Source organism: Silene latifolia, chromosome 4 (genome assembly GCF_048544455.1).
Source record: "Silene latifolia isolate original U9 population chromosome 4, ASM4854445v1, whole genome shotgun sequence".
In the NCBI taxonomy this organism is placed as follows: Eukaryota; Viridiplantae; Streptophyta; class Magnoliopsida; order Caryophyllales; family Caryophyllaceae; genus Silene; species Silene latifolia.
Genome location: NC_133529.1, coordinates 16,805,034 through 16,948,114, shown reverse-complemented (window position 1 = coordinate 16,948,114; position 143,081 = coordinate 16,805,034). Strand labels below are relative to the sequence as shown.

Sequence of the window (143,081 nt, the reverse complement as noted above, 5' to 3'; positions counted from 1 at the left end):
CAACCTCATCAAAGATAGAGCTGTACACAGAGAGTGTACACTCTTCCTACTCAAAGCATCTGCAACAACATTGACTTTTCCTTCATGGTAGATAATATCCATGTCATAATCGCCAATCAGCTCCATCTACCTCCTCTGTCTCATGTTCAACTCCTTTTGAGTGAAGATGTACTTGAGACTCTTGTGATCCGAAAATACCTTAAAGGTCGCCCCATAAAGGTAATGTCTCCAAATCTTGAGAGCAAACACCACTGCACCCAACTTTAGATCATGTGTGTGGACAACGGGGGACCCACGGGGGCGCTTGGGAGAGAAGAGAAACAAGCGTTTGCATTTTTGTATGGAGTCGCCACCAATTTTTATGGGAAATTGGAACCGTTCGAATACCTCATGTCATGTCAAGACACAAAGTAGTGACATGAACACTAAGCAATCGTTACCCTTAGTATTCTATGTCTAGAATGACTCTCGTGGATGCCAATGAACACGAGTGTTCACAGATATCTGGAGTAAGGGGTGAGGGTACGTATTAGGAAGCTCTTTTGATCGAACACCTAATCCCGCCCGCCTCGATAGCGGCCTCTACTAATGATTAGGGAAGTTATTCGTACTTGATATATCGTCGATTATATGCATGCAATGCAACATCCATTAAATTAATCCTAACATGTGAAAATTAACTAAGTCGGTGAACAATTAATTTAATCATACAATTGGGTCGAAGTTGGGATTTCATGCTCAATTACATGTGGAAACATACAAATGATACAAGAAATATGATAAACATAATAAAGAAAATTGCAATAATGAAAATTACAATAATTACAATGGAATAGGCGATTTATGTCGAAAATACCTTTAAAACGGATAATTTGAGAAAAAGAATAAAAGAATGAATTACGACAAAACAGAAGGTGATAATACGAATAATAGTTAATTATACGTAAGCTAAATAACTAAGTCAAAGCAACAACGGAGTTCAGAGGCAGAAATCAACCAGAACAAAAAGCAGAGCTCGTCCCTTGAAGAGGCGCAGCAGCTTTCTTGCGTCCTGTTCCTTGGCTCGCCCCGCCGTGAAGCCGGAATTGCAAGTTGTTAATATTTGTTGGTTAATTTAACGATGGATTTAAATTATTTACTCGGATGAAAGTGATTAATAGGTTATTTAACATATGAATGGGTCATGAAAACAGTAAAACATGGGTGAGACGGAATTAAGATGGATTAATTACAGGAGTGAACGATATTAACAAACTAAACAAATTAATTGGACTAAACTAAACATGATGAATTAATGAATAACATATGATGACAAACAGATACAAATATACCAACGATGAATTCCAGAAACTCGATATGAACAAATCGAATTTCTACAACCCGGATTGAATTTAATGACGAAAACCCGCAAATATGAGATTATAAGGGATTTAAGTTGGATTTATGACGAATTATATGCTAATGAATGATGAACAATATACATATGAGATTATCAGGCTATTATGACGAAGAATTGACAAACAAACGAAACAAAGACGAATAAAACAAGATGAATTACAGAGGACGAAGGAAGAAAAAAGGAAGCAGGAACTGCGGCAGCCTCACGAAGAGGCGCAGCAGGAACTGCGCTCCTTCGAAGAGGCGCAGGCGATTCTTTGCGTCCTTTCTCGACGTTTGTCTACCAAAATCCGTAAAAAGGTTTTGAACGTGGTTTTAGAAATCGGTTTTAATGAGGTATTTTCGACATAAACCTTACAATTGTGATACAATAATTAAAATACAATAAATAAAAGAGAGATTATACACCCTCAGACTTACATGTTGACGAAACGAGAAGGACTAAGATATCGATTAGTGATGCTCGACGCGAATGTAAAGAAAGTGCCCTCGTAAGAGGAAAACGATTAGATTAATTAAGTTGATTGATGTGGAGTTGGTCAAATTGGTCGGTCATGCAAACGAGGCTGGTACTCAGAAGGATCCGAGCTTACTTGGTCGAATGTTCAAGCACGTAGACGCCAAAAAGTAAGAACAAAGGTCAAGAATGCAAAGGGAGAAGAGAAGGGCGGACACTCGCGTGAGAAATATGAGGAGCGAAGGATCCTATTTATACTAATCACGTGAAGGAATTAGGGTTTCAGAGACTCTTTGGAAGTGAATCTCGGAAAGATATGAAAAAGATATGAAAATTACGCAGAAAAGGACTTGGGAAGAGGCGCAACAGCCACTGCGTCTCTTGGAAGAGGCGCAGCACCTGCTGCGTCTGTTCCCAAGTGGTTTCCTCTTGCGGAAGAGAGATTTCCGTGTTTAAGTTATGGTAGGACGGAATAATTCGGTTTTCCTTAATATCTTATGTGAATATTACGGGGAATTGTTTACCAAAAGATAAAGATTGTGAAATATGGAATAGAAATATCCGGAACATTCCAGAACATTCTGACTCGGGATTTAACGGTTATTAGAAAATGAAGACGGTTTTAGGCCCGGGCTCCAAATATACTCTAATTACTGTCAAAACGACCGTATCGGGACGTAGATGACAACTAAGAGGTAGACATTAATATTTTAGCAATCACTTGACGATAATCTTACGAATTGTCACAAATCGTTCCGCGTACCAAACATGCGGCCCAATCATCACCGGGTGGTTTGCGAGAGGTGCAGAAATGAGGTATCTACAGAGCCCCCACTTTGACTGAGGCTTGGACAAGGCGAAAGTCAAAGTATAGCCATCAGGTCAATCGAAGATTACAACCTGACGACTATGGCGACGCGTGGCGGCTCAAGGGGTCTGAGCCAAGGACCTGTCGTCAGGAATATTTTAGAGTCTGTCGACTATCGGGGAAGGTCGTTTAAAGTCCATTAGGCTACGTAAGGAGGCTCGCCAGCCATAAGAAGAGACCATACCTGAGACTTCTTCTCGAGATGCTTCCGGAGGCGCGTAGGAACTAGGGTTAAGCATAGGAGCAAAGGTTAAGACCTAAAGGATATATAAGGATTGTGCTAGGGTGTGGGGCCCTAAAGGAAAGCATCGACGGGAAGGAGGCCAAAAATAAGTTCAACTTAAGGGTAACTAAAGCTTGAGTATAGGAACTCTATTGGTTTGGGAATTTCTGGAGAACGACACCTTTGTCGAACTCCGCGGGGAAACACGAAATATTGTGAGTAGCAGGACACAGGCGGGAACTGCTGAGGGGAAGTCTGCTTAGGTAGATGTTAATCCTCATGTCTTGAGAGGGACAGTACGTCCGCTTACTCTCGCTGGAGACATGATTGGGAATTATTCTTCATGTCATGAGAGGGAAAGTGTATCTGCTTACTCTCGTCGGGAAACATAATGAAGGCGTGTCGAATTCTGTGAAGGAATAAATGCATGTTGTGACAAGCAAAAGGTCTTGGAAGAAATAAATACTATGCAACAGTCTGCTGCTGGATGGAAATGCGGGCCGGAATGAAAGAAAATTGTCAAACGGACCAAAAGGATAAAATAGCATCGGGGAAGAGGCGCACCAAAGATGGGCCCACAAATAACGAATTCATAACGAATTTTTGAAAATCCGTATGGAGGGAACACAAGGAAGAGGCGCAGCAAGAGCTGCGTCTCTTGGAAGAGGCGCAACGCCTGCTGCGTCTATTCCCCAAAGTGTTATTTCTGCATAAAAACGCGATAATCAGAGGCTTATGTTCATTATTTCGAAACACAAATTACACAATTTCTCTCTCAAATCTTCACTATTTCCGCCAAGGTTTGATCCAAAATCTTGCATTAATTATGACTAATCGAGGTATGTGTCTCATTCTTGCATTAATCGTCTATATTTGTCCAATTTTGAGCCGAAAAAATTAGGGTTTATGACCCATTTGATCGAAAATTTGGGGCTTTTCCCCCAAATGCATTTGCCTTGTCAAATTGACATTAGAAATGGATAATAGGTAATATTAGGAACATAACCATGTATTTGTCTCGAATTTTCGTTGAGTTTTGAGCCTTTGAATGAAATTTGAGACGGTTTTACAGCTAAACCGTAAATTGCTTTGAAAATTGCCTTAGGATTGCCCATTTGCGATGAAACTTGATATTTGGGATCCTTGAACGATGGGTAAACTTTATACCATCTCGGAATTTTGTTTTGTGATGGCTTTTTCAGGACACTTTTCTAAGGCACAATCGTTGTTATAACGAAATGCTGCCGAAATTTTGGCTTGAACCCGGAACTAGGCTTCACATTAGGCTTGACTTGACCCAAGTTACCACATGAGTGATCGGGTTGGTGGGAATATGGCCAAAGATGGCAAGAAAAGAGCGATTTCAGGGCTTCCGAAGGCTCGAAAATCCCTTAACCAAGGCTTGTCGTCACGTGACGCGGCCTAAATTTGCTTTAATGTTGCAGGTGATGAGGCTTCTACTTCTGGGAGAGCTCCCATGGAGATAGATGTTGCTACTGTCGAGGAGGCTTTGGAGCAGGCCTTCACCACTGCGGTGATGGCTGCTGGGGACGAGGTCCACGAGGAGGAGGCTGTCGAGGAGGAGGAGGCCCCGAGACGGGCCAACGTTGGGCGAGGAGGTCGTCAGCTGAGAGGAGCTCCTGCATGGGCTGAGACTTGGGAGAGCAGGCACCGCCGTGGGTCGCAGAGGGTCACCCGTCCTCACAGACGGTGAAGAGCTTAGTAAATAGGAATTCACTACTCATTACTCCCCCTCTTTCATTCATTTGTTCAAATTTCTTTCAAATTTTATTCAAAACTAAAGATAGCTTTTGTTTCAAATCACAATAGGAGGCCGGGAACATCAGGTCATTCTCGGGCTACACGACGGCGATGGAGCACTACGAGCGGGCTCGGCGGAGGAGCGTGCCATGATCGAGCGCGGAGCGTTCGGTTCTTTGGTGCAAGCCTGGAGGGATATCGCGAAGAGGAAGCTGCGGGCTAACCTTAGCCTGGTCCGCGCTTTCTTGGACCAATTCTGGGATACGACTTCCACGTTTCACATGCCTTTCGGTGAGGTGGGAGTCACTCTGGAGGACTACGGCATGATTTCTGGTCTGCCGTGCGGGACCGAGGAGGTGGAGTGGCCAGAGACTGCCATGAGGGTGGACTCGGCCGAGGCGAGGAGATTGATCGGCTGGAACTTGTCGCCGAAGGTCTGTCACGATCTTTGGGTTTGATACCCGCCTCCTACGTTCGAGAGTACTTTGCGGGAAAGATCCTGTCTTGGTGACGATTGACGGGAGGGAGACGACTCCTCCTCCTCGCATGTACAACGAGCAGCAGGGCTCGTTGTGGCTCGTGGTTTTTACGTCTTCGATTTATCTCGAGACAAGGGCGAGAGGTCACGACGAAGCTTCTTCCCTTCCTTTCCGACCGAGTTCCCTAGGGCGTTGGGACTGGTCACCTGGCCTTTGCGGTCCTCATCCGCTTCATGAGGGTCATGGTTCGTCCGGAGTTGATGGAGAAGGGGACTTCTCCTGGCGCTGTCGGACCTGGACTACTGCTGGAGGTATGAACCTTCCTTTATACCAAAGTAAATTCCTTTCTTTATCAAATCATGAAAGATCTTTATTGATTATCTTGCTTTACAGGCGTGGGTGTACTGCTACTTTCCGGGCCTCGCGCTCAAGAGGACGGAGCCGCTGGAGAAGGCCTATCCCGTGGTGAGGGATTGGGTGATGTGCAGGACGAAGAGCAAGCGTTCTTCTCACAGTGTCTACCGGCGGGACGTGAACGCTCTTCAGCTGGACAGCGTAAGTATCTCACATTAATTTGTTTCTTCATTGCTTTTAAATTGATCATAGGAATGATCCTTGTTTATCTTGTCACGGTGGGTGCCCAGACCTTGGGCGGAGTACGCTGGAGCGCCTCCTTTCGTGGCTGAGGTCCTTCGACCTAGGAGCTCGGGCCGACTGCTGTTGAGGACGTCGATGGGTCCTGTGTGGTACTTGGGCGAGCGTTTGGCTCATCAGTGCTCTCGGGACGTGTTGACGGTTCCCATTGATCCTCCCAGGACGATGTTCAGGGAGCCTTCTGAGGCTGAGAGGGAGGCGGACTTGGCTGGTGCCAGTGGTGACGCCCTCCTTCTTCCTGGCGAGTACTACTCGGTGTTCCTCTACGGGAGGTTGGCGTACTGGCCGGTAGTGGTGAGCATCTTTTACTTTTCCTCTTGACTTGATTTTGAGGATTATGATAAAAGATCATCGATTAATGAGAACCATTTGTTTTTGCAGGAGGTCGAGGCGGCGGGCATCGAGCCCCCAGAGTACCCCGAGACCCTCGAGTACACTGACGCAACCGGGAGGACGACGATCTCCGAGCTGCGTGACTTTGACGTAGCTGTGACGGATGCTGGCCTGGACGACTGGCAGCATCTGATTCGGAGGGTAAACCCTCTAATCTTTGCGTAACTTTTGTGTAGGAACACATTTGATTGAGCTTGTTCAATTGTTGAGAATTTCTTTTTGAAAATGCAGGTCGCGCCGTCTCGGTTTGTGGTGTTGTGGAGGGTGGCCAACCGGCTGCGAGCTACTGCCGTCGAGGCACTTGTCGGCGGTCGAGGTCGTCAGGTATGAACCTTATGCCTATTCCATTTTTGATTTCTGATTTTCCGATTTTGCTTGAAACGATTGACATGAGCCAATTTTGTTGTTTACAGGGTGACCGCGAGCTGGAGCGAGAGTTGACCCAGTCTCGAGAGGAGACAGCTCATTTGTTGAGGGAGCTCGAGGTTCGGGATGCCGAGATCGCCGTTCTTGCGGTAAGAGTTGCAGAGTTGGAGGGCGACCAGCAGTAGTTTTGTGTAGCTTTTGTAGACTTGCACATTTGGACATTGATTTGGACATTTTTGGACTTTGTTTGGGGCGAGAGCCCCCAGTTTGTTGTACATTTCCTTTGTTGGTTGTATATAAGATGGCTTGAGAGCCTTTCTTTCTTTGGGTTGCGTTGCTTGTATCTGCAGGTTAGCTCTGAACAGGTTTGGTAGATGACGGTTTACGCCGTCATGCTGCCGAAATTTACATAGAAATCACGCAAAACATACATTTATATATACATATGGCCTTAATTAGCGCAAAACGAAGTGACTCAAAAGAATGCAAAAAATGCAAAAAATTTGCCGGAAATGACCGGACGGTAGGGAGGGTTACCCCCTAAAAAAAGAAAAAATAGAAATCTATAAGTTAGAAATGTAGAAATGAAATTAAGAAACTGAAATTAATATATACATGCTGAAATTCGGTAAATTGCGAATTATTTTCTAAAATAAATGAATTAAATGAGAAATGTAAAACTAAAAAATGAATGAAAGCGAAAATATTCCCTAAAGTGATGAATTAAAATGAAAATTACTTCCTAAAATGAAAATATACAAGTGTGATAAAATGGCGAAAATGTCGATGTCGCCTCGAAATGCGTGCCCGCGAAATTAGGAAACCTGAAACATGGTAATCTTCTCGTATTTACCAAAATAATAACCCGTAGGAATAGGAAATCATTCGTCATGGAATTAGGAAAGATCCAACGCGGAAAATCGCAGAAGTGAAGGCGAGGAAGAGGCGCAAAGATGAGTGCGTCCCTTTGAAAAGGCGCAGCAGTCTTTGCTGTTCCCAAGGTGTTCTGCTCTGACGGATTTTTGGAAACAGGAATTAGTATAAATAGAAACGTCGATGGAGTTTTTATTCACACAAATCTTCCGTCTCTTCTTCGTCTAATTTAATAAAATTATCAAAATAATTTTCTCATCATGAATACTTTGGAGATCCGCTTGAAGGAATGGACCAACGAATTTTCGAATATGGAGAAACATGATATGGGTGCTTATAATTTTGGGTCTTTGTTGAGTTTAAAACTCATAAAGGTTGTTAAACCGTTCCTGGATGCTTGTCTTGACTATTGGGACCCGAATTACCATGTTTTTGCGTTCCCTGGAGGTGATATTTGCCCATTTCCTGAAGTAATTGCTGCTATTGGTGGGTGGGATCCCGAACACTTGCCTGCCATCCCTTCTACTTCGCAAGGGTACAAGAGCAAATTTAGAGACTTGCTTGGATTGACTAGACTTGAGGTGGACCGTCTAGTGACCTCGAAGGGCGTGAGGATGTTGGACTTCATAGATCGATTCATCAACAGGGCCGACCCCACCGTTTCTCATGTTGCTAGGCGGAGGGCATTTGGCTTTTGCTTGTTGCATGTGCATGTCTTTCAAGGGCATGTTGATGAAGACTTGAGAGGTGATCCCCGCCTTCTGGGCCTTGTTGAGCAAATGGAGCTGCGCAGGAGCCCAGCTTGCTTATGCTTAGGAGAGATGCTTTTGGGCTTGGATAATAGGAAATCCAACCGTGATCTACCGTATTTGGGAAGTCCCGTCATTCTGCAGGTAAAAGACATGTTTTTTTTTTGTTTTTTTTTATTTTTGTTTTTTTTTATTTTCGTTTTTTTTTTGGTTGGTGTCTAATACCTGCTTTTGGTAGGTTTGGCTTATGGAACGGCTCCGATTGATCGAGCCCCCAGTTCATGTGCTTTCCTATCATGCCCGCTCGATTGCGATGAGGACGAGGTTGTACATGGTGGACTTCACTCAGATCCGTGATTACTTTGGAAGAACAAGTCAAGAGCGACGATGGTCCCTTGATTAGGTGGGTTGTACCGTGGTGGCACCTCAAATCTGCACACCTTTGGAGTGTCTTCTTTGGATCCTACTAGGTCCGTGCGCATTCCTGGATTGGAGTTTATGGTGTGCATCTTCCCGGAAAGGCTGATGAGACAAGTTGGGCTGAAACAAACGATCCCGAAGCTTGATACCGTCCCGCAGACTGCTATGGCACTTACTACGGAGAGCCGAAGAGAGTGGGCCATTAAATGGGCCCAAAGAAACATGTGGTTCTTGAATTTCTTCGCTAATGCCTTCTGGGTGTCGGATTCTTATCTGCGATGGAGAAAGGCTACTACTCCGGAAGAGCGCGAGAGATTGAGGAAGCGCGAGCCCGTTGACTACAAGGTACGCGAGGTAGAGAAAGAGAAAGAGAAGCATCTGACAGAGGGAGAAGAAGAAGTCGGGTTTCAAGTTGTTCATCCTTCGAAGAAACCAAAGACTACTTCTGTCGCGGAAATGGTGATTGGCAAGAATGGAAAGTCTAGGCCTCGAGAAAGACCGTTGGTGATTAGATCTGAAGTGGCGCAAGAGCGTCCGGCTCGAGGTCGTGACAAGAAATATGACAAGAATGACAAGGGCAAGGGGAAGATGGAGGAATAGCCCGAGTCCTTATTTATTATTTGATTATTATTATTATTTATTATTGTAATAAAAAGGTGGGGTTTTTAGAATCCTAGCCTATTCTATTTTTATTATGTAGCGTACTATTATTATTAGAAAATGGATAAAATAAAAAAGGTTAAATGGTTATGAAACCGTTGTGATTTTGTATTTATTATTCTTGTCGAATTCCAAATACAATGCAAATGTCCTTCTATTTACATTTTAGATATAATGGGTTGAATCCTGTGAAGGATTGCCTACGTATTCACTTAAAAAAATGAAATCAAACCCTTGCGCGTAGTTTGAGTAAATGTAAAAGAATAATTGTTCTAAGCAAGAGCTTGTAATGAACTTAGAAAATAAGCATGAGCTTTTTGCTTACTCCGAAGGTGCAAATTTAGTTTATTTGATGATACGAGGATGACAAATTTGTCAAAATGCAAGAGCACAGTGACATTGGCTTATTTCAGCTTGGCCATGGGCCATTTATTTAGTGCCACAAGAGCGACACGTGGGGTTACGCGAGGCGCGTTTTCGTTCCTATTCTAGGCATAGTACCGTTTTAGTTGGTCAAGGTTTGTTGGGTTCGAAAACTCATTCCCATCTAGGTCTGTGATTCTAACCGCCCCCCTTGGGAGTATGGATTTGACTAGAAATGGTCCGGCCCAATTAGGTTTGAATTTTCCCCGTGGGTCAACAGGTAGAAGAGCTCTAACCGATTTGAGCACTAAGTCTCCCTCTTTGATGTTTCTTGGCCTAGCCCTTTTGTTGAAAGCTCGTTTGATACGTGCTTGATATATTTGGACATTATGTAAGGCGCGTAGCCTACGTTCATCCAGGAGGATGAGTTCTTCATATCTATCCCTCTTCCAATCGGCTTCCGGGATTTGACTTTCGAGTAAAATACACAAGGATGGTATTTCTAGCTCGACTGGTTGTACAGCTTCCATGCCATAGGTCAAATAGAAAGGAGTAGCCCCAGTGGGCATCCTAACAGATGTACGATACCCCCACAAAGCAAAGGGTATCTTGCTTGGCCAATCTCTATAGTTGTCAATCATTTTCTTGAGAATCGTGACAACATTCTTGTTTGCCGCCTCTACCGCGCCGTTAGTCTGTGGTCTATAGGGCGAAGAGTGGTGATGCTTAATCTTGTATTTGGCTAGCAATTGCTCGGTCTCAGCTTGGAAATGTGATCCGTTATCGCTAATGATCTCATGTGGGCAACCATATCGACAGATGATGTTGTTTTGTATGAACTTTGCCACATTTTTATCTGTAAGACTAGTGTAGGAAGTCGCTTCTACCCATTTGGTGAAATAGTCAATTGCTACTAGGATGAAACAGTGACCTCCTGTTCCGGCCGGGTTATCTTCCCGATTATGTCAATTCCCCAGGCAGAAAATGGCCAGGGAGACGTCATCGTGTAGAGCAATGAAGGAGGGACATGTTGTACATTCCCGAAGATTTGGCAATTGTGGCAATGTCTTACATATTTGATGCAATCGGATTCCATTGTGGTCCAATAATACCCCAAACGTGTGATTTTCTTCGCCATCATGGGCCCACTCATGTGAGGACCGCATTCTCCATCGTGGACTTCTTCCATCACCTTTCGTGTCTGTGAATGATCAAGGCAACGTAGGACTACACCAAGAGGTGTTCTTTTGTATAACTCTCCTTGCATGAGACTGTATTGGGAAGCTAGTAGGCGTATAGCACGTTGTCCCCTCTTGTCCATATCCGGTGGATAGGTACCATTAAGCTTAAAATTCAGGATTGCTTGGAACCAGGGTTCCTGCGCGATTTCCTCTTCATCGGTGATTTGGTGGACATAAGCCGGCTCTGACCGTCGTTCGATGCACAAAGGCATTTCTACCACGTGATCCGGCATATTAATCAAATATGCAAGTTTCGCAAGAGCGTCTGCAAATTTATTTTCTTCCCGAGGTAGGTGTAGGTAGGTTACGTGATCAAAGAATTGAGCGACTTGGTCTATTCTAGCCTGATAAGGTGCGAGGCTTTCGCTTCGAATTTTCCAAGATCCTGTAACTTGGTTGATGATCAGTGATGAATCCCCATGTACTCGGAGGTTTTTAATGCCTAAGCTCACTGCCGCTTGTAGTCCCATGAGACAAGCTTCGTATTCTGCAGCGTTGTTTGTCACCTCGAAGTCGAGTTTGACAGCAATTGGTGTATGCTCGCCTTCAGGAGAAATGAGCAACACTCCTATTCCAAATCCTCTTAAGTTTGATGCTCCATCAAAGTAAAGGTCCCAGGAGTCTACATCAGTTTGGAGTATATCCTCGTCTGGAAATGACCAAGTATCTATTGTTTGTGCGTCATTGATGGGATTTTCTGCGAAAAACTCGGCGACGGCGCGACCTTTTATAACTTTCAGTGGCACGTATTTGAGGTCGAATTCTGAGAGCATTAGGGTCCATCTTGCTAGGCGTCCGTTGAGGACGGGTTTCTCGAAGAGATATTTGACTGGATCCATTTTGGAGTATATTTTGACGGAATAGCTAAGTATGTAATGGCGTAGCTTTTTCGTTGCCCACACAAGAGCGAGGCATATCTTTTCGAGTTGTGAATATTTGCACTCGTACTCCAAGAACTTCTTAATAAGGTAGTAGATAACCCTTTCTTCACTTCCTACAGTTTGAGCCAGCTTGGCACCCATGGCCGTTTCGGTTACTGTGAGATATAAATCAAGAGGTTGATCTCGTTGTGGTGGCATGAGCACTGGTGGTTTAGCCAATATCTCTTTGATTCGGTCAAACGCCTTCTGACAATCATCATCCCATATGGTGTGGTCTGTTTTCTTGAGTTTCTTGAAGATAGGCTCGCAAATCATCGTGAGTTTCGATATGAATCGACTTATATACTGCACTTTTCCCAGGAATCCTCTGACTTCTTTTTCTGTTTGAGGTTGTGGCATTTCGATCAGAGCTTTGATTTTGGAAGGATCTATTTCTATACCTAACGACGTATCCCAGGAGTTTGCCAGATGTTACCCCGAATGTGCACTTCTGAGGATTGAGCCTCATGTTGTACTTTCGTAGCCTTGCGAAGAACTTGCGAAGGTTCGCAATATGCCCCTCTCTTTCCTTGGACTTGACAATCATGTCATCTACGTATACCTCAACTTCTTTGTGCATCATGTCATGCAAGAGTGTAGTTGCGGTGCGTTGATATGTAGCTCCGGCGTTGATCAATCCAAACGACATGACCGTATAACAATAGGTTCCCCATTGGGTGACAAAGGCGGTCTTATGCATATCTTCCATGACCATTTTGATTTGATTATAACCCGCATACCCATCCATGAAGGATAGTAATGCGTGGTCAGCAGTATTGTCCACCAATATGTCGATGTGAGGTAGAGGGAAGTCATCTTTTGGACTTGCTTTGTTTAAGTCCCTAAAGTTGACACAAACACGGATTCTCCCATCCTTTTTGGGTACAGGTACTATGTTGGCTACCCAGTTAGAATACTCGGAAATTTTGATGAACCCGGCTTTGAATTGTTTGTCAACTTCTTCTTTTATCTTGAGAGCCCATTCTGTTCTCATTCGTCGAAGCTTCATTTTTCTACTGAGTTTGAAATCCGCTTAATCGGAATTCTATGTTCAGCGATATCCCTGTCGATCCCTGGCCTGTCTTTGTAGGACCAAGCGAAAACGTCTTTGAATTCATTTAGGAGGTCTATGAAGTCGGCCCTTTCGGTAGAGCTCAAGGTAGTCTCTATCCTAAGTTCTTAGGGTTGTAGTTCGGTTCCTACATTGATGGGTTCGGTATCTTCTATTACTGGTCCCCCTTCCCTTCCCGCGATTTCTTTGGCTACATAGGGAGGTATTTCGATCGAGTCCGGTCTTGGTCATCCTCGGTATCATCGTAAATGCAGAATTGCACTCAAGATAACACAAAGAGTAAGCGAGAACTGGATTTATTCATATTAAAATTTGAGTAGAGTTGAAACAAAGAAGCCAACTGATCCATGGTCAGTGGCGGCAAAGGGACAGTGGTTGGGGCATTTCCCGAACTACTGTGACTACTCGAGGCTAAGCTAGGAGAAACAAAGGGAGTGGGGATGACGACAGGAGGAGACTCTCTAATGACTTCTCTAGACTCCGACTCTGACTCCGACTCCGACTCGAACTCATCGTCTTCTGGTTCTCCATTGAACATCTCTCCTTCTCCAGTGGTGAGCTTGAAGAGTCTTCCTTGATTGTTGGTCCACTTGATTGATTTTCTCCATCCTTTCTGCTGTCTTGCGTTGGTTTATGTGATTAACGCGGTGGGGTTGAAGCGATCGTCTTGAAGTATCATGGTAATGATCTCATCCTGCGCGGCCCTGAGAAATCGATCTTCTCCAAACAATAGGCTAACGGCTTGTTCGTCTAAGCAAGGTGCTTGACGGGTTTTGACGGTAGGAACCGTTTCTGGAGGGATAAAGTAGCAATCGTGAAAGATCTCGATTCCGGCTAGCTTCCTCTCGAGATAATGCCAAGGCTCGGGAAATCCGTGAAAGAGTTCTAGACTTCCTTCTTGAACAAAATACCCGTTTAAAGTAGGGAGATAGGGTCTCATTTGGACTCCTACATGCTTGTGGTTTTGGACTTGAGCGAGCATTTCGAGAACTTCTTCTTTAGTGGGTTTGTACCCTAGTCCAAGTGGTATCCTCTTCGAGTTGCCTTCCTTGTATGGTGCGAAGGTGTTTCTTCGAGTAGGGTTTAAAGGCATTCCAGGGAAGTATCCCTGGGTTTTGAGCATGTGGTTGACCACCAAGTTAGAGTAGGGATCATAGTATAAGGGTGCCAACTCACTTTCTATGACACTTACACTTTGGAAGCCCCCAAGTTCGTATACGGGATCTGCAAGGACTTGATTGTTCGACTGTTTTTCGATTATTGCCTTGATGGGTGACGAAGTGATCGTCACTACTTTGCCATTTAGTGGGATTTTGATCTTCTGATGAAGGGTGGATGTTACCGCTTTGGAAGCGTGAATCCACGGCCTTCCCAGAAGTATGTTGAATGAAGCTTCAATGTCCACTATTTGGAAGTTAACCTTTCGTTCAATTGGCCCTGTGGCTATGGTTAGGTTAACAAGTCCTACCACCTTTCGTCGTGTACCGTCATATGCACGCACACCTTGATTGGTAGGGGTCCAATCCGACTCTTTCATACCTAGCTTGTATGCCGTTTTGAGGGGTATGACGTTGACCGCGGAGCCATCATCTACCAAGGTAATTGGCACATTCTTCTTTAGACAAATGACAGTGATGTAAAGAGCTAAATTATGACTGGCGCCAAAAGGTGGCAAATCTTCGTCTGAGAAAGTAATAGGATTACTTAGCTTCGGTGATTCTTGGAAGACCAAGTTGACTACATCTTCGAGTGTCGAGTTATGTGCTACATTTAGTTTGGCCAAAGCTTGCAGTAAAGCTTGGCGATGTGGGAATGAGCTTGCTACTAATTGCCGCTGACCGAAAGATCGACCTTTGTCTTCTGTAATTGCTTGAGCAAATGGTCAGTGGAGTCCTCTTCGTTATCATTTGGTGTGACAACGTTGGTTGGACCGTTTTGAGTAGTGCTTTGATATGGGCGACCCGAACGAGTTAGGTGGTCCACATCTTGGTCTTCACCATTTTGGACTATTTCTTTGACTAGGGAGTTTTCAATGAGATACTCGTCCTCATCATCGTCGGCCCAAACTCCGTTGATTGCAGTTAGCTCTCTCATTCTCATGATTTCATCTTCCAGTCGTATGATTTGGTCAACTAGTTTATCAACCACGGTGACTACTTCTTGCATAGTAGCATTTTGAGAGAAGATTAGTGGCACATGTTCTTTGGGTGTTGCGTTGGGATCGCGTAAAGTTGTCACCATATTTTCTAATTCCCAAACTTGCCCATCTACACTCCTTACCCGTATGATGAAGTCGGAAATGGTAGGGGAGATAGTAGAGTAGAACCTTTCATTCTCGATTGCGTAGACTTCATTTTCGATTGGAGAAATGAGGTGTGAGCAATCTAAGGTAGATTCATCACTTGTGATCACTAGCACTCCAAGAGGATTCTGAGTGTTGTTGGGTTTACCTCATGGTGGTATTGGCAATCGACCATCTTCAATCATGTCTTGAAGCACGTTTTTCAACTTGTAGCACTTTTCTGTGTCATGTCCCTTGCCCCTATGGTATTCACAGTACGAGTTCTCGTCCCAGAATTTGGATTTCCTTTCGGGTTCGGGAGTAGGCCCAATGGGTTGAAGTTTACCTTGCTTCATTAACCTTTTTAGAGCGTTGGAGTAAGTGTCCCCAAGATTTGTGAATTTCCTTGGTGGGGTACTTTTCTTGGATGGCTCGAGAAGGTTAACTTCATCGGTCTTGCTAGTAGAGCCGTATGAACGACTTGTTGAACCTTGATATCCTCGACCTACCGTTTTGGACAAGAGTCCTTTACGGATGTCATCTTCGATCCTTGTCCCTAGTACGGTCAAGTCCTTAAAAGTTTTGATGTTTTGGTACCTCAAATGATTGACATAGATGGGTTTGAGATTATCCACAAACTTCTCCACAAGGGTAGCCTCATCCGGGCGTTCAACCAGTTGGGTACTAGTCTTCCTCCACCTACTTAGGAAGTCGGTGAATCCTTCTTTGTCATTTTGGGTAAGAACCTCTAGAGTACTCATGTTTACTTGGATCTCGGCGTTATCCGCATATTGTTTAGAAAACTCGATTGCGGCATCTTCCCAAGCAGCGACCTTCTTATGATCTAAGGAGTAGAACCATTGTTTTGGGATAGTGTCAAGAGATGAAGGAAAGATCCTTACACTAGTAGAAAAATGACATTAGGCAAGCATATAAGGCTACGGTCGTTGAAAATAACCGTAGCCGTTTATAAATGGCTACGGTTATGTTCCAACAACCGTAGCCATAAACGCAGATTAGAAAAAAAAGACTACGGTTCCAGCATTAAACCGTAGCCAGATGACAAGAAAAGGCAACGGTTAATTAACTTAATTCTAAACCGATGCCATTAATACCCACTCCTCAAAATATACCTTACCCAGTTACCACCTAAACCCTCTTACTGCCTTTTTAATTCTGATGATTCCATCTGCCTCATCCCTCAACACCAAACTACCTCATTTTTACTCACCTCGACGCAGAACGCCGGTAGCCATATCGTCACCCACAACATATCGTCATTTCCGACACTGACCTGGTGACCCACCTTGTTACTTCCGGCAGCACTTCGTCAGCTAGTTCACATGCAATTCTCTATCATGTTGGTATTTTATCAATCTGTTTCTTAAATTCTTTGCTTTTCCTCATTTGTTTTCAATTAATAACCGAATTTAGTTTTTTTTTTGTCATCTAGTGTTTATGGATTGAATTATTTTTTTTATTAGGGTACAATTAAGTATTAGGGTTAGGCCTTTCAATTAAACTTCAGTTCAATTGGGATATGGATCGTTTTAATCGATTTATTTGTGGGATGTATTCTAGCAATCCTTGGAGAAGGGAATTCTATAGATTTCCTTGTTATAGTGAAATTGAATTGATAAAATTTGAGAGGCGGACAAATGTTAAGGCTGGCCTGCGAGGTTAAGCACAGTGTTTATTTTTGATAAATAAATTAGGCATCTGACTTGGGTATATGTAGTGTTACATGTTCATCACAGAGTTTGAATACCATTGTTTTATGTTTGTGTTAATGAGAAAGTTATATAAATTGTTTAATAAGTAAAGAGTAACACCTCTGTACATTTTTTATTTAGGCTTTATTAATTCGTTTTTTTTTGTTCAGTTCAGCATTCTAATGAAATTTATAATGGAGATAAGCACGCAGATAACAATGTCATCAGTGTTAAGTAACTGCTTGAAAAGTATTGTAGTCATATAGCCTTAGTTATTTTGCCTTAACTTTGTTTATGACATCAAGTGTCATGTGCTTCTCCACTGAAGGAGACTAACTACTAATGTGTATATCCTTTGTAATGGAATCATCAATTTCTAATCATAAGTTAATTGACCATGGATGGATTTTTAATCACTTTAGGATATAGTAGCAAACTAGCAAACTGCCAAATGATTTCAAATAACTTTTTTTAATAATATTAGTTGCATCATGAATTAAAATCAGGAATTGCTTTGGTAGAACGTAATATCTCTGGCTGTGTGAATTTATTTAGTGATGTGATGAAGACAATTTCATAACTGGAGTTATATCTGTTATATATGATGGATTTCAAATAACTATGGACTGATCTTATATCTATTAGCATTGTCATATATGCTCAACCAAATGTGGTTGTCTTACTTGTTCGATTGCTTGTCTTATGCAATGAAAAATTAATCTAAAACATATATGATTATATTGTTTCTATAAAGGTTTAATATAGTATTGTTGGTTTTATTGCAGGTGGATCTACTACTCTACTTTTGCGCAGAAATGCAGTTGTTTTTGGTTATGCTAGTCGGTCAGGATGATGGCAGCTTACTTGCTTTAAGAGCAGAGAAAATGAGATCTTTTTTATGTGCTGCAAATGTGAGTATATTGATTTGCTTGTTTCAATATTTTATTTGAATGACTTTCTATTAATAAACTTCAATACTCCATATGTTTGATATCATAGCAAGTTTGTATACATGGAGCATTTTAGATTTAGAGTTAATCAATATGATGCGTGCTCTTGTGGCCAGGAATACGGGACCAACCTAATGGACAGGCGGGTGCCTAGACTCAGATTATTCCTACCTATGCACAACCAAGTATGCATGCCCAGTCCCAACTCGTTCCTCATATGAAAAGACGGTGACACTGCCAAGTGGGTATGGACACCAGGCTCATGTGGTGATATCAATCCAGACTCAGTTGGACCCATCAAGTCAAGCCGGAAGTGGCCCCTACAGTAGTGCACCTGTTCCAGAAGCTGAGGCAGATGTCGGACAATGTGGTAATGATCACTTGACTCCTCAACACGGGTGTTTTGCAGATGTCGTACCCAAGCCCCTATAGCACCAGGTGCTTTGATTTTCATGCAAACATGTGTTGGTAGTAACTGATTTCTCAACTTTTATTTGATATCGTTTTTGTATTAGATGTGTTACTTATTTTGTTTAGCTTTGAGACTTAATGTTGATTTGTAATGACAATTCTATGTTTAAGATTGGTCTTGCAATTAATTATTATCTTAATAAAAACTTTACATTTAACAAAAATATTAATGGAAATATTTTTTTTTTTAAAATTTAATTGAGAAATGGCTACGGTTGTTATCTAAATAACCGTAGCCATAAGTCACTTTAGGCTACGGTTCCTATTAATAACCGTAGCCATAAGTCACTTTAGGCTACGGTTCCTATTAATAACCGTTGCCATAAGTCACTTATGGCTACGGTTCACAACCGTAGCCTTTTCTTCTCCACTTAAGGCTACCCCCTGATTTGCTACGGTTGTACAACCGTAGCCTTATGTCCATTTTAACCGTGGCCGTATGTCATTTTTGTACTAGTGTTAAGAACATCTCGGGTTTGATGCCTTTGATAGACATATAATCTTTGAAGGCACGGATGTGGTTCAAAGGGTTCTCGTGTCCCTTAAATTTAGGGATATCCGTCATATTGAAGTTAGTTGGCAATTTGGAATTGACGGCCTCATACTTGCGATTGTTCTCCCTATAAATGTCATCCCTCTTAAGGTACATCAATTGCTCCTCTAAGTATTGGAGTCTTTTCTCAGCTACAGTCATCCCCATGAGAGGATTTTCATCCTTGGATTCATTATCAGAGTCACCTAGTACTTCATTTTCATGAGGAGGCAACCTTCCCTCTACGGCATAGATACGGTCTTCGATGAGCTCAAGGCGGTCATAGACTTGGTCTTGGGTAACTTGCATTTGGGCTAGCGCGGCTAGGATTCGATCATTACCATGTTGAAGTTGGTGGAGGTTTGTTTCGCTGGATCCGGGCATCTTGAAAACTGGATAAGAGATCGGCGACGAATCAAAACACGATCGACCATTCTAACACACTTGCTAAAAGAAGAAATGTTTTGACTCGTGAAGTGGGTGTGTGCCACTTGTGTTGAGTGAGCTTTGAAGAAAGACAAGGTTTTTGAAAATGTGTGTCCTAGTCAACTATAGTGTAGTTGTAGGAGTGGACTCAAAGTGAGGTTTTGAAATGGGCTTGTGGCCCGAATTTTGACACGACAAACGGACAGAGTTTTGACCGGATTTTGCGCTAATTGAAGGCCTATTTCGAAATTTTAGTTAAGAAAAGGATTTTGATTTTTGAAAAAATCGTCATGGTTTTGTTTAGAAATGGTGATCACGTAAGGTACAAACATTTATACAAGCATTATAATGGGATGCTGAGTGCATTTAAAAAGGTTTTGGTTTAAAGGGTGGGTTGCCATACCGAACCATCAAACCCGAAGTCTGTGGAGAGGCTCGTACCAAACAAGAGTAAGGCCGATTCCTAGTCCATTTCCTCAAGTAGTGAAGGCCCTTGATACAAACAAGAGTAAGCATCATGGTATGGATGACGTCAATCGCTATCCATCCTTAGGCCCAAATAAGAATTAGGACGGTTTAGACGGGACGATTGGTCGAATGGGTTGGGTTGGGCCTAGGAAGGCCGAATAAAACGGTCTAGGAAGACCGAGTTATGAAAACCGACAATTGTCTATTGTCTTGTACAAACTATTCCCTAACCTTGTTCAAGTTTCACCCTTGCTACACGTAAGTGTATTATCCCCAGCGGAGTCGCCAAACTGTGCACAGCGGGGGCCCACGGGGGCGCTTGGGAGAGAAGAGAAACAAGCGTTTGCATTTTTGTATGGAGTCGCCACCAATTTTTATGGGAAATTGGAACCGTTCGAATACCTCATGTCATGTCAAGACACAAAGTAGTGACATGAACACTAAGCAATCGTTACCCTTAGCATTCTATGTCTAGAATGACTCTCGTGGATGCCAATGAACACGGGTGTTCACAGATATCTGGAGTAAGGGGTGAGGGTACGTATTAGGAAGCTCTTTTGATCGAACACCTAATCCCGCCCGCCTCGATAGCGGCCTCTACTAATGATTAGGGAAGTTATTCGTACTTGATATATCGTCGATTATATGCATGCAATGCAACATCCATTAAATTAATCCTAACATGTGAAAATTAACTAAGTCGATGAACAATTAATTTAATCATACAATTGGGTCGAAGTTGGGATTTCATGCTCAATTACATGTGGAAACATACAAATGATACAAGAAATATGATAAACATAATAAAGAAAATTGCAATAATGAAAATTACAATAATTACAATGGAATAGGCGATTTATGTCGAAAATACCTTTAAAACGGATAATTTGAGAAAAAGAATAAAAGAATGAATTACGACAAAACAGAAGGTGATAATACGAATAATAGTTAATTATACGTAAGCTAAATAACTAAGTCAAAGCAACAACGGAGTTCAGAGGCAAAAATCAACCAGGAACAGGCGCAGCAGAGCTGCGTCCCTTGGAAGAGGCGCAGCAGTTGCCGCGTCTGTTCCTTGGCTCAGTTCTGGCTGTGAAGCCGGAATTGCAAGTTGTTAATATTCGTTGGTTAATTTAACGATGGATTTAAATTATTTACTCGGATGAAAGTGATTAATAGGTTATTTAACATATGAATGGGTCATGAAAACAGTAAAACATGGGTGAGACGAAATTAAGATGGATTAATTACAGGAGTGAACGATATTAACAAACTAAACAAATTAATTGGACTAAACTAAACATGATGAATTAATGAATAACATATGATAACAAACAGATACAAATATACCAACGATGAATTCCAGAAACTCGATATGAACAAATCGAATTTCTACAACCCGGATTGAATTTAATGACGAAAACCCGCAAATATGAGATTATAAGGGATTTATGTCGGATTTATGACGAATTATATGCTAATGAATGATGAACAATATACATATGAGATTATCAGGCTATTATGACGAAGAATTGACAAACAAACGAAACAAAGACGAATAAAACAAGACGAATTACAGAGGACGAAGGAAGAAGAAAGGAAGCATGAACTGCGGCAGCCTCACGAAGAAGCGTAGGCAGAACAGCTCTTTTCAAGAGGCGCAGCGAGCTTGCGTCCTTTCTCGACGTTTGTCTACTGAAAATCCGTAAAAAAGGTTTTGAACGTGGTTTTAGAAATCGGTTTTAATGAGGTATTTTCGACATAAACCTTACAATTGTGATACAATAATTAAAATACAATAAATAAAAGAGAGATTATACACCCTCAGACTTACATGTTGATGAAACGAGAAGGACTAAGATATCGATTAGTGATGCTCGACGCGAATGTAAAGAAAGTGCCCTCGTAAGAGGAAAACGATTAGATTAATTAAGTTGATTGATGTGGAGTTGGTCAAATTGGTCGGTCATGCAAACGAGGCTGGTACTCAGAAGGATCCGAGCTTACGTGGTCGAATGTTCAAGCACGTAGACGCCAAAAAGTAAGAACAAAGGTCAAGAATGCAAAGGGAGAAGAGAAGGGCGGACACTCGCGTGAGAAATATGAGGAGCGAAGGATCCTATTTATACTAATCACGTGAAGGAATTAGGGTTTCAGAGACTCTTTGGAAGTGAATCTCGGAAAGATATGAAAAAGATATGAAAATTACGCAGAAAAGGACTTGGTAAGAGGCGCAGCAGCCACTGCGTCTCTTGGAAGAGGCGCAGCACCTGCTGCGTCTGTTCCCAAGTGGTTTCCTCCTGCGGAAGAGAGATTTCCGTGTTTAAGTTATGGTAGGACGGAATAATTCGGTTTTCCTTAATATCTTATGTGAATATTACGGGGAATTGTTTACCAAAAGATAAAGATTGTGAAATATGGAATAGAAATATCCGGAACATTCCAGAACATTCTGACTCGGGATTTAACGGTTATTAGAAAATAAAGACGGTTTTAGGCCCGGACTCCAAATATCCTCTAATTATTGTCAAAACGACCGTATCGGGACGTAAATGACAACTAAGAGGTATACATTAATATTTAAGCAATCACTTGACGATAATCTTACGAATTGTCACAAATCGTTCCGCGTACCAAACATGCGGCCCAATCATCACCGAGTGGTTTGCGAGAGGTGCAGAAATAAGGTATCTACAATGTGTAGGGTAGTTCTCCTCATACGGTTTCAATTGCCTGGAAGCATAGACAATCACCTTACCGTTCTGCATCAACACACATCCCAACCCATTCTTTGAGGCATCTGTATAAACCTCAAAGTTCTCGATCCCTTCAGGCAATGCTAAGATAGGAGCTGTGGTCAAACGCTCCTTTAATGTTTGGAACGCCTTCTCACAACTCTCATCCCAACGAAACCTGTTCTCTTTCCTCATCAAAGCTGTCATAGGTCTAGCTATCTTGGAGAAATCTTTCACGAACCGTCTATAGTATCCGGCTAAACCCAAGAAACTCCTGATCTCAGCAACATTCTTTGGTACTTCCCACTTTGTCACTGCCTCAATCTTTGCCGGATCCATAGCTACTCCCTCCTTAGAGATCACATGCCCCATAAAAGCAACTTTCTCCAACCAGAACTCACACTTGGATAGCTTAGCATACAACTCATGCTCCCTCAGAGTCTGCAATACAATCCTCAGATGCTCCTCATGCTCCTCCTTAGTCTTAGAGTAGACTAAGATGTCATCGATAAACACCACCACAAACTTGTCTAAAAACTGTCTGAAGATTCTGTTCGTCAAATCCATAAACACACCCGGTGCATTAGATAACCCAAACGGCATCACCACATACTCATAATGGCCATACCTCGACGTGAAAGCTGTCTTTGGTATGTCCACCTCTCTAATCTTCACCTGATGGTATCCCGACCTCAAATAAATCTTAGAAAAGACTGATGCACCACTCAAATGATCAAACAGGTCATCTACCCTTGGCAAAGGATACTTGTTCTTCACCGTCACTCGGTTAAGCTCTCTGTAATCTATGCACAACCTCAAACTCCCATCTTTCTTCTTCACGAATAGAACTGGTGCTCCCCACGACAATACACTAGGTCTAATGTATCCCTTCTCTATCAGATCATCTAACTGTTTCCTGAGCTCCTCCATCTCTTTAGGACCCATCCAGTACGGTGCCTTAGAGATTGGCCCCGTCCCCGGTTTCAACTCAACGGTGAAATCTATATCCCTCTTCGGTGGCAACCACGGAATCTCCTCTGGAAAAACATCTGCAAACTCTCCCACCACTGGTATCTGATCAACTGTCGGACTCTCTATCCGGTCATCTCTCACATGGCACAAGATTAAAGGACATCCGTTCCTCAGATAAGACTTCAAGGTGACAGCTGCAATCAACTTAACTTTGGGTTTGACTAGAAACCCACGATAAGACACACTAACACCCTTAGGCCCTCTCAAAGACACTTTCTTTTAATGACAGTCTATCTTAGCCTTATACTTTCCTAACCAGTCCATCCCGACTATCATCTCAAAACCGTCAAAAGGAAACTCTAGCAAGTCTACAGGTAGATCAACTTGCCTAACTATCATAGATACATCTCTAAACAACCTCCCACATGATACAAACTCACCCGAAGGTATAAAAACTTTCTCACTTACAAACTCATATACCCTCAAACCCAACCGTTTAACATGACTCGAAGATACAAACGACTGAGACGCCCCCGAATAAAACAAAACAAAGGTATGAATACCGTTAACAAGAAAAGTACCAGTGATAACATGTGCATCCTCATCAGCTGCTTTCTTGTCCATCATAAACAGCTTTCCACTGGTCTTTTGTCCACCTCCCTGGACATTACTGGCTGATGTGGTCGGCTTAGCACCCGACCCCTGGTTGGTGTTGTTGTTCGTAGCTGGTTTCTGATAGGAATTACCGCCATTGGGGTTACCTCCACCCTGATAGCTCTGACTTCCCCGGTTAGACCATGACCCACCTGGTCTGTTACTCGCATAACTCTGTGCAGGTCCTTGAGAATAGCTCCCCTGAGCTGATCTCTGAAAAGCTCTCGGTGCACTCATGCACTCATGTCTCTTGTGGCCCACACCACCACAGCCATAGCAGGTCATCCCCCAACTACCACTACCACTACCACGCACACGGCCATGCCCAAAGGAAGCCCCAGCACTGAATCCTGACCCAGAAGAAAACCCTCTATCTTGGGTGTGGTTGCCTTTCTTATGACTAGATTGGCCACCACCCTCACTATCAGCCTTTCTTTTCTCACTCACTCTCTCCTGAGCCATCTCCACCAACCTCTCAGCTCTCCCAGCCCTCTCATAAGCTTCCTTAACATCGGTAAGGACTCCTACAGGTAGCTTATCCATAATCTTAGGGGTCAACCCCCTCTCAAACCTCAATGCCAGGTTCTCCTCACTCAAACCTATATCCTCAGCATACCTAGACTTCTCATTAAACTGTTTGTAGTACTCGGCAACTAACATATCAGATGTCATCTTAAACCCATCAAACTCCTCCCTCAACTTACTCCTCACATGCTCCGGTACAAACTTTTTCCTCATATCCCTCTGAAACTCTTCCCAAGGTATAGCAGGTAAGCCCTGGTTCGCATACATCTCCCTAGCACTCACCTTTACCGTATCCCACCACTTGCCAGCTGCTTCCCTCAGGTAGAACGCAGCTTGTTCTACTCTCATCTCATCAGGACAGTGAACCAGGTCTAATATATTCTCCATCTCACGATGCCAGTTGTGAAGAAGGTTTAGTTCCCCACTTCCCGTGTACTCTTTTGGGTTAAACCTCGCTATATAGAGACTGATCTTAGAGTGATCAACCTCCTTATCCTTATCCTTATTCACTTTCTTTAAAGCCTCAGTGAGAGCATCTTGGTGCTCCAACATCTTAACAACATCATCTATGTTCATGGTCTCAGCTCTCGCATAGTAAGCGTTTTTCTTGGACGGCATCTTGAAACTATATAAGAAAGGGTAGATATAAACATACGCACTAAAACCTCAAAACACGAAAGCGGACTGCCCAGCACACACTCGATCGAGTGCCTAAACCTACTCGATCGAGTAAGAGGCTACTCGATCGAGTGCCCACCATACTCGATCGAGTGCCTCGACATCAGACCCCAAACAGACCTTCTGATCTCTAACATACTCGACCGAGTAGCCAGGCTACTCGATCGAGTGACCCCCTACTCGATCGAGTGCCCGAGGTACTCGATCGAGTGCCCAAAAACTCGATTCTAGTTGCAAAAACGTCATATACCCACTCGATCGAGTCAGACCCATTCGATCGAGTCATGCTAACTCGAAAATGCTACCCGCATGCTATATCATATCCCAACATATAAAAAAACTTTATAAACACAACATTATATCATAGTTAAGCATACTATGCTATTAAACTCTTCATATGATTAACGAAACAACTATATCATGTTATCAAACGCCACATAATAAACATCCAACATGCTTCTTATTCCAACACAGTTCTATATATCTCATCAATCTTTCATTCACAAACTCAACCTTCTACTCCAAACATCCAACAATTACAACATGCTTCATCACATTCACATACAAACTTACAAACATCACATACGACCTTGACATATACCCCCCCCCCCATGTGACCGGTTCAAAATTGTAGGGCGATTTCGCGACTTTAGGACGTCTCCCAAGCATTTGCATTAGCTCCTACAACCTTTACCCCGGGTTCATTTTAATTGACTCCCTACATTCATTGGATTCAATGGTTACAGGTTTCAGGATCGTCGCTCTGATACCATTTTGTAACACCCCCATACTCCAAGTGCCTTACCAGGACCACCCAGGTATAAGGATGTTACCATCTCGGTTACCCGAGGCAATGATAATCAAATAAACAATAATGAAACAACGTTTAAATAGAAATACTTTAGTGAAAGGTTACAATCCAAAAACCAAACCAAAATACGTATACATGTTCTCAAACCAACTGTCTACTGATCGAACTGAAATGTTTATGAAAACTACTAAGCTACAAATGAAGACTTCTATCATCGGATCGTGGCACATCCCAGCTATCCCGAAGACTCAACTCATACCGCTCAATATCTGCTCACCATCCCCGAATGGATCACCGCAGTTTTAAAACAATAAACCGGTCGATTTATTCACACAATTGATATAAACAACGATAAATGAATCGAGACACTCAAGCGGTCACACACAATCACCCACTCCAATCAATCATCGTCACCGATCGTCCACCGGACCACCGCCAGATGGGGGACCGCACCGTACCCACCAAATCCCCGCTCATCATACTGAGCGATAACCCTGTCCCATTAATGTGCACATCCCCTTCCGTGGCGGGTTCCACGAAGGGCGAAACTAGGGCGTGAAGCCACTCCCACAAGTGACTCCACTCAGCCGAGAACGCATCTCGAGAATCAGAGACAAACAATCAGCAATCACAATACAACATCAACAACCGTCTGAATCAATCAACAATCTCTAACTACAACACAATCACCACACATTATGTAACTAATACTGAGTAGGGAAATCCTACCTGGAAAGCACAACAATCAGACGATCTCACAGCTGATATCAAAACGCTTCCTCTACGAATCCTCCTCCTAACATACAAACATATAATCACTACCAATCATACAAAACAACAAAACCCCCAAATCCCAAATTAGAGTTTAACCAACTTTAAAGAAATGCTATAAAAACGGTATATAGGTCTTACCCTCGACGCAAAGATCACAACGGTATAAAGAAAGGCAAAATCCGACCTTCCAAGCTCCGGGATTTGCCAATAATGCGATTAAAGCGAATGACGTACTTTGTTTTCTCTCTTGACAGTAATTTAGGTTTTAAAAAGTGTTTAAGAACAATGACGGAAATTATTATATACTTAATCTCATTATTAACAAAACCCGAGAAATCATCCCCGTCGAATAGCGCTTACTCGATCGAGTAGCTAAGGTACTCGATCGAGTGCCCCCTTACTCGATCGAGTATCCACGTTACTCGATCGAGTACCCAACAGGTCAGAAACTATTTTAATCTGCAACTCGCCCTTACTCGACAGAGTAAGGCCTACTCGATAGAGTACCCAGAGACTCATAAATACGTAGTATTACAACGTCTTTGACGAATACGATTGATTATTCGAGATACTTGAGATATAACAGGAACAATAGCTTCTTCTATTATTTCATTTTCATTATTGTCATCGCTAGAGGATGAAGATGATGAGAATTCAAATAAAAAATCCATTTGAGGTGAAAAAGAAGGAAGATGAGTGTGATGAATAATATAACTAAGAGAATAAGTATATATCTATATATAGACAAGAGATATTATCCAATCTTATCTGTAATCTAGATAGAACCAATCATGATCAAACAACTGGGATTTCATTTATCCAATCGATATTATCCAATCTTATTCGTAATCTAGATAGAACCAACCATGATCAAACAACTGGGATTTCATTTATCCAATCGATATTATCCATTCTTATCCGTAATCTAGATAGGACCAACCATGATCAAACAACTGAGATTTCATTTATCAAATCGATATTATCCAATCTTATCCGTAATCTAGATAGAACCAACCATGAGCAAACAACTGGGAGTTCATATTTTAAGAAAACACACCAATATATTCACTAGCACTAATGATGGGACCGCGTTACAGGCACAATAATCCACATGTTCCTCATGAAAACATAACCAGAGGTACACATATGTGTTATAATTAACTCGTTATAATATACATTTCCGCTTTTGCTTTTGTTAATTTTATACCTTTATGTTCTTATTTAGAAATTGTCATATTGAAGAGGGATGAATTAAGCAATCTGGAGGCTGAGGTTATTGAGTTATTCAAGAGGTGTGAAACGATCATCCCTCACATGACTATATATCACCTATGCATGGCCACCGGTGAGATATTCGCAGGCCGCTTCAAAAAATCGAATTATACGAGATTTATTGCGGTTACATTGAGGAGGAGTTATGGAAATCAAAGGATTCTTCATCAGAATGTTATTTCACTGACTAAGGAATTAATTAGTGGCGTGGTTATGTTAACGGTAGTATTTCAAGTCAAATATATGTCGTTGTCGCCTTTATTTATGTGTTAGCTTTATTTCCGCCAGCTTTATTTACGTGTTAGCTTTATTTTTAGTCAGTTTTATTTATGTGTTATCAGTTGTCAGTTATCAATGTAATCGTTTTTATGAATGTTATTCAATTATCCAAAAATTACGAATCTTAAACGTCCATTAGAAAAACGATATCTAATAGAGTAAAGAAAATCATAGAAAGAAGAGAAGGAAAAGTATGTCAATATATATCAAATATTATTACCTATTTGTAGAGGAAAAAAATAGGAATTATGGTATAGTTATTTTTTTGAAAAAAAAAAAACAATTACATATTAATTTTTGGTAAAATTAAAAATTGAGGGGTAAATAATTATTTGGTACAACCAAGTACTACATCCCAAACAATGTGCCAAATTCAATTACATACTCCGTATTAATCTTTGTCGTTTTGTGTCAAATTCAATTAAATAGTGTACTTTTTCTACTGCAACCCACTTTGTTCTCCTCGTCTTCTTCCGTGGTTTCTCACGCAACGTTTTCTTCCTTATATAATCGCTGATGTATACTCATGGTTGGAGTTCTAATTTGTTCTAATTTTGCTCTTCCTCAATTTTTCAAGGAGTGTTATCCGCATGATTGTGAAAGCTTTAAGGGTTCAATTTTCTTAAACAACTTTACACGAAGTGGTGAACGTTCAAAAAAGTGTTGTATGGAGGTCAACTACTTCTTTTTTGGTCGAGATTTGATTCTGAACCATTTCGTACGGTCGTAATTTCATAAGAAAAGAAAAGGATTAATGAGTTGAATGGAGATATATGATACTCCCTCTTAAACCCTGTTCTTTTGGGCTGAAATTGTCTGAACTGAACTTAATGGAGCTGAACTGAACTAAACTGAACTTAATGGAGCTGAACTGAACTGAACTGAACTGAAATAATAATAAAAAGATTATACTAATATTATTATTATTATTATTATTATTATTATTATTATTATTATTATTATTATTATTATTATTATTAAATATTATAATAAAAATTATAATAAAAATAATACCAATAACAATAATAAATATTAATATAATATTATCCATTAATAATAATAATATATTAATATAATCTAATAATAATAATCTAATAAGATATATAAAAAATAAAATATTAATGTAATAATAAATATAGTAATAAAAATAATAATATATTAGTAATATAAATGATAACATTATTAATAATAATATAATATATTAATAATAATAACTAAAAAATAAATAATAATAATATAATAATAATAATAATAGGTCTAATATAATAACTTATTAACATAATAATATTAAATATAATAATAATAATAATAATAATAATAATAATAATAATAATAATAATAATAATAATAATAATAATAATAATAATAATAATAATAATAATAATAATAATAACAATAATAATAATGATGGGGCATATTCTGCACCCGCTGACCGAGTCAACACATTGAGCAAGGTCAAAGATAAATGACAGCAAGTCAACATATTAACAGCCTAGCCGACAAAGCCTGTCGGCCTGTCACTTGGGTCTCGGTCTCGGCAACTAGCCGGCCGAGAGGCATATCCGCGTACTCACATCCAAATTCTCGGATGGAGTCAACCAGGCCTGCCGGCTTGCCATGGGTCCCTCGGCCGAGGGTAAGACAGTCTTTCCACCTGCTAGCCACTTGGCCACTACGTGACAAAAGGTGAAAGTCTATAAATACTCCACTTCTCTCATTGATAAAAAGGATCCAAAAACTATCCGAAAAACATCCTATAATCTGGTATAAACTCCCTTATCTCTCTACAATATACTTTGCCAAGTTAACACACAACTTATCTCTTTAAGTTTACTGACTTGAGCGTCGGAGTGAGTACGCTCGGTACCAAGCCGAGCCCTCAGTTTGTTCATCTTTACAGGAGAGAGCGAAAGGAAGAGACAAGCAACGACGTCATTCTACAAGCTTAAGTGGTCATAATCCTGCTCCGGAATTACACCCGGAACAATTGGCGCCGTCTGTGGGAAAGATACTAAAAGCTAGTCACCTCCCTTACAAAAAAAAAAACCAAAACAAAACCATTCAAAGAGCTAAGAAGATGTCAAAACAACAAGAAACTATGGGTGAAGGAATGGCATTCTACCAGGATGACATGTTCCATAATTCTGAGATCGGGCAGTCCCCCACCGGCCAAGTCACTGAGCCGGCGTACGGGATGCCAAAAGAGCCGAACGCCGCGCCTCTTACCGCCAAGTCACCACATGGGACATATGGTCGATGCGAAACAAATCGAAACTATTCCCCGGACTGATGGGTAGTACGCCGGTCACCCCCGTCACGACGACGGTGACGGCAGCGCACCCACAGGTGACCAGGGCCCATAAAGTGACTCCGAACAACTTGACCGGAGCGATACAAGGAGCTGGCCATGCTAGGACGCCGGCAGAGCCCGTGGTGCCGATGGCGACCTAAGTCCTTCCCCCACCCGCGGGAGGACAGCGTCGCCGCGGCAACAACGAGGTTACCCCTGAAGGAATGAAAGAAGTCCGACTCTCCAAAGTCGGACAACAAGAAGCCCTTCCCGCCAGAGGGAGAGAAGCCGGACTAAGGTTGCGAGGAGCCGATCGCCGCGTGTCATTCGACACGTGGTCAGACAAACCCTCAGTGCCTATGTCCTCGAAGTCCCTGTGCCGACTAAACTGAAGTTGCCGCCCCTATCATACAAAGGGGATAGCGACCCAACCGACCATGCCGAGGCTTTCGAGTCGTACATGTCGGTATGGGAGCAACTTGATGAGGTGTGGTGCCGAGTCTTCCCAACGACCCTGCATGGGATGGCCCAGAGTTGGTAAAAGGGGCTACCTAATGGCTCGGTATACTGTTATGCCGACCTGAGGGACAATTTCATAGCCCAGTATGCTTGCAACAAGAGAAGGGCCATGGAAACATCAGATCTCCTCACTATCCGACAGGGGGAGGACGAGTCTCTCCGAAGCTACGTGAAGAGATTCGACGCAAAAGTTCAGCAGATCCGTGAGCTGAACACCGAACTGCCGGCCTTCGCACTGATGAAAGGCCTCCCGAAAGGCGAGTTCAAAAACGAGCTGATCAAGTGTGAAGACCTCAACCTGGACACCGCCAGAAAGATGGCCGACCGAGCCGTAAAGGTGGAGGACTATCACAAAACCTGGGTAGGCCACAGTGAAGCTGGGCACCCAGAGAGGAAGAGCCGCCGTGACAACATAGATGAAGGTCGCCGTGACGGGAATAGGTCACGGCCTGAGAGATTTAATAGGAAACAGCACTCGGCGGGTGCCGGGGGGAGTTCGGGACCATACACCCGAAAGCGGTGCACGTGAGTGTCACCCCCTGGTCAAATCTCCCGCCGAGGTCTTTACCCTAAGCAAGAATGAAGGGCAGAAGTGGGCAAGGCCCCCCAAGGCGAGGGGGGACGGCGACACAAGCCAGTTTTGCGAGTTTCACGGCTAGACCGGCCATAAGACCGACAACTGTCGGCATCTGAGGAACGCCATCGAAGAGCTGATCCGAAAGGGGGCCCTCAGCAAGTATGTAGTTGGAGGCCCAGAAACAAGCTCCGACGGGGCGAATAGAAAATCAGTATTCCAAAGGATGGGAGTGATCCAGGTTGTCATCGGGGAAAACGAGAACGGTGGGTCAGCTAATGGGCACAAACGGCACCTAAATGAGTTGTACCAAGCCATCAACTTTGTGCCCAAAACAGCGATCCCCGCTTCCACCATCCCCGATATAACCATTGGGAAGAAGGACTACGAGGGAGTCGTCGCCCCGCACAGCGACCCGCTTGTGGTCCACCTAGATATAGCCAACCACTTGGTCAAAAGGTGCCTGATTGACACAGGCGCCTACACGAACATCATGTTCAGGGAGTGCTTTCTTAATCTCGGTCCTCAAGATTGGAGACCCGAGCCCTCGCGCTAACCCGCTATACTGACTTCTCTGGGGGCCTACTGTTACCCCCGGGTCAATCGGACTGCCGATGATGTTCGGCCAAGCGGACGCGGCTAAGAATATTTTATCTGAGTTCGTGGTTATTGATGGTTCGTCTGCCTACAATGTTCTCATAGGCCGGGTCACTTTGAGCGAGGCCGATGCTGTGATGTCCATCCGGGCCCTGACATTGATGTACGTCTCGGACCGGAGGGAAGCACAAAAGCTCGTCTCAAAGGACGAAAGAGACGAAATAGTCAATGTCCAAGTGTCTGCCAGGGGGTGCAATATGCAATCCCTCAAAGTGGCGAAGAAGTCGGAGAAGGGGAAGAGCCCATCCTTGCAGCAGGAGGGTGATCCGATGAACACTAACGTCGGCATGGTTGAAGGAGCCGAGACCAAGGAAGTGGAAATTGACCCAGGGCGCACCGTAACTGTCGGTGTCGGCCTGGAGCCAAAATTCAGAGCCGATCTCCTAGACCTACTGAGGAAGAACAAAGATATCTTCGCATACTCAGCCGCCGAGATGCCAGGCGTGAGCCGGGAGGTGATCGTTCACAAGCTGAACGTACTCTCCACCGCTCGCCCTGTCAAGCAGAAGATGAGGAACTCCTCGGCCGAGAAGGATGAGGCCATCAAAGCCGAAGTAGACAAATTATTAGCGGCGGGCTTTATCATGCCTTGTACTTACCCTGAGTGGCTAGCAAATGTTGTAATGGTGAGGAAGTCGTCAGGGGCGTGGAGGATGTGTGTTGATTTTACCAATCTTAATAAAGCGTGCCCTAAAGATTGATATCCCTTGCCTCGAATAGATAGTTTAATTGACGCCACGGCAGGCTACACTATGCTAAGCCTGCTAGACGCTTTCTCAGGGTATCATCAGGTATTCATGGCTGAAGAAGACATGCCTAAGTGCGAATTCATCACCGGTAACGGCACATACATGTATAAAATGATGCCGTTCGGTTTGAACAACGCTGGCGCAACTTACACTAGGCTAGTGGACAAAGTTTTCCAAGATCAAAAAGGGCGAAACATCGAGTCTTACGTCGACGATGCTATTGTAAAAAGCAAGTCTGACAGCGAGCACTTGGCCGATTTGAGCGAGACATTTTGTTCACTAAGGAAATATAAGATGAAGCTTAACCCAATGAAATGCAACTTCGGTGTCCGGGCCGGCAAGTTCCTCGGCGTGCTTGTCAGCGCCAGGGGAATTGATGCCAATCCAGAGAAAGTCCAAGCAATACTAGACCTACCGGAGCCGAGAAATCGAAAAGAGGTTATGATGCTGACCGGAAGGATGGCGGCTCTCGCCCGTTTCATCTCTCGGTCGGCCGACAAGAGCACTCCGTTCTTTAAAGTGCTAAAAGGGAATAAAGACTTTAGCTGGGGGGAGGAACAGAGCACGGCTTTCAGGTAACTGAAAGCTCACCTTCTGACACTACCGCCCGTCCGGCCGACGGGGGGAGACGCTATATCTATACTTAGCGATTACCTCGGCCACGGTCGGTCCTAATAATCGTCAAGGAAGAAAATAAGCAGCAACACCCAATTTACTTTATCAGCCATACACTGCTGGCCGCCGAAAGAAATTACCCACTAATCGAAAAGGCAGCCCTCGCCGTCGTCGTTGCCGCAAGGAAACTGAAACCCTACTTCGACGCGCATCCCGTGACGGTCTTAACCGACCAGCCATTGGAGAAAGCGTTAGAAAAATTCAAAAAATCCGGCAGACTTATCAAATGGGCAGTGGAGCTCTCCGGCTTTGGCATTCAAGATGCAAGCCGGGCCTTCGATAAAGGGGCAAGCGCTTGCAGACTTCCTGGCTGAGTGCACATATCAAGAAGAATCACATCCCGGTGTGTGGGAAGTGTATACCGACGGTTCATCCACGGCGAACAGCTCAGGAGCCGGCATCCTTATCACCAGCCCTAACGGAGACGAGTTTGAGTACGCCTTGAAGTTTACCTTCTCGGCCTCAAATAACGAATCCGAATATGAGGCGGTGATAACTGGAGTCGAGTTAGCTAGAGCTTCCGGGGCGGAACATATTGTGCTGAAAACAGACTCACTCTTAGTGACTAATCAAATTCGAGGAGAGTATGAGACTCGAGACGATGGGATGGTAAGGTACCGGAAAGGGTAAAAGCCGACACCTCAAAATTGAAATCCTTCCAAATACAAAGTGCATCCCAGTGTCCGAGAACAACCGAGCCGACGCTCTCTCAAAACTTGCCGTTCAAGCATCAAGAATGTCGGTCGAACCGTCTTTGGTGGATATCGGAATGCTAAAAGCATCACCGAGACCGTCGGCATGGTGGGCGACATCGGCCGAGACGACGTGGATGACTCGATAATGACATACAAGCTTACAAAAGAGTTACTGGAGGACCGCAGCTCTCTCGAAGAAGATAAGAAGGATCGCCGCAAGGTACTTGGTGTTCGAAGGAGAATTATACAGAAGGTCCGTGATAAGACCACTCTTGAAATGTGTCGGCCCGGTACCGACGCGAGCTTATACTCGACGAAATTCACGAAGGCATCTGCGGGCATCACATGGGGGCAAGAATGCTAGCCCACAAAGCTCTCCGAGCCGGCTACTTCTGGCCTACCATGTTGAAAGATTCCAGAGCAAAGGCCAAGAAGTGCAAGAATTGTCAGATGCATGCTCCGGTAATACATGCACCTTCCCGAGACCTGAAACCGGTACTTAGTCCCCTACCATTTGCACAATGGGGGATGGATTTACTAGGACCATTTCCGACGGCCTCCGGAGGAAGCAAGTACCTGATCGTCGCCGTTGACTACTTCACCAAATGGGTCGAGGCTGTCGCGGTACCTGCCAAGACCACGGCGGCCGTAAGAAAGGTGATTTGGGAGAACATCATAACTCGTTTTGGGTTACCCCAAGTCATGGTATTTGACCACGGCCGAGAGTTTTGGAGTGACATGGTGATGAATTGGCTGGAAGAGCTCGGTATCAAATTCGCATACTCCTCCGTCTGCCACCCTCAGAGCAACGGGCAAAGGAGGCGGCTAATAAAACAATACTTTGAACGGGTTGAAAAAGAAGGTTGAAGATCTAAAGGGAAGATGAGCCGATGAATTACCCGGCGTCTGTGGTCACTTCGAACAACGAAAAAGAAGCAACAGTGGTGATCCATTCCACCTAGTCTATGGGTCCGAGGCCGTCCCCGCGATTGAAGCGGCGGTGCGTGCCGACATTCGAACGCAAACCTTTGACCCAGTCGAAAATGAGGAAGGCCTGAGAGCCTCCCTAGACCTGGTCGAAGAAAGTCGAGATACGGCACGGCTCAACTTGGCAGTATATCAAAACCGAATGAGAAGAGCCTACAACCGTAGGGTCCACAAAAGGGACTTAAAAGTAGGAGTCCTAAGAAAGTCGGCCGCAACAAACAAAGGAAACATCCATGGTAAAATGACGGCCAACTGGGAAGGACCCTACAGGGTGGTTGAAGAAATGAGGTCGGGGACATACCGACTGACAGACATGGAGGGAGTGCCTCTAATGAGCCACTGGAACACAGACAACCTTAGAAAATATTTCATATAGCGGCGGAGGTGTCCGAGACCGTTGTGGGCACCCCAACGCGTGATTATATCTAATGAAGAGTGACCCAAGTTTTCCATCAAAATGAAGAGTCCCCTCCGTAGTCGTACCAAGGTAGACGCCACGGCCAAAGCCGGGCAGTCACTAGTAGACGCCACGGCCAAAGCCGGGCAGTCACTACAAATGCAGTTGATACTCGCGAAAGCGACCAACATGCTTAGTAGACGCCACCGGCAATCACTACAAATGCAATTGATACTCGCAAAGCGACCAACATGCTTAAGAACGTATAAGTACGATTGAGAACGCAAATCGATCGCCTCGGCCAATCCGGGAGTGGCAGAGGAAGCGATCAATATGTCTATAGATACGAACGCCGTCGAGCCGTAACCTCGATTGCCTCGGCCAAAGCCGGGAGTGACGGGAAATGACCGATACGCTAACATGTTCACAACAAAGCTTGGTTGGGAAGCGCAAATCCGACCGCCTCGGCTAAGACCGGGAGTGGAGGAGGAAGCGACCGACATGCCAACATGTTTAAAAACGTTTAAGTACAGTTGAGATACGCAATCTAACTGCCTCGGCCAGGCCGAAGGTAAAAACGAAAAAGCGCTCAATATGTTTAAAAACGTAAGAAGACAACTGAATGAAGGATGAGATCAAAGCCTCGGCCAAGCCGAAGGCAAATAAACAAACTTTATTGAAAAATGTTTACAAGGCAAAACAAAGTCGACGGCCGTCCCCATAGGGATAGCCTAAACACAACCTACCAAAGTTTAACAAAAAAGAAGGAACAACAAAAGGTTACAAACATAAGACTTGAAGCGCCAAAAGGATGGCAGGGAGGAAAGGCTCAATAGTTGGCCCCGAACAGTGAAGGCGTTCGAAGGGCCGGTGAATCTGGTGACGACCGCCCATATCCCTATGCTGTTCTTTGCTCGCCACCGGCAGCAGTAGCAGCATCGCCAACGGTGGGCGGAGAGGATGACTTGGCAGCTTCACTTGCCTTTGCCCTCTCAGCCTCCTCTCTAGCCTCCTTCACCTTATCATCATGGGCCGCCTTGGCCGCAGCTTCCTGAGCAGCCTTCGCCGCCTTCGCCTCATCCGCGGCCTTAGCCTCCGCAGCAGCCGCCTTCTCATCCAGAAGCCGGTCAAAGTCTTGCCACGGAAAGGTGCCTTCAGGAAGGAGCTCTTTAATCGCATCCCCGGTAGCATCTTGACTTGGTCCCGCACGGGCACACATGTCAGGGATGATGACGGTTTTAAGCATCTCAATATCCTTCTCCCTCTGAGAAAGGATAGCCTTTGTGTTCTTATACTCCTTCGCCTCGGCCAAGTGCAGAGACTTCCATCTATCCCTCTGCTCAACCATGGTCTTATAGCCGCCTTCAAATTTGGTTTTCTCCCCCCGCAGCTTAGCGGCATCAGCCAGCGCAGACTCAACCTTAGCCCTCTCGGCTAGGACCAGCTTCTCAGCTTCCTCCTTAAGCTTTCGCTCAGCGAGGAAGTCCTTCATGGCGGCCTGGAAGTCCTTCTTCGTCCTCTCGGCCTCCTTCTTAGCAGCGGCAAGCTCAAGCCTAAGCCGTTCGAGCGTAGGGGCAGCTTGAGCCATGAGCTTTTCTTGCTCGACAAGATGAGTGCCGGCTTGTTCAGCCCACTTCACCGGCCTCTTGGCCAACCTTATGCCATCCGCCCTGAGCTGAACGGGGGAAACCTTCTGGGATGAGGAGTCGGCGGTGACATTTTGATCGCCCGTCTGCACTGGCTGCTTCTCCAATTGTCGTTCAGTGAGAACGACGTACCCGCGACGGGATCTATAAAAACCCGGACAAAGCATCCATGTCAACATTCATTGACATATCGAAAGCTTGTCATCGGAACGCCTAAAGAACCTACTAAATCCGAGCCATGGGTTAGATCCGTACCGTCTTAGCCTTCTTGGGCGGGGGCCTACGGTGACCCCTTTTGTTTCCCTGCCTCGGTAACAGCAGCAGCAGGCGTTGCTTCCTTCCTCTTATTTGAAGTAGGAGGACCCTCCAGAACGGTGACGTCCTCGTCAACATTGACGACCACCTGATCATTTTGGACTGCGGGGATTGGAGATTAAGTGGGAGTTGACGTCGTAACCGCCGTAGACGTTGTTTTTGGTCTCCGGCGCGGCACGTTACCGCCAATCTCCGCTTGAGTCGCCGCCACATCCATTGCCTTCATTGCTTGCTCCATAAGCTCGTGCGGGGCCGGTCTGCGATCACGTGGCGCGGCCTTAGGGTGCAGCTCAACAACTCTCCCGTCCTGGTCAAGTCCCAACTTGTTTAGAATAGAGACGGAGAGATCCCGGCCAAATCGATCTGCAAGAAACAAAGTCAACAGTTAAGCAAATGAAATAAACCAAGGCTCAAATACAGAAGCATAAAAAGCAAAGGTGGGCCTCATACCGACCTCACTCACCCTGGCTGAGGGCCGGTATGAGGCCGACGTGGCAAAGCGGCTCGTCTTGAAGGACAATCTGCGTCGAGGGCATCCATCCCTTCGGCGTGCCATCCTTCTCAGCCTCAAATATGCTCATTGCCCGCATTTCGTCCTCCTTAAGATAGACCTTCTTGGCGTCCATCTTAATCTTATTACGGGAGACATATCTATCATGCTCCCCCTGACTCTCACACCGCAAATTGACGCGCTCGAAGGATCCCCAGGGCGGTGGATAGTCCTTCGGAACCTCGACATATACCCACCGCCCCTTCCAGTCTTTGCAAGATGTCGGCTTGGAAACGGTGACATAACCCGGCTCGGTTTGCATGTCTTTGTACCACCCCGAGCCGCCTAGGGTAGTCTCGCAAGATGGTGAAGCCGGCGAAAAGGTTCACCGTTGGGGCCTCCCCTTTAAAAAGACAAAGCCATACAAAGCCAATAATCGTCCTAATGGCCAACGGATGCAGTTGTGCCACGACGACATTCATGGCTTTAATTATGGCCACGACGTGTTCATTAAGAGGAAATCGGAGCCCATACTCCGGATGTCGATGTACACGCCGATCTGACTTCGGAGGGCAACAGACCGCCTGATCACCCTCAGGGATAACAATTCTATACCCCCTGCCAAAGGAGTAATGGTCTTCAAAAAGTTCAGGCCCGGAACAACTAGCGAACTTGTTCGTCCAGACGCGATCGGCCTTAATCGAGCAGGCTTCGCCGTGCCACAAGAACTGCGGCCTCTCTACATCAGAATGGGTCTTTTCCTCATCATCATCATCAAAACCCTCCAAAAATTTCTCATCAACTTCAGGAGAAGGCGACAAGCGCCCCCCGAACCCTATCGGGGTGACAACCAGTGGCTCCTGTTCATCAGGATGCGGCGGTTCGCCCCCCGGAGTAGAGGTACTAGGAAGAGCATCAGCAGCAGACATGGTGACAACAATTAATTAACAAGTAAAAAGTTGGGGAAATTTTTGTTTGTTTACCTTGGAAGAAAGTGTTACGCCGAGTAACGCTTCGAAAACTAGAGAGAAGTTTCTTCGGAAAAAAACTAGGAAGAGGAAATTTTTTGAGAAAATGAAGTTTGTAGGTCAAAATGAGGGGCATACTGCTCTATTTATAGAGCAAAGCTCATTCAGTGGACCAATCAGAGCAAAGCCCATGAAGCGTCCACCAATCAGCACCAAGCCACGTGTCAAGCATGCAGCCACGAAATGTCAATCGACATACACTGACAAATCTTCTTCAACACGCTCCTTGGTATCTACTTGTTAACGACCAGCTGATCAACCAAGCTTGGCAGCACCGGCCGGGGGGCAATCAAAAGCACACGGCACTCCCAACCTTGGTCTCGGCCAACGCCATTTTCTTTTCCACATTTGATGTCCATTACACAACCATGTGGAGGGGGGATATGGTACGGCCTGAACAGAACCAAGCCGAGGAAGAAGATCGACGTGCGCAGAATACGCTCAACACTCATCGAAGGTCCATACCACGGCATAGACTACGCTGGGGGCAAATTGATGGGGCATATTCTGCACCCGCTGACCGAGTCAACACATTGAGCAAGGTCAAAGATAAATGACAGCAAGTCAACATATTAATGACCTTAGCCGGCAAAGCCTCGGCTGTCACTGGTCTCGGTCTCGGAACTAGCCGCCGAGAGGCATATCCGCGTACTCACATCCATTCCCCTCGATGGAGTCAACCAGCTGCCCACCGCCATGGGTCCCTCGGCCGAGGGTAAGACAGTCTTTCCACCTGCTAGCCACTTGGCCACTACGTGACAAAAGGTGAAAGTCTATAAATACTCCATTTCTCTCATTGAGAAAAGGATCCAAAAACTATCCGAAAAACATCTAATAATCTGGTATAAACTCCCTTATCTCTCTACAATATACTTTGCCAAGTTAACACACAACTTATCTCTTTAAGTTTACTGACTTGAGCGTCGGAGTGAGTACGCTCGGTACCAAGCCGAGCCCTCAGTTTGTTCATCTTTACAGGAGAGAGCGAAAGGAAGAGACAAGCAACGACGTCATTCTACAAGCTTAAGTGGTCATAATCCTGCTCCGGAATTACACCCGGAACAAATAAATATGTGATTAATAATATTAATAATAATGAGTATATTAATAAAATAATAAATATTAAATAATAACTTATTAATATAATAATAATAAATATGTTATGAATAATAATAATAATAATAAATATATTAATAAAATAATAAATGTAATATAATAATAATATAAATGTATTAAATATAAATATAATAATATAAAAAATACGAATTAATTATTAAAATATATAATAGTAATATAATAAATATAAAAATAAAAATAATATAATAATAACAACAATAGTAAATACATTAATATAAAAATAATAATGATATCAATAAGAATAATAATAGTAATGTTGAAATAAACTAATATAAATCAATCAATCAATCAATCGATTTGAACTGAATCAATCGATCTCAATCAATCGAATCGAATCGAATTGAAATTAATCAATCGAATCAATGGAGTGAATCAATCGAATCAACTTATTAGAACTGAAATTAAGTCCAAAAGAACAAGGCCTTATTCACAATAAACGCCCCCTTTCATTTTGACACAAAAATCAAGAAAATACAATACCCTACCATATAAATAAATTTGGGTCACACAAATACACTACCCCACCATACAGTTAAATTTGGACCACACAGACACTAACCAAAAAAAGAAATAGGGAAGTTATTGTGAATAGACGAAAAAAGAAAATAAGAAAGTTTATATTGAATAAGAGGGATTATAATATTCCTTTTGAGAAGAAATAGACCCAAAAGAAATGGAGAGAATCCTCTTCCTATACATAGAGTCAGAGCCAGAAGCCCACGACACACCTATTATAATTTAAAACGAGTTCAAAAGTTGTGCATTTCATACTAGATTTCTTTCCGGTTTTTATCTCTATAACAAATCAACTTTTTTGGATATAAACTATAAATCACCAAGTTTAGTTAACATTTGAGTTGGGTAGGATCATAAAGCTGGTAAAGCATTCTATCGTGAGGTTTAACTTTTGCATTCTCAAGGCTCGAATTCAAGATCTCGGTATAAGTTAGGATTACCGTTTATTAGCTTATCTAAGTTACTAATGGATGATTGGATGATAATGGAAGTCTCATAAGTCATAAGTCATAACCAACCAAAGTTACCATGCATATTGTATCCATTTTAACATTTTAACTACCCAATACAGTACCGTAAAAAAGAGAAAAGTAAAACAGTATAAAATGTCAATTTACCTTAAGACTCACAAAAATTACAAAAAGCTGGACAAAAAGTGAGAGGGGATAAGAAAGAGAGGTGGCAGGTGGGGTTGTATAGATTATGCCTTTTCCCTTTTTACCCAATTGTCCTTTTCAGAGAGAATCTTTTAGGTGTCTTTTACGGTTTTACCCATTTCACGTGATGACAAATCACCCCAATTATGTGCCTAATGATAATACCATTACCTACTCATTTAGAATTATTCTCATGTGATAATCATTCAAATTATTATTCTCTTTATTAAGGATAATATATTGTTAATCTCCTGGAAATGATGCTAAATTGTAAGGAATTACACAATTAGTGCAACTAAATTCATGGAAGATATATTTAATTATTCATGTATGACATTAAGATTGGTTAATAATTACTTTCTGTAACATTTTTTCATGATTTTAAGAAAAAGTTAGTGGGATCGATGACGTGTTTTGGTTGTTCTTAATAACAGTAGGTCTCATGAGAGACCGTCTCCCACTAATTTAGTGAAAGATATAATAGGGGAAAAAAAAATTAGTGGACCTTTTACCCCATCATGTAAGAGGTCTCTCAATAACGCTATATCTTTATGAAACATGACGGATACCGTTTCCTCTCACAAATGATCCATAAGAGGTGAGTGGGGAAGACACGTGAAGTCTCACCTTATCCCCTCTCTTTTTGTGAGAGTCTTGACTATGACGAGATTAGCCACAAAAAGACGCTTTGATGTTTAATTTAGATCCTCTTACAGCATATTGTTTATTTTCGCAGTACACATCTTACTCATCGTAGTATATTATTAACAATTATACCCGTTTTATTTTTCCTCCCATTTTCACTCTCTAACTTCTCTCTAATATATTCTCCCTAATTTCATATCTCCATTGCCTTCTAATTTCACAAACCCACTATTAAGGCGGTTGTCGTTGACTTTGTGGCCACCACTGGGATGCAGCGGCAGTGGTGTTGCACTGGTGGGTCATGGTGGTTGTGTGGGATGGTGCCGTTGCAGTGGCCACAGTGTTGGGTGTTCTACGTACTACATTGAAAAAAATATTGACATATTTACTCGTTCTTCGCTCATCTGCAACTTTTCGATATTAAAATCATATTGATGCACTACATTGAGAAAGCTTTGATGCATTACGTACTGAATTCAGTCTTTGGTTGAGAAAGCTTTGATGCATTACGTACTGAATTCAGTCTTGGTTGAGAAAGCTTTAGCATACCAATTACTAAATAAAAAAATCAAACCATGTACTCTACTACATACAGACCTATTGTTAATTGAAAAAAAAATTAAGAAAAATCCAACCATGTACTACGCTAACAGCCAACAAACCCATCATATCTCACTAATTAGCCCTAAATTAATTTAAACATGAACCCTAATTAAAAAGCAATAAAACTGTAAGAAAAGGCAAATTAAATTAATTAATATGAGATTAATGAATTCAATACATGGTATTCATTTGAATAATCGTTTGTAATTGAAATTTTTTAAGGAGATTGAAGAAGGCTAAAGTTTTAACAATAGAGAAAACTAGAGAAAATTAGGTTTGATGTTTTTTTATTCAAGGGTAGACAAATGGAAAGATTGGGGCAAAAAGTACTATAATGAGTGAATATCGTACTGCAAAAATAAATTGCGTATTTATTTTCTAAAAAAAAGTTATGAGATCAGCTTGACCGACCCCCATGGGCTGAATTTTGCCCAGCCCGTCAGCCTCATCACTAGTGCCGGGCTCGGGCTTTCGTTTTGAGAGCCTGACCTGCTTGGCCTGTGAAACACAAAAAAAATTAACCCAACCCACTCTGGCCCGTCCCATTATGACCCGGTCCTGGACCAAACTGGATGTAGCACAGGCTGACTCGGCCCGTTCCCCTCATGTGGACCGCTCATGGGCTAGGGCTGACTAAGCCCGACCCCTTTTCAGCCTGACTCGGCCCACTATTCAACTCTTATTAAGAGTACATAAAATATGGTTTGTTTCTATTTCATTGTTTCTCATCATAAATAAAACACACAACAACGCACATGCACTAAAAAAATCATTTACACCAAATTAGAGTTCTTATATCATTGTTTAATAATGATCATATTTTTAGCATCGAATAGTAAATTAAACATTGGCCTAATTATAATTATAATGTCGGTAACATCATGTATGTATACCATCTCAATAATAAGATAATCTATGCATCATGAAATTGACATTGACAAATAACCAAAAATAATTCCTACATTTATCATGGAGTGTCTACTAATTAAACTATGGACCCCATCATTTCTTCTACAATCTACACTCTATCCATCAGAATAACGTATTCATTCATCAATTTGTATTTTTTTTTCAATTGAAAAAGGTTCAATTATTCCACACAATCGGATAATGACATAAAATTCTATATTACACCAATAAAACAAGAGTTTGGATTCTTTTTACACAAAATTTCATTTGTGACGGCACATATCTGTCACTTTAAAGTGACGGATACCATTTTCCCTCACAAATGATCCAAATAGAGGAAAGAGGGAAGCACATGGGGGTGTCCCCATCTTGTCCCCCCTATCCGTTTTGTGAGTGACATTATCCGTCACTTGCTCCGACCCGTCTTCAGCAAGACTAATTGTTCTTTTTAATGTACTTAGTTTTCTTCAATAGAATTTAGGAAAAGGTATAATATTCTCATATTCCATAAGGTAGGCTAACAAATTTAAAATCCGATATTAGACCGAATAACAATAGTTTTGATTCTTTTGATTTCCTAGAGATTAGTGACGACTTAGCATAATCTTAGTCCCTTCTCGTAATATTCTTCTTCGTTTTATTATGCCAATAAGAGTTACGACTTACGAGTATAAAAGTATACTAAATGTATCATGTAATCACTTGCTTTAACAACCGAGATACTTGATAAATTCATAAATAACAAAGTAGAAAATGAAGGAGATAAAAAATCTCTCTTATTTTTATATATGTAGGATGTAATAAATACCATATGTAAATTGTAACAGACATATTTAAGAATTTTTCATTTGATTTATTGAGAACATCAAAACGTAACTAATTAAAATTCTCTCAATTTCTAAAAAGGAAATGTGCTGTCTCTATTCCTAGTAGCTTCATTTGCTTGGAGATATACTTGTATTTAATTGTCCTTATAACATCTTTAGAGAGAGAGTAACAAACTAACAAATGGACAATATGTATGAGCAAATATAAGCAACTATAAAATAAAACTTGCAATTTCTTAAAAAGTAATATGGACATTTACTTTTCTAGGTACAAGTCCTTTTATCTCAATTGACAATTTACATTTTTTTTTTATTTAATAGAGGAACAATAAAGAGAATGTAAATAATTGATTGAGACGAAGGAAAAACATGATGTGGGTCAAGTTGGTAATTGAGCCGTAACGAATTCTTATCTATGACGGTCATAAGCTTGTGATAGCTCACAACCGATTTAAATAATGTTTAAAATAAAGGGAGATATGAGAGGTCAAAAACTTGTGACCGTCACACGCAAAACTTGTTGATGAGTTATACGAGTAGGCACCAACCAGGATGTAACAACAAGAATTGGAAAAATATCTTGTTAAATACAATACTGTGTTAGGTAAGTTGATTGAGTATAATGTACTAAATTGATTGAGTACTAGAGTATAATAATACTGTAATTTTCTAAGTTGATTGAGAGAATTAGAGTATAATATTACTCCACAAATTCTCATTATAGACGGACACTATCCGTCTATACGTATAGACGGATATCATTTTCCCTCACAAAATACCCATTTGCCATAAAGTGGGAAGACACGTGAAGTCTTTTTTTCCCCCCCTACCCATTTTATTAGAGGTCTTTACCCGTTTATTCGCCCCACCCGTCTATACCAAGATCTATTGATATTACTCATACTGTCATACATTCATCATTAATTAATTGGCTAGTTTTTCTTAATTTGTAATTATTATTTTTTATTCCAGGGGTACCTACAAAATATTCTCTGAGAAAAACAGAGTCAAGATTTTCTCCCCACATTAATTACAGTAGGTCTTGGTATAGACGGGTGGGGCGAACAGACGGGTAAAGACCTCTAATAAAATGGGTAGAGGACAAGGTGGGACTTCGTACCCATGTCTTTCCCACTTTATGGCAAATGGGTATTTTGTGAGGGGAAATGGTATCCGTCTATACGTATAGACGGATAGTGTCCGTCTATAATGAGAATTTGTGCATTAATTATATGTTGTACAATTATTGAATTTATCAAGTACCCTTCTGTCAAAAAACTCAAAGGACAAGACTGTCATTTCACAACTACTCTTAAGTCTTAACCCCATCAAACCACATATGTCGTCGTTTTCGTAAGAGCATCACTTTATTGGCCTTTGATAAAAAAAATTGTTTGGATGTCGGAGAAAACGGTAAAGGGGTCGAGCTTCAAACTATAAATTTCGTGAGTGAAAAGGTTTAACTATTAAATTAAGGGGGTGACGGATTATAATTTTCGTCGAGAAGTGAGAAAATAAGTGGTTTTAGCTCTTTTTTGTAAGTCCTGTTATTTTAGGTTGAATGGAGTAGAACTGAATTGAGGTGAATTGAACTGAAGTGAAATGAAATTTGCCAAGATGAAAATAACTGAAATGAATTGAGTTGAATAAGAGCTGAAATTAAACCGAAATAAAAGAGTCTACTTAAAAGTGTTATAATTACATCACAATAATTAACATTAAATAAATCACGAAATAAGGAAAAAATGTTGTCAATTAAAATGGTTAGCATTAAATGGAACATACACCATGACAATTGTTGTCTTAGATTTAAGACCGTTTTTAATAAAAAGGAAATGATAAATATAACCTTGACTGTATTTAAGGAATTGAGATAACCTGTCCCATTTTTATGTCCTATACCTTACGTTCTTGACACATTACACATAAGATAATAAAAATAGTAATAATATATATTAAATGGTTTATGTGTTAATAGGAAAAGTGATGGGACACAAGATATGACAAAAAATGAGACAAAAGATTTGCATTGGTATTTAAGGAGTTATAAGAAAATAAATAATATTTGTACTCGTATTAATTGCATTGAGTAATGTGTAATTTGATTTTTAATGCCTAAGTTAACACCATATATAGAAGGTATTAAATGTTTAAATACAGCCAAACTCTAAGGACTATATTTAATATTAGCTTAATAAAAACTCATGAAAACAAATACTCCCTCCTATTCATTCATTTTGTCCCTCTTTCCTTATCGAAGCTAGTCGGATTTTTATCCTTCTTTCCTTTTTTGGTAACTTTTGTGTAGTCCAAATTTAATTACACGTGGGGTAGAGTGGAATATAGTGTTTTGTGTGGTCAAAATCATTTTTTTTAATTCTTGTGCAAAATAAAAGGAGGACAAAATGAATGAATATGATAGAATACTATATACCGTCTTGAGTTTAAAAGGGATCTTACACAAGGATTTGAACAAAATAAGCAAACAAATTTTTTTATAAAAAAACAATCAATTTTTTTTTCTAACCAAAAGGGTATGATAAAATTTGTAAAAATAACTTGGAATAAAAATAAAATAAAGTTAAAAGTAAATCCCAGATAAAGTTAGGCAGAGAGTAGAAAAAGGGACAAATGGTCATAAGTTGAGCTCATTACTGAGCTAAAGAGTAAAGAGGAAGGACCCTTCACTCAGACATTGTTTGTTATTCTTCTTCAACCAAAATTTAGTACTGTACTACAACAACAACAAAAATAAGGTAAACTTTCATAAATTTATTGACTTTTTTTCCCTTTTTTTTTAGCTTTTTTGTTGGTCCAGCTTTTCATTTCCACTTGATATTGCTTTGTTAATAATGTAAAGTTTTGATTTTTACTATAAAGTTTCAACCTTTAACTCTCATTCTACTACAACATTCATTTTCCATGATTACTTTTCACTATTACTAGGTCACATCTTGTTTTGTTTGATCTCTAGGTAGGTTTGGATGCTTTTCGATTAATCTTGTTTAAGACCGTCTTAACTTAAGTTTACGATAAAGTTAGTTGTTATTCTAGCTAGCATTAAATGAAACACGTAGCATAAAAAGTAAGACGGTCTCAAATGAGATTTTGTGTTTTAGTAGTGGATGTCCATGTGCAGTTGGGTTTGTTCCTTAAAGTAGTTCACACACTTACACTATAGTAGTACTCTAGTTTTTGTTCTTGTTGGGTTATTTTTGTGGAGTTTTCAGGGAAATTAATGAAATTTCTGAAGTGGGTTTAATTAATGAGGTTGTAGTTCATCTGTTTATAAGAAAAAGGTAGAATCTTGGATCTGGGTTTTGATTTAATTTGCTGATTAATTGATTTTTGATGATTTTTTTTGGTGTTTAAGGAAGTTAAGTAGAGGTTAAGATGTCAGGAGCAGCACCAGCTAAGGCAAGTGAACCAGCACCACATCCACCTAAAGATCAATTACCAAATGTTTCTTACTGCATTACTAGTCCTCCTCCATGGCGTGAGTCGCTCTCTTTCTCGAATTACGGTGTACAACGGTTCTTTTGTATGTTAAATAGCTCATTTAGTCGTTTATTGATAGTAATAAACGAGTGTTTGACCAATTGAAGTGCCTTATTCTATAATTTGTGTTACTTTGTTGTTTGACACTTACTAATTCTGGTTACATGCTATTTTGATTAGTTAGTTAGTTAAGAGTGTATGAGAAGTAAGCGGGATCACTTGGTGGATTGGTTGGCGATTTATAAGATTGATTATGGACTTTTTTGCTAACTTTGTCATGGATATATTTACAATTGTTTTCTTCTTTTGCTTAAAAGTATGTGTGCTGTTCATTTATTTTTTCTTGCTTTAAATGTTTGATACTTTGTTCTCTTTTGGTGAGTTCTTCTTTTTGTTTAGATTTTGTAGTTGGAAACGGAATATAAATTGTGATCTGCTTTTCAAATTTATGGTTTCTGGTTTGAGGCATGTAACTGTAGGTGCTATACTGGGTAAAGATGAATTTGCAGCAATTGTTTCTCTGCTTGTACTTTAGTTGGAATTCATTTCCTCTCTATGCTGATAATCGCAGTTTAAACCATGTCATTTTAAGCATGTATGGATAAGGGCTAGAGTAATTTGCCTCTGGTGTCCCATAGAAAATTTACGATATGATTTTTAGATAAAGCTTAATAATTTTTAGAACACCAAAATTGAGCCAAATGCAAGAAGAATTTTCATGTACTTACACATATATTTGCCAGTAGATGTGGATGGCTATGTGCTCAGGCGCTCCTTTCAAGTTTCTACGAAGTAAACAATGGTGACTTTCAGACTGGGTTAACGTACTTAGTGTTCATGCAGTATTCTCACCTCTTCTGTAGTTTAATTTATCTACCTGTGGCATATGAGGCTACGATCACATCGGCTCAGTTAGGCCTTAAGGTTCAGGGCTATCTTAGAATTAAGTTTCGTAATTGCTCATTAATATCAAGTTGAAAGTTGTATATTTCTGTCCACTGATGAAGCTATCAATCATTGCAGCCGAGGCTATTCTACTGGGCTTTCAACACTATATTGTGATGCTTGGCACTACTGTTCTCATCCCTAGTGCTCTCGTTCCTCAGATGGGGGGTGGAAAGGTCAGTCAAACATTAAATATGGTTAAGAAGCTGAATGTTTTTCTATCACTTGGCATTTTGACGTGGTTTATGATTTGTACACATTTTTCTGATTAGTCTTTTTGCTCCTTTTTCCCTTTTGATAGACCGAGAAAGCTGAAGTTATACAGTCACTACTTTTCGTTGCTGGTTTGAACACACTTCTGCAGTCTACTTTTGGAACTCGTTTGCCGGCTGTAATAGGCGGATCTTATACTTTCGTTGCACCCACAATTTCCATCATCTTGGCTGGTCGATACAGTAATATCCCAGACCCAATAGTGGTTAGTGCTATGAATTTTAATCTTCTGTCTATGTTAATGTTTTAGCTGTCTCTTGCAAATTAAATATATTGAATGACGATGTAAGGTTTGAATTTAGTTTTCTAGCATGTAACTCTTTCGATAGTGCTTAAATTTGACCCCTTCTTCCCCAAAGAAAGGCATCAAGAGAGCATTTTTTTTAGCACTGAAGCATTCTCTATGTTATGTCTCTGTCCTCCGCCCTCACCATGTCATTTATACACACTAAATTTCCACATTGCAATCCTATATTAAGAATAAAAAAAGGGTCTGATTTTTTTTTTGCAATGGTTGAACTTGCTCTCTGCATTAAGAAGAATGTCATAATAGAGGCTATAGAGCTGAATCAGCTGATACCAAGAAAGCAATATGGTAAATCAGTTACTTGATTTTCTGCACAATCTCTTCTTGTTTAATTCTGAAATAATAATTTTGTCTACTCAGAAATTCAGGTCAATTATGCGAGGAATACAGGGTGCTATGATTGTAGCTTCAACCCTTCAAATCGTCCTTGGCTTCAGTGGACTATGGCGCAATGTCACAAGGTGAGTCCGTAGTTAGCATTAGTGATCGTCTTTTTTTACATCGTGATATGTGTAGGTGCCTATTCACTGCATTGCTCATTACAGCCCTTGTTATGTGAAATAATGTTCTTTTCCGATAAACAAATCCTGCACATATATTTCTCTGTATATTGAAGTCCACACCTTTATCCCTTACCGTCTAGGAACTCAAAACTGTATCACTTCTTTACCATGGCTACCTAAACAATCTAAATAACATTTGGTAATCTTTTGAGTCAGTGTTGGTTACAATTGATCAAATTTATCTCTGAATACAACTTCTTATTTCATTTCCGTTTGCAGCATCACCTTAGCTATGTACTTGTGCTTATAAGTCAAGCTTAATATACACTTGGTGAAGCCGTTAAATTAGCATAAATGCAATTTTTGTTCTGTCTCAAACTCTCAATCTTATATTGCTTCGAAAAAATTAGTGGGCCATAGATCATTTCCTTCTCTACTCTTTCACAAATAGGTTCAAAGCGTGTTAATGCTCTGTATGTTTGAGTGTGAGTAATTATTCTGCAGTTAATCTCTTGCATTCGTGTGCAATTCTTCAATGACAATGCGTCGTCGCTTACTTGACATTACTGTTTGCATCAACCTAACAAAGACACATTCACTAATTTCTTATTTGGTGCTCAATACTCTAATCTCAGTTCTTTTTCTGAACAAAAATAGCTTGTCTTGGTTAGGGTAGCCGAAAGCATGAAATTGTATGTTATGTGCAGAAAAACAGCGTCTTTGCAAAGTGCAGTAGTGCACACACAAAATACCTGATTTTGTTTATCTAACTACCTAAAAGGTTGATGGAACTCTTACCATTGTTATTTGCATGTCTTATAGGTTCCTTAGCCCATTGTCAGTGGTTCCTCTGATATCTCTAGTTGGTTTCGGACTGTATGAGCTTGGTTTTCCTGGGGTAAGGAAATATTTTGTTAATTAGTGTGCGGTCTGTCTTGATTATTTTTTCTATTGGCCATTTCTAGCTGAGCATCTTTCAGCTTTACATATCACTTATAGCAAGTGTTGACCTGTTATAGGTGGCAAAGTGTGTAGAGATTGGGTTGCCTGAGCTTGTGATTCTGATCTTCGTTGCAGTGGTAAAATTATTAAAATACTTTATTTACTGCTGAATTAATCTCTATGCTGTCTTGACCTGCCTATTGATATACCAATGATATTTTGCAGTATCTATCTCAAGCAACAAAATTCGGAAAGCATGTGTTTGAGCGGTTTGCTGTTCTATTCTCCGTGGCTATAGTTTGGCTATATGCACATATTCTAACGGTTGGCGGAGCATATAATCACGCTGCACCAAAGACACAGGTCTCATGTCGAACTGACCGCTCTGGACTCATAACTGGAGCTCCATGGTAGCTTGTGCTCTATCCCTTATTGTATTCTTACCTATGTTCAGTTTCTTAACTATGTTCAGTGGACAAACTAGAAAGTTTGTTAGTGTACATAGGACGTATTAGCACTAGTTTGTGCAAGCGGAGACGTTCAATCTCACAAGCAAATTGTCGGGCTATAAACTAAATAAAACATGCTTTTCGTAAAGCAGCATTTAACCCCATATATTTCTGTATCTGAAAACCACAGCCAAATGTTTGACCCTATCTTTGTAGGAGTAAGCAGTAAGATTTCTAAATTGCCAGAGAGGTGTTGGCATCTAGTCTCCGATATCGGAACTTAAACATCCATTTTGCTCCATTTGTTAACCTTTGTGGAAATGCTCCCTCTAAAAACAGGGAATTACTGTCTTGGACATCAGAAATGAAAAAAAATTACAATGCTTTAAGAAAACAAATTACTTAAAACATGTTGGTAAGATTACAATGTTTCTTTGCAGGATAAGAGTCCCCTATCCCTTTCAATGGGGAGCCCCGACATTTAACGCTGGTGAAGCCTTTGCCATGATGTTTGCTTCCTTTGTTGCTCTTGTAGAGGTTTGTATCTTGTTTCCTTATAATTTTACAGTGCTTGGCAATAATATAACATCGACAATCTTCATTACTGAGCATTACTCTTGTTGAATATGCAGTCCACTGGGGCTTTCATCGCGGTTTCCAGGTCAGCGAGTGCAACAATGATGCCACCTTCAGTTCTCAGCCGCGGTGTTGGTTGGCAGGTCAGTTAAAAGGGTTGCTCTGAACACCTACTTTTACTTCCCATTTTGGTTCGATAGTCTGTATACTTTTATTGGTATAACTAGCCAGTGACTCTTGTTGGTATACATACTTTGAGAACCATTTGCATACTTCGAACTCGGAAGTCTCCGTCAATTTAATTCCTGTTGATTTGTTCTACAATATAATGTTCTATATCTAATTTGAGACATCCGGCATCTGAAGTCGGAGTGAGATGGTTAGTGTGCACTAATCTGTCCTTACAATCGGTACCCACTCACCCAGAACCCAGTTTATCCAATTCCATTTCAAGCCCAACAATCGGACTCCTTGACAAGGTTGCTGTCTTGGGTCTACAGTTGTGGCATTGTACTTGTGATCACTAATAAAGTGATTGTGAGCCATGACTCACTACTCATAAGCTATACAATTTCACCCTATGGGGCTTTGACGTGTCATGGACTCATGACGACTAACGATGCCATGATATTTAGAACAAGTAGCTCAGTTAAGGGAAAGTTGGAGGACCACACAGGGAGAGTTGTGAGTATCCCCATGGAATTGCTATTTAGAAGTGGGTGTGGTTTATGTAAGTGCGGTTGGTGCCCTCGCTAATTGGCTTAAAGCTTGTGGTTTGATAGGATCAACCTCACTTCCAAACTACGTTAACGACTCTATTTCAAACCCAACACAAACAGCTTTAAATTCTGATGTGATGCAACTAGAATACTAAGGATTGAAATACAGTATTTTTTTTCTTATAGGGGGTTGGCATTTTGTTGTCCGGTTTGTTTGGAACTGCTGCTGGATCTTCCGTTTCCATGTAAGACGCAACTCTATCCTCTTAAGGATTTCAAGTATCTTAAATTTTGTGATATAGTGTAATTCAATTGCATTTGCATGGAATGTTCTAACTCGCTTTTACTGCAGTGAGAATGCAGGCCTCTTAACGCTGACCCGTGTTGGCAGTAGACGCGTTGTCCAAATCTCAGCCGTGTTCATGTTATTCTTCTCCATTCTTGGTGGGTACTTAAATAAGTGTTTTGAATAATAGCTCTTAAGATGAATTAGTTACGACTTGCTACAACTCTCTGCATACTTGATTCTAAAATCATACTACGTAATATTGTAGGGAAATTTGGTGCAGTCTTTGCTTCAATTCCGCCACCAATTATTGCTGCTTTGTACTGCCTCTTCTTTGCGTATGTTGGTAAGTGTGGTGCCTGAAACTCTGATATAATAAAGCCACAAAATCTGTCCTTTGTATATCGAAGTTAAAAGCTCCTGATATGTGATTTCTCGCTATATAATGACCTATAAAAAAGATAATATTGCAGGAGGTTAGATAAATAGTTGGTACATGAAATTGTTCACGAAGTCATTGATACTCATGACCTGTGGTTGAAGCCATCAATATCAAACACCGTGTATGTAATTCCGTGACAACAGACACTTTAAAGTTTAAACACCAATACTTAAAAACTTTTTCAGAGACTTAATCCACATTGGTAAACGGGTGCAGTTGCAAATGTTGTATGTGTTTCAGTATTTGTGAAAAAGAGGCCAACCTCCAAAAGAGAAATATAGACTACGAACATGGAAAATCGACTCAAAATTCACAAAGAAAAAGAAGTAAACAACCTACACATTTGGTAAATGTTACTCAGAAGTTTTACATTCTTGCAGGTTCTGTTGGTTTAAGCTTCCTGCAATTCTGCAATCTCAACAGCTTTCGCACCAAGTTTATTCTCGGGTTTTCCATTTTCTTGGGATTATCCATCCCTCAATACTTCAATGAGTATGAAGCAATCAATGGATATGGTCCCGTTCATACAAGCGCCAGATGGGTACGCTTAATAATTTCAGCCTGTTTTGTTTTCTTCGCCGCTACTTTTTCCTCTGAGTTTCAGCTATGTATTTTTTTATAATAATTCCAATGCCAAACTCTTTCCAAACCCAATCCGAAACTCGACTTGACCCATGATGTAAATTGGGTCAGTTTTGGTTCTGAAATGGAGCGAATAATGAGCCTGGTTGGCTTTAAAAATAATCGTTTTGGAGTAGGTTCGAAAACATTACGTTTGTGGAAAAGATTCTACTACTGGTCGGTCAAGTGGGTCGTAATGCAGTATTGAACTCAATTGCAATCTCTACTTTTGACTGAAATTATTTCCTGTCATCCTTGTAAATAACAGTTCAACGACATGGTTAACGTTCCATTCTCCTCCGAAGCCTTTGTTGCTGCCATCGTGGGATATTTCCTCGACAACACGCTACACAGAAAAGATGGTACAATCAGGAAGGATAGGGGTAAGCATTGGTGGGACAAGTTCAGAACCTTCAAGAGTGACACAAGAAGTGAGGAATTCTACTCCCTTCCGTTCAACCTCAATAAGTACTTCCCGTCTGTTTGATTTTCAACACCTCATGCTGGTCTCGAAAGAGAACCTAGACCTCTTTTGGGCAGTATAAGGCTCTTGCCTATAGGAATCATATAATTCAATCAAGTATCCTATGACACGATATAGTTCCGAGTATAGATTAGTTTCTTAATCTTTGTAGGGTGCCTTTAGAACAATTATTTTGTTCGTTCCTGTGTTTGTACATCAATTATGTTAATTGTATCGAGAAGCAAGCCAAGTAAACAAGGGCGCTTATTTTTCATTTATCGGTTTACTGACAATGGTAGCTCTGCTTGTACTAGCCTTCACAAGTTCTTTTAGGAGACGCTTTTATGATAAGATTATCACGTGTCACGACATACTTTTAGCTATTTATTTTAATTTTGCCTTCTTACAAACTCGATTTAAAATTCTTACAGAAAAAACCCTTTTGCAGCATTGATACAATAAACTCGGTTTGTAATCAGGGCGCATCTCCGGTATTTTATTTCGTTGCTGCAATAATGTCTTATATTTACTGCACAAATGAGAACAAGAAGATTTAAGGACATGGGATTCCTAGAATTTCTGATTTCAATAAAAAGAAACCAAAAATCTAAAAATTTGAGAGAAATGGTGAGTGGATATTGTGATAAGAATTGGGTAATGCTGAGAAGTCAGAAGCTCCACAATGTCTTTGTTTTCTGGTCATTGTCTTTACAAAATTACAATGATTCTCTGAAAATCACATCAAAACTGATAAATATGCTTTGAAAGTGAGCTACATTTTTGTTCCTACTAAACAAGTGTAATAGAAAAGGGATTCAAAACTGCGACCGCTTATAATATCTCCGTTTCAATCACCAGTTAATACGGAGTATTGCTTTAGTCACTAATATACTTGTTAAATAATATACCCCGATAATTAAACATTATTTGTAGAACATTTCCAAGTTGGAATTTTGCATTATCAATTACTCAACAAACTTTCATATCCTTGACATTAAATGACATATGAGGCTATTAAAACCTTTTTGAATTATGAGTATGTCATAACGAAATAACTCATAGCAAAAGCTTGTACAAAAAAATAATGTTATTGCAGTGCATATCCTTGTATTCGGTAGACGATTGTTAAGATTATTGAAGGGAGATGATAATAAGGGAGATTATATTATTGAGTTGTTGTTTTACATCGATAGGGTGAGGTATTTATAATACCTCCCAACTTAGTGAAACCCTAACCCTAAAATGGCCAACCCTAATGGTAGTCGGGCCTAGTATAGGCCCAATATCCTAATAACGATACTAACCTTTACTTTTAACTACTCCGTATAAGAAAAAGAATTTGTTTTACTCGGATTTGTACTATTTTGTGTCTAACCAGTTTGTCTTGCTTAAAACAGACATATTCATTTTAAGATTGAAATTGGTGAAACCACACACCGCTTAGATAGATGAGACAATTTTTGCGATTATTTCTAGGCGTTTGTCTATCTATCATATTTGACTCGTTTTAAATTTAATAAGCGTTAAAAATAATAATAATAATTACGGAGTATTATTATTAATATTATTATTATTATTATTATTATTATTATTATTATTAGAAAAACAATTATCTTGGAGGAAATGAGTGGGCTAAGCAATACACAAATTCTTGTTTGTGACGGCATATATCCGTCACTCTTGAGTGACGGATACCATTTTATCTCACAAAGTACCCACTTTTTCTCTCTCTGCAACACTATTCATGTGGTCCCCTTTCTCCACTAACCCATTTTGTTACCATTTTAACTCACAAAATATCCGCCACAAATGATAACCCGTCACAAGAGAGACCAATTGTAAGCAATAAGCATGCCATTATTCAGAAATGATACAGATAGAAGAGAGAATTGGAGTACATTATTTATTTATGGACCATTTGATTGATTCATATAATAATAAGGACCACTGCAAGTACATTGTATGAAGTATGAAGTATCCACTCATTGAGTGGTTCTGATTCATATCATACCAGATTTGCTTATTCTTTTCTTAATTATTATCTTGTTAGGTTAATCACAATAAACTAGTGTCATCATATACTTCTCTAATGCAATTGCCAATAGAGCTGACATGGCATCTCAGTTTTTTTCCACAATCTGACATGGCGGTAAATTAAAGACACTAGAATTTTGTTTTTTTTAAAAAAAAAAAATAATAAACGGAATAACAAAACAACAGCATACAATATAGGATATGGGATATATTGTTTTCTGTTCCGGGTGTAATTGCAGAGCAGTTATTTATTACCACCCGTGCTTGTAGAATGACGTCTTTGATTGAATCCTCCTTTCGATCTCCAAAAAATGAAACAAACCGAGGGCTCGGCTTTGGACCGAGCGAACTCACTCCGACGCTCAAGTCGAAACTTAGAGAGAAGTAGTTGTTCTTGGCGAAGTATATATTGTAGAGAGATAAGGAAGATATTCACTGGATGAATAGTGATTCTTAGGTTAAATTGTGGATCCCCTCCTCAATGAGGGTTGAGGAGTATTTATAGACTTTCACCTTTTGTCACGTAGTGGCCAAGTGGCCAAGTGGCTAGCGGTGAAAAGATCCGAGCTACCCTCGCCGAGGGACCTATGGCGAGCCGGGCGGACCTGTCGACTCGCCGAGGGGTCTTGGATATGAGTTCGCGGATATGTGCCCGGCCGCTTAGTTGCTGTGGTCGAGTCCAAGAGACAGACCGACAGTGCGTCGGTTAAGTAGCCCAAGTCGTTGACTTGCTTGTGGATATCTTTGACCTTGCTCAATATGTTGACTCGGTCGGAGGGCGAGAATATGCCCCATCAATTTGCCCCCGCGTAGTCTATGCTTGGTGTAGTATGGGCTCCGATGTATGTTGAGCGTATATTCTGCGTAAGACAAAATTTTACGCCCGCTTCTTCTACCTCGGCTTGGTTACGCTTTAGGCCGTACCATATCCCCCTCCACATGGATGTGTAAAGGGCATCCGATGTGGAAAAGAAAGTGACGCCGGCCGAGACCAGGTTGAGAGCGCCGGTTGTTTTTGATTGCCCCCGGCCGGTGCTACCTAGCCTGGTTGATCATGTGACCGGCGGAGAACGGATACTTAAGAATTTGTTGAGGAAGATGAATAGGCAGAGAGATATGAAGGGGCGTGTTGAAGACGCTTGGTCATCATTGCATTGATTGACGTTCAACCGTTGCAACGATTGACATTCCGTGGTTGCATGTCCGACACGTGTCCTGTTGATTGGTCGACGTTTTATGGGTGCCCCGATTGGTCCTTCTTCATGGGCTTTCCCTTATAAATAGGGCGTTAGTCCCTGAAATTGGCCACCAATTTCATTTTCTCTAAAATTTTCTTCTCTCTAAACTTTCAAGGGCTTCTCTCTCTTCTAATCTTCAGTGTCGTTACATCGGCTGGTGTTTTTCTTCAAGGTAAACAAACAAATCTTTCTCAATCTCTTATTTTGTTAATTGTTGCTACCATGTCTTCTGCTGATGCCGGACCTAGTAACCGTGCGCCGGGGGGTTCCCCGTCGCGTCTTGATGAAGAGGAGGCACTGGCCGCCGTCCCGCTAAGGTCCGGGGGTCCTAGGTCTCCTTCTCCCGAGGTTGACCCGAAAGCTTTGGAGGGTTGGGAGGATGATGACGAGGCCGATGAAGACTTTGATGATGACGGTGAGGAAAGGGTTCCTTCTGGTGATGTGAGGCCGCATATCCTGGATCACGGCGAGGCTCGTGATGATCGGTCTTGACCGTGCACAGGTCCAAGAATTCGCCATTGTTCGGTGAAACTCTTTTCGAGGGTCATTTCTCCTTCGGTGAGGGGTACAAAATTGTTATCCCCGAGGAGGGTCAGGGCGATCTGTTGTCCTCCCCCGGTCACATCGGCGTATATATCGTGCACCGGAGTATGGGCTCCGGTTTCCTTTGAATGAATACGTCACGGCCATCATCAAAGCTATGAACGTCGCTGTGGCTCAACTGCATCCGTTGGCCCTTAGGACGATAGTTGGCTTCGTGTGGCTCTGTCTCTTTAAGGGGGAGGCCCCTACAGTTAACTTATTCCGCCGGCTTCATCATCTTCGGCCATCGACCCCCGGTAAAGTGGGGTGGTACAACGTGCAGATGGAGTCGGGCTACGCTTCCGTTGACAAGCTTTCCTCCTGCAAGGACTGGAAAGAGCGGTGGGTGTACGTTAAGGTGCCGGGTGACTATCCGCGCCTTCCTTCCAAAGATCAAGTCAACTTGCGGTGAGAGAGTAAGGGGGAGCGTGAAAATGGGTCTCCGAGTAAGCTCAAGATGGACGCCGATGAGGTTCCTCTTAATGCGGATGAAGAGCGGGCGTCACGGTACTTTTGATCTTTGAGACAGGATGGGTGCCCCGACTCGATTATTCTTCAGATGAGCTGCTTTGCCGCGTCGGCCTCATACCTGCCCTCAACCAGGGTGAGTAGGGTCGGTGTGAGGCCCATTTTTGCTTTATGCTCTGTTTTTAGATCTTTGTTTTACTTTTTTATGTAACTCTTATCGGTTTCTTACACCGGTTTGGCCAGATCTGCCTGGGGGACCTTGAAGAGGTTAGGGCTTGATAAGGACGGGAAGGTCGTTCAGCGGCAACCTCAGGCCGACGCGCGCGATCGTAGACTGGCTCCCAACGAACTCATGGACAAACAGCTGAAGGCACTGGATCCGGCGGCGGCTCAAGCACGGGTTCTCGGAGGCGTGCCGAAAAGAAAACCAAAGGCGTCCGGTCGGCGGCGGCGTCGATCCCAACTCCTCTTCAACCCCAACGGTCCAGAAGGAGCATGTGGAGGTCATCGATGTCTCCGAGGAGGTGGTGACCGTTGCGAAGGGCCCTCCCCCTCCAAAGAAGAGAAGAGAGCCACTGCCGGCTTCTACCGTTGCCGGGGAAAATAATGATTCACCCGGTCCCTCATCTAAGAAGGCCCGGACTGGTACGCACCTAACCTGTGGTTCAGACTTAGCTGGTTCATTATGCATTTCCGATGACGACTCTCGATGTGTCAATGAATGTTGACATGGATGCGCTGTGTGAATTTTTTGTAGATCCACCGTCGGCACCGCCATTCTCACCGAGCGGCGATTAGAGAAGCGACTGAGAAGGCGGGTGACAGAAATGTCACCGTTGACTCCTCACTCCAGAAGGTTCCCCCCGCCGAGCTTGTGGCAGAGGGGACGAGAATATACAAGAGGTTGGCGAAGTGGACTCAACTAGCCGGCTCCCACATTATGGAGCAGGAAAAGGTCATGGCCCAGGCTGCGCCACTGATCGAACGGCTTAAGCTTGATCTTTCCGCTGCAAAGGGGGAAGCCGGGAAGGTTAAGCTTGACCTCCTTGCTGCTCGAAAGCGTGTGGAGGAAGCTGAGAAACTGCTATTGGCCGAGAGGGCCAAAGTTGAGGCTGCTGATGCCACCTCTGCCAAGTTGCTGGAGGAGCGGGACAGGTATAAGGGCGGCTACGACGCCGTTGTTGCCAAGAGGGAAGAATGGAGGGAAATGTATTTGGCTCAGTCGGAGGCACACAGGGACACTAGGGCTGTCCTTGCCCAAAGGGAGAAAGATATTGAGATGCTTCAAACTGAGATCATCCCTACCATGTGCGCTCAATTCCGGGATCAGGCCGAGGAAGCGACCAGGGAGGCAATCAAGAGGCTCATTCCTGAAGGCTCCTTCCCGTGGGAGAAATTTGAACAGCTTCTGGATGAGATGGCCGATCTTTGCGGAAAAGCGGCCGCGAAAAGGCGGAGGCGGCGGGCGGCTCGATATCCGAGGCCAAGGCGGCCTACGATGCAAAGGTGAAGGAGGCCAAAGAGGAGGTGAAAGGTGAAGGCACGTGGAAATGACGAGCTTTCCTCGGGCGGCCACCGAAGATGATCTGCTGCTGCCGATGGTGGGCAAAGAACAAGCGTAGGGAGACGGGCGGTCGTCACCAGACTCACCCGGCGTCTCGGATAGCTTTAGCTGTTCGGGGGCCAACTACTGAGCCTTTCCTCCCTGCCATCTTTTGGCGCTTCAAATGTCATGTCTGTAACCTTTTGCTTTTCTTTTCCTTGTTTTTGTAATACTTTGGTAGGTTGTGTTTTGGCGTATCCCTATGGGGACGGCCGTCGTCTGTATCCTTCTCATTTGTAAACTTATCATTTTTAATAAGAGTTTGCTTATTTTGCCTCTGGCTTGGCCGAGGTCTTCTCTTGTCTTCTTGCGTTATTAATTGAGCGCTTCTCATCTTTACCTTTGGCTTGGCCGAGGTAGCTAGAATGCGAATCTCAACTGCGTTTAACGTCTTTTTCTTGAACATGTTAGCGTGTTGGTCGCTTCCTCTTTCACTCTCGGTCTAGCCGAGGCGTCGGAATTGCGCTTCCCAACCGCCGTGGTGAACATGTTAGCGTATCGACCGTTGTGTCCCCTGCCAGGCCTTCGGTGGGCCGAGGCGACTAGGGGTTACGGCGCGACAGCGTTCGTTAGCGTATCGACCGTTGTGTCCCCTGCCAGGCCTTCGGCGGACCGAGGCGACTAGGGGTTACGGCGCGACAGCGTATGTTAGCGTATCGATCGTTGTGTCCCCTGCCAGGCCTTCGGTTGGACGAGGCGACTAGGGGTTACGACGCGACAGCGTATGTTAGCGTATCGATCGTTGTGTCCCCTGCCAGGCCTTCGGTTGGCCGAGGCGACTAGGGGTTACGACGCGACAGTGTATGTTAGCGTCCCGATCGTTGTGTCCCCTGCCAAGCCTTCGGTTGGCCGAGGCGACTAGGGGTTACGACGCGACAGCGTATGTTAGCGTGCCGATCGTTGTGTCCCCTGCCAGGCCTTCGGTTGGCCGAGGCGACTAGGGGTTACGACGCGACAGCGTATGTACCTCCTGGGGTGACTTCCGTGGCGTCTACTTCTTGATGGTGACTATGGGAGGGAAATGAACACTGATGGAAAACTTGGATGGTTCTTCATTAGATATAAACATGCGTCGGGGTGCCCACAGTTGTCTTGGGCACCTCCGCCGCTATACAAAGTATTTCCTGAGATTGTCAGTGTTCCAATGGCTCATCAAAGGCACACCCTCCATGTCTGTCACCGGCATGTACCCGCCTCATTTCTTCAACCACTTTGTAGGGACCTTCCCGATTAGCCGTCAGTTTACCATGAATGTTCCCTTTGTTGGTGGCGGCTGACTTTCTTAGGACTAGGTCTCCTACTTTTAAGTCCCTTTTGTGGACTCTTCGGTTGTAGGCTCTTTTCATTCGGTTTTGGTATACTGCCAAGTTGAGGCGTGCTGTATCTCGGCTTTCTTCGACCAGGTCTAGGGAGGTTCTTAAACCTTCCTCATTTTCAACCGGGTTAAAGGTGGTCGTTCCGTATGTCGGCACCGTTGCTTCAATTAGCGGGGATCGCCGGACCCATAGACTAAGTGGAATAGACTCGTACCCCGTTGCTTCTTTCTCTCGGGTTCGCAGGGGACCACAGACGCCGGTAGTTCATCGGCCCATCTTCCCTTTAGGTCTTCAACTGTCTTCTTCAAACCGTTGAGGATTGTTTTATTGGTCGCCTCCGCTTTGTCCATTGCTCTCTGTGGGTGACAGACGGAGGAGTATGCAAATTTGATACCAAGTTCCTCCAACCACTCATTATTGTGTCACTCCAAAATCTCGACCGTGGTCGAATACCATGACCTGGGTAACCCAAAACGAGTTATGACATTTTCCCATTACCTTTCTTACGGCCGCCGTCGTCTTCGCGAGTCTCGCTACAACTTCAACCCATTTGGTGAAGTAGTCAACGGCGACAATCAAGAACTTTCTTCCGTCGGATGCCGTTGGAAATGGCCCTAGTAGATCCATCCCCCACTGCGTGCAAAAGGAAGGGGACTAAGTACCTACTGCAGTCTCGGGATGGCGCATGTATCACCGGAGCATGCATTTGACAGTTGTTGCACTTTTTGGTTTTGGCTCTGAAATCCGCAAGCATGGTGGGCCAGAAGTAGCCGGCTCGTAGAGCTTTGTGGGCTAGTGTTCTTGCCCCCATGTGATGGCCGCAGATGCCTTCGTGAATTTCTGTCGAAGATAGCTCCGCGTCGGGTGGACCGACGCACTTCAGAGTGGCCTCGTCACGGACCTCCCGTACAATTCTCCTTCAAACACCAAGTACCTCGCTTGCGATCCTCTTTATATTCTCGCGAGAGACTGCGGTCCTCCCAGAATTCATTTGTCAATTTGTATTTCATTATCGGGGTCATCCACGTCGTCTCGGTTTCTATGTTACCCACCATGCCGACGGCCTCAGTAATGCTCTTGGCATTCCTGATGTCCACCAGCACGGTTCGGCTGACATTCTTGATGGTTGAACTGGCAAGTTTTGAGAGAGCGTCGGCTCGGTTGTTCTCGCACTGGAATGCATTGTATCAGAAAAGATTTCAACTTTGAGGTGTCAGCTTTTACCCTTTCCAGGTATCTTACCATTCCTTCGTCTCGAGTCTCGTACTCTCCTCTGATTTGATTAGCCACTAAAAGTGAATCTGTTTTCAAAATGATGTGTTTCGCCCCGGCAGCCCTAGCTAGCTCGACTCCGGTTATCACCGCCTCGTATTCGGAGTCGTTGTTTGAGGCCGAGAAGGTGAATTTCAAGGCGTACTCAAACTCGTCCCCGTTTGGGCTGACGATAAGTATGCCGGCTCCTGAGCTGTTCGTCGTGGAGGACCCGTCGGTGTATACCTCCCATACTCCGGGTTTTGCTCTTCTTGGTATGTGCACTCGGCCAGAAATCTGCTAGTGCTCGTCCCTTTATCGAGGGCCTCGGCTTGTATTGAATGCCGAAGCCGGATAGCTCTACTGCCCATTTGATGAGGCTGCCGGATTGCTCAAATTTTTCCAATGCTTTCTCCAATGGCTGGTCGGTTAAGACTGTCACGGGATGTGCGTCGAAGTAGGGTTTCGCTTTCCTTGCGGCGACGACAACGAAAAAGGCTGCTTTTTCAATCGGCGGGTAATTTCTCTCGGCGGGCAACAACGTATGGTGACAAAGTAGATTAGTGCTGCTGCTTGTTCTCTTCTCGACGACGATTACAGATCGACCGTGGCCGAGGTAATCGCTATGTACAGATATAGCGTCTCCCCCAAAGATCGGCCTGACAGGGGTTGGGAGATTCGAAGGTGAGCTTTCGCTTGCTTGAAAGCCGTGCTCTGCTCCTCCCCCACCAAGTCTTTATTCCCCTTCAACACTTTGAAGAATGGGGTGCTCTTGTCGGTTGACCGAGAGATAAAACGGGCAAGAGCCGCCATCCTCCCGATCGAGATCATAACCTCTTTTCGGTTCCTCGGCTCCCGGCAGTCCAAAGATTGCTCGGACTTTGTCCGGATTGGCATCAATTCCCCGGCGCCGACAAGCACGCCGAGGAACTTACCCGCCCGACACCGGTTGCATTTCATTGGGTTGAGCTTCATCTTGTATTTCCTTAGTGAACAAAATGTCTCGTGTAAATCGGCCAAGTGCTCGCTATCAGACTTGCTTTTTACAATAGCATCGTCGACGTAAGCCTCAATGTTTCGCCCGTTTTGATTTTGGAACACTTTGTCCACTAGTCTTGTGTAAGTTGCGCCGGCGTTCTTCAAACCAAACGGCATCATTTTATACATGTATGTGCCGTTAGCAGTGATGAATGCGCATTTGGGCATGTCTTCCTCGGCCATGAATACCGATGATACCCGAGAAGGCGTCCAGCAGGCTCGATAGTGTAGCTCGCCGTCGCGTCGATTAGACTATCTATCCGAGGCAAGGGATAGCAATCTTTGGGGCACGCTTTATTGAGATTGGTAAAATCTACACACATCCTCCACGCCCCCGACGACTTCTTCACCATTACAACATTAGCTAACCACTCAGGATAAGTACAGGCATGATAAAGCCCGCCGCCGCAATTTATCTACCTCGGCTTTGATGGCCTCATCCTTCTCTACCGAGGAGTTTCTCATCCTTTGCTTGACAGGGCGAGCGGTGGGGAGTACGTTCAGCTTGTGAACAATTACCTCCCGGCTTACGCCCGGCATCTCGGCCGCTGAGTAGGCGAAGACGTCTTTGTTCTTCCTCGGCAGGTCTAGGAGAGCAGCCCGAATTTTGGTTCCAGTTGACACCGATAGTTACGGTGCGCCCGGGTCAATTTCCACCTCTTCGCCTCGGCTCCCTCGACCATGCCGACAGTTGCATCCTGTTGCAAGGATGGGCTATTCCCCTTCTCTGTCTTCTTTGCCTTTTTGAGGGATTGCATGTTGCACCCTCTGGCGGATATCTGGACGTTGACCACCTCGTCCTTCTCGTCCTTGGAGACGAGCTTATGCGCTTCCCCGGTCCGAGACATACATCGTGTCGGGGCCCGATGGACATCACTGCGTCGGCCTCGCTCGGAGTGACTCGGCCTATGAGAACGTTGTAGGAGGACGAGCCGTCAATGACCACGAACTCGGACAGACGTTTTTAGCCGCATTCCCCTCGCCGAACATCACCGGCAGCCTGATTGACCCCAGGGGTACCAGGCCGGCCCCGGAAAAACTGTACAACGGATTGGTGCAGGGGCTCAAGTCTTCAACCTTCAAACCGAGGTTGAGAAAGCACTCTCTCGAACATGATGTTCGTGTAGGCGCCGTGTCAATCGGCACCTCTTGACCAGGTGGTTGGATATGTCCAAGTGGACTACAAGCGGGTCGTTTGAGGGGGCGATGACTCCCTCGTAGTCCTTCTTTCCAATAGTCACGTCGGGGGTGTTGGAAGCGGGGATCGCCGTTTTGGGCACAAAGTTGATGGCCTGATACAGCTCGTTCAGGTGCCGTTTGTGCCCATGAGCGGACCCACCGTTCTCGTTGCCCCCGATGACAACATGGATTACTCCTATCCGTTCAAAGACGGATTTCTTATTCGAGCCGCCGCATCGCCCTTTTGGCCTTTGGCGACATATTTTTCGAGGCTCCCCTTCCGGATCGCTCTTGATGGCATTCTTCGATGCCGGCGTTGTCGATTAAGTGGCCGGTGTGGCCATGGTACTCACAGATCGGCTCGTGTCATCGTCACTCCTCGGCCGGGAGGCCTTTCCCACTTCGACCCTCGTTCTTGCTCGGGCGAAGACCTCGGCGCGGACACGACCAGGGGTGTGATCATTGTACCGCTTCGCGGTTCGTTCTCGAACTCCCCGCGCGCCGCCGAGTTCATTTTCAGGACTTCGACCGTGACCTATTATCGTCACGGCGTCTTTCATCCGGGTTGTCCTCCCGGCGCTCTTATTTTCTCGAGTGCCCGGCCTCGCCGAGCTAAACCCAGTCTTGTGGTAGTCTTCCACCTTTATGGCTCCGATCGGCCATCTTCCCGGCGGAATCTAGGTTCAGCCGCCGCACTTGATGAGCTCATTTTTAGGTCTCCTCTCGGGAGGCCTTTCATCGCCGCAAGGTCGCCGCTCACACTGCTTCACTCACGAATCTGCCGAACCTTGGCGTCGAACCTCTTCACATAACTCGGAGAGACTCGCCTCCCTCCCCGTCGATAGTCGGAGGTCCGAGGTCTCCACGGCCCTCCTCTTGTTGCAAGAATACTTGGGCTAGGAATGTGTCCTTTAGGTCGGCATAACAAAGTATACCGACCCGTCGGGTAACCCCTTGTACCAACTTTGTGTCATCCCATGCAGTGTCGTTGGGAAGACTCGGCACCAAACCTCATCGGGTTGCTCCCATACCGACATGTGAGACTCGTAAGCCTCGACGTGGTCGGTTGGGTCGCCTTCTCCTTTGTATGCTATGGGTGGCAACTTTAGCTTAGTCGACACCGGGTCTTTAAGACGTAGGTGCTGAGGGGTCATCGACCACGTGTCGAACGACACGCGGCGATCGACTCCTCGCACCCCTAGTCCGGCTCCTCTCCCCGTGGTGGGAAGGGCTTCTTCTCCGACTCTGGTGAGTCGGGCTTCTTCCCGACTCGGTGAGTCGGACTTCTTCTCCGACTGCAAGTCGGACTTCTTCCACTCCTCTGGGGAATGCCCCGTCGGTGCTGCGGCGACGCCGTCCTCCCGTGAGTGCGGGAAGGACTCAGGTCTGCCACTAGCGCTCTGGGCTCCCCCGGCGTCTTGACAGGGCTAGCTTCTTCCAGTGCTCCGTTCAAGTCTCTTGGAGTCACATTCTGGGCCCTGGTCTCCTGGACGGGTTCCGCCGCTCTTGTCGGTGTGACCGTGTGAGTCGGCGTACTACTAATTAGGTCCAGGAGTTGCTTCAGTTTTGCTGCATCAACCACGTGTCCCATGATGGTGACCTGGTCGGCGGGCAGCGGCATATCTGGTATTATTGGCATCCCGTACTCCGGTTGAATTACCCGGCCGGTGGAGGGCTGCGCAACTCCAGAATTGTGGACGGTATCATCATGGTAGAATTCGGTTTCGTCAGTCACGAATACCTCTTGTTGTTTTGACATCTTCTTAGCTTTTTGGGTGGGTTTTTTTTTGTGTTTTTTTTTTTGTTTGGGAATGAATGTGACTAGCTTCTAGTATCTTTCCCCATAGACGGCGCCAATTGTTCCGGGTGTAATTGCAGAGCAGTTATTTATTACCACCCGTGCTTGTAGAATGACGTCTTTGATTGAATCCTCCTTTCGGTCTCCTGAAACAGTGAACAAACTGAGGGCTCGGCTTTGGACCGAGCGAACTCACTCCGACGCTCAAGTCAGTAAACTTAGAGAGAAGTAGTTGTTACTTGGCGAAGTATATATTGTAGAGAGATAAGGAAGATATTACCAGATGAATAGTGATTCTTAGGTTAAATTGTGGATCCCCTCCTCAATGAGGGTTGAGGAGTATTTATAGACTTTCACCTTTTGTCACGTAGTGGCCAAGTGGCCAAGTGGCTAGCAGGTGAAAAGACTGAGCTACCCTCGGCCGAGGGACCTATGGCGGTCGGCGGACCACTCGACTCGACTCGCCGAGGGGTCTTGGATATGAGTTCGCGGATATGTGCCCCACGGCCAGTTGTTGCGTGGCCGAGTCACAAGAGACAGGCAAAACTTTGCGTCGGTTAAGTCATGTCCAAGTCGTTGACTTGCTTGTGGATATCTTTGACCTTGCTCAATATGTTGACTCGGTCAGAGGGTGCAGAATATGCCCCATCATTTTCCATATTAGGAAGTTGCAAAATCATGGAGAAATCCTAAATTTAAGGTAACTATAAGCAATTAAATGGGTACAAAATCTTAAATATTTGGTGTTATTATAGAAACGTGATTTTTGTTGATTATTTTCCATATTTTAGAGATTAGGGATAGAGATAGAGATAGAGGAGAGATTTTCGTCCAATTTTTTTTTCAAATAATGCCCTGTAGAAACCATATAAATAACCCCAATCACCCTTAGTTGTTCACGATTCACAAAACCCACACACAAATTTTATCAAACTATAGCGGAGAGCAAGTTCAAAATCATGGTACCATTGCTTACTAGGAGCGCTCAATCGAGCAACAATCATTCGGCTAATCTAATAGTAGAAATTTTGAAAATAAAAATGTTAAGAGAATAGAAGTAGTGGTATGGAGGTGTGAGTTTATTGTCCACTAGTTTTACGCCCGTGCAGAAATTGCACGGTCTGCATTGATAAAAATTTGTTAAATATATATTTTATTGTCAGAAAATCCACGATTAGGTAATAAATTATGACATATTTGAAAATTTTGACTGTGAGTCATATTTTTAATTTAAGAGAATGTAAACAATTGGCCAAATTTTTCGTTTTTTTTTTTCATGTTCACAATTATTTTTTAACATATGCTTTGTATATTGTAATGTATATTTATGTGTTAGATAATGGTTGTATGTTTGTATTGAGGGAGGAAAGGGAGGAAAGAAATTAAATCAATTTAACACCACCCACTACTTGCAATAGAGACCACTTTTTAAAATTCTTTTTTTCCCCTGAATTTAAGGGGCCAATAAGAGAGCTCTAAAGAACTCAACTTTTATACTATTTAGATTACTAGAGGTAGTTGGAGGACGGCTGTGATTTCTGTGAAGAGCTCCATTTTCGTTTTGCTATCTTTATTTACCAATTTGTGTTTAGTGAGTGATAGCGTTTGCTTGCCAACAGGTTTTTTATATCCGTCTAAATATTAAAATGGGTTAAATAACACTTTACTTGCATGGATGAGACAAACAGTTTGCTAACTCAATGTATTATGTTTTTGTCTTATGTGTGATTCTTGACCCGTTTAAAGTTAAGACGAATATGTCCGTCTTATAAATAAATAATTTAAGTTTTTTATTTGCTACAAAATTATGTTCTTTTATTTTTTTCTTATTGGAGTAGTTCTTGCTTCATACTATTAGACTATTAGTTACGAGCATTACAATATTAGTGTAGCATTATAATTACCCTTTACAATTTATTAGTATTATACACATAAGAAACTTTGTGAGTAAAAAATCGAGAATATACATAAGTGACAAACTTTCTTGATGCCATTATCACTTCGCTTATACCAGATAATTTTTTTTTCTATCAATAAGAACAAAAAAGAAATCATAATAAATGTGTATAAGATGATCGAGTACATTAAAACAATGAAAAAATATTTAAAGCCTAACATATTGTGAGGGTCACGAACATGCTGAAAAAATAATTTCAATCTCAAAATATTAGTTTTTATGAATATTAATAATGAAATAGCAATCTTTTATATTAAGTATTTTAAAGCAGACCCGTGAATTTTCACGGGTTTAAACCTAGTAAGTTAATAATTCAAAATCCGTTTTGTTAATCAAGACGTCTATTAGGATGAATTTTCCGTTTTGAAGGGACCTAAGCACCCAAAAATAAGCTGGTATAAAATCATGCATTTCTCTTTTGAACACCAGTAAACAACAATGATTTCTCATCATTCTATTGATCATAATCCATTAGCTAGTTCTCATCTCACACAACTTAACTTAAAAGTCAACCGGCAATTGCACCATTGTCAACCAACAAATTCTATCTTTAACACCTCAAAAATCATCAATCCCTCATTTTGTTTCATCTCTACAACAAAATATCAATATCATCGTCATGAATCTAGTTTCTTAACCAAATGTTGTGCCAATGATGCAAATGAACAACTGCAAGGAGATGAAAAACAGGAAAATAAGAGCTTCTGGGGAGCAGTTACTCTCATTATCGGAACCGCTGTGGGTCCAGGAATGTTGGGTCTACCAGCTGCAACCATGAAATCAGGACCCTTGCCATCTACTATAGCTATATTACTATCATGGGTTTATGTCATTTCCTCTATAATATTAGTAGCAGAGCTTAGTTTTGCAACAATGGAGGAAGATGGGGTCAAAGAAGTAAGCTTTACAGGTTTAGCAACCAATGCATTTGGTGCCCATTTTGGTGCATTCGTCTCACTAGTTTATGCTAGCCTTAGTTTCTCTCTTCTTGTTGCTTGTGTTTCTGGGATTGGCTCTATTGTCTCTCAATGGTTTCCTAACATGAACACATTTGCATCTCATTCTTTGTTTCCTCTCTTGCTTGGGACTATCATTTGGTTCTTCCCATTCCAAGCAACTGACTCGACTAATCGATTTCTATGCTGTTTGATGCTTGTTTCGATTATAACTTTGGTGGGTATTGGTCTATCATTTGCAAGATCCAATCTTTTAGCTTCATCTTGGAATGTATTTTCTATTCTTCCTGCTATTCCTGTCACTGTGCTGACCTTGGGATTTCATGTTATTACACCTTTTATCTGTAAAGTTGCTGGAAACACTGTTGATGAGGCTCGAAAGGCCATTCTTGTAGGTGGTATTGTCCCATTGCTAATGGTTTTGTCTTGGAATCTTATTGTGTTAGGACTTTCTGGGGTTGGAACGCCTCAACCGTCTTCTGTTCAATGCGATCCCATCAAACTTTTATTGTCTGTTGAATCTTCTGCTTTGTTTGCTGTTCAAGGGTTTGCATTTTCTGCTCTAGCAACTAGCTTTATTGGGTATGCTGTGAGTTTTCCAAAACAATTGATTGACACTTTGGAGTTGATTTTACGAATTAACAATCAAAAAATAATTGATTCTTTTGCGGAGAATGTAATTGAAGAAGATGCAAGTAGATGGAATTTGAGTGGGTTGATATCAGCAGCTGTGCTTGTTATTCCGGTACTAGTAGCATCTTTTTATCCATCCACATTCTCAAAGGCTCTTGACTTTGCTGGGGTTTATGCAAACTGTTTCTTGTTCGGTATTCTTCCTCCAGCCATGGCTTACATTTTCAAATCGAGGGGGAAACTCAGGTACCTCGAGACATTATATATCATTAAGCATGTAAACCTTTACTTTCTGAGGAGATATAAAATACTTAAAATAATTTCTTTCCTAGTTATTCCTGGCATCTTAAGGCTAGATCGAGTCTAAGTAGAGAGGGCTGTAGTTTTAATGAAAAAATGAGCTAGATTGCCTGAATGTGCAGGTCTTCTCTGCCTGGTGGAGATATGGTGCTATTTCTTCTATTTAGCGTTGCAGTAATACTGAGCATCTGGCATTAGAACTTAAATCAGTGTGCTAGTACTTTCCGTTCAACCTCAACAAGTACTTTCCGTCTGTCTGATTTTCAACACCTCATGCTGGTCCCGAAAGAGAACCTAGACCTCATGCTCTTGCCTATAGGAATCATATAATTCAATCAAGTATCCTATGACACGATATAGTTCCGAGTATAGATTAGTTTCTTAATCTTTGTAGGGTGCCTTTAGAACAATTATTTTGTTCGTTCCTGTGTTTGTACATCAATTATGTTAATTGTATCGAGAAGCAAGCCAAGTAAACAAGGGCGCTTATTTTTCATTTATCGGTTTACTGACAATGGTAGCTCTGCTTGTACTAGCCTTCACAAGTTCTTTTAGGAGACGCTTTTATGATAAGATTATCACGTGTCACGACATACTTTTAGCTATTTATTTTAATTTTGCCTTCTTACAAACTCGATTTAAAATTCTTACAGAAAAAACCCTTTTGCAGCATTGGATACAAAAAACTCGGTTTGTCGTCAGGGCGCATCTCCGGTGTTTTATTTCGTTGCTGTTATAATGTCTTATATTTACTGTACAAATGAGAACAAAAAGATTTAAGGACATGGGATTCCTAGAATTTCTGATTTCAATAAAAATGAACCAAAAATCTAAAAATTTAAGAGAAATGGTGAGTGGATATTGTGATAAGAATTGGGTAATGCTCAGAACTCAGAACTCAGAAGCTCCACAATGTCTTTGTTTTCTGGTCATTGTCTTTACAAAATTACAATGATTCTCTGAAAATCAAATCAAAAGTGATACTCCATATGCTTTGAAAGTGAGCTACATTTTTGTTCCTACTAAACAAGTGTAATAGAAAAGGGATTCGAAACTGCGACCGCTTATAATATCGCTAATAATATCTCCGTTTCAATCACCAGTTAATACGGAGTATTGCTTTAGTCACTAATATACTTGTTAAATAATATACCCCGATAATTAAACATTATTTGTAGAACCAGCTAGTCTTGCTTGTGACGGGTTAATCCCGTCACAAGTTTGTGACCTCTCACAAAAAGGGAAAGGGGACAAGGTGGGGCACCCCTCATGTGCTTCCCACTCACCTCTCAATGGGTATTTTGTGAGAGGAAACGGTATCCGTCACAAGTTTGTGACGGATATCGTCCGTCTTCAATGAGATTTTGTGTTGTAGAACATTTCCAAGTTAGGATTTTATATTATCAATTATTCAACAACCTTTCATATCCTTGACATTAAATGACATATGAGGCTATTAAAACCTTTTTGAATTATGAATATGTCATAACGAAATAACTCATAGCAAAAGCCTGTACAAAAAAATAAAATAATGTTATTGCAGAGCATATGCATAATCCTTGTATTCGATAGACGACACTAACCTTTACTTTTAACTAGGGCAGAATACGGATCGGGTATTTGATCCAAAGTGCTAGTTCGAATCGGATATCCATATTAGAAATCCTGAAGTTAGATATCCAATATCCAAACCAAATGTCTCGGATATCCAATGTTCGGGTATCCAAAATAATCGGATTGGATGCGGATATACATCGTATATCCATACTTTTGAATTTACTTTAAAATTAAGTTTGAAACACGATTATATTCATAGTTTTACAAGATATTTTCTTTCGTATTCTTATTCCAATGTTCTCGCTATAAAATTTAAGTACCACTTAGACTTTTCTCAAATATTTTAAACATTAATTAAGTTGTTGTATCAAATAAAATTTTATTTTCTCGAAATTATACTAGAAAACTATAGTTTCGGATCAGATCGGATATCCAAATGTTTTAATTCTAATATCCATATCCAAACCAAAACCAAAGATTTCGGATCAGATATCCAAACCAAACTTAACTTTCGGATCGGATATCCAAAAATTCGGATCGGATTCGGATCGGATATCTGATCAGTTTGGATAATCGGATTTTTTGCTCAGCCCTACTTTTAACTACTCCGTATAAGAAAAAGAATTTGATTTACTCGGATTTGTACAATTTTGTGTCTTGCTTAAAACATACATATTCATCTTAAGATTGAAACTGGTCAAACCACACCCCGCTTAGATAGATGAGACAATTTTTGCGATTATTTCTAGGGTTTGTCTATCTATCATATTTGACTCGTTTTAAATTTAATAAGCATTAATAATAATAATAATAATAATAATAATAATAATAATAATAATAATAATAATAATAATAATAATAATAATAATAATAATAATATTATTAGAAAAACAATTATCTTGGAGGAAATGAGTGGGCTAAGCATGCCATTATTATTCAGAAATGATACAGATAGAACAAAGAATTGGAGTACATTATTTATTTATGGACCATTTGATTGATTCATATAATAATAAGGACCACTGCAAGTACATTGTATGAACTATCCACTCATTGAGTGGTTCTGATTCATATCATACCAGATTTGCTTATTCTTTTCTTAATTATCTTGTTAGGTTAATCACAATAAACTAGTGTCATAAGTTAATAATTCAAAATCCGTTTTTTATTCAGAGACGTCTATTAGGATGTTCAATTTTAGAAAAATGGATATTACATTTACTTTATACATTTATATAAATGGAGCACTAAGTTTACATTTAGAATATGATCGTTCTATTTACTAGCAGTTAAACAAGCTAGCAAAGATTGTTTTAGCTGTAATCAGAGGTTTCGACTTCGAGTTTTGAAAATACAGTAACGTTAAAAATCAAGAGATAGTTTTACTATACGGTTCTACCCTATTCAAATATGGACTAAACCAGATGATATACAACCAATGAAACTATTTTCATTTAGTCATTTAGATATGTACCCCGTATTTAAAAGTATGGACATTTTACTGGATTAATGAAGTACTAATTTTATTTAAGAGCTGAATAATTATTGTAATTAAGTAAGAAAAAAAAAACTAGAATAATCGTCTCTCTGTAGATCTTTCAACCTGAAGGATCTTTGTAATGATTGTATTTGGACTTATGAGCTATGATTAAGGCTACTAATTTTTAGGGTACTCCCACTACAAAGCAATCATATCATAATTCATATTCGTATTAATTTGAAAATTAGTTAAACCGAGTAAAACTAACCCGTTTTATAATATATTTGTGCAAGATCGTCTAATACAAATATTTATGCATAACTAATCATCAAAGAAGGTGAAATGAAAATTAATAATAACGACACGTACAGGCTCAACTACTTACAAGGACAAAGCACATAATTATATTGTTGATGAAGATTCAAGATTTAACAGCTGAATATGACATTTACAAAGGAAAATGCCATCATACCCTCTACATGTCCTGTCTTACATATGCATTCTGATCTTAGCTTGCCAAACAATAAAATGAGATAGTGGCGAATTTAGGAGGCTAATAGAAGTCGTCTTCCCTTAACAATGAAAAATACACTAAGTTAAATTTACTAAGTTAAATTTCTTTATTTAGAAGGTTAGTAAGAGCAGTCGCTCATGCAAATTTTCGCTACCTTAATGATAAACTCTATGAATATTTTAAACCCTAATGTAAGATGATAGTGCAAATTAATTAATGTGGCTAATATAAATCATTAGTATGTCATACAACTATACAAGTAAGATGAGCCAAAAAAAAAAAAAAGAGAAAACACGATATTACAATTTACAAATTTAAATTTTAAATATAACCGAGAATGATTTTTTTTCTTTAATCTTTGTATGGACCGTATTATACATTTATTATTACAAACTACTCCGTATTAAACACTATTTTATTCTATGAAGTTTAGTTGTGCTGTTCTGGAAGTAATTTTAAACTTAAATTACGCAGTACACCTGACCGAAGATTAAAATAACAAAATAAATCTCAATTTAATTTATAAATAACCCATAAAAATACTCTATTTAATGTGCTATATAGCTGCCAAGTCTGTCCTCTTAGTACAAATAAGAGTCAATTTTCCAAATTATTAAACCCATTATTTTTAATATCTGTAATTAATTAATGTGTTCGTACAGTTGACATACTTATTTGCACAATTATTAATCAGATTTACCACTTGAGATTGTATAAGAATGACCATGTTATGTGTATTTGTGTTTGCCTGGTAAAAACAAAACAGATTACATAAAGTGTGATTATGCAACTAGCTGTCAGATACTCTTGCCTGCTAACCACAATTAAGTTTCTTAATTAATTCAGGTTTACCCCTTTTCTTAACATTTCGCATGATTGCATCAAGCATCTCCATGGTATCTATAAGGTATGTGTTAGAATGTAGATGTCAGCTAAATTAAAAGCGCCCCTCTTCTTTTTGGATCAAACGGATCTGATCTGAATCAACTTATAGGATCTCGAATCGAATCAATCAACTTATAGGATCTCGAATCAACTTATAGGATCTCGAATCGAATCAACGTATTGGTCCGAATCGAATCGAACTTATAGGATCTGAATCGAATCGAATCAATTTATAGGATCTGAACTTAACTTATAAGATCTGAAATGAACTTACATGATCTGAATTTAAATTAACTTAAATTAATTTAACTTAAATATTATTATTATTATTATTATTATTATTATTATTATTATTATTATTATTATTATTTGTTATTGTTATTGTTATTGTTATTATCATTGTTCTTGTTCTTGTTGTTATTTTTATTATTATTTATTATTATTATTTTTTAATAAAATCGCAACTTTTATTATTATTATTATTATTTTTTTTTTTTTAATAAGGTGCGCGGAGCTTTCATTAAAATTAAAATAAAAGGTTTACATGAAATTGGTGGGGAGCCGAGAGACAATCTGGGCTCCCACACCCTTAGCAATAGCAAAGCTAAGTCTAGTAAAAATGTAAGCGGCTACCCGAGCCCCGCATCCCGAGATACCGAGAATTTCTGATCCGCTTGAGCAAGGCAACAAAGATCCGAACCCAGCTCCCAAAGAAGAGAAAGAGAAAGGTAGGAAACCATAACCATACCGCGCACAAATCCCCATACTTAGCACACTTACGCCGAGCGAGAATCGGAACAACCCGGCCCGCACAAAATCACAACCTTGATCCGAGTCAAAAGTGAAGAACCTGTCAGGTCGACGCACACATCACGCCCCCTGTCCCAAGAATAAAGCAATAAATCCGCAGGACGAAGAGAGTCACCATGCCCATCAACCAAACCGATATCAACCTCCTTCCCCGCAGTAATACCAGATCTATAGCGGATGTCGAAAAGAGTGTCCCTGGACAAGGTTATGCCGATGTTTAACGCCCACAATGATCAAGACAAGAAACAACATGGTCCCCAAAAACATCCCCAAAGAAAAAACCCGAGAGCAAGCGGGACGGGGCCCGGATCTGTGAATAACGGAACACCCGTGACGATACCCCAAAGACACTACGGTAAGTCCTCCCGTTCATAGTCTGCCCCAACCCTGAGATAGGAACCGCACGTAACCAATCAGAGGAGTGAGAACCCTGCTGAGACTGCCATAAAGCAAGATGTCGCGATGTCAAAGAGAAAACAGACTCTGAGGCAGCAGCAACCGTCGTGAAATAAATGTCTACCAATTTCTTCATAAGTTTGGGGGCAGCAATTTCACTAGGGTGACCTAAAATATCGTAACCCGTAGTCGCAGAACACTGCAAAAAGATCATCAAAAAGCAGGGCCAAAGCAGCTACAACACCGGAAGGGCGAGGAGCTTAGCTCACGTAAACCGGACTGCAAGCGGGACGCAATAAAAGCATAAAATAAAACATCTCCCGCCGCATAGACACCAAGTCCACCAAGATGAAAAGGGAATGTAGCAAAGCGCCACCGCTAATCCCAAAACCCGCCCGACGCGGTGACAATACGTTCCAAGCTAGAACGCAGAGCGGCATCAAAAGGAAGATGGACGGACCCAAAAACACTAGGGGAGCAAGTACGAAGGGAGAAGTAGAGCTTAGAAATACCAAAGACAAGCTCGAAGAAGAAGCAACTCACATTGCGGGTCCTCAATCCTCGCAACCAAGTCCATTAGCTCAATGGTCTTAGTTACTCTCGTCGCCACAATCTCACCGCTAAAACCAGGACAAGTCTTGTGTCCTCCCAATCTCAGTAACACCGCGCAATGGCCGAGAAATAGAAGTGGGGAAAACCCCAGGAAGCCGGCTCCGTGGGTCCTCAACAGGCCAAAATACCCCCGTCTTGGAAACATTTAGGTGTAAACCAAAACGAGGCTCATCCAACCTAATCAAGTCCAAAACCTTCCCCACCTCCAAAGTATCACCCACAATGGTGCCATCATCTAAGTACCAAGCCTCGCAAAGTGAGGTCACAAGTGTCCCTGGATCTTGCAAACCAAGGGATGCAAAACCGGTAAAAAGCAAAGGCCCCAACGGATCACCTGCTTTGAACACCCCGATAAGACCACAAGCGTGCTCCCATAAAAAGGCGGGTCGGGCCGGAATAACAAAACTCCACCCAACGGGAGAGAGTCGAACAACGACGGCGGACCTCCCGAATCATGGTCGAACGGTCAACAAGGTTGAACGCATTCAGAAATCAACCAGCGAAGATAGAAAGCCCCACTTGAGCCCCCCGAGCCTCAATGAGCCAGTTCAAGGCATGCAAGATTGCCTCTCCTCCACCGGACACACCAACCCCGAACTGAAGCCCATCAAAATAAGAAGATAAAGACGGGCCAACCATAGAAGCACCAACCTTAGAGACAAGCCGTCTCCGGACCGTACTAACAAAGAATAGATTTAACTCCACCACCCGGTTTAACGAGTGGTGTGAGAGGAGCGCTGGCAATGTACTCACCCAGAGGAAGAGGACACCAGCCCTCAAGAAAAAGATTAACCACCCTAGTAATAGAAGTGATCAAATCATCGGAGATAGCCACAGCAGCGCCACTCAAACAGTCCATAAGGTGCTGGGCACGAAAATCATCCCTCCTACAGGATGTACCACGAGGGAAGCTCCGAATCATATCCAAGATCACAACCGAAGAAGCGACCAGAGGATGATGATCCCCAGATAGAGGAGGCAAAGAAGGAGGTGGGGCAACAGGATGCTTCTCACGCAGGGCCACGAGAGTGGCATCGGAGTAGGGGGCAACCCCAGAGGAAGAAAGCACCCGTACAGCAGCAGTATAATGGTCATCTGAAATCTTCCGCCGACATTGGCGAAGGTTAAGCTCACTCAAATCCAGATCCTCATCCACAGAAAATGAAGAAGGACCCTCATCAAAGCACTCCTGTAACAACTGCAAACCCCCTTCCCCCCCCCCCCCCCCCAAGCAAGTATAGCCCTAGCAATACTCTCCTCCCGATCTTGACGCCAAATAGCGGTCAGACACTCATGATTAATCCGAGGAGCGAAAGTCCTGAGCAAACAAAGTGGTAGAACAAGCAAACGAACCCAGCGGGAGAGATCACTAGGGGCATCAAACACCGCATCCAAGGCCCCTTTCAAAGCCCGAGCAAACCCAAGACGGCACTTAGGAAAATAAACGCAAACTTTTATTGAGATTAAACAAATTTTTTACAAGAAATTAGTGGGCAACCAAGAGAGAACACTGATAAGAAAATATAGTCTAAAACACAAGGTGAAATAATAACATTTTTCCGTTTTATATACATTGGTTTGTTCATACATTATACTACGATTACATAACGATAAAAATAATGAGAAGAGTTATAATTTTGGTTTAAAAATAATAATGTATATATGTATCGAATAATTAATAATGTCAAATGTTTTTGCGTCGGTTTTAAAAATAATACTTTGTATATAACTTTTCTAAACTAAATTTATAGGAACTGAACTTATAGGATCTCGAATCGAATCAACTTATAGAATCTGAATCGAATCGAATTGAACTTATAGGATCCGAACTAAACTTATAGGATCCAACTAAAATCAACTTATAGGATCTCGAATCAACTTATAGGATCGATCCAATCGAATCAACTTATCTGAAGTGAACTTAAATTAAGTGACTTTAAGTCCAAAAGAACAGGGCCTAACTGGTAAAGTCACGAAAGGTGGTACTTTTAATTAGGGTTTAAATCTCATCACCGGTATATTATTCTTGTAGCTCTCTTTACACCAAAAAAATGTTTGTATTTTAAGTTGCGTTTGAGCGTATATATAATATGACAATTTTATGGTGAAACTAAATGCTATATGAAGAATTAAATCTATTTACTTGTAAATTTGCGAGCAATTCTACAGTTTTTGGTAATCTCAAAGACAACTACCTTGTTGGTATTTAATTCCTCAACTTAGGTCATGTTCTTTTCGATTGATAGGAGCTGAACTAAATTGAATGAAACTTAGCTAAACTGAACTAAATTGAATGGAAATGGGCTAAACTAAACTAAACTGAATGAAGCTGACTGAATTGAATATATAGAGCTGAAGTAAGAGTTAATTTGTGAAGAGATGAAGCTAGACTGAACAGGAGGGAGCGGAATTGAACTTAATTGAATAAAGTCGAGCTGAACTGAAAAAAGCTCGAAATTAAGCTGGAAAAAACAGGGCTTCAGAGGAGTCAATATAACCTTAATTAAGTTATTGAGAAATGACACTCATAACTAATAGGAATATTTATAATAGTTGGGCCTCAACCATCGCCTTAAGATTTTGGTTGAGTTGGTTCATCTATCATGGTATCAGAGCCCGAGTTCAAATCCTGGCAACCTCAAAACCCCTCAAAAACTCGAAGTGGAAACCCAGCACACGGTACGGGGGAGCCGGTGCACAACTAACCACTCTTCAAGCCCAGCGGGCATTTGAGTGAGGGAGCGTAATAGGAATATTTATAATAGTTGGGCCTCAACCATCGCCTCAAGATTTTGGTTGAGTTGGTTCATCTATCAATAACCAGAGCTTAGAATTCGTATCATTTTGACTCGTTTTACACCAAAAACGAAGATTCGTAAAGCTATACGAGTACATAATAAAGCGTATCCTTTATGAAACATAATCAAAGAAAATAAATGTAAAAGTATAAAATCCAAGGGTAAAATTCCAAAAAGTTAAAACATAAAAATGAAAAGGTAGAATCAAAGAAGCAGGCTTTTTTATTAGTGGGAGATCATCAAAAGAAAGATGCATGAGAAATGTTAAAATAGGGTGGTGAAAAAGCAATTTCTACAAGACAATAAAACATCAAATAAAGATGTTGTGTCTTCCCTTATACCGTTAAACGACACTGTCCTATGTTATTTTGTTTGCCACTTTTACAAAGCCATTGCTTCATCAGTGTGATTTGATCTGCGATTTAAGGAAATGAAATTAGGTCGATCCTACACGATAAAAACTAATACATCTTTCCGACTCCCTCTTCACTTGCTTGCATTGTTTGTATTCGACTTTCTAGCTTTCCTTTATACCAGATTCTTCGGCATCAACATCTTTTGCTTAAGAGCCGGTTCAAAGTTTTGGCTTCTCGGGAACAAATCATTTACATAGATATGACCCGCTAGCTCACTTGATTATGGATCTGAAAAGAAAGTCGTATTAGGGTCAGATGTTTGTTACGTCCAACCTGCATTCAAAGTCCGCATTTAATCAACTCTAACACGGTCATACTAGCTAGTAACCAAGCAGAGATTAAGAAAAACTAATCTGCCAACAGAACATGGTTTTATTTGCAGTGAAGAGTTAAGCATCAGATTAAGGATGAGTTAACAACCAACAACAATCAGTGTGGCAGATAAGAGTGCATGTTATGCACCTACACATCCAGTCATGGCAGCATGGCTCACGTGACACTCACTACCATCATACTAATTCATAGTATTTAATTTAATCCATCAAAGTTAGGGTAGTGATAACACCACTCGAAAATCACCACTGCCACGCTAATGCCACTTGATATATACTCCATCAGAGTCCATCTGTCTTAATCATTTGTTTACCTTTAATTATATAATACTCACAAAGAACATAAAAAGTAGATAAATGAATGGAATGGAGGGAGCATGCGAAATTAAATTAACTTAGATTTATAAGAAAACTGAGTGGCGTGAGGCATATCCTAAAATTATGCATATGCAAAAGTTATAAAACCCCCCAAGGGTTTATAAACATATATTCCCTAATTTTAAATTTGCTTAATCTGAAAGATTTATGCCATAAAATCTCCTAATAAATACCAACACAAACCTTAAAATGACCATGACCTAAGATTTCTAATTCCACAAATAAAATATACTTGAGGAAGGGTAATCCTGCCAATTTCTCCCACATTTCACAATCCACTGGACCCAAAAAACCATATGATAATATGACATGGTGTTGTCATGCCCACACTGTGCAGTACATCAAGGTATAAAATAAAATAAAATAAAATTATAATTCCAGAAAATAAAATAAAGTAACATAAGGGCAGGCCTGTAATTACCAAAAAACCAACTAGGCATGCATTAACTCTTAATTAAACCTTCACTTGGTGGGGCACTGAATGCTGACTATAAAACAGATAGAAAATGAGTTCATACACCAACTGTTCTAATTATAACACCTTACCTTGGTTGCTTTGTTCTTCATAATTCTCTGGTGCATCACCTTTCTTCATATAGTAACATCATTCTGCAAAAAAAAAAAAAATGGGAAATTGTCAAGCCATAGATGCAGCTTCACTAGTAATCCAACACCCAAATGGTAAAGTTGATAACATGTATTGTCCTATTATTGCAAAAGAAGTCATGAAGATGAACCCTGGTCACTATGTTGCTCTTCTTATAACAACTACAATTTGTCATTCTACCACTTCCTCCAAAACTGAAAATACCATTCCTGCAAAATCTAACAACATCACAAGTCGGAACTCGGTTCGGATAACCCGGGTTAAGCTGCTTAGACCTACAGATACTTTGGCATTGGGTCATGTTTATAGACTTATTAGTTCCCAAGGTATGTGATTATGGTTATGGGTAGTTTCTTGTTAATTTTGTTTCAGAATGGTGATTTCAGCAAGTTTTGTACAGGAAGTTGTGTTAATTTATGTTATTTGCTTGGGTTTTTGTAGAGGTTATGAAGGGTTTGGTGGCAAAGAAGCAGGCTAAGCTGAAGAAGAATGGTATAGAATTAGCAGATTCTGAAGGACTCAAAGAAGCTGAGAAATTAGTGAAAAAATCTCTGCAAGATAAGACCCACCAGGTAAAAATTAAATTCATTGCAGGAAAAATTCATTTGTCTGCTACAAGAAGATATGTCAATTTAATAAAACATTTATTAGGCTTTTCTTGTTGATATAGAGAATTAGTCCAAAAATGATTTGAGGTCGGCTGACATGAATCATCATTTGAAACCGTCAGAGCTTCCAATAGGGATTGATAATATAAGAAAGTTTTTCTTGTTCATATATAAGATGTCAAAGCGAAAGGTTTATTTTTTTACATTCAATTGAAGAGCCAATTCCACAGTCCTATACAATTGAAATATGTTTTTTAATGACCTTAATTGGAATATGGTTTTCCAGGTTAGTAGAAATGGGCATAGAGCTAGAACAACATCAAGTTCTAAAGGAGGAACAAGACCAAAATCATGGCAACCTTCACTGAATAGCATTTCAGAGTTTGCAAGCTGATGATAATGGTCCAGTATTTCACATTAAGCAATAGAGAAAAGGCTTCATCCGTCAATGGAATTTGAAGTATTAGACTCGAGGACGTTGAATTCAGCAGATTGCCAAATTTAAAAGAGTTCATATTCCGAATGAAGATCAGGGCATGCAGAAAAACTGAACATATATGACAGGAAATGCAATTGACATTGTTGTATCAAATAATTTCTGTTTATCAGAAGGTAGGCTTTATCCAATGACAATTTTAAGATTTATTGGAGATAGGTTGGTTTTTCGGATAATTAAGGAACCTGCTTGCAGCTTCCTTAGGTATGCACAGAGTAAAATTCAGGGCATACGTGATAGTTTGCAAACCACGCGGACCAAGTTATTCATCTTTTCTACAAAGGCGACAGACTCCGTAAAATTTAGTTCATGTCCAATTCTAAGTTCAGTTGTGTAGCACCAAGTTCATGGACATGCATGTAATTTTAAATCTAACCCCTCTTTAGATTATCATAAACAAGAGCCTCGAGGAGTCGAGGACATTGGGACAATGTTGTTGATGGGAGACAAGTTGTTCTTATTAGCTCATATTATGTTCTTGTTCTTTTTCTTCATCATTTACTACATGATAAAATGAATACATAAAAACAGCGGAGTTTTGGTTAGAAATGGCCCCATTTCTTAGCCCTTGCTCTATCATTACAGAGAAGAGAAAATAGAAAAAAAAAAAAAAAAAAAATACTGTAATAAACAATAAAATCCAAGTAGAAATGTGTGGTACCAAAAGCATGAATCACCTAACTATCAAGTGTCTAACCAATTACAATAAAAGAGGTAAGAAATAAATATTCAAACATATTTGCCTCACTCTATATGAGAGTATCACTCTGCATGATATGTTATTTACTTTTGTTAGTACTCCGTAGTTGTTATGACTCACCCGAAAACAGTCTATATGTTTCGTTAGCACATGGATGAGGCTACACATATGAGTGATACGATCTACCTCGCCAGTCACCATAGTAAATTTGAGTTATGCTGAGGCAGTTAATTCCTAAAGTTGAAGTTGTTACATCTCCGGTTTCAGTTTTCCGGGGTATCAAAACTAGAAAAGCAGATGCTAAAACTTTCGCTTTCTGGTGTGTATATACCAAAAAACAAATCACTTTTCGCTTTTTAGAAGTTTTAAAAAGGACAATCATAAACAGGTCATTTGAACATTTTGTAAGCATGAACATTAGGTACATTACAATTGATGCTTTGAGAGAGCCCACAGGGATTAACAGAATGCCAAGATGGTGGGTCATCAATAATATTCCATTACGAAACATATCTTCATATCATATAAAATTGTCCCTATACTTTAGGAATATGTATAACAAGATTATTAAAACAGCTTACTTACTTTACAATCATTGATAGCATGCATGAAATGAAGTTGATAATTATGCACATGTAATCATAGATGGAATATTTGCCTTTACCTGATGAGCGTGGTTCATTGGGGGCTCATGCCAGCCATTCGAGAATTCCACAATATGCAACCTTTCCTCGGCAATGACATCGAGTGTTTCGAGTTGACCCTGAAAAAAGTTAGAACAATCATCTATTAGTCCATTATGTTTGAAGTGTTGAACGTGACAAATGGGTCATTCAGATTGGATTTGATCATCAGAATGGGTTTGAGTCATGTCAGTACAGTTCTCAGTTATCTTGAGTATGATTTGGTCAAATCGATTTGATTTGTACTTCGATGTATGTTTTCGGATTCTCGTCGTGTTTTGAGTCTAGAAAATTCTGGTCGAGACAGTTCTGCCAGATTTACTTAATACTTACATGGCCACAAGAAATATTGCTGATGAAGAATGACAGTCAAGTCTCACTCCAATTTAAGAACTACAGCTTTTCACCGTCTCATCTAGGAACATCTTGGACCCTTCACCAATGGTCCAGGTTGAGCTGACAAGTGATAAGACTTTGTTAGTAATCAGTATGTCGATCTAGAATGCGCTAAACTCTGAAAGATGTGAACTCTCAGATAAGCAAAGCAATAATATTGTAGCACTTGCCATGTTTCCATCTCTAAGAACATCAATTATCTCAATGGACTTACATTGTTTTTATGTCTGCAAATTAGATATTTACTGGTACTACTACTCTACCAGTAGTCACCGCAAAGAGCAGGTCCCTGGTTTAATATTGCGGAAATGAGAACAGTCTCTTACAATAACTCCATGATCAAAAACACGAGAACTTAGAGTCACCTGACAGTCGTCGCAAGGCAGTCCTGATTCAGTCGAAGGTAAATTTTTTACTGGAGGATAATACATCTTGCTCTTCGTCCTCCTCACTTGATTCAAATGTGACCGCAGTTGTATTACTTCGATATCCTCCAAACTTGGCCTTTTAAGGGTTTCTTGGAGTTTATACCGAGCTCAAGAATTCGAGGGAGTTGTTTAGTTGATCATCCACGCAAAAATCGTTAACACTGTCTACCTCTACCTCTACCTCTACCTCAATCTATCTACATCAGAATCCTGATGTATTCCTTCTTACACTCATTTGTTTCCTCATTAGCTAAGAACTGTCCCAATTACCCAGATCAAACAAGCTCAGAATCAGGATTTGAGCAATAGATTCCAGTTGTCGAACATAATTCATGATTCACTTTCCAAGAGTGACATCAAGATGAGTCCCGAAATCACTAAGCAAAGCCCTCTAGATAGCTGCATCAGGTTCCATAAGCACAGTCTTAACTCTTAACAACGTGAAACACTCACTCCAAATAGCCAGCCCGAATAAGTAAATCAATAACATCCATAGTTTTCGATCATTGGAACAATGCTCCACAATTTCTCCCGGTTACCCAAATAAAGGTGCTCGTCTAACTTAACCTCAAAAGCTACAAGCATTCAAAATTCCAAGAGGAGTTCTCTCATTCGGTTTAACACCCTTCTTTAACATTTCCGAGAAAACCCTCATAGCATTCTGACCAAGACCATACATTTACAAACCGGATATCATACGTGTAAAATTGTGCACGTCACAATTAGACATTTAGCGTACATATCAACAAGAGACGTTCCTCTCAATACATCCAAGAATGTAATTCCCGCGACCCAAAAGTCCTCAAATTAGCACAATCTGATAAATCAAAACTACACAAACAATGCCAGCTTACGAAAAATGCACCATATCATCAGCCAACACAGTGTCTCAATGCACATTCCATTAGTAGCCAAACCCCGAATCGTAATTGCGTAGCAATAGCATACATCATTCTGGATTTAGGCGCCATCATTCAATCAAAAATCCAACAGTTTTATTAATATCCCTGTTCTTGTACCAAGAAACCTAGTCCATGAGAACACATTCCAGTCAGACATTTCATCGAACATCTTGTGTGCATAACTCATTTTTCATAGAGGCATTTTGCAACCAGAGGACCATTCCACCATATACATTGGGTTAAATATGGAGATGAATGTTGTTGAATTATGAGAGAAGAGAGTGCATACTGAGCAGCTGATAGAATGTGGATATTTGAAACAGTTGGGTTTTATTACAAAAAGTGGCGCCAATTTGGGTTGTGTGATGTGAGATTGTGAGGGGTAGAGACTAAAGTCTTGAACTAAGCCCATGTCATGGCCAAAGTGGTGTTTGGATACGAGTATCCCTCAACTAATAGACAACAGCTAAGACAATCTATTTTTTTGAATACTAAGACCAATTCTATGAATATACTCCTTTTAAATTTGGTTTTTTTTATTCGCAAGTGTCAGAAATCAAATCCTATACTCATAATCAACACAAGAGACAATCTCCTCTCAGGGCATTGAAGACAATTGACTAAGTAGACTTTCTGGAATTTGATTTTGTTTGCAAGACTCAAAACTAAACCTCTAACCACGTATCTAATACTCTCTCTCATCCAAACCAAAGGTAACAGTTGTTTTATTACATTTGCCGAGGCACATTTTACAACGTGAATATTTTTTTTTTTTTGTGACGAGGGAACCCACATCCGCTACTTTCAGTGTGCACTGAGTAAATCCTCGGGTACTTTGGAACAAGTTCATGCCTATCAATCATTCAAGCAAGGTACTCCATATTCCAATTTCTTTGCTGAGAGAAATCAGAATGTGTTCCAACCTAAGTCACCCGAGGGTGACAGACTCGAAGTCTATTAGGCATGGACTCAGGCCAAGAATGCTCCACAAGATTTTGCTCTTTGAGAGGCTTGAACCCGAGTCTCCTGGGAATTTCACCCAAGTTTTAACCACAAGACTCCACCCTTGCGGAGTTGCGGGCAGCATAAATATCTTTAGTTACGCATTATTACAAATTATAAAAATTTGATATTCTTATAGTATTCATGACAATAAATCAAACAAGGATCTCACGTGACTATATTTTGTCCCTTATAGATTAAAAATAACATCAAATATTCTTTACGACCATAAATAGTACCAAAAAACAAGTGTTATATTTGATTTGGGTGCAAGGGAGTATATAAGAGTTGAAACTAGAGTAGGCAATGGGCCGTGCTGGGCCGACCCATCGTGCCTTCCCCCAAAATTGGCCCGGCCCAGGCACGGATATTGGGCTCCTCGGGCCGTGCCGTGCTAGGCCCACTGATCCAAAACTACGCCGCGGCCCGTTCAAGGCACGACCATTTTCGTCCTGGCCCATGGGCTTTTCGTGCCTTGTCAGTGGGCCGGCCAATGTGTTTTAATGTTTTTTTATTTTAAAAAAAAGTTATATAATTGATATATTTTTAGTACTTTTTGTTGAATAAATGATGACTAATGGTTTAAATATATATTTTATTAAATATTAGTGTACTTTTAGTTTTAATAAATGATGATTAATGATTTATATATATTTTTTATTAAATGTTAATGTACTTTTTATTTAATAAATAATGATAAACGGGTCATTTTTCGTGCCGGGCCGTGCCAAGCCCGTCGTGCCTGGTGAGTGACGGGCTCCGCCGTGTCGTGCCTAGGCACGGATTTTTGAAGAAAATCGCGTCGAAACCCATTCGTGCCGTGCCCGTGCTTCCTCGATTTTCTCGTCGGGCCGTGCCGTGCCTGGCTGTGCCGCCCACCGGCCCGCGACCCTTTATGCCAACTCTAGTTGAAACTACTCATACGAATTGATATAGGGAGCCATATATACACTGAGAAAATGTATTGGGCCACTGTATTTAAATACACAGTAACTCTCCTATAGGAACGTCCTATAGCATATGACGGGCCATAGAAGATACTAGCCTGACAAAATATATTGTTTATAAAACTGAAACTACGGAAATTGAAAACTCCAATTATTCCAGTACTCTCCACACCCGCAACTACTACCAGTTACCACTTATGACTTACTAGTTACCACATATAGTTGATTTTTTATTTGTTTTTTCTTTTTAATTATTTAATTTTTTGGGTTTTTAGTTAATTGGTTGGTCTCATAGTATGAGACCGCCCTATATAATAATTTGTGTTAAATGTATTATGCCTTTAATATCATTTTCACAAATTCTTGTTTGTGACGGCACATATCCGTCACTCTTGAGTGACGGATACCATTTTACCTCACAAAATGGTAACCCGTCACAAATGGTAACCCGTCACAAGAGAGACCAATTATATCCTTTTCTCTATGCAACTTTTTTATATGGTGGGCCACATAAAGGACAAACCTTGTAAACACATGATCAAATTCCGTGTCCCGTACTTCCCCACAAATATTATCCTACAACCAGTTGTATAGTAGTATTGTACAACCGCCTCAAAATTGTTTAGCTCTTACACAGTTGTTAAACTATTTTACAAGTTATTGAACTATTTTACAAAGTTATTAAGCTTAATAATTATTCTGTTAAGCTCAATAACTTTTTATCATAACTCGATAATTTTGTTAGTAGAACTCGATAACTTTATAACAAAGCTCAACTACATTAAATAAGTTGTATATACAGCCAGTTGTATAATACATTAACTGGTACTTCCCACCCAGGTATTTATAGCTCCCCTTGATATATATTCAAGGAGGTATTGTTATATTGATGAGGTTTAAGGCTAATTTAATACTCTCTCTTATTTTCTAACATTTTCCATATTTCCTAAAACGACAAATTCATTATGATCTCCCACTTTTTTTATTAGTCTATAATTTGTGGTTCTTAGGACTTATGATCCCACATTTTCTCTCTTACTTTCCATTTTCCACCATAAATCTCAATTCTCTTAAAAACTACCCAAAAAATAATGTGGAACATCATAGTAAATAGGAGGGAATACTAGTTATAGTGGACCTAGGTGCTCTTGAGGATTAGAATCTGTTCCATTCTTTTGTTCTTTATTATATAGATCACTTTATAACAAAATTAACTTAGGCCCTGTTTTTTTGGACTTAAAGTCACTTAATTTCAGTTCAGTTCAGATCCTATAAGTTCAGTTCAGTTCAGATCCTATAAGTTCAGTTCAGATCCAATAAGTTCAGTTCAGTTCAGATCCTATAAGTTCAGTTCAGTTTAGATCCAATAAGTTCAGTTCAGATCCTATAAGTTCGATTCGATTCGAGATCCTATAAGTTCGATTCGAAAAAATTCGAGATCCTATAAATTTAGTTCAAAAAAGCTATATACGGAGTATTATTTTTAAAGACCGATACAAAAATATTTGACATTAATTATTCGATACATACATTATTATTTTAAAAAAAAATCACTCCTCTCATTAATAATTTTAGCGTCACAATAGATTTGAGCATGTTTGATAAAAAGCGGAATAAGGCCATGTATTAGGTACGAAACAACATAGTCAAAAACATTTGGCGAGGCAATGGATCCGTTGTTGAGAGTGATAGTGAAGATGAAAGTGATGAGAATTATGATAATATGGAAATAAATGGTTAGAAAAAAAGATATAATATGTGATTTATTTGTTATCGTAATGTAATCGTAGTATAATGTATGAACAAACCAATGCATATAAAGCGGAAAAATGTTATTATTTTACCTTGTGTTTTAGACTATAATTTTTTTTATCAATGTTCTCTCTTGGCAAGTAATAATAATAATAATAATAATAATAATAATAATAATAATAATAATAATAATAATAATAATAATAATAATAGTTAAATTAAATAAAATAAAATAAAATAAAGTTAAGTTCGGCTCCTATAAGTTCAGTTCAGAAAAGTTCAGATCTTATAAGTTCGATTCGATTCGAGATCCTATAAGTTCGATTCGAGATCCTATAAGTTCGAATCGATTCGATCCTATAAGTTCGATTGAGATCCTATAAGTTCGATTCGATTCACCCAGATCCTATAAATTCGATTCGATTCGATCGATTCGTTTCAGTCCAAAAGAACAGGGCCTTAATGGTTTCATATAGATTAATTTTAGTTGGTTGGGGAAAATCTTAAACACATTGAATGTACCATGTCATCGTACACCCTATCCAATAAAAATATTAAATCAAATCATACTTTCTTGCAAAATGTTAGTAAAAGTAAAGGCTTTCATTGTAGGGTTTGTACAATCGGTGTACCTTAAAATTTGCAGTCGATTAAAACATGAATAAGTAACTTATAGATCGTAAGTCTAATATAAATTCGTTATTCAAGAAAATTGTCAAATCCAAATGCGTTGTTCTTCACATTAAACGCAATGTCCTATTAAATACTACTTCGTATTGTACATCATATTTATGCTATGTTTAGAAATCTAGAATTAAAATTGAATTCCGTAAATGATAAATTTCAAGCGTTTTGGACCTAGAACTTGAAATTAGAAATTGACTTAATTCCTTATCAATTCCAACTTAGTTAAAATATAGGGCTATCAAATTTCTACCTTATAGTAGTCATTTCAATTCCATCACTATTTTCTTATTATAAAGTTCAAATCTTATTTTTATTAATACAAGAACATTTAAAGCATCCTCATTAATCCATGTCATCATATGCTGTTTTTTTTTATTTCTCCAAAAAAATCAGTAATGGTGGGCCATGTTGAGAATACATGAGAATTAATCTACATAGTATAAAAGTTAAGTTTTTTGGAGAGGGTGCTGCTGGCTATGGGGTTTGATGGCATTGGGTTGGTAATGTAATGAGGTGCGTTCGAACTGTGTCGTATGAAGTGCTAATTAATGGGTCTCCGTCTGCGGCGTTTGTACCAGGGAGGGGTCTGCGCCAAGGGGATCCGTTATCTCCTTATCTGTTTATTCTATGTGCAGAAGTGCTGTCAAGTATGATTAGGCGTAAGGTAGAGGAGGGGGTGCTTCATGGTATCCGGGTGGCACCGCTTTCGCCGGTTGTCTCACATCTTTTCTTCGCAGACGATAGTTTGATCTTTGTTAAGGCTTCCGAGACTCAGGCCCGGGTTGTCATGGACTTGTTGGGTCAATATGAGAGTGCTTCTGGGCAGTTGGTTAGTAAGGAGAAGACTACAGTGTCATTTAGTAAGGGCACAGCTGCTTGGAGGCGGGCTAAGGTGGCTTCGGTCTTGGGAGTTCAGGTTGTGCAAGAACAAGGGAAGTATCTAGGCTTACCAACGGTTATCGGTCACTCCAAACAGGTTCTTAATAAGGTTGTCCGTGATAAGTTGAATAGTAAGATGCAGGGTTGGCGTGGTAAGTTATTTAGCCGAGCGGGTAGGGAGACTTTGATAAAGGCGGTTGCCCAATCTATTCCTACTTATGCGATGAGTGTTTTTAAGTTACCAGCTAATTTTTGTGATGAGCTTCGTTCTATTGTCTCGAGATTTTGGTGGGGTTCGGAGAATGGGAGAAGGAAGATATCATGGGTGGCGTGGGAGTCAATGTGCCGCGAAAAGGCTAAGGGGGGAATGGGTTTTCGAGATTTTGGTAAGTTTAATTTAGCTCTTTTAGCTAAGCAAGCCTGGCGCTTGACTTGTAATGAGGAGAGTCTGATGGTCCGAGTACTGAAGAGTAAGTATTTTCCGAATTGTTCTTTTATGGATGCTGAAGTAGGGAATAATTCTAGTTATACTTGGAGGAGTATCTGTGATGCAAAGCATGTGATGGGATTGGGTGTTCGGAGGCGGGTGGGTGACGGGAAAGGAACGAGGGTGTGGCTGGACCCGTGGATACCTGGGACGTCTTCCAGGTGTGTGATCTCGCCGCGGGGTGCTTTCGATTTAGAGATGAAGGTTGAGGAGTTGATGGTCGCAGGGGAGGCGAGGTGGGATAGGGATAAGATCGAGGCTATGTTTTTACCTTTTGAAGCGGGGAGGATTATGAGTATAAGGCTGAGTGCGTTAGCCCAGGAGGACAGTTGGTGCTGGGATGGAACGCGTGACGGGGAGTACTCGGTTCGGGAGGGATCGATACCGTTTGTTAAATGCGGAGGGCGGTGATGATGGGGAGCAGTCCGATACTTCGTTGGGGAGTTGGCTGTGGAAGACGATTTGGAGCACACCGGTATTACCAAGAATTAAAGTATTCATGTGGCAGCTGTGTCGTGATGCGTTACCGGTTAAAAGTAATATTGCGGCCCGGGTCCGGGACTTCGACTGTTCTTGTCCTAAGTGTCATGGTGATGAGGAGTCTTGTATCTATATGGTTCGGGATTGTGGCTGGAATGAAGAGGTCTGGGAGACGGTGGGGCTGGCGGTTTTTAGGAGTCATAGAAGATTGAGCATAAGGGAGTGGGTAGAGCAAGAGCTACGTGATATGGGGGTGGAGGAACGGATTCTTTTTATGACTTCGTGTTGGGTGCTTTGGGAACAGAGAAATAAATTGTTATTTGACAATGGGGTGTGGACGGGCGAGCGAATTGTAAGGAAGGTGACGGATATGGTTTGGGAAATGAAATGCTTGTCGGAGGATAGGTCTGAGGAGCAACGGAGGCGGGATGTATCTTTGGAGGAGGGACGCTGGACTAGGCCGAGTGGTGGAGTTTGGAAGATTAATGTCGATGCAGGCGTCAAAGAGGGTATGGGCGTAGGCTTGGGAGCAGTTTGTAGAGACGGTGATGGACGGGTGGCTTGGGCAGTGTCGGTTCAGGATGAGGGTGTTTGTTCCGTGCAAATGGCTGAGGCGGAGGCTGTTCTACTTGGATTGAAGGAGGCTCGGCGTGTAGGGATGCGGAATGTTATCGTCGAGAGTGATTGTCTTAATGTGGTTGCTGATCTACAGGGAGGAAAGAAGGGCCGTAGCGATATTTTTCTCATTTATAAAGAAATTCTAAGTTTAGTTCCGTCTTTTGATTCTGTTATTTTTAATTATACTCGTAGGGAGAATAATAAGCTAGCTCACTTAGTAGCTCATGCTTCGCCATGGTTCATAGGTAGGAGATTTTGGTTGGATGTTTTGCCATTATCTTTTGTGAATGCTGCGGAACAGGATTTAATTAATATATGTTAAACCGCTTTGGTTTACTTCAAAAAAAAAAAAAAAAAAAAGTTAAGTTTTTTGGAGAATTGTGATTGGCCGCTGATTTTAGGGGTAAAAAAGTAATTTTCTAATGTGGGCCTACCCATGATCTTAACAAGAATTAATTAAAACTAGTGTAGTATAATAACTCAACCCGTCACCGTCGTAACACAATCCCAATTAGATGAGATGTGTACATTTAGACCCATTACTTGTCCTCACTTAAGCCCAAAAACACAAGACCCTTGTTACTAAATGGTGGGTGGAATCCCTTATAAATATCTCATAAGCTACTCAATTTCCCGATTTTGTTTGTCTTTTAATTAGAAGGTAGCAAGGGTTTTGACTTTTAAGTAAAGTAAGGGTATTTTAGTCATTTTATAGTTTATTAACTTAACGAGTTGGGATTTAAGTAAATTGATGACTGGGAATGAAACACGGTGGTAGATTGGATATATATCCTGTAATGTAGGTGGTAAGTTGTAATAAACACAATACAAGGTGATAGTTTGTAAAATACGGTAAATAGTAGGTGGTAAATAACAATTTTCACGAAATTATATTACAATTCAAAAATCTTAAATACGGCTAATCATTATTTTAAATATTATTCATAAATAACAACACTTAAAACTGCACCCCGTGCAATTTGTACGGGATTAAAACTAGTGTTATACTATACGGTATACAAATAGTGCTATAGTCAATGAATTGAAAATCTTGCCAAAGAAAACAACCGAGGTAAAGTGAACATTCAACTCCATGTTCCCATAACATCAAAACACAAGATAACTTGGTGAAAATTCAGATCTAAGCAATCAATCATCATTGCACTATCATCATCATATAATTTCAGATCTAAGTTAAACTAAATCTATCTCCACCCATTTCACTTTTTTGCCCTTTTTAATCTCTTCACTCATCCCTCCTCCTCCTCCATTATACTGTAATTAATTAATTTATTACAGGGACCCATTGATGAACTACTTGTGATTGTAAGTCAATTCATCTTGAATCAGTTTTCTGCCCATCACTATCAGAATTCAATTTCATTTATTGGGTGAGTTAGATTCTCTCTATAACTCATTTTGATTGAAATGTATAATTTTTTTTTTATTTGTTTGTGTTTTTTTTTTTTTTTTTTTTTTTTGATCTTTGTGGATTTTTGATTTTGATTAATGCTGCCGGTTTATCCAGTTTCGCTTATGGCATTACTTGTTCGCGCCGGCTGAAATTTTTCGCCCCCTGGCTCCGTCACGTTTGTTGCAAAAACCATATGATCAATTAGCTAGCTTGATAAGATTATGTTTGGAAATGGTTGACGATGTTTATGTATCAATTGAACCTAAATTTAGGTTTAAAGATAGTTGCTTTTGTATTGCAAAAGCAATGTAGTATGCTTGATTTTGATTTTTTGGGTTTATTTGGTAGATTTTGATTAATGTTGGTAACAAAACTAATGTGATCAGCTAGCTAGTTTGATTATATTGGAAATGGTTTTGGAAGGTGTTTATGTATCAATTAACCTAAATTTAGGTATAAAGATAGTTGTTTTTGTATTGCAAAAGCAATGTAGTACTTTGTTTGATTTCGATTTGTGGGGCGTGTTTTTATGTTTATGGGTTTAATTGCTAGATGCTGCTAGCATATGATCAAGTAGCTACTTTGAGAATATTATGTTTGGAAATGGTTAGGGATGATGTTTATGTATCAATTGAACCTAATTTTAGTTATAAAGTTAGTTGCTTTTGCGATGTAGTGTGTTTGATTTTGATTTTTGTTGGGTGTGTTTTTGTGTTTCTGGATTTAATTGGTAGATGTTGCTTAATGTTTAAAGCAAAACTGAAATCCCATATGATCAAGTAGCTACTTTGATAAGATAATGTTTGGAAACGGTTTGGGAAGTTGTTTATGTATCAATCGAACCTAAATTAGTTTATAAAGATAGTTGCTTTTGTATTCAAATAGCAATGTATGATGTCAGATCTTTTGAGTTGGATTACTGAAACCCTCAACTGGGTTTAGGAAAAGTGAAATTTTGCATTTTGGTTAATATATAGCATTATTTAGGTTCATAATGTTCTTAAATACAAGGGGAATCAATATTGTTTGCTAAAGATAGATGCTTTTTAGTTTTTAGTGCAGTACTCTAGTGATGTAATGAGTATCAGCTAACGGATTTGTGGAATGGTGGTTGTATTCTCCTTGAATTGGGGAACGTTTAGTTAGTACTTGTAGGAGGAAGTGATGAAGGGATACTTCTCTAGAATTGAGAATTGTGGATGAGTGGTAATAAAATGAGAGAAAAATTGCATAAATAGCGATTAATAAGACCCTGCTTGAAAAAATTAACCATGTTTCATTAGCATTCTTACTTATTATTCATATACTTCAAAGCGCCTCTATTTAAGCTAATTATTTCTGTAAGATGATAGACTATAACTACTTCTGTATTGGGTAATGGGTATATGTGTGTCAGTGCACGACCAGTATGGACTGATAGACGATAGCGGACTTGGATACAGTTTTAGTTTCTGAAATTAAGGGATTCTTATAAGCTTAATGCAATGCACCTTATGTCATGAGAAAACAAACCTTGAATTTTTTTTTTGCTTTGTTACTATATGACTTTCCAATGACGCCATGATTATAGTTTTGCACCGTGGTTGTTGGTTCACGTTCTCCTACGGTGACAAGTTTTCCATCGGGGAGTCAAGCACGCAACTGTTTCACCACGTTTAGGCATATGTCACAGCGTCATGCATACTGTAGAACTGGCTTGATTTGTTTAGCTTGTTCTGTTTAGGGCTTAGTTAATTTTTTTTGGCTTTTTAGTATCCTTTCATCCTTTGCTTGTGATGTCGGCTCCTCTATTTCCTTTTCCTTCTGTCTCATGTTCGCCTTAGAAATTTGCTTAAGTTTATGGCCGACCTACCTTTGCAAAGAATAGAACAGGAAAGACTGGATCTCTTTATTGATGCTTGGATCTCACTTTATCTACTAAATTTTATTTCTTCTTGATTCGGTTGGAGGCATTTGGCTTTTCCGCTTTACTTATTTTAGCCTTAATATAAGGCGAGTCTAGAAGAGGACTTTTCTGTAGGTTTGCACCTATGCATAAATACATAATAAGATAGCTTCTTTAACATATTTGCTTACTATCTCTAACAATCACATTTTCTCGTGGCAGTGCTATTTCTTTGACCTGAGTCAAGGACCCATTATGTGGAAGTTCAAGGCTTTTGCGCAGAAAGAACCAACAGGCCTTGAGGGCCGAATTATTGACATTGGCGACATCAAAGTTCATATAAAAAATGTCATTGCTGAAGGAGGATTCTCATCTGTCTACTTGGCAAAAGATGCATCAAATCCATCGAAGCAGTATGCTTTGAAGCATATCATATGCAATGACCAGGAATCATTGGATCTTGCAATGAAGGAGATCTCGGTGTTGAAATCACTCATAGGACATCCGAATGTTGTAACTCTATATGCAAGTACTATTTTGGACATGGGTAGGACAAAGGAAGCGCTCCTTGTGATGGAATATTGTGATAAATCTCTTGTAACTGTTCTAGAGAATCGAGGGGCTGGTTACTTTGAGGAGAAACAAGTCTTGAGTATATTTAGGGATGTCTGTAATGCAGTCTTCGCAATGCACTGCCATTCTCCACCAATTGCTCACCGGTAATAACCGCGCTTTTCTCATGGTTGATTAGATTATTTTCCTCGCCAAGCTATCTTACTGTCCTTTAATCCAGCAATGTCTGTTTAATTTTCTTTTTGCAAAAAAGTTTTTTCTTTTTTTGCTTTAGTGCTAGCTTGATTGGTCTAATACTCTAATCTATTAATTGTTGCTGTCGTCTACATCCAGGGAAGTTCATGTGTGAATAGTTTCGTTTTTTATATCATGCCATGAAGAAATTAATTCACCTTAAGTTAGAGCTGGCTTGTTAAAGATTGTTCTGATTTAATGAAGTCTTGTGTAAATTTCTTACACTTGCATCATTATGATATGCAGCGATTTGAAAGCGGAGAATCTTCTGCTCGGTTCAGATGGATTGTGGAAATTGTGTGACTTTGGGAGTACTTCCACTAATCACAAGCGCTTTGAGAAACCTGAAGAAATGGGCGTCGAAGAAGATATCATCAGGAAGCACACAACACCTGCTTATAGAGCACCTGAGGTTAAACAAGCTTCTCAGTCCATTATCTATTAAACTTTCATTAAGCTTAATTATCAAAAATATGAATCTCACTAGACCAAGTTACTTTTGATTGGTGTAGATGTGGGATCTTTACCGGAAAGATATTATAAATGAGAAAGTCGACATTTGGGTAAGTTGGTGCTCCACAAGCTGACTTAAATCTGGCTACCTTCTTTGTGCACTTGTGTTGGTAATTACTAATAAGCTTTACAAGCATTTAAACATGAGATATTTTTTTTTCTAGGCCCTTGGTTGTTTACTCTTTCGAATTTGCTATCTCAAATCGGCATTTGATGGAGAGTCAAAGCTGCAAGTCCTGAATGGAAACTATCGCATCCCAGATTTACCGAAATTCAGTGCATCTACCACTGATCTGATCCATGACATGCTAAATTCTTCACCAAAGCTCAGACCTGACATCACACAGGCAAGCACTTTGCTTGATTCACCATTCATGTCCTTGACCTTAGGTTAGTTATCATTGGAGTCGGTTGAAGTAGTGGTTGTTTTCTTATAATCTTAAACATTGACGTTGTTAGTGTCCAGAGTTTACTGTTTTTTCCCCTCATTGTGTACATTCACGGTGATAGGTCTGGTTTCGTGTCAATGAACAATTACCAATGGAGTCACAGAAGTCACTACCTGATCAACCGCCGCAAATGCGAGAAGCAGCTTCTCTAGTCATTGAAGGTAATCACTTTAGTAATTACGAAGTTGTTTTAAACTATTCACTTGACTAATTGGCTTTGTACTCTAGAATCTGTGTGGTAGACTATTCTTCAGATTCGGGACAATCATAACTGTACTTGCTGTATAAAATATCTGGACACTTCGTTCGAATCTGTATACAAGTCTTTCTACGGACAAGCTTAATTGAGATTCCTGAATAAAGTAGAGATTTCAAATTACCCTGAACCTTATTTCAAATCCATTTAGGTGACATGCGAACAAAGTTGATAAGATATATCCCCTTCTCTCTCTATAACCTCCCCCTTCTCTCTAAAAAAAAGAAAACCCTAATTTCCCCCTTCTGACCCGCCGCCTCCCCCTTACCAATCTCTTCCCCTCCTTCTCCCCCTACCCATCGCCGGAGATGGGGTCACTCCTTGACCCATCTCCGGTGATTAATCATGAATCCTCTTTGTGGCGGCCCTTTATGGATTGATCTCCCCCCTCTTTCGTCGGTTCGTGGTTTCAGTCCTGCTCGTCCGGTGGTTTTGAATGGTTTGCTGTGGTTGTTGCTGAGGTCGTTCCGTTCGGCGTTCCCCTGTCCTGTCATTGAAGTATCGCGTGCACTCCAGGGGTGTTTCCCCTCTCCCTCGCCCCTTTCCCCACCCCTGGTAAGTCCTGTTGTCGCGATGTTGTCGGTCGTCGTTGTGTCTGGTCGTTGAGCATAGCTCATTTGGGTGGTCTCTTCTGTTAAGGGTGTTGTTTTTTGGGTCGATCTGGTGGTTTCCCCTTCCCCTCGCCCCCTCCCCCCACCAGATTGGTCCTTGTTCCTGGTGGTTCTTCTCGGCCTGTTGTGTTTTTAGGTTTGTTGGGCTGCACGTGTGCCAATGGTCCTGGGGGGGTTTGTTTTAGAATTTGGAGTCTCAGTATTGTTGGTTGGACCGTGTCTTCGTGGTTGGCTGGTCGCGTCCAGCTGTTTCTTTGTTGGGGTTTGATCAAGTTTGTTGGGGTTCGCTCTCCTGTTTGAGGCGTGTTGGGTAGGGTGGTTTTGGGTTTCCGGGGATGGAGTTGGTTGGGTCTGAGACGGTGGTCTTCTCGTCTTGAAATGGTGTTAATTTTGCTTTTCTTGTCTTTTCTTTATCCTTTAATAAACAGTGGTAAGCCTTGTCCTCTTAATGGTTTTTTGTGTTGCGGTGTTTGTGTCTTTGAGGGTTCGTGTTGCTCATTGTTCGGTGGCATTCTCGGACCGTCTGTTCTATGATCAATGGATGCGTTGTCTTAGGTGTAGGAGATTTATCTCCGTCGAGGGCAGACTCCGTCTTGCCTCTCATCTTTTCTTTCTACGTTCTTTTCGCAAGAGCGTAAGTGCACCTCGTCATTGTCACTCCGTCGGCTGTATGAATAGACTGTTTTTGGAGGTCGTTCGTGTTAATGATGCTGACATCAACGTTCACAACCAAGCTGCCGTCTTCTGCCTTTTTACCATCGTTTTTCCTGCTTACCTTAATGTTGTAGATTTACTTTTGAATAAAGGTTATGTAATCTCTATGTATGGCTTTGTAGTGCTAGATCTTGGTAAGTGTCTGGTGCTACCTAGTCGAGTAGCTTACTTTGTATTTGGTACAATAATGTAAGTTATTCACCTGTTGTCAAAAAAAAAAAAAAAAAAAAAATCCATTTAGGCATTTACTCATGTTTGCCTTGCTGATGTACCAGGTACCCCAAAGGCTGCAACCAAAGCATCATATCCTATGCCTCGGAGAAACCCACCGCCAGTCCCTTCATCAAATGAATCTATTAAAAACACATCTTCTCTAAATGCTTCTAAAGGCGGAGCTGTAGCTGGTGCTTTTTGGTCAACTGAGCATGCCAAGGACACCCAAATCAAAGAGGTTAAAGGTGCACCAAAATTTGATGATGATTCCACATTTTTAACAGAAGATAAAAGCCATCGAGAAAAACATACTATGCCTAGAAAGGTCAGCCCTTCCGGGAGAGGAAATAGCCAATCTGAAAGATTTGCCAATTTTGATGATGCGGCTTTTAATACATTTATTGCTGATTTCGATACTTCTAAACTTAGTCCTAGTGTTGATAGTACAAAACCGGTGAAGGATAATTCGTTAGAGGCTGAGGTAGAAAGACTAAGAGGGCAATTGAAACAAGCAAACATAGAAAAGGCGGAGATTACTTCAAAATATGAGAAGCTCTCTGCAATTTGCCGATCACAGCGACATGAGTTACAAGAGCTAAAGCAAGCTTTGGCTGCAAGAACGCCGTCGCCAAATAAGGAATCTGTAAGCAACAGGGCATCCGCTATCGTTCAACCTAGCAAATCCCAGGTATTAATTATCACTCTTTTGTCAATTTTGTAATTACACAAATTCTTGTATGAAAGCATATGTCACCTAGATTAGGTTATGTCGTTGAATAATAATACACATGAGTCATGGCGTAAGCCTTGGGTCCAAACTTCAAACCCATCAACGTCGGAATTACCCTTATGGCACCCTTCACACACTAAAAAATTACCGTGTATGAGACTTGCAATTTTCTTGAGACTTCAATTGTAGCTCTATATCGAAATACTTTTGAGGTTCGAGCGAGTTACTTGGAGTCATCTTATCCGATGAGGTGGTCTCATGCAAAATCAAGTGTTTGAACTTTTCTTAACTCCTTCACAATGGATCATGTTATGTCAGAGACAAGGTAATGAAGGCAAACTCGGGGAGCTTCAACAAGGTTTATTTAACAAGAATTCCCCAAACACGGGGACATCATGGCAGCCCTTTACCGATGATACTAGTAAAAAGGCACCTGTATTTGACTCGCCGAAGTCGGTTAGGACCCGGAATGGTAACCCCGGCAAACAAGATGGGTCAACGGGTTCAATCAATGACGAATGGGGTTTTGGTAATGAGAGTTTCAGTGCAGTTCCCAGTGCTTCCGCTCGTATCTCTAGGTCATCTGGTGAAGGTAACAAGTCTCAATCCCAACGGTTTGGGGATTCGAATAAATTAACAAGCAAGACTGCCTCACAACCGGCTGGATGGTCGGGTTTTTAACTGATATTGGGCCGTGAAGAGGTATCTGCTGCCATGTTTTGGTTAATATGATGTTGCATTACAAAACGATAGTCCTTCCTGTTTACGGAGATCAACCGGAGCCAACAGAACAGAAGCTGAGAAGCTTGAGTGTGCTGATAATTTACTACTCTATAATCAATATCCCTTTTGTGTATTTATACTGGCTTGGTGTAATGTATCTTATTCTAAAGTCATATTATATTTAAGGTATTATATTCGAGGTATTCAGTTACCCATGTCCAAAACAAATTTTTACCAGCCTCAGAGCATGCACATTGAAGAGTATCTCCTCTTCCTCTTATTTCCTCTTATTTCCTCTATTTTTTTGATACCTCATTTTCCACTATCACCATCCTCCTCCTAACTTTTCTTCCATTTTTTCCCCACATCAAAGAGGATCCTCTCTTCTTCCTCTTTTATATTTTAATTATTTTTATAATAGTTGATAAATTTATAAACATAAATTATAATCCACATGGTCTAACTTTATGGGAGAATGGGCACAAGGGCCTAGGATTAACTTCCTCTAAAAATAGAGGAAGTCTTCCTCTTCCAAAGAGGATGTCCAAATTGGTTCCACATTGAAGAGGACATCCTCTTAGAAGAGAGATAGTCCTAAAAGGATGCACCATCCTCTTCAATGTGGATGCTCTCATGAATGCTTTCTGCTTTTTCTGGATTGCATTTCAGAATTTGATTTCATATTCCACCCCTTCTCTCGGCATCCAATGAATACTTTTCTGAAAGTTTATCACTTTGGCTAAAAAATCGAAGGAAAATGATCAGTTGAATACTTGAATTGATCAACTTTAGCAGATGCGGAACTAACAGTGTAGGAACGGCGACATCAGTTGGCATTGACGACTTGACAAGTTCATAACAAATTCAATTACCTTAGCCGATGAAGTCATCAGAAATGATAACATGGGTTGTAAACTCCTGATCATTGAATTATCCTTGTGACTCGTTTACAACGAATTGATAAGAACCTATAAAACATCTTCAAATCCAGAATATATTATCTCAAATCGAAAGATGAGTATAAGATGGGGTGGTTATATGATCATAAATAAGAGTTAACCCACGTATATATTAATCTTTTATTTTTTTCGGAAAGAGATATTTTAATAATATTTAAACAAATTATTAGACATAGAATGTAAACATTAAACCCTTATGGTTTTTTTCTTCTGCATTATAAATAAGTTAATTACCCCGTTGTAACGCATGAACATTCAAACTAGTTATTAAGACGACGACAAAATTGCTAGTCTTAGACCATCCCCAAGCAAAGGTCACGCTAATTAGGTCACGACCCGATTTTACTCTTAATTCCACCTTATTAACCTTGACCCATTTTCACCATCCAAAGCAGAAGGTCGCAACCTAGGTCATCAACCCAATAATTATCTACTTTACAACAATCCCAATCATTTTCCACATTCTCTACCCCACTTTTCTCTCTCTTACTTTTACAATTATTTATCCTAACATTTTATAAATATATTATTTATCTATTATTTATAAATATATTATTTATCTATTATTGTAAATATCATTTTCCACATTATTTATCCTAACACTTTACGTAAAAAAATATGAAATAACGTTATAATTTTGAAAAGTGATTAGACGATTTCATTAACAATTAAAAAAAAATGAAAAAATTGATTCCACATATAAAATACCGCATACATAATTAAAAAAAAAATATTAAATTAAAAAATATTAAATACTACGAAATTATAAAATGCATTAAAAGCAAATTCTAGTTACGAAAGTTTTCCCAAATATGGTCAATAAGATCATTTTTCAAAGCGTTATGAGTGTCGTGATCACGAATCTCGCCATGAATTATATTGAAATATAATTAAAAACGAGTAACTCATCTAATTATTAAAACCGTGTTTCTTATTTAATTAATGGGTAACGGTTATAATTAATACAAGTAACCGTGTTTTTTTTATCTAATTAACGGTTACTTGTCTAATTCCGAATAGCCAATTAATAAAAATCGAGTAACACTCAACTTAATCATATTGAAACAGCCGATCTCCATCTTCATATCACTCTCTATCTTCAATCTATATCATCTCCATCTTCAATCTCAATCCCTCAACCGTCTCCACAGCGGATCATCTCCTTCTTCATTCAATCGATTAATACACAATCTCCATCTTCAATATCTTCAATTGTCTCCTTCAATCATCTTCAAATCGTCTCCTTCTTCATCTTCAATATCTTCAATACACGATTAATCTCCTTCTTTATCTTCAATATCTTCATCTTCAATACACGATTAATCTCCATCTACGATCTCCACAGACGATCGATCCTAATTTGTGCTGGTATGTCACGATCTTAATCTATACACCATCTGCTGGTATGGACACGATCTCGTTTCATTGTTCATCCGTAGATTAATTGTTTTGTGCTGTTAAGATTTAATAAACTGCACTGCTGGTTTTGTGCTGTTAAGATTAATAAGATTAATTTGTTTCATTGTTTGTTCATCCGTTGAGTAATTGTGAATGAACTCTCCTATAATAGAGAAGGCTTGGCTAGCCCAAGAAGGATACGATAAACCAAAATGAAATAGAAAAAAAATATATAAAAACACTACCCCCAGTCCCCCACTGGCCACTACCCTTTCCAGCAACGTCATCCATCTCCTTGAAAACCCACGATTCATCACGGCAACTCCTCCATCTCCGTTGCAGCCCACGCCCCCACCAACACTACCTTCTGTGATGCCACATCAAGTCGCTTCCTCAGTACCGTCGCGGTTTATTACTCGATCTTCCACCGATTAAAACTCAAAGGTTAAGATCTCCATCCCCGACGCCAACCACCAACAACAAGGTTTATTACTCGATCTTCGAATTTCCAGATTTTAGACTAGAAAACTTTTCAGTTTTAATTTGAAAATTATGGTTGTCATTTATGCTTAAATAAATCAGTACCGTCTCCCACCAATTTAGTGGGAGACATAATAGGGGAAAAAGAAATCTGTGGGCAGTGGGTCCCTCATCCCATCATGTGAGAGGTCTCTCAATAACGCTATTGAAATACCGTCTCTCTTAAGTTTTTGTGTAAATAAATTTATTTAGTTTCCCCATGTTTATATTTTAATATCTTATGATTTTAGTTTCAAAACTCACAATTTTAAATTCATATAATTACAATAAAGACTCAATATATAATTCTCATTTAAGACGGCCCATTTCGCACAAATACTATCCTACAACCAGTTGTATAATAGCATTGTACAACCGCGTCAAAGTTATTGACCTCTCACACAAAGTTGTTGAGTTATTTACAAGTTATTGAGCTATTTTACGTAATTATTGACCTTAATAATTATTTTAAGCACACAATTTTGTACCATATCTCGATAATTTTGTTAATATAGCTCAATAACTTTGTAATAAAGCTCCAGAACACTAAATAAGTTATATATACAACCAGTTGTATAATACATTAACTGCCCATTTCTTGCACCACTCCTTAAGGGTGTGTTTGGATTGGGGTATTTGGAGGGAAAAGAAAGGGAGGGAGAGTAGGAGGTTTAAAATCTCTTGTTTGGATAGCAAATGAGGGTGGAGAGAAATGGAGGGAAAGAGATTTGAAGGGATTCAATTTCTCTCCTCCAAGCCTAATCAAAATCTCTCTACAATAGGCAAAATTTGGAGGGAAATTGTATCCAAACACTCACACCCCCATTCCTCCTCCCCTCCCCTTCTCTTCTTTCCCTTTCCCTTTCCCTTCCTTCCTTCCCCCTCCCCTCACTACTACAGAAAATATGATTGACATCGGACTTTTTTACTAATAGACATCAGACTACCACCCGATGTTAAGTTGAGTGATATCCATTATAGGACCAATGAACATCAGACTTAAGTCTGATGTCTATTTAAAAAATAGACATCAGACTTTTTGGAAATCTGATGCCCATTTGATTAATAGACATCTGACTTTTAAGAAATCTGATGTCTATATGTTGAATAGACATCCGAGTTTTTTTAATGTTTGATGTCTATCTAAAAACATAGACATCAGTTTTTTATAAATATCTGATGTCTATTACTTTTCTTTTTACAAAAAAAGATAAAATATTACGCTATTACATTGTTAAGAGACAAATTACCTTTATACAATACAATCAACCAATTACTCAAGTCAATTAACCAGAAGATTTAACATACATTGTGTGCAAATTTACATAGACAACTAACCTATCAACAAAAACATAAAACATTTGTATAATATGAGTGGATATCAAAGAAATAGGTCCAAAAGATGAGATACTACTTGGCACCACCAATTTCTTGACGGACCCAAATTTGCTCATCTCCAATTGCACATGATCGATTTACCTAAATGTGAAAAATAAAACACAGAATCAAAAAGAATATAAACCAAAATGAAGTTAACATTCTAAAGAATAAAAAGAATCACACCGCTATAACATTATTATATAGTTGTCATAAAGAGAAGAATGGTTTAAAAAACAAAGAATTGAAGCTCGAGTTGTTACCTGACTCAAAACAGCCATGACTAATTCATGGATAAGTAACAGCCATGCCTAATTCATGGATAATTAACTACTATTCACAAAAAATCTGAGTTTTTCACATTAAGAGAGCAGCTAATGCTTGAACTTCCATCAAAGCTTTCCTCCAGCCGTTATCATTTCAGGATCAGTTGCCAACTAATAACGTCAGTTAGACATTAAGAGAGCTATTGAGCTGTGGACCGCGACAAGAAAATGAGTTACCTTTTGGTGTCTTGATACAATTGCTTGATGCTATGTATTAAAGCATACATACAACCATCAATTCTCTTCAGCACTGCTGAAGTTCCCATTTCCAATTTGCTAAGAAGGAAATCAAGTATTAAGTATGTTGATTTTTAAACATAAAATTTATAAGCTCTGGAACTGCAAGTACCTCAATTTCTTGAAAGTCTGCTCGATATCGTGACATGCTATCATCACCAGTAGAAAGTGGGAAAAAACCTGAGAGCCTGAATAGCAAAGTGGATATGATTTTACTTCTAGAATAACAAAAATAACTAGTTTCAGACAAGCTGGAAAATGAATTCCATCCCTGACAGAAATGCAAATGCACATATAAAACAGGGATTTGTCGACTGTGTTGTTCCAGCATGTATAAAACAGAAACTTATAAGAAACAAAAAATAATCTACTGAGTAATAAAAAACATCATAGCATAGGAATAATTCTACAAAAGAACACCATAAATCTTTCCTCCCCCTCCGAATCCCAAGGGCTCTTGCTAGTATATCTATCAGAAACTATAGTAGTTAGTCTTATACGGCAAGAAATAACATGTAGCATCCAAGGCTGCCTGGTACTTTTCCCAGCTAGCATTGAATCTTTTATACTCTTTTTTAAATCCCAAGCATTTGTTTACCTTTGATTAAAGTACCCCTCACAGAGAATAAAAGAGGTAAACAAATGAATGAGACGGAGCCATAACTATATTATGGCTGGCATATAACTAGGAAAAAGGAACAACAACCAGAAACAGCAACACTTGAAATAACTCAATGGGGCATTTCAACAAATAGTTGAGGTGCATTAAAAAATAACTGCAGTATAACTATAACAGCTTCATATGTGGGTTGACATTGTGACAGATAGAAAACAGTAGAAGAAAATGAACAAATGACAAACACCATTTGATCTAAACATTTACGTGATCTATAATTCAAATACAACAAACGAATCACAAATCAGATGTCACAAAATCGTTCCATAACAATTTAACATGAAGAATTTTCTACCAGCTTCATAATTAATTGAAGATTTCTTAAGAATCTGGGTTATTGTGAAGTTGAGGACAGACCTCGGTGGCAGCATCCAAGTCTAAGGGCACGACAAATCCAGAAGATACTACAATTTTGTCGAGATCCAGAAGATACTACAATTAGAACATAAACTCATATCCATAAATCATAAATCATTATAATAAAAATCAAAACCAAAATTGGAAAAACCCCAAATCAGTAAACTAAAATTGGAGTAGAAAAAAACCTTGTATTACCTTAGTTCCGGTGTTGATGGCAGGAGGTTGTGATTATGTGGTGGCTAAAGACGAAAAATGGTGGCGGCCGTATATAAGGATGAGCAGTCGCTCGAAAATTGGGAAGGGGATGAGGAGTTTGGCTGATGAAAAATGAAGGAATGCCTTGGCTGGGTGCCGTGTTGGGTGATTTTAATCAGTTTGGGGAATTGTATGAACATCAGATATTTATATGTCCGATGTTTATAAAAAGTGGTGTTGAACTTGCTGATCATGCTATTTGTCATATCTTGACAATGGTTTTAATTTGATTTGGTTGTTTTGAATATCTTATTTTCGATTTTTAGTTTCTCTTTGCTGAAAACTTCCATTTGGGCTGAAGAACAAAAAATTTAGGATGATAAACATGTCTGTTGTTTCCTGTGTCATAGATGTTGACTATGGATTGCTCATTTTTCTGCAGTGAATGATTCGTTAGTTCTAGCTTGCGGAGACAGGTGATATTTGAGAGCAATCACCACCCCAGTTAAATAGTGTGATTTTTGCTTCGCTTTTTTTTCTAAAAATAAAGGTTGCAACTATCAGAAAGAGCCTCTCTATGGCAAATTACTATGACTTAGATGATATCCTTGCGGAAGAGGAGGTTAGTAATCAGCTCTTTTTCTTCTTCATGCTGTTATTTTCTTCCAATTCTGAATGCTAATTCTCTCTTTCCATTGGGTCTGCTTACAGCTCATTCCAGCAGTCTTTCAGAAAGCAGCAACTGGGGTGGGACCCCTTGATCCGAGTTCAGAGACAAACAATGTAAGTTTTCTTCCAGGCTAAAACTAGAACGAAAACAAAATTGAAGGCCAGACCATGGGGTTGGAGGAGATGGGCGTGAAGAAGCTAGATCCAAGATATGGATATGTTCATATCTGATCTTCTTTTCTGGTTAAATTTTCAGGTTGAACAAGGAGCAAAAGTAGAGCTGCCCTTTTGGCTCGCTCATGAATTACATACTAGACAAACTGTAATTATGAGTGTTCCACATTGCTTCAATCAAACGTACGTCCTTCTAGGCTCCATCAATACTTTGCTCCTTATATTTATGAACTTTCCCTTTTTTTCCTGATAATAAAAAGGTTCCTTGTTAATATTTTTATTTTCAGTGGTTAGCCGCCTAAAATCATTTTGGGATAAGGCTGTGTTGTTGTGGTGGGCTTTGTGTGATAGATTGCTCGTTATGCTTATGTTGACTGTTTCTTAATCCAGGACAAGGAAGGAAATCCAGGCTGATCCTGGATCTGTCGATTTACGAAACCGGTGCCAATACTTTTACGAATTAGGATGCAAGATAGCACCTGTGTAAGCTTCTAAATTTGGCTTGCGTGAGCATATGGCTTGTTTATTTCGCTATGGCCATAAAGGTTCTATTTTTTTTTGTCCCGTAACTCAATTGCCTTGTGAAGCAGCTCCTTCTCTTGAAGTGACTAAAGTAGAGAATCATGTTGATTGGTGTTTCATGCTTTTGAGGACTATGTGTAAGCATTTGATTGCACTGCCCTACTTTTTTAATAGGTAGTACACCAAATGGCTTCCCAAAATATGTAAGGGACAGGGACGCATTATATATATACAGACCCTTATGGCCTTACAAACACCTGTGATTTAGCTATGGCCATACCTGTTTCCGGATCTGTATTGGCACAGGGAAATCCAGGTTGATCCTGGATCTGTCGATTTACAAAATTTTGTCTATTACGAAGTAATTGATTGTATGTTTTTAGAAAAATTACCTGCACCTTTAGCCTCAATTCTGTACAGAGTTCCCGCTTCACGAAATTTGATTCATGGTAAGTCAGAGATTAGAATATGTACCCATACCGACATCTGTGACTGTAAGAATGTAATTTTGTAACCCTGTCAGAGTAACATAACATGACATTTATATGTCATTATATGTCATGCCGCAATATGATTCTGAGGCTGATTGTACTATCACTCTGTCATCAAGTTAGTATTAGTATTTCAGGTTGGTTTCTGTTTATTATATGTCACGAGTAATATGCAACTGTTAGCAGGTAAATTGGTTTGTCACTAATTTAATTTGTACCTTCCCTAGGATCGGTGACAGAACGATTGGATCCTTCCTTTTGTATGCATTTACAAACAGGTATAAGGAAGTACTCAGCAAAGCCCACACTGCGTCTTTCACTGCCTCGTCAAAGCCCCTGACCCTGCTTACTAAAGAAGAAACTCACTGTGAGTTTTTCCCTGTATCCCCTAAGAACAATCTGATCACTTTCAAGTTAAACACAAATTTATAATAGAGGTCGTAAATGTAAGACCAACCCATTCAGCATGTATTTAATTCGGTAATACACAAAAATTTGGGTTACTCTTACATATGAGATTATCTCATCTAACACTGATTTAAAGTTATGTAAATCATTTGCTTGCTTACAAATTTTTATTTTTCAATGCTGTTTGGCCTGTTTCAGTGTGTGAAGCAGCTCAATCCTCTATGTTAGCTTTCAAGAAGTGGCGAATGGGAGGCTCTCGCTTTGAAATACCTTCCATTCTTGGGAAGAAGAGAAAACCTAGTGAATAGTACAAGCATGGTTTCTTATTCATCAATGTGGCACAAAACAACATAAACTAGATAGCTCCAGCCAAAAATGGCAGAAATGCGACAAAACACATGCTCAATCAACTAGGCACATAAGCTGAGTAGATCATTATTGTTTCCTAGCTTCTTTCCTAGCTTCTTCTCATAGCAACAGCCTGCACAAGAGAAAGGGTATATTTGAGTTATAACACCTCAAGAGCTATCATCTAATGATACAAGACTACAAGTTTCATAATTTTTCCTAGAACTTTTTGCTAAACAAACTGAAAACGTCATGTGCATCATAAGATTCGTCACTATATCGAGGCTCGAAAATAATAGACTATCTCAAGGAACTCATAGAAGTAGAAGCATACCAGCCACAAGAATGATAGTGAGAACATCACCAAATCTTTTAATCCGCTTTACACTCTGCTTGTGTGACTTGAACTTACTCAAAAGCTGCAATGAGATCTCAATACAAACAAATAAGCAAATGCAAGGATATCTAACAAAGTAACATGGCTAATAAATCAATGTGAGCTTAATGCCAAGGATCTTCATTCGACACAAAAAACGGTAGAGTCCCATACTCACATGTCTTAAGTCTACACTCTTAACCAAAATCGAAGAGCGTTACACAGTTACACCCCCTGATTCATTTGATTGGATTGGCCCCCGTTTGATCAAGGGCCATTTTTCAGTTTAATGGTTAAGATTGGAGTATCAAATTTTGGCTTTTGACAACTACTTCCAGGATTAGGAGTTTGTTCATCAGGAAATAAAGTTGTAACAAATGAAACAACCACGAGCGTTATAGGAAAAACTTATATTGGAAATCTTTTGTGCTTTACTGAAAATATTGGTAGTGATGAGTGAGTGTTCTTCACTACTCCTACTACCCTTCTTCTGCCTTATTTCAGCCTAAAGGCTCTGGCCTATGACGAGGTAATGTAAGGCGAGATCGGATATATGCCAGTCCGTCTTTACTTGATCGCCTTATTTCGGCAGTAATAAGGCACTCTCACAGAGTGAGTAAGACATGGGTGGTGGGACACCCCCATGTGCTTTCCCACTCACACCCTAAATGGGTTTTTTGTGAAAGGAAATGGTATCCGTCTGACCATTTCAGACGGATATGACGGTCTGAAATAAGAATTTGTGGATATATGCAATTTCACCCTTGACTTTACAAATGTAATTTTTTAAATTTTTTTTAGTTACCCACCATGAACAACTGTGTCCCAATTTGCACCAAACGGTTACCATTGCACAACAATACAAGTGCATATAATTTAGTAAGTCATATTTCTTTATTAAAAAGACAAAGAAGAATAAATTTCACCCCATAGCCGTAACATTTAGCTGCTATGTTACCCCCATAACAGGGATGATTTTTTTGTAGGTTGAAGGAGGATTTTAAGATTCACCTCCAAGGGTATACGACTACTCCTTTACTTTGCTTCGAAAGCATTCTAAATATTGTCAGCCACGCTAATACTTAAGGTAGCACGATACTTTCAAAGCTAAGCACTATAAAAAGTTAAATGGCAAGAAGACGTGAAAGCAGGTAGAGGCTGTTTGTGGCGAGACGAGCTGCAGCCTCGCGAACATGAATGCTGCATCATGAATTCTGGTACAATCAAATTTGGTGGAAGAAATAAGTATGACATCTAAGACATTAACTCGTGAACTCCTCTTAGAAAGTCTCTGTCTTTGCCATTCCTGCTTCCCCCTCTCCTTTCTCATTGTAACTACTAAATCTCAAAAAGGAGAAATGACCGCAGCCAAAGTAAGTAGTGAGCTAATTAGACATCGGTACCAAAACAAACGTAATGTGCTTCCATAAAATCAGACCAACTCAGCAAATGGCAACAAGTACAAAACATCGGTACCAAAAACAAGACGACAAATCGTGTCATGTTAAAATAACGGCATAAACCACAACCATACACCCATTAATCTACTAACTCAAAAAATTAGCCCCAATTTTTATGAAAGAAAATTAGTGTTCATACACAAACATCAGATATAATCTCGACAAATTTTATTGGATATCTAAAAAAAACAATCACTAATTAACAATCGCCCAACAAAATATACAAAAAACAAAACCACAATCGAGATAAAAGGAGAGAAATTGACCGCTTTAGAATTTGGGCTCGAGTTTATGTTCAGTTTGAGGTTTACCAATCTTTGAATTATCCTTGTCTCTTAGCCGATTAAGTCATCAGAAAATGAAACATGGGTTGTAAACTCCTTATCATTGAATTATCCTTGTCTCTCAGTTTTATAACGAATTAATAAGAACTTATAAGACATCTTCAACCCAGAATATATTATAGTTTCGCTTGAAAGCAATCAAAGATTAGAACTACAGATGTAATAATACCACAAAGCAAATTGAGTTGTGTTCTACAAGCATGGTTTCTTATTCATCAATGTGGCACAAAACAAACATCCAACTAGATGTCTAGATAGCTCCAGTAAAAAATGGCAGAAATGCGACAAAACACATGCTCGATCAATTACGTATATAAGCTGAGTAGATTATTCTTGTTTCCTAGCTTCTGCCCGCGTTGTTGCCTTAACGTAGATCTCATAGCAACAGCCTGCACAAGAGTCAAAGGGTATATTCGAGTTATAACACATCACGTAGAGCTGGCAATAAATGACACGACACGAACCCGACACGAAATTAACGGGTTTGGGTTGAGGCTTAATGATCCATTTATGTAAGTGAGTCGACACGAACGCGACACAATATTTAATTGGGCTCAGTTTGGGTTGAGCTCTCTAAACAGGAACCCGATACGAATGACTTGTTTACTAAAGGGACGTGCTAAATCCCGCGCACAATTTTACTATTTCCGGCGCATTTTTCTACTTTATTCCAAATTTACCCCTTTCATTTTTCACCCACAATACAACAACAACAACATCAGAGCCTTGATCCCAAAATGATTTGGGGTCGGCTGACATGAATCATTCTTTCGAACCGTCCATAGGTGAACGCACGCCTCAAAATGCGAATAAAAAGGGAAAATGAAAAACAAAAGGGAGGAACGAAAATGTAATGGAAAGTCAAGGTAAACTTAGGGGTTTTAAAATCGAATTCCGGATTTCTTTTATAAAAACTTAAAATTTAAATTGAGAGAAAAGATTAAAACGATTTTAAAAACCGAAATAGAATTAAGGATCCGGAATGCCTTAAAAGTAAACCAAGTAAAATCTATAAGAAAGTGGTTGGTAAAAAAGTGTAATAAAGGAGAGAAGAATAAATAATTTAATTTCTTTAAATTAAATAAAAACACTAAATATGTCAAAAAAACATCAAATACTAAAAATCCACATGTATCTTTTCCCTCCATTGTGCCCTCTCCGTCACCATACTCTCCTCAAGCCCCAGAAATCTCATATCGTGCTCTATCACTCTCAACCATGTCTGTCTCGGTCTTCCTCTACCTCTAGGGAACTTTTCTGTTCTCCAAGTCTCGAGCCTCCTAACTGGTGCATCCATAGGTCTCCTTCTCACATGGCCAAACCATCTTAGTCGGTTTTCCATCATCTTGTCCTCTACTGGCGCCACTTTTACCTTTTCCCTAATCACCTCATTCCTTAACCGATCTTTCCTTGTATGTCCGCACATCCACCTCAACATGCGTGTGAATGTGACAATGTTTCACGGCCCAACACTCGGAACCGTAAAGTAAGGCAGGCCTAATTGCCGTGCGATAAAATTTTCCCTTTAATCTTCGGGGCATATCTTTATCGCAAAGAAACCCTGAAGCACTCTTCTATTTCAACCATCCCGTTTTAATTCTGTGAGCCACATCTCCGTCTAACTCCCCATCTTTTAGAATAATAGATCCTAGATATCTGAAGAAATCCGACCCCTCAACAACATTCCCATCGAAAATAATACTCCCCGCCTCTGTCGATCTCAACCCCACCCCGCCACTTTAGTGAACTCACATCTCAAATACTCAGTCTTACTCCTGCTCAGCCTAAACCCGCGAGTCTCTAAAATCTGCCTCCACAATTCCAACTTTCTCTCCACCCCCTCTTTCGTCTCATCAATCAACAGAATATCATCAACAAACATCATACATCAAGGGATGTCGTCCTGAATATCCCTTGTCAACTCATCCATAACTATAGCAAAGAGAAAAGGACCAAGTGCGGAACCTTGATGCACCCCGATAGTAATGGGAAATTCTTCCGTTCTCCCAACATTAGTGCGAACACTTGCAGTAGCCCCCTCATACATGTCCTTTATGAGGTCAATATATTTTTCACCCACAATGAAAAAGAAAAATCAAAAACCCTAAAAATAAAAAACCCCAATTAACTATCCCGATGACCACTAGCGCCTCACCTTGGTTTTCACTATTGGCCGATGACAGGGATAGGGGAAGGGGACATCGGCGGAGGAGGGTCAATGGCAACGGAAGTCGAAAGACAAATCAAAAACCCTAAGAATAAGAAATCCAATTAAGTATCCTCGATGGATCACTAACGCCCCACCCAAATTTCAACCATTGGCCAACGAGAGAGAGATGCGAAGAGGATGTCGGCGACGGAAGGTTGACGGCCGTTTGTGGCTGTTGAGGAAGGGAGAATGGGGGAGGGGATTTAGTCGCGCCGGGGAATGGTCAGTTTCCCGTCGACGACGATGGAGATCGATGACACGCGGGTGTTTGCCGTTTTGTCGACGAGGCAGGGTGGTCGTGGTCGTCGGAGGTTGGGGATGGGTGGTCGGGGATGGTTAGTGAATGTTACTCTGTAGTTTTTTTTTTTTTTTTTTTTTTGTAAAGGTTAAGGGTAGTGGTGGAATAATAGAGTCAAAGTGCGCGGGAAATAGCAAAATTATGCGCGGGATTTAGCAAATACGTTACTAAATTAATCTTAACTTTCTTGATCCTCCATCAAACATATATATACTTAAACTTTCCAAATATAGACATGACACGAATACCCGACACGAAATTAACATGTCAGGGTCGAGGCTTGATGACCCATTTATGTAAGTGGGTCAACACGTACACGACACGAGATTTAATTGGGTCGGGTTTGGGTTGGAGGGTTTGTGACCCGTTTACACGTGATACGAACTCGAACCCGACACAACCCGATCACCCGATCTTTTGCCAGGTCTAACCTCATGAGCTACCATCGAATGATACAAGTTTCATAATTTTTCCTAAGAACTTTTTGCTAGACAAATTGAAAACGTATGTGCATCATAAGATTCATCACCATATCCAGGCTCTCAACAAAAGTCATCGGCCCACAAATATTAAAGGGAAAAAGGAAGAAAATAATAGACTATCTCAAGGAACTCATATAAGTAGAAGCATACCAGCCACAACAATGATAGTGAGAACATCACCAAATCTTTTAATCCGCTTAACACTCTGCTTGTGTGACTTGAACTTACTCAGTGCTGGATCCTTTTCCAAAAGCTGCAATGAGATCAATACAAACAAATCAGATGATGCAAGGATATCTAACAGAGTAATGTGGCTAATTAATCAATGTGAGCTTAATGCCAAGGATCTTCATTCGACACAAAAAAACGGTAGAGTCCCATATGCACATGTTTTAAGTCTGTACTCTTAACCAAAATTGATGCAACCTCATGGCAGAGAAAGATCGTCACTAGAAAGAATAGAGCATACCTAGAGAAGAGCATTACACCCTCTGTTTCATTTGATTGGCCCCCATTTGATCAAGGGCCATTTTTCAGTTTAATGGTCAAGATTGGAGTATCAAATTTTGACTTTTGACTACAAGTTCCAGGTTTAAGAGTTTTTGTAACAGGAAATAAAGTTCTAACAAGTGAAACAACCACGGGCGTTAGAGGAAAAACTTATATTGTATGTTGCAAGTTGCAACTCCCAAATAGTTAAAACATCCTAACAGAGAAACGGTAAACAAAGAAAATAAAAGGAAGGGGCGAGGGGCGTTGTGGAAATCTTTTGTGCAACAGGGTGTGAGTGGCATAAGCTTTACAAAAAATGTTGGTAGTGATAAGTGTTCTAAACTTCTTCTGCCCTTATTTTCAGCCTAGATGACTAGGCTACTCGGTCATACTATCTTCTCTAGTTCAGAAGTTCCTATAACATCCTCCAAGGGGTGCTAGATGTACATATATTTCACCCTAGGTAATGTAAGGTGGGATCGGATATATGCAATTTCACCCTAGTTCAGAAGAGCCTCATGGGTTAGTCAAATGCCTCATTTTCAGCCCATTTGAACTCAAGTCTCACCAAGTTGAAATATTCAAACGGCCACTATAAAGACCACTTCACTCTCAAACCTCACTTCTGCCACAATCAAATGTCGATGGAAGAAATAACTATGGAAACCATAACAATTTAGTCAACAACTAGTCGCTTCAAAGTTTCTGTCTCTCCCATTCCTTCTCCCCTCCCCCTATTCTCACTGACCACAAAATCCCAAAAAGGGTAAACAATCGCAGCCAAAACAGTGAGCTAATTAGACCTCTACTAAAACAAACATGCCGCTGCCAGTAACCAATGTGCTTCCATAGAACCAGACCTACTCAGCATGTGGCAAGAAGTACGAAGCATCGGTAGCAAAAACAAGAGAATTCTCCTTCTACGAAAAACCATGTCATGTTAAAATAACGGCGACAACCATGTTTAAGCATAAACCATAACCATACACCCATTAATCTACTAACTCAAAAAATTAGCCCCAATTTTTATGAAATCAGGGTTAATCTCATGAACTCCTAAGAAAATTAGTGTTCATATACAAACATCAGATATAATCTCGACAAATTTCATTGGATATATACTAAAAACAATCACTAATTAACAATCACCCAACAAAATACACACAAAAAAAAAAAAAAACACAATCGAGATAAAAGGAGAGAAATTGACCGCTTTCTCACGATCGCCGAGGTCGATGTGAAATCCGCGACTCTGTTGCGCGAATAAATTAGGGTTCTTCAATTGTATACAAAAAAAAGGAATTAGTAATGAAAATAGAGAAAGAAAGTAATCAGGAGACGATATGAAGGAGACTAAAGAGAGAAAGTGAGAAAGAAGAAGTACCTGAGTAGAAGATCGGAGGTGAGAGAAAAATTGAGTTTTGTTGAGCAAGGACGCCATTATCGACCTTCAATCTAAAGCTTTTCGAAGAGAAAGATCACAAATGGGAGAAATTAAACGATGCGGGAGTAATGCTGATGAAGGGGCGTGAGCGTGAGCGTGAGCGTGAGTCGTGTGACCGAGCCGATATGATGTGAATCGGGATTTTGGGCTCGAGTTTAGGTTCAACTTGAACTCTCTTGATCTTAAAAAAATTGAAGCTTGAGTTCGCTTGAAAATTGCTCGAGTATTAAATCGAGCTTAATTTGTTTGAATAATTGTTTTTATTTTTATTTTTTATTTGTGGGAGGAATAGAGGTGATTAAATGCGGGATTTGACTGAATATAAGTTGAGGTTATGATTAATTTTTGGATAAGCGGGTTAACGTTTTGCAAGTGGGTTAATAAGATGGAATTTTATACATATTTCAAATGCTTTATTTGTTCCTACTTATTTTGCATGTTGGATTGGTTGGATTCAATGAATAGGACAACCTACAAAAACTTTGGGTTGAGACTTGAGACTTGTAGTTGAGGTCATTGCAAAAGTGTACTGGATATGAACTAAAACATTGGGTTGACAAACAACAAGTCAGGATGGCCGAGTGGTCTAAGGCGCCAGACTCAAGTTCTGGTCTTCGAGAGAGGGCGTGGGTTCAAATCCCACTTCTGACATTTTTTCCTTCTATTTTAAACACCTACAGCAGAATTAACTGCTTTTTGCATTTTGCATGTTATCACCAAAAAAAAATACCAAGTACTCCAACAACTTTGATAAAACTAATACTGAGTACAAAGTTATAATGTCGCACATTGCAAACGAGATCTCTTCTCCACCGCTTTACAAGCAGTCGAGCACAATCACGTAACAGATTAACAAATATTGATCATAGAGATTCATAGGGCTCAGGGCGTGGTAGAAATAGTTGGGCACCAAAAAAAGGATTTTATTTTTAAACAAGTATCCTGTATTACAGTAATTTGTAACTTGATCAAATTAACACTGATGGTTTATACATGATTTGAAAGATATTCACCTCTATAACGATACCTACTATATCGTATAGTGCCGCCCTTTAACTACATTCCTGACTACATCTCTTGAAATTTGTAGCAAGCAAAAACTTGGATCTATAACTATTCACACATATAACCATACACCACAATAACCAGCCATGCTGCACGATCTCAACCTGCATGATGTTGCATCAACTCCACAATCTTCATCATTTGAGCATCTGTGATCACTCCGAGCATCGGGGACGTGGCACACGCTTTCATGCACTTGATTGTTTTGTATGCCTGAGTTTGAAGTTGTTGCAGGACATATCTGGAGTGACATTGCACTTGCACGCCTCACCTGATTTATTCCCTGTTGTGTAAAGAAGGGTGAGTTAAAATGCTCGGTGATAATACTTGATGTCTATCTTTAATCACTTTGAGGCCAGCATTGAATGGGCAGTACAGGTTAAACAAGTGAAGTCATATACCTGAATGAAAGTATAGTTAGACAGCATATACGTTTCTGGAAGGCGATCGTGCCAGGAATTAAGCACAGGAAGTGGGTGACCTTCAGTTGTGAAGATGTAATTCTCACCATGTAAAAAGGAGTCATCGAAAAGAAGATACAGGTACTTGCATCTGCAGATAGCTCATGATAAATTACATTTTGTACCACAGATCATTATTCACATAATTGTACCATGACTGGGAAAAAACGTACGTTTCCGAGAGGAAAAAACTGTGCTGATGGTCTTCCAATACCATAGTTTTTACATCTCGAACGCTTGCAAAACCTCCTTCAACTTTGGTATACAAATTCAGCGAGTTCACTATTGATTGACCCACTTGGAGGTACCATGGATCTGAACACAAAGCCCACATTCCATACAACAAACGTGAGTGATTAAATCAGGAACATCATGTATAATGTTCATTCTATTAAGTTTGAGATTTTTTTTTTAATCTGTTACTTCACTGAATCACTTGTGAAGAGCATAGATTGTCGAGGAATACAGCGAAATCGTTTTAGAAAGCCATGACACTCCACACCTTGGGGAAAAAAAAAGCCTACATGGACTAATTTTTGTAAATAGTTTGGCAAAATGTCCATAACCCCATTTTGACGACTGTTTTATTTTAGTCAAGGCTGCACAATCGAAAAACTAAACATGTAGCTGGGAAAAGCGAATGCATGCCATCCCCTCCCATCTTCAACTGACCAGATAAATACTATCATGTAAAACTGAAGCCTTAAGATCTCTAGCCAACCTTTGGTTGCCTGATATAGGTAGAATGTAGATTCTGCCAATTCCGGGCGCAATGGATAATATTTTTCTGTTGGATGCATCATTTGGAGGTCAAGCAAATACCTGAAAACGATTTGAGTTGCTCGGTTATCAGTGAACATTATGTCAGAAGCTCCTAGTCATAGCCATTAACCTCAACAACAAAGTAAAGTGGAGTTCTCTGAAGCCTGAAGGCACAATACCTTTCTGGCAAAACCCCAAATGTCTCCCAAACCTTAAAAAACTCACGATGAGACGAGTTTGCTGCTGCAACATCTCCAACAAGAACCTATGTATGGTAGAAGAGCTAATAAGAGATAGGTCAATAAAGCTGTAGTCCCAAACACTAGTGGGGGAGACAAAAAAATTTAGAGATTATTATTTAGTAAAAATTACAAATTAAAATTGTATCAGGAAAATTGGACAAAATGCAAACAAATTTTTTTTTTGATGTCCGGGGAGTCGGGGACACCGAGTTTTTATAGGTGGAACCGCCAGTGCAAAAAATGAGCATCAATTCATCATTTGAAACTTGCCTGAAGCCCAGGCCAAAATGCTTGGAGGCTTGTAAGTTGCCAGTAAGTTGCATGTCCGGTTCTCATATCAGCTTCATGATACCTACTCAAGCAGAGAAATTCATGCATCAACGATTGTTTTGTGTTTTTGTTCCTACATGCCATGACTTTAACAAGAATACGGACTGTATTACCATGCACCGTGTCTGAAATATTTCTGAACAGCAACATATGCAGAGTGAAACATCCTCCAATACTCTTCCTTTCCAAAAAGAATATAGGCTTTCGCTAAGTATTCATAGAATGAATCAACTCCTACACTAGACCAGAAATTAGCAATGAGAAAACCAATTGATATTTGCCTCAGATCCCAACAGTGAAATTAACTAGACATGGTTAGAATATACGAGAGTCAAACCCGTGTTGGAGCGTCAAATGTTACAAGGTTATACGAAGAATCGGAATACCATCCTGAGTGTGATGTAAAATTGGGAACCTACCAGCGCCTATCCCAGCAGAATATTCTATCCATTCGCCAGTTGCCACATCCAGGGTGGTTCCCATCAAATTCAATGAGCTTCTCATGCTCCATAGCTTTCGCAGTGCACGTAATGCAGCATCTTCATAACGTGGGTCGCCAGTCAATCTTGATAATGATCCCATTTCAAGTATCAGGGATCCTGAGATGAGAGCACTATAATAAGGAAAAATTATCAATGATTCCATGAAATTCCCCAGAACTACAAGGTATAAATAAGCTCCTTACCACAACAAGATGTGCTTGTTTCAGTTGTCTCGCTCTCCATTACTCCGTGCTGTCACAGAAATTGGAGCAAAAGCTATCAACCTTCATATTTAACAAGAACTTGGAGCATGACAGTAGCCCCATTAGATAGAACTCTAACCATACCCATATCCATCACAGGAAAAACAACATGGGATTTGCCAAACAAAAAAGTATTCGGAAATATAGAAGGAAGAGGCAAATCCAAAAAAGCCAAACATTGTCTACAAAAGAAAAATCAACATTGAGTAGTTCAACGAAGTACTTTGTCAACTATAGAAAATCCAGCGGACCAAACACGATAAAGTAGTGATAGAGATGATAAGGTAAAGACAGATACTCTCTTCCAAGTCAGACAAATACCCAAACTCACAAAGACAACTTTCTAATGCGATACCCTATACTTAAAATGCCATATTACCTTTAGATTGATCCATGCATAAGGTAGTCCTGTTGGAGTGCTGAATGCAGGTAAAAAGCGTCTCCCTAAGTCTTCAGCGAGATTAAGCAACTCATTCTTGTAATTTCCTTGAGTGAACCTGTTTCTAGAATCAGTTGCAAGCATATGAGCAGAAACAAGTCCCCCAAGAACTCTTATGTTGCACTACAGAATGTCATCAAGAGAAGAAAATCAATAAACTTTCAATGCACACCGATCAAAATAGCCTAAGACTGCAGTAGTAGTTTCGTCCAAAACTCCACAGTAATAACTTAGTAGACATGTTGATGAAGTATGTGTGATTTTATGGAATGTCTCACATGAAAACTCCGTTACTCATTAATTTTGGTCTAAGGAGAGCCACAGCGGCAGTTTCGATGATGGTGGTTTTCAAACCCTAGTCATGATTTTACCTTTTAGGACCCAACATCTGCTCCACTAATCCATTCTTACAGACTTACAGTACAGGAACTAGAGCTGCTATGTTTGTTAGAATAGAGGTTAAAACAAAGATACTAAATCCATTAAGTAGGTAACAAAAAACTATCCTGATTCATTTGTATCGATTGTACAACCCTTCACATTTCCTTATTGAGCAAAAAGAGAAGCGTGATTAACCAAGGGCAGCAATTTTTGACGCGCAATGGGTTTAATGACTACACTCGCAGAGTATGAGAAACCATTCTTTTATTTAACATGGGTATCTAAAATCGCATCTGTTTATAAAGCACCCAAATCCCAATAGCCTGAGAAACATACCTCAAACAAATTCACCCTTGCATCCACATCAAAGTTTAGATTTTTAGAAAGCCATCCCACTGCCTTTTCAAACTCAGTATTGTTGCCCATAATGACAAGACTGAAAGACAACATGAACCTAAGTAAAAAACAAAGAATTTACTACGGAAAAAACAAACGCATAAACTGCATGTACCTGGATAATGACTCGATAAGTGTAAGGGCAGAACCATTGTAGTTTTGCGGCAAATTCTGTAGCTGAAAAAGCAGACCAACAGTCAACCGTGTGCAAGGAAATAACAGATAGCTAATTTCAATCTTTACAGAAATCTTACCCTAAGATTGCCCAACTCACTAAGGGAGTCGGTGAAAGTTTTTGTGAGAGGCTTCAGCTCATCATGCTGCAAGAAATTCAGATTAGAGCACATAACTAAAATCAACTCTGTTAAGCAAAGTAACATTTACAGAAATAACTTAAATGAACTCCACAAACCGGAAATGCATATTTCATGTAGTTGTCATACGCGTGATAGAACCTGAAAGATAAAAGAACATAAAATGTGAAATCATCTCGTAAGCTCGAAATGGCAAGAACATGTGGAAGTTAAACATAGGTGGTCCCTAAAGCATGTTGAAACAAAATCAAAGAAGTTATTACCAAAATGGCATTTAGAATACAGAGTACAAGATTAATAGCTCATTTTGACTATTGACACCAAATTCCAACTGTGACAATGAAAGGCAAGTCTTTTGAGCAATTCATGCAATCTACAAGAAGAACGCTCTTCAAAGTAAAACCAAGCTCAGCCCACGACATAAAAGCATGCAAGCTCAAACAGTTCGACTGAATGAAATAGGCCAATGCATATACGGTATACCATCAAAACAAATGCGCACAAGCGGAAACATCCTTCAACCGTTATTGAGCAATCCCGAACACTACTCATCCAGAAATACAACAATTTTAAAACTTGAAGAAGGCTTGCATATGGCAGACTTACAAGATTATTAGCTCAGTTTGACACCAAATTTCGATAGCAACAAAAGAAAGGCACGTCTTTCAAGCAATGCATATCAACTACAAGTCTACAAGGAGTACTAGAAATGCATTCATATTGGCTCCACAAAGTTAAATGTAGAAGTCTATGATTGATCATACAATGACAAACCATTGCCAATTTCTATACGCTCAAATTTGATCATCAAATGTCAACAAGTTACAAACATACCAAGCTCTAATTTACCACAATTAAGCATAAGGGCGCAAACATTTCAATTTAATATACCCCTTCATCCCCGTCCCAGTCAATTGTTTACCTTTTCTTTGTGAGCGGTATTTTAATCAAAGGTAAACAAATAAATGAGACGGAATGAGTAACAACAATTTCTACGAACCACTCAACTAAAAATACAAAAAAAAAAAAATTGCAACTTTGAGAAAAACTCACATATGTCGAACTTTCTCTTTCATGAGCAACTTTTTGTTAGCAACAAAGAAATCAGTCTCATAAGACGAAATCCTGAAAAGGGTAGCTGAAAACATGAAAATTATGAGAACCCATGTTCTCAATTGCAGAAATAATAACATGATTACAATGATTGGAACCCAATTTGCTCAAACTGATGGTAAAAATAATAAAATTAGGTTATCAAATTGTAAGAAATTGTGATGAAAAAGGGATAAACAAGGTTTATGAATGTGGATTGAATACAAGATTAGATCGAAGGACAGCATTTATTAAGAGATGATTTGAAGATTGAGTAGATTGTCTCATTAACATAACTTGGTGCAAGAGAAGATGAATTTTGGTATGTTTGTCTCTCAAATTTTAACCAGCTTTTTCTTACGCCACCAGCCAGCTCACCAAGTCATCAAACTATGTAAAAATGATTTGATGTCAACCACCAATGAAAGTTAACTAAATTGCCATGCTGACTCTTTTTTTTGTCACTTAAAAAAAAAAAAAATTCATGTATAAAGCGTCTTTTTTTTTTTTTTTTTTTTTTTTTTTTTTTCCGAAATAATGTATAAAGCGTCTTATATAACTCTTATTGCAAAACAATAATTCTGGAGAGTCTTGTAACAATTTTGCCAAAGGTGGCACGGTGCCAATGTCTTCATGATGTGATGAACAGAATATTAATAAGAACTGATGAACCTTCGACTTCTTATCACCAGCAGTTCACATATGTCCTCGGCAATTTATTCATGACAAAGCAAAGGGACTCGTTATAGGAGGAAAGATGACGTGTTTGACTCCATTATCTGTTGTGTGATTGGCAGAGGTGTCTAAAGGCCACGGGCAACCACAAAGCGGCGAACAAGACGCCTTGGATTTGGCCACCGAATTTATAAGTTTTATTGATGAAATTCAATACAAACCTCGACGTATAATGCACTTGTATGTTCATGTTTAGGGCCTCATATTTTTGTGGTCACGGGCCTCCCATTTACTTTAGGACGCCCCTGGTGATTGGCTTGATCGACCGTCACCAAGTACTCCTTGCTATCCTCCTGCGATTTGCTTGTCTTGAAAAATTCCATATCGTCTCCTAAAATTTAAAAGACATACAAATTATTTCTTAACAAAAATATAAAAAAGAAAAAAGAAAAAAATAGTAAAGCAAACGGTAGTATGGACGGTAGAGTTGCACAAATTCTCATTTTAAATGGTGTATTTTGTTTGAAGGCCTCACATGAGCTTTAGCCTTTATGTGACCGTTTTTATGGTCATCTTTGAACATTTTTTTGGGTACTCCCATCCATGACCATATTTTACCATTTAAAAATGGTAATATAAAACTCTCAGACGAAATAGATCGTCTAAAATGAAACCTACTAGTGGAGTTATGGACATGTGGTTAAACAACGTATTTCTTACAAAAAAAAGGAAAAAGAAAGAAGGAGAATATAAAGAGGTGTTGGGTTGGGAGGTTTGGAATGGAATTGAATGAATTCTAGTCATTTAGTGTTTGGTTGGGGTATTTTGGAATGGAGTTAGAATCCCGATGGATTCGAATTCCACCCCAACCCCTTGAAATCCCATACCCACCTCCTCCCCATGGATTCAAACTTCATTCCTTCATGTTTATTTTTCTAATGAACCAAACATGTTTTGGAAAGTATGGAATTGGAACCCCATACTCCTATGGTTTCTCAATCCAATCCATTTCATTCCTAAGTAGTGAACCAAACGACCCCTAAGTCTTCCTGCAAAATCAAAACCACTGGTAAGCGGGTTAATCGAGATGGCTTCAAGTCGGGTCAGATCGAGTCGTATCAATTTTGGGTTGGTAGACTTCGGGTCGAGCCGGTCATTTCACGTTCGGGTCAATTTTTAGTCAACTATTATCAAATTATTTATGAATAATAATCAGTAGCAGCAATAATTATGGGACAAAAAAATGGCGATTGAAAACAATTAAATAAAAATATTATATGACTCAAACTTCTGAAAATAAAATATAAAGTTTTTTATTTTATTTTATAATAGTTTTCATCCGGTGCAATTTGCACGGGTATGAATTTATAGTCATTGATATCACTATAATATTTAAAGAATGTTAAGTAATATACATGAATATTTTATATTCTATTTCTTTTTTATTGATAATAGAGTAAAACAGTGCTAAATTTGCTAGGGATTGAAACTTGCACATGTTTTAAATATGTGATATCAACGCACAAATTCGGTGTTTTGACATGAAACATAGTATATAGTATATAATAAATGCAATGTATGGAAAATAACAAAAAGCAACCACTATAAATATCGCTATAAAATGGAAATAATTGTCAAATTTGAAAAGAGTTTACAATCAAATTGAAGAAACATAACTGCAGACTTAACGAAAATAGTCTAATACCATTCCAAATATTGGAAAATTTCATGGTAGACTACATTAGTTGTTGTATTTGATTTAACCTTATTACTATCACAAATCAAAAGTTTCAAACCTTCTTTTCTTGTAACTCTGGAAATCGCTACGTAAAGCTGTCCATGACTAAAAACTGGTCTTGGAAGGTAGATGCTGACCTGAGATAAGATTGTCCTTGACTCTTGTTTATAGTGTCATGGCAAAACAGACCGCGATGGGGAATTGCCTTCTGCTAAAACGTACCGGGAATTTACTGAAGTCCGACGGAGTCAGTGTTAGTCGAGCAATATGCACGTGATCACCTTTATGACTACCTGTTAAAACCGTACATCTAATCACGCGTAGCGCTAAATCAGTCACAATTAATCGTGTACCATTACATAAACCGCGTGATTGATCAATGTTCCTGAGAAGCATCACCATAGCACCGACCTTCAACTTCAATTGATGATTCAGGAGTCCGGAACATTTGATACTATTGAGGTATTCGATAGAGTGAAGGTCAGGGTCACCCATGCCTCTATCATCGCTAGAAACTTCATCGGAGCTTAGATATATAACCTCATCAATTTTCGACAACACGTAGTTATTTACCGCTTCAACTATCTTGTGAGTAGGGGCGAGGATTGCCCTTTCTTGGGGGTAATCTGGGTTCCACAACCGGCTTTGTAGATCCGGATACGTGACATTTACTATTGATGCAATCGGATCCGCCACCTGTTGAATGAGTAAGTCGTCTGGGAATTGTAGATCGACTTCCCCGTCATTTTCACAGCCCACTAAACCATCTCCAATTTCCAAGATCCACTCTGAGAATTTTCTTATGTCGTCAACATTGTCGCTTGTCCTTCCAACTTGCAAACACATGTTCTTTGTCAGTCTAAGCACCTGGACAAATTAAAATATTATATTTATATATTTAATTTTTAAAAATCGTTGTAACTAATAACGTTGTTAGACATATATATTGGTATGGTTATTAAGGAAGAATACCTTGCAGGAAGGCCACAAATACGATGAACAATGAGATGCACGCACAATGTCTGCTCTACTTCCTTTGGAGACAACCGGTAGAGTTTGGCGAAAATCTTTCCCGAATACTACCACCTTACCTCCAAACGGTCGGCATTTCTCTCGTTCATCACAACGCGCATTACATCTTTCAAACTTTTATCAACAGCCTCGAAGCTATGTTTGTGAGTCATAGGTGCATCATCCCATATTATGAGTTTGGCCCTTATCAAAAGTTCAGTTAAATCACCACCAGGCTTAATTCGAGAGCAAGTAGAGTCCTCATTCACGTTGAGCGGAATGCTTAATCTCGAATGAGCTGTTACACCACCAGGTATCAAGGTTGCTGCAATTCCGCTTGATGCAACTGCTACAACAATTTCTCCCTTACTTCTTATGCCAGCACACAAAGAACGCCAATGAATGTCTTCCCAGTTCCGCCATATCCATAAATAAAGAACACCCCTCCTCTATTACTTTAAACAGCGTCTATTATTTCATTGTACACCGACCTTTGTTCATCAGTCATTGAAGATAGCTGACGCTCATTTTATTCCCTCAGTGACTGTTTGTCGTACGACAATGCATCCATTACTAACGTGTTTCGTTGGTGAAAAATCTGAAAGAGGCATACCTTGAAATCTAGTTAGGTTACCCCCATTTAATTGAAGAGAACTTTCAATATCCATAAGAGCATAATTTTTCAACTATTCATCAGTCAGTTGTAAGGCTGATATAGGGAAAAAAGTTGCATATATTGTTGATCGATAAATAGATGTTGCAGAAGTATAAATATAATGAGACATAGAGTGAAAAAGTAAACAAATGACCCGTTATTAAAAACTTTTCTAATCAAGGGAGCCATAAATGTAGAGTGATATAAAAGACAAACCTGGATTTTTAAGAAGTTTGCGTTACCTATAAAGGATATCGTCGGAAAGAAGCTGCCAGGTTTCTTCCCAAACTGTGGTCGACATAGACAAAGTACCAGACTGTAATAAGTCGAAAAAAGGTTCCGAAGGTAGAATCCAGACCCCCAATCTGCAGCTTGTTTTATCGCATCAAAATACTCTCTGTCATCACCAATTAAGCCTAATTTATAACACGCTTCTCTAAATGTCGGACAGACAACTTCGTCGACGGTCTTGATGTCCTCAAAACACTTGGGACCCTTAACGTGATTCAACACGATTCTCATAAAATACGGCTCTCCGCAGTTCGGTGGGACGTGAACCAACCTACCAATCGTAAACCCTTTTTTTCTAAGACTCCATTGCCGCTCCTTCTTCTTCCAAACAAATTTAGTTGGGAATTTACAATATAACAATTCTTTTGCAACCTGCATATCCCATTGTTCAGAACTGTTACAGCCCATCCAATTCAAAAACTGTGATACTCCCATCGATGATTTATCTACAACGTCGTCAATGAAATTATCATTATCAAAAACAACAGGCTGCTCATCCGGAAGGTGGTACTGCAGCCTTCAACAACAAGAGTCCTATAATGAATTTCAAAACTGTTTTAGCCTGAATTCTCCTGAAAGGATCCGGCCTGAAGATTTAGTAGTGTAGGTATCTAGTTCTAATATTGTTGGAAAGATATAAAGTGATGGATGGAATAATTTATAAGAATAATAATGTTTATGTTGCTGGATCAGTTGACTGATAATAAGGAAAGTGTTCCGGGTGTAATTCCGGAGCAGGATTATGACCACGTAAGCTTGTTGAATGATGTCTTTGACTTGTCTCTTCCTTTCACTCTTTCCTGTTTAAGATGAACAAACTGAGGTCTCGGCTTGTTACCGAGCGTACTCACTCCGACGCTCAAGTCAGTAAACTTAAAGAGATGAGTTGTATGTTAACTTGGCAAAGTATATTGTAGAGAGATAAGGGAGTTTTATACCAGATTAATTAGTGAGTTTTTGGATAGTTTTCGGATCGTTCTCTCAATGAGAATTGAGGAGTATTTATAGACTTTCACCTTTTGTCACGTAGTGGCCAAGTGACTAGCAGGTGGAAAGACTGTTCTACCCTCGGCCGAGGGACCCATGGCAGGCCGGCTGGCCTGGTTGACTCCATGCCGAGGGGACTGGATGTGAGTACGCGGATATGCCTCCCGGCTGGCTAGTTGCCTAGCCGAGACCCAAGCGACAGTAGCCGACAGTGCGCGTGGTTAGGCTCGTCTAATACGTTGACTTGCTGTCTTTTGGCTTTGACCTTGCTCAATATGTTGACTCGGTCAGCGGGTGCAGAATATGCCCCATCAATTTGCCCCCAGCGTAGTCTATGCCGTGGTATGGACCTTCGATGAGTGTTGAGCGTATTCTGAGCAAGTTGAACTTCTTTCCTGGCTTCTTCTTCCTCGGCTTGGTTCTGTTCAGGCCGTACCATATCCCTCCTCCACATGGTTGTGTAATGGACATCCGATGTGGAAAAGAAAATGGCACTGGCCGAGACCAAGGTTGAGAGTGCCGTTTGCTTTTGATTGCCCCCGGCCGGTGCTGCCAAGCTTGGATGATCAGCTGGCCGGTGGTAAGTAGATACCAAGGAGCGTGTCGAAGAAGATTGGTAACTGTATGTCGATTGACATTTCGTGGCTGCATGCTTGACACGTGGCTTGGCATTGATTGGTGGACGTTTCATGGGCTTTGCTCTGATTGGTCCACTGAATGGGTTTTTCTCTATAAATAGAGCAGTTATCCCCTCATTTTGGCCATCAAACTTCATTTTCTCAAAAAATTTCCTCTCTCTTAGCTTTTACGAAGAAATTTCTCTCTAGTCTTCAAAGCGTTACTCGGCGTAACACTTTCTTCCAAGGTAAACAAACAAATTTTTCCCAACTTTTTACTTGTTTAAATAATTGTTGTCACCATGTCTTCTGCTGATGCTCAACCCAAGTACCTCTGCGGCGGGGGCGGCGAACTGTCGCGTCTGATGAACAGGAGCCACTGGTTGTCACCCCGATAGGGTTTGGGGTCCCAAGTCGCCTTCTCCTGAAATTGAGGAGAAATTTTTGGAGGGTTTCGATGATGATGATGATGAAGAGACCCAATCCGAGGCTCGGAGGCCGCGTTATTCGTGGCACGGCGAAGCCTGCTCGATCAATCCTGATCGTGTTTGGACGAATAAGTTCGCTAGTTGTTCCGGTCCCCGATCTTTTTGAAGACCATTACTCCTTCGGCGGGGGTATAGAATTGTTGTCCCCGAGGGTGATCGGGCGATCTGTTGCCCTCCCGAAGGTCAGACGGCGTGTATATCGGACATCCGAAGTATTGGCTCCGATTTCCTCTTAATGAACACGTCGCCGCCATAATCAAAGCCATGAACGTCGCCGTGGCACAACTGCATCCGTTGGCCATTAGGACTATTATTGGCTTCGTGTGGCTTTGTCTCTTTAAGGGGGAGGCCCTAACGGTTAACCCCCGTTCCGCGGCTTCATCATCTTGACGAGACTACCCTAGGTGGCACGGGGTGGTACAGCGTGCGAGACGGAGCCGGGTTACGTGGACCGTCTCTAAGCTGACCTCTTGCAAGGACCGGAAGGGGCGGTGGGTATATGTTGAGGTGCTTGGGAGGACTATCCACCGCCGGTCCTTCCCGAGCCGCGTCAACTTGCGGTGTGAGAGTCAGGGGGAGCATGATAGATATGTCTCCCGGAATTAGCTTAAGATGGACGCCAACAAGGTCTATCTTCAGGAGGACGAAGAGCGGGCAATGAGCCTGTTCGAGGCTGAGAAGGATGGCACGCCGAAGGGATGGATGCCCCCGACGCAGATCGTCCTTCAAGATGAGCCGCTTTGCCACGTCGGCCTCATCTGCGCCCTCGGCCGGGTGAGTGGGGTTGGTGTGAGGCCCTATTTTGCTTTTTATGCTTCGTTTTGCCCCGTTTACTTCTTTTACTTAACTCTTGCTTTGTTTCTTGCGGATCGATTCGGCGGGATCTTTCCATCTCTATCCTAAAAAGGTTGGGACTCGACCGGGCGGGAGAGTTGTTGAGCCGCATCCTAAGGCCGCGCCACGTGATCGCATGACACGCCCCGCACGAGCTTATAGAGCAGGCGATGAAGGCAATGGATGTGGCGGCGGCTCGAGCGGAAATTGGCGGTAACGTGCCGCGCCGGAGACCAAAAACAACGTCTACGGCGGCAACGGCGTCAACTCTAGCTCAATCTTCAATCCCCGTAGTCCAAAAGGAGCAGGTGGTCGTCGATGTTAAAGAGGAGGTCACCGTTGTGGAGGGTCCTCCTCCTTCAAATAAGAGGAAGGAAAAGGCGCCTCTGCTGCTGCTTATTGAGGCGGGGGAAAGAGAAGGGGTCAGCCGGCCCTCTGCCCAAGAAGGCTAGGACCGGTACGGATCTAACCCATGGCTCGGATTTAGCAGGTTCCCTAGGCGTCCCTGATGACAGGCTTTCTGATATGTCGATGAATGTTGACATGGATGCTTTGTCTGGATTTTTGTAGATCGCCCGTCGCCGCCGGTATCGTTCTCTCACCGAACGACAATTGGAGAAGCAACTTTGTGCGGAGACGGGCGATAGAAATGTCACCGTCGACTCCTCATCCCGAAGGTTTCCCCGCTCGACTTACGGCGGAAGGCATAAGGTTGTCCAAGAGGTTGGTGAAGTGGGCTGAACTAGCCGGCGCTCATATTATGGAGCAAGAAAAGGTCATGGCTCGAGCTGCCCTGCGCTTGAACGACTTAGGCTCAAGCTTGCCGCTTTGCTAAGAAGGAGGCCGAGAGGTCGAGGGAGGACTTCCGGCCGCCATGAAGGACCTCCTCGCCGAGCGAAAGCTTAGGAGGACGCCGAAAAGGCGGTCCTAGCCGAGAGAGCCAAGGTTGAGGCTCATGGAGGCCGACGCCGCTAAGGCTGCGGAGGACAAAGACAAATTTGAGGGCGGCTATAAGGCCGTGGTTGAGCGAAGGAGAGATGGAAGACTCGCATTCGGTGAGGCGAAGGAGCATAGGAACACCAAGGCCGTCCTTGCTCGGAGGAGAAGGACATTGAGACGCAAAGACCGTCATCATCCCCGACATGTGTGCCCGATCGGGACCAAGTGAAGATGCTACCAGGGATGCAATTAAAGAGCTCGTTCTGAAGGCTCCTTCCCGTGGCAAGATTTTGACCGGCTTCTGGATGAGAAGGCCACTGCTGCGGAGGCCAAGGCCGCGGATGAGGCGAAGGCGGCGAAGGCCGCTTAGGAGGCTGCGGAGAAGGCGGCCCGGGATGCTAAGGTGAAGGAGGCCAGAGAGGAGGCTGAGAGGGCAAAGGCAAGTGAAGCTACCAAGCTTTCCTCTGGACCGCCCACCGTTGGTGATCTTTGCCCCTCTTTCTTCCGGGTGGCGGCAAAGAAGCATAGGGAGACGGGCGGTCGTCACCAAATTCACCCGGCCCTTTCCGACGGCCTTCAAATGTTCGGGGCCAACTATTGAGCCTTTCCTCCCTGCCATCCTTTTGGCGCTTCAAGTCTTATGTTTGTAACCTTTTGTTGTACCTTCTCTTTTTTTTTTTTTTTGATAAACTTTGGTAGGTTGTGTTTAGGCTTTCCCTATGGGGACGGCCGTCGACTTTGTTTTGCCTTGTAAACATTTTTCAATAAAGTTTGTTTATTTGCCTCCGGCTTGGCCGAGGCTTTGATCTCATTCTCCATTGAGTTGTCTTCTTACGTTTTTAACATATTGAGCGCTTTTTCGTTTTTACCTTCGGCCTGGCCGAGGCAGTTAGATTGCGTATCTCAACTGTACTTAAACGTTTTTAAACATGTTGGCATGTCGGTCGCTTCCTCCTCCACTCCCGGTCTTAGCCGAGGCGGTCAGATTTGCGCTTCCCAACTGCCGTTGTGAACATGTTAGCGTATCGGTCGTTGTTCCCCGTCACTCCTGTCTTTGGCCGAGGCAATCGAGGTTACGGCTCGACAGCGTTCATATCTATAGACATATTGATCGCTTCCTCTGCCACTCCCGGATTGGCCGGCGATCAATGCGTTCTCAATCTGTACTCATACGTTCTTAAGCATGTTGGTCGCTTTCGCGAGTATCAATGCATTTGTAGTGATTTGCCGGTGGCGTCTACTAAGCATGTTGGTCGCTTTCGCAGTATCAATCGCCATTGCGGTGATCGCCGGCTTTGGCGTGGCGTCTACCTTGGTACGACTACGGAGGGGACTCTTCATTTTGATGGAAAACTTGGATCACTCTTCATTAGATATAATCACGCGTTGGGGTGCCCACAACGGTCTCGGACACCTCCGCCGCTATATGAAGTATTTTCTAAGGTTGTCCGTGTTCCGGTGGCTCATCGGAGGCACTCCCCCATGTCTGTCGGCCGAGTCGTCCCGGCCTCATTTCTTCAACCACTTTGTAGGGTCCTTCCCAGTTGGCCGTCATTTTACCATAGATATTTCCTTTGTTTGTTGCAGCCGACTTTCTTAGGACTAGATCTCCTACTCTTAAGTCCCTTTTGTGGACCCTACGGTTGTATGCTCTTCTCATTCGGTTTTGATATACTACCAAGTTGAGCCGTGCCGTATCTCGACTTTCTTCGACCAGGTCTAGGGAGGCTCTCAGGCCTTCCTCATTTTCGATTGGGTCAAAGGTTTGCGTTCTAAATGTCGGCACCGCTGCTTCAATTAGCGGGGACGGCCTCGGACCCATAGACTAGGTGGAATGGATCACCTGTTGCTTCTTTTTCCGTGGTTCGAAGTGACCACGGGGGCGCCGGTAGTTCATCAGCCCATCTTCCCTTTAGATCTTCAACCTTCTTTTTCAACCCGTCCAATATTGTTTTATTAGCTGCCTCTGCCTGCCCGTTGCTCTGAGGGTGGCAGACGGAGGAGTATGCGAATTTGATACCGAGCTCTTCCAGCCAGTTCATCACCATGTCACTCCAAAACTCTCGGCCGTGGTCAAATACCATGACTTGGGGTAACCCAAAACGAGTTATGATGTTCTCCCAAATCACCTTTCTTACGGCCGCCGTGGTCTTGGCAGGTACCGCGACAGCCTCGACCCATTTGGTGAAGTAGTCAACGGCGACGATCAGGTACTTCCTTCCTCCGGAGGCCGTCGGAAATGGTCCTAGTAAATCCATCCCCCATTGTGCAAATGGTAGGGGACTAAGTACCGGTTGCAGGTCTCGGGAAGGTGCATGTATTACCGGAGCATGCATCTGACAATTCTTGCATTTCTTGGTCTTTGTTTTGGAATCTTTCAGCATGGTCGGCCAGAAGTAGCCGGCTCGGAGAGCTTTGTGGGCTAACGTTCTCGCCCCCATGTGGTGTCCACAGATGCCTTCGTGAATCTCTGTCAGTATAAGCTCCGCGTCGGCTGGGCCGACACATTTCAAGAGTGGTCTTATCACGGACCTTCTGTATAACTCTCCTTCGAACACCAAGTACCTTGCGGCGATCCTTCTTATCTTCGAGAGAGAGACCATGGTCCTCCGGTAACTCTTTTGTCAGTTTGTATTTAATTATCGGAGTCATCCACGTCGTCTCGGCTTCGATGTCGCCCACCATGCCGACGGTCTCGGTGATGCTTTTAGCATTTCGATATCCACCAAAGACGGTTCGACGACATTCTTGATGCTTGAACTAGCAAGTTTTGAGAGAGCGTCGGCTCGGTTGTTCTCGGACACTGGGGACGACTTTGTATTTGGAAAGATTTCAATTTTGCGGTGTCGGCTTTTACCCTTTCCAGGTACCTCACCATCCCGTCGTCTCGAGCCTCATACTCTCCTCTGATTTGATTAGTCACTAAGAGTGAATCTGTCTTTAACACAATATGCTCTGCCCCGGCAGCTCTAGCTAACTCGACTCCAGTTATCACCGCCTCATATTCGGATTCGTTGTTTGAGGCCGAGAAGGTAAACTTCAAGGCGTACTCAAACTCGTCCCCGTTAGGGCTGGTGATAAGGATGCTGCGCTCTCTGAGCTGTTCGCCGTGGAGGACCCGTCGGTATACACTTCCCACACACCGGGATGTGATTCTTCTTGATATGTGCACTCGGCCAGAAGTCTCCGCAGCGCTTGCCCCTTTATCGAAGGCCTCGGCTTGTACTGAATGCCAAAGCCGGAGAGCTCCACCGCCCATTTGATAAGTCTGCCGGATTTTTCGAATTTTTCTAAGGCTTTCTCCAATGGCTGGTCGGTTAAGACCGTCATGGGATGTGCGTCAAAGTAGGGTTTTAACTTCCTTGCGGCAACGACGACGGCGAAGGCCGCTTTTTCAATCAGTGGGTAATTTCTTTCGGCGGCCAGCAGTGTATGGCTGATAAACTAAATTGGGCATTGCTGCTTATTTTCTTCCATGACGATCACGGCACTGACCGTGGCCGAGGTAACTGCTAAGTACAGATATAGCGTCTCCCCCAGCGTCGGCCTGGATAGGGTCGGCAGAGTTAGAAGGTGGGCTTTCAGCTGCTTGAAAGCCGTGCTCTGTTCCTCCCCCCAGCTAAAGTCTTTATTCCCCTTTAGCACTTTAAAGAACGGGGTGCTCTTGTCGGCCGACCGAGAGATGAAGCGGGCGAGAGCCGCCATCCTCTCGGTCAGTATCATAACCTCTTTTCGATTTCTCGGCTCCGGCAGGTCTAGTATTGCTTGGACTTTCTCTGGATTGGCATCAATTCCCCTGGCGCTGACAAGCACGCCGAGGAACTTACCGGCCCGGACACCGAAGTTGCATTTCTTTGGGTTAAGCTTCATTCTATATTTCCTTAGTGAACAAAATGTCTCGCTCAAGTCGGCCAAGTGCTCGCTGTCAGACTTGCTTTTTACAATAGCATCGTCGACGTAAGCCTCGATGTTTCGCCCTTATTGATCTTGAAACACTTTGTCCACCAGCCTAGTGTAAGTTGCGCCAGCGTTTTTTAAACCGAACGACATCATTTTATACATGTATGTGCCGTGTATGGTGATGAATGCGCACTTAGGCATGTCTTCCTTGGCCATGAATACCAGATGGTACCCTGAGAAGGCGTCTAGCAGGCTCAGCATAGTGTAGCCTGCCGTGGCGTCAATTAAACTATCTATTCGAGGCAAGGGATAGCAATCTTTAGGGCACGCTTTATTAATATTGGTAAAATCAACACACATCCTCCACGCCCCTGATGACTTCCTCACCATTACAACATTTGCTAGCCACTCAGGGTAAGTACAAGGCATGATAAAGCCCGCTTCTAATAGTTTATCTACCTCAGCTTTGATGGCCTCATCCTTCTCGGCCGAGGAGTTCCTCATCTTCTGCTTGACAGGGCGAGCGGTGGAGAGTACGTTCAACTTGTGAACGATCACCTCCCGGCTCACGCCTGGCATCTCGGCTGCTGAGTATGCGAAGACATCTTTGTTCTTCCTCAGCAGGTCTAGGAGATCAGCTCTGAATTTTGGCTCCAGGTCGGCACCGATAGTTACGGTGCGCTCTGGGTCAATTTCCACTTCCTCGGTCTCGGCTCCTTCGACCATGCCGACGTTGGTGTGCATCGGATCACCCTCCTGCTGTAAGGATGGGCTCTTCCCTTTCTCTGATTTTTTCGCCACTTTGAGGGATTGCATGTTGCACCCTATGGCAGATACTTGGACATTGACTATTTCGTCTCTTTCGTCCTTTGAGACGAGTTTTTGCGCTTCCCCCCGGTCCGAGACATACATCAATGTCAGGGCCCGGATGGACATCACTGCATCGGCCTCGCTCAAAGTGACTCGGCCTATGAGAACATTGTAGGCAGACGAACCATCAATGACCACGAACTCAGATAAAACATTCTTGGCCGCATCGGCTTGGCCAAACATCACCGGCAGTCTGATTGACCCCAGGGGTACCAGGCCGGCCTCGGAGAAGCTGTATAGCGGGCTGGTGCAGGGGCTCAGGTCTTCAATCTTCAGACCGAGATTGAGAAAGCACTCCCTGAACATGATGTTTGTGTAGGCGCCTGTGTCAATCAGGCACCTTTTGACCAAGTGGTTGGATATGTCTAGGTGGACTACAAGCGGGTCGCTGTGCGGAGCGACGACTCCCTCGTAGTCCTTCTTCCTAATGGTTATATCGGGGATTGTGGATGCGGGGATCGCTGTTTTGGGCACAAAGTTGATGGCTTGGTATAGCTCATTCAAATGCCGTTTGTGCCCATTAGCTGACCCACCGTTCTCGTTCCCCCCGATGACAACCTGGATCACTCCCATTCGCTGGAATACTGATTTTCTATTCTCCCCGTCGGAGCTTGTTTCTGGGCCTCCAGCTACATATTTGCTGAGGGCCCCCTTTCGGATTAGCTCCTCGATGGCGTTCCTCGATGCCGGTTGTCGGTCTTATGGCCGGCTTGGCGTGGTAATCGCAAAACTGGCTAGTGTCGCCGTCCCCCCTCGCCTTGGGGGGCCTTGCCCATTTCTGCCCTTCATTCTTGCTTAGGGCAAAGACCTCGGCTGGTGATTTGACCAGGCGGGTGAGACCGCTGTACCGCTTCTGGGTGTATGGTCCCGAACTCCCCCCGGCGCCCGCCGAGTTCTGTTTCCTATTAAATCTTTCAGGCCGTGACCTATTCATGTCATGGCGTCCTTCATCTACGTTGTCCCGACGGCTCCTCCTCTCTGGGTGCCCAGCTTCGCTGTGGCCTACCCAGGTCTTGTGATAGTCCTCCACCTTTACGGCTCGGTCGGCCATCTTTCTGGCGGAGTCTAGGTTGAGGTCCTCGCACTTGATGAGCTCATTTTTGAACTCGCCTTTCGGCAGACCTTTCATCAGTGCGAAGGCCGTCAGTTCGGTGTTCAGCTCACGAATCTGCTGAACCTTAGCGTCGAACCTCTTCACATAGCTTCGGAGGGACTCGTCCTCCCCCTGTCGAATAGTTAGGAGATCCGAGGTTTCCACGGCCCTTCTCTTGTTGCAGGCGTACTAGGCTATGAAGTTGTCTCTCAGGTCGGCATAGCAGTATACCGAGCCATTAGGTAGCCCCTTGTACCAACTCTGAGCCATGCCGTGGAGGGTCGTTGGGAAGACTTGGCACCACACCTCATCGGGTTGCTCCCATACCGACATGTATGACTCGAAAGCCTCGGCATGGTCGGTTGGGTCGCTATCCCCTTTGTATGATAGGGGCGGCAGCTTCAGTTTGGTCGGCACCGAGACTTCGAGGACATAGGCATTGAGGGGCTATCTGACCACGTGTCGAATGACACGCGGCGATCGGCTCCTCGCAACCTTAGTCCGGCTTCCCTCCATCTGGCGGGAAGGGCTTCTTGTTGTCCGACTTTGGAGAGTCGGACTTCTTTCATTTCTTCGGGGCGAGCCTCGTTGTTGCCACGGCGACGCTGTCCTCCCGCGAGTGGGGGAAGGACTTTGGTCTGCCACTGGCACCACGGGCTCCGCAGGCGTCCTAGCATGCCCAGCTCTTTGTATTACTCCGGTCAAGTTGTTCGGAGTCACTTTGTGGGCCCTGGTCACCTGTGGAGGCGCTGCCGCCCCTATCGCCGTGACAGGAGTAACCGGCGTACCACCCATCAAGTCCAGGAATAGCTTCAATTTGGCCGCATCGAACACATGTCCCATGACAGTGACTTGGCCGGTCGGCAGCGGTGTTTCTGGCTCTCTTGGCATCCCGTACTTCACCGGCTCAATGACTCGGCCGGTGGGGGACTGCCCGATCTCAGAATTAGGGAACGCGTCATCCTGGTAGAATGCAGTTTCGCCACTTACAATTATTTCTTGTTGTTTTGACATCTTCTTAGCTCTTTGAATGGTTTTGTTTTGTTTTGTAAGGGAGATGACTAGCTTTTAGTATCTATTCCCACAGACGGCGCCAATTGTTCCGGGTGTAATTCCGGAGCAGGATTATGACCACGTAAGCTTGTTGAATGATGTCTTTGACTTGTCCCTTCCTTTCACTCTTTCCTGTTTAAGATGAACAAACTGAGGGCTCGGCTTGTTACCGAGCGTACTCACTCCGACGCTCAAGTCAGTAAACTTAAAGAGATGAGTTGTATGTTAACTTGGCAAAGTATATTGTAGAGAGATAAGGGGGGTTTTATACCAGATTAATTAGTGAGTTTTTGGATAGTTTTCGGATCGTTCTCTCAATGAGAATTGAGGAGTATTTATAGACTTTCACCTTTTGTCACGTAGTGGCCAAGTGGCTAGCAGGTGGAAATACTGTTCTACCCTCGGCCGAGGGACCCATGGCAGACCGGCTGGCCTGGTTGACTCCATGCCGAGGGGACTGGATGTGAGTACGCGGATATGCCTCCCGGCTGGCTAGTTGCCTAGCCGAGACCCAATGACAGTCGGCTGTGCGTCGGTTAGGGTCATCTAATACGTTGACTTGCTGTCTTTTGGCTTTGACCTTGCTCAATATGTTGACTCGGTCAGCGGGTGCAGAATATGCCCCATCAGAAAGTATGAACACAGTGGAGTAAGAATAACAAGCTTAATTGTATAAGATTTTCGTGTATTGTTTCGTATATCTTACAAATGTTTCTCCCATCTATTTATAGCCTCTCTATTCTAACGTTTACAATTGATCTTCACACTCCTCCTAGCCGTTAGAAACCACTTCCTAATTAATAGGGCACATTCCCTATTAATCCCGTTGACCCATTCTTGTTTAACAACTTCCCCTTCTTCCTTTTTGCACGTTGCAGTATGTGGAGATGTTCACGTTCTTGTAGTTGGATTTGGTCTTCCGCAGAAATAGGGCTTGTGCATAATTGTCTTGTTGATTTGCCGATTGATTAGCCTGCAAAAGATTTCTACCAGGCCTTTTGAGTAGCTTTCCTGTCAAATAATAACTGTAATTGTCCGGCCTCTGGTTGCCCCATTCAGCCTAATTAAGTCAGGCTAGACTGAAGTCAGACCAGGCTAAATTGGGCCTAACAATTGCTCCTTGACATTTTACCCGTGCTGGATCAGACGAGGGGTGGGATGTCAATTTACCGGGCTCAAAAAATAAAAAAGAATCACAACTGCTCAATGACTCTTAGACTTCTAGTGACCGTTAAACACTACAACGGCTAGCTACGTGATGTCATGCTGACAGTTTTGCGTTTTCTAGGGTTTTTGCACCGTTATTCTTCCCCTATAAATACGATAATGATGATGAGTTTATTCTTTACCAAAATTCTTCTACTTCTCTTGCTATATTCTCTCTGAAACTCTTTCCTATTTCCCAGAAATTTTAGTCTGCTACTTGTATTTTTCATTTAATCTTATTAATCTACCACAAAAATTAATAAAACAATAAAGGATATGGGAGCCAAAAAACGTCCTGCTTCACAAAAGGTTGTGGCTGAACCTGAACCAACAGACACCCATGAGGAGGAGGTGGTTGAAATTGATCCTCCTGCTCACGCTATAGCGTTTAAATACCAAGATTCTGTTTTCTCTGCTCTCCGATCTCTTGAATCTTCTTTCCCTGAAGAAAATCTGTTGAAAACGAACTATGATGGGGTTTTTAGAGAGAAAAAATTGATCCCTGATTCAGCTGAAGTTTGGATCCCTGAATCTTGTCCAGTCAGAGCTAACTGGGTGTCACCTGGTTGGTTCTGCATCTACGAGTGGGCGTTCAAGGTTGGTTGTAAGTTGCTTTTTAATCCTTTAATGATTGATACTATTCGTGCCATGAAAGTATCACCTTTCCAAATTATGCCAATGGTTTGGAAACTTGTCCACTCTATTGAAAATTTATGTGCTAAACATAAACTTGTGATCACATTCATCGACATCAAGGCGGTATATCATCCGAAAAATCCCTCTAATGGTCGTTTCAATTTGAGAATTAAGTCAAAAATGTCTCCATTAATTACTAACCTGGATTCGGAGATGATAAAGGTCGGGCGAAGACTTACTGTTTATCCTGGACCGACACTCTAGGGTCGGTCCGGATTATCTGAGATATCCTCCTCTGGAGAGTGGTAGGTTTCCTGTATTCCTAATTTGCATTTTACATTGTACGAATTTGGAATATTTAAGTTTTACCTGTGTATTTTGGGGATGATTGCGACTCTGATGAACTTTGATCCTCTTGATGAGGAATCCGTTTCAAGGATAAAGGCCTTTCTTGCTCTTTACGAGGAAGAGAGGACTTGGCACAAGTCCGGGCGGGGATTTGTTGCCCGGTATATGAAGCCTAAGCTGAGTGTAGTCAAAGTACTTAAAGGCAAGCCTAGCTCCACCGCTCTTTCCCGTATGTCATCTTTATGTTTTTGTGTTGATTTGCCATCTTTCTCGCTATTTCGTTCACGATACTTATTTATATTTTTTATATATTCGGTATATAGATCTTCTGCTAGATTGGCTAGCTTGATCTTTGCCGACTTGAAGGTCAGGTTGCTAGGATTGTTGAGCGAGTCCAAGAGTCAAGAGGCTACGGTAGTGGGAGCGACAAGACTCTTGATATTTTGGTTTCTGATGTTCAGCCTCATAAGGAGCCGCCCAGGCTTGTGTCCCCAGAGGTTGTTCAGCCTTCCAAGAGGAGAAGAGAAGCTGTCATTCCTGAGGAAGAGGGGAGAGAGAAAGAGCCTATTCGAGCCCACCAATCGGGAGCGTCGGGGAAGTGCCTACTCGGTTGGATGATATGGATCTTTGCTCGGGCACAGATAAATGATTTTTCTGCCAATATCAGCGGCCAGCTCTTATCTGACAATGCCCTTAAGTCTTCTACTAAAGTCGTGTTTCTCTTGTCTTCTCTTATGACAAAGGCTGTCGCTCTTGCTTCTCAAGCTAAGGAGGTTAGTTGCAAAGGATTTTTTTATTATTATGTATTCTTGTATTACATTTTTTCCCTTGGGTTTGGTTAATTGATTTCCTTTCATTCTTCTATAAGGCTTGGATGTTGGGTTGGTTCTTTTGCTTGTCGTCACCTTAGGACGCCTTGGGCTAGAATTACTGGCTTGGAAGAGAAATTGGATAAGGTTAACCATGATTTACACACGTCCGGGGGTAATGAGGTAGTACTTGATCTCGGTGGGTCGGCCAGGGAGGCATCTAGGGCTGCTTTGGTTTGCGAGGTGGCTGCAAAAAATGCTGAGAAAGTAGCCAAGCAAGAACTCGAAGCTGTAAGGGAAGAGCTTGAAGCCGTCAAAAGAGAGCTGGGCTGCTGAGAAGCAGGCAATGCAGGATCAGCTGAGGAAAAATGAAGATCTTGGTGCTGAGAAGGAGCTGGTGGAGGTGCGGCTTGTTGATGCTGCTCAGTACTTCTTTGGGAAAGGCCGGGTTGATGCTATGAGGGATCCGGAATCTGACTGGGCTAAGTGGGATCCGGATCGGGATGAGACAGCTCTGGACACCCAATATCCTGATTTGGCCAATATGGGTTATAAAGAAGAAGTGGATTCTCCTCCTTCCAAAGAGAAATTTGCTGATCAGGAAATGGTGGAAGGTTGTGAGTCGGTTTCTGATTCGAAACCTGTTTAGACTTGTGTTTTTGTTTTTTATTTTGGCCCATCCAGGGGGGATGTTCCTGGAATGGATATTTGTTACTTTTTAGGTGTGTGGTTTGTAGGGCTGGTATTTTTGGAATGAACATCTTGTCTCGATCTTTAAATAATTGATCTTTGATGGTTTCTCTTTGTGTTTTGATAAGGCATATTTGTAGTGTTGGATGTGTACTTGGATCGGCGATTATTCGATGGATCGGGCCAGTTTCCTTCTTTGGATCGCCGATTCTTTGTGTCATGGGTGGGGTTATTGCACATCGGAGGGCTTATGTCCCCTGCTGTCTGGAGGGCTTATGACCCATTTATGACATACAATCCAGGAAAAGTTTTCCCAAGTTTGTATATTTAAATTGAGCTCAATATTTTAAGGCCTATTTTTGCAACTGAAAGTTGGATATTTTTTGTACATGAGTAGTTTGTATATTAGTGGAGTGGCCCTCAACCTTAAAAATTTGTATTAAGTAAGGTACATTATTTTAAACAAATATTGAAGATTCTACTTGGTAAGGGGAAAGAGAAAGACGAGAATGTTAACAAGTATTTAGGCACATAATGAAAAGAATCATATAAGACATTTATTCATATAATGGCAAGTATCATACATTTAGTTGCATATCAAGTCAGGCAGAAAGTGGTAAGGTAAAGATTATACCTGGGCTGGGGGATATATTTTATATGTGCAATAGTTTTAAATGTGCAACATTCCAAGCTCCGGGGATCATTTCGCCATCCAGGGTTTGTAGCCTGTAAGCGCCCTGACCGGCTATTGAGTCAATCAGGTAGGGACCTTCCTAGGTTGGGGCCAATTTGCCTGCGTTTTTCTTCTTTGTGTTTTGAAAAACTTTTCTGAGGACGAGGTCTCATATCCTGAATACTCTGCTTTAACAGTCTTGTTGTAGCTTTTGGCCACTGTTTGCTGATAGGCTGCCATTCTAATGCTGGCTGCATCTCTCAATTCTTCTGTTAAGTCCAGG

At 41.2% G+C, this 143,081-nt stretch overlaps 8 protein-coding genes, 1 long non-coding RNA gene and 1 other non-coding gene across 17 annotated transcripts; 6 read left to right on the top strand and 4 right to left on the bottom strand.

Annotated features, from left to right (window-relative positions):
* The first annotated feature begins 47,284 nt into the window (after positions 1–47,284).
* On the top strand, positions 47,285–55,050 carry LOC141653124 (nucleobase-ascorbate transporter 6-like). 6 transcript variants are annotated; one of them, XM_074460778.1, is made up of 15 exons: positions 47,285–47,508; positions 48,126–48,248; positions 49,274–49,371; positions 49,497–49,673; positions 50,136–50,236; positions 51,101–51,176; positions 51,298–51,357; positions 51,446–51,630; positions 52,110–52,206; positions 52,302–52,388; positions 53,151–53,209; positions 53,317–53,408; positions 53,519–53,596; positions 54,073–54,233; positions 54,582–55,050. In XM_074460778.1, exons 2-15 carry the CDS (start codon positions 48,146–48,148, stop codon positions 54,798–54,800), a joined length of 1,593 nt encoding a protein of 530 aa, XP_074316879.1. In that variant the 5' UTR covers positions 47,285–47,508; positions 48,126–48,145; the 3' UTR covers positions 54,801–55,050. The 6 variants fall into 6 exon arrangements, with proteins under 6 accessions (XP_074316879.1, XP_074316884.1, XP_074316880.1 ...); XM_074460783.1 differs by having other exon boundaries at positions 47,409–47,508; positions 48,130–48,248; XM_074460779.1 differs by lacking the exon at positions 47,285–47,508 and adding an exon at positions 47,511–47,726.
* A 14,602-nt stretch (positions 55,051–69,652) lies between these two features.
* On the top strand, positions 69,653–71,734 carry LOC141653122 (uncharacterized). The gene is made up of 2 exons (XM_074460775.1): positions 69,653–71,075; positions 71,252–71,734. The coding sequence occupies exons 1-2, from the start codon at positions 69,679–69,681 to the stop codon at positions 71,325–71,327; spliced, it is 1,473 nt and encodes a 490-aa protein (XP_074316876.1). The 5' UTR covers positions 69,653–69,678; the 3' UTR covers positions 71,328–71,734.
* A 10,054-nt stretch (positions 71,735–81,788) lies between these two features.
* On the top strand, positions 81,789–83,484 carry LOC141653121 (uncharacterized). The gene is made up of 3 exons (XM_074460774.1): positions 81,789–82,240; positions 82,356–82,486; positions 82,809–83,484. The coding sequence occupies exons 1-3, from the start codon at positions 81,934–81,936 to the stop codon at positions 82,914–82,916; spliced, it is 546 nt and encodes a 181-aa protein (XP_074316875.1). The 5' UTR covers positions 81,789–81,933; the 3' UTR covers positions 82,917–83,484.
* Positions 83,485–84,219: 735 nt separating this feature from the next.
* Positions 84,220–85,377, bottom strand: LOC141652114 (uncharacterized). Its single transcript, XR_012546976.1, has 3 exons — positions 85,163–85,377; positions 84,735–84,857; positions 84,220–84,481 (listed from the first exon to the last, which is right to left on the bottom strand). It is a non-coding gene; the product is annotated as an uncharacterized LOC141652114 (long non-coding RNA).
* An 8,655-nt stretch (positions 85,378–94,032) lies between these two features.
* LOC141653123 (uncharacterized) lies at positions 94,033–101,529 on the top strand. 2 transcript variants are annotated; one of them, XM_074460776.1, is made up of 8 exons: positions 94,033–94,370; positions 96,501–96,997; positions 97,332–97,497; positions 97,598–97,648; positions 97,763–97,945; positions 98,109–98,208; positions 99,904–100,529; positions 100,890–101,529. In XM_074460776.1, the coding sequence occupies exons 2-8, from the start codon at positions 96,534–96,536 to the stop codon at positions 101,250–101,252; spliced, it is 1,953 nt and encodes a 650-aa protein (XP_074316877.1). In that variant the 5' UTR covers positions 94,033–94,370; positions 96,501–96,533; the 3' UTR covers positions 101,253–101,529. The 2 variants fall into 2 exon arrangements, with proteins under 2 accessions (XP_074316877.1, XP_074316878.1); XM_074460777.1 differs by lacking the exon at positions 94,033–94,370 and adding an exon at positions 96,311–96,413.
* A 1,793-nt stretch (positions 101,530–103,322) lies between these two features.
* On the top strand, positions 103,323–110,166 carry LOC141653120 (DNA replication complex GINS protein PSF3-like). Of its 2 annotated transcripts, none has more exons than XM_074460772.1 (7): positions 103,323–103,621; positions 107,784–107,963; positions 108,053–108,124; positions 108,267–108,367; positions 108,575–108,667; positions 109,425–109,564; positions 109,804–110,166. In XM_074460772.1, the coding sequence occupies exons 2-7, from the start codon at positions 107,919–107,921 to the stop codon at positions 109,911–109,913; spliced, it is 561 nt and encodes a 186-aa protein (XP_074316873.1). In that variant the 5' UTR covers positions 103,323–103,621; positions 107,784–107,918; the 3' UTR covers positions 109,914–110,166. The 2 variants fall into 2 exon arrangements, with proteins under 2 accessions (XP_074316873.1, XP_074316874.1); XM_074460773.1 differs by having other exon boundaries at positions 103,339–103,656.
* Positions 110,167–112,231: 2,065 nt separating this feature from the next.
* LOC141653119 (succinate dehydrogenase subunit 7A, mitochondrial-like) lies at positions 112,232–117,190 on the bottom strand. Its single transcript, XM_074460771.1, has 4 exons — positions 116,999–117,190; positions 116,825–116,890; positions 115,273–115,375; positions 112,232–112,522 (listed from the first exon to the last, which is right to left on the bottom strand). The coding sequence occupies exons 1-4, from the start codon at positions 117,053–117,055 to the stop codon at positions 112,461–112,463; spliced, it is 288 nt and encodes a 95-aa protein (XP_074316872.1). The 5' UTR covers positions 117,056–117,190; the 3' UTR covers positions 112,232–112,460.
* Positions 117,191–117,625: 435 nt separating this feature from the next.
* TRNAL-CAA (transfer RNA leucine (anticodon CAA)) lies at positions 117,626–117,709 on the top strand. Its single transcript has one exon. It is a non-coding gene; the product is annotated as a tRNA-Leu (tRNA).
* Positions 117,710–117,960: 251 nt separating this feature from the next.
* On the bottom strand, positions 117,961–123,692 carry LOC141653118 (alpha-mannosidase I MNS5). Its single transcript, XM_074460770.1, has 15 exons — positions 123,247–123,692; positions 122,292–122,334; positions 122,134–122,199; positions 121,995–122,056; positions 121,820–121,919; positions 121,043–121,225; positions 120,604–120,652; positions 120,338–120,517; positions 120,032–120,152; positions 119,859–119,940; positions 119,526–119,611; positions 119,306–119,406; positions 118,758–118,899; positions 118,525–118,675; positions 117,961–118,406 (listed from the first exon to the last, which is right to left on the bottom strand). The coding sequence occupies exons 1-15, from the start codon at positions 123,384–123,386 to the stop codon at positions 118,176–118,178; spliced, it is 1,737 nt and encodes a 578-aa protein (XP_074316871.1). The 5' UTR covers positions 123,387–123,692; the 3' UTR covers positions 117,961–118,175.
* A 2,171-nt stretch (positions 123,693–125,863) lies between these two features.
* LOC141651143 (uncharacterized) lies at positions 125,864–132,798 on the bottom strand. The gene is made up of 5 exons (XM_074458865.1): positions 132,694–132,798; positions 127,677–128,165; positions 127,323–127,395; positions 126,790–127,058; positions 125,864–126,565 (listed from the first exon to the last, which is right to left on the bottom strand). Exons 1-5 carry the CDS (start codon positions 132,796–132,798, stop codon positions 125,864–125,866), a joined length of 1,638 nt encoding a protein of 545 aa, XP_074314966.1.
* Positions 132,799–143,081: the final 10,283 nt, after the last annotated feature.

What these genes read in the sequence shown, in the direction of transcription:
- LOC141653124 (XM_074460778.1), top strand. Translation starts at nt 48,146, where the DNA reads ATGTCAGGAGCAGCACCAGCTAAGGCAAGTGAACCAGCACCACATCCA. An exon ending in CTATGGCGCAATGTCACAAG is followed by an intron (nt 50,237 to 51,100) that starts GTGAGTCCGTAG and finishes CATGTCTTATAG; the next exon opens with GTTCCTTAGCCCATTGTCAG. An exon ending in CCTCTTCTTTGCGTATGTTG is followed by an intron (nt 53,597 to 54,072) that starts GTAAGTGTGGTG and finishes ACATTCTTGCAG; the next exon opens with GTTCTGTTGGTTTAAGCTTC.
- LOC141653122 (XM_074460775.1), top strand. Translation starts at nt 69,679, where the DNA reads ATGATTTCTCATCATTCTATTGATCATAATCCATTAGCTAGTTCTCAT. An exon ending in AAATCGAGGGGGAAACTCAG is followed by an intron (nt 71,076 to 71,251) that starts GTACCTCGAGAC and finishes CTGAATGTGCAG; the next exon opens with GTCTTCTCTGCCTGGTGGAG.
- LOC141653121 (XM_074460774.1), top strand. Translation starts at nt 81,934, where the DNA reads ATGGGAAATTGTCAAGCCATAGATGCAGCTTCACTAGTAATCCAACAC. An exon ending in TAGACTTATTAGTTCCCAAG is followed by an intron (nt 82,241 to 82,355) that starts GTATGTGATTAT and finishes GGGTTTTTGTAG; the next exon opens with AGGTTATGAAGGGTTTGGTG. An exon ending in TGCAAGATAAGACCCACCAG is followed by an intron (nt 82,487 to 82,808) that starts GTAAAAATTAAA and finishes ATGGTTTTCCAG; the next exon opens with GTTAGTAGAAATGGGCATAG.
- LOC141653123 (XM_074460776.1), top strand. Translation starts at nt 96,534, where the DNA reads ATGTGGAAGTTCAAGGCTTTTGCGCAGAAAGAACCAACAGGCCTTGAG. An exon ending in CTGCTTATAGAGCACCTGAG is followed by an intron (nt 97,498 to 97,597) that starts GTTAAACAAGCT and finishes TGATTGGTGTAG; the next exon opens with ATGTGGGATCTTTACCGGAA. An exon ending in TTCAACCTAGCAAATCCCAG is followed by an intron (nt 100,530 to 100,889) that starts GTATTAATTATC and finishes ATGTTATGTCAG; the next exon opens with AGACAAGGTAATGAAGGCAA.
- LOC141653120 (XM_074460772.1), top strand. Translation starts at nt 107,919, where the DNA reads ATGGCAAATTACTATGACTTAGATGATATCCTTGCGGAAGAGGAG. An exon ending in ATATCCTTGCGGAAGAGGAG is followed by an intron (nt 107,964 to 108,052) that starts GTTAGTAATCAG and finishes GTCTGCTTACAG; the next exon opens with CTCATTCCAGCAGTCTTTCA. An exon ending in TACTAAAGAAGAAACTCACT is followed by an intron (nt 109,565 to 109,803) that starts GTGAGTTTTTCC and finishes GGCCTGTTTCAG; the next exon opens with TGTGTGAAGCAGCTCAATCC.
- LOC141653119 (XM_074460771.1), bottom strand. Translation starts at nt 117,055, where the DNA reads ATGGCGTCCTTGCTCAACAAAACTCAATTTTTCTCTCACCTCCGATCT. An exon ending in ACCTCCGATCTTCTACTCAG is followed by an intron (nt 116,891 to 116,998) that starts GTACTTCTTCTT and finishes ATACAATTGAAG; the next exon opens with AACCCTAATTTATTCGCGCA. An exon ending in CACTATCATTGTTGTGGCTG is followed by an intron (nt 112,523 to 115,272) that starts GTATGCTTCTAC and finishes ACTCTTGTGCAG; the next exon opens with GCTGTTGCTATGAGATCTAC.
- LOC141653118 (XM_074460770.1), bottom strand. Translation starts at nt 123,386, where the DNA reads ATGTTATTATTTCTGCAATTGAGAACATGGGTTCTCATAATTTTCATG. An exon ending in ATGCATGGATCAATCTAAAG is followed by an intron (nt 120,653 to 121,042) that starts GTAATATGGCAT and finishes TTTCTGTGACAG; the next exon opens with CACGGAGTAATGGAGAGCGA. An exon ending in TATTTCAGACACGGTGCATG is followed by an intron (nt 119,941 to 120,031) that starts GTAATACAGTCC and finishes CTGCTTGAGTAG; the next exon opens with GTATCATGAAGCTGATATGA.
- LOC141651143 (XM_074458865.1), bottom strand. Translation starts at nt 132,798, where the DNA reads ATGGCGATTGATACTGCGAAAGCGACCAACATGCTTAGTAGACGCCAC. An exon ending in TAACCTAACTAGATTTCAAG is followed by an intron (nt 127,059 to 127,322) that starts GTATGCCTCTTT and finishes AAATTGTTGTAG; the next exon opens with CAGTTGCATCAAGCGGAATT. An exon ending in GAAATGCCGACCGTTTGGAG is followed by an intron (nt 126,566 to 126,789) that starts GTAAGGTGGTAG and finishes TAATTTGTCCAG; the next exon opens with GTGCTTAGACTGACAAAGAA.